The sequence below is a fragment of the Nannobrachium achirus genome (genome assembly GCF_963921795.1).
Source record: "Nannobrachium achirus genome assembly, chromosome: 20".
Lineage (NCBI taxonomy): Eukaryota > Metazoa > Chordata > Actinopteri > Myctophiformes > Myctophidae > Nannobrachium > Nannobrachium achirus.
Genome location: NC_137827.1, coordinates 27,286,225 through 27,415,376, shown reverse-complemented (window position 1 = coordinate 27,415,376; position 129,152 = coordinate 27,286,225). Strand labels below are relative to the sequence as shown.

At 42.7% G+C, this 129,152-nt stretch overlaps 3 protein-coding genes across 3 annotated transcripts; 2 read left to right on the top strand and 1 right to left on the bottom strand.

The window, feature by feature from the left end:
• Positions 1 to 26,102: 26,102 nt before the first annotated feature.
• Positions 26,103 to 35,588, top strand: nipal3 (NIPA like domain containing 3). The gene is made up of 11 exons (XM_080750564.1): positions 26,103 to 26,233; positions 26,789 to 26,857; positions 27,736 to 27,907; positions 28,118 to 28,177; positions 28,816 to 28,961; positions 30,178 to 30,274; positions 31,144 to 31,279; positions 32,525 to 32,613; positions 32,882 to 32,945; positions 33,349 to 33,443; positions 33,573 to 35,588. Exons 1-11 carry the CDS (start codon positions 26,189 to 26,191, stop codon positions 33,758 to 33,760), a joined length of 1,161 nt encoding a protein of 386 aa, XP_080606690.1. The 5' UTR covers positions 26,103 to 26,188; the 3' UTR covers positions 33,761 to 35,588.
• A 15,897-nt stretch (positions 35,589 to 51,485) lies between these two features.
• Positions 51,486 to 52,136, bottom strand: LOC308305658 (large ribosomal subunit protein uL1-like; the record flags this gene model as incomplete). The annotated part of the gene is made up of 1 exon (XM_080750490.1): positions 51,486 to 52,136. The coding sequence occupies one exon, from the start codon at positions 52,134 to 52,136 to the stop codon at positions 51,486 to 51,488; it is 651 nt and encodes a 216-aa protein (XP_080606616.1).
• Positions 52,137 to 56,831: 4,695 nt separating this feature from the next.
• rcan3 (regulator of calcineurin 3) lies at positions 56,832 to 113,688 on the top strand (the record flags this gene model as incomplete). The annotated part of the gene is made up of 4 exons (XM_080750386.1): positions 56,832 to 56,921; positions 104,835 to 105,008; positions 109,400 to 109,571; positions 113,537 to 113,688. The coding sequence occupies exons 1-4, from the start codon at positions 56,835 to 56,837 to the stop codon at positions 113,686 to 113,688; spliced, it is 585 nt and encodes a 194-aa protein (XP_080606512.1). The 5' UTR covers positions 56,832 to 56,834.
• Positions 113,689 to 129,152: the final 15,464 nt, after the last annotated feature.

The window sequence follows — 129,152 nt, the reverse complement described above, 5'->3', positions numbered from 1 at the left end:
AGGAAGGTCAGAACGATGGGGGAAAAGTGGATGAAAAGTGGATGAAGAGATGCTCAAAGGCCCAGTGTGTGATCTGGTGTGTGTGTGTGTGTGTGTGTGTGTGTGTGTGTGTGTGTGTGTGTGTGTGTGTGTGTGCGCGTGTGCGTGTGCGTGTGTGTGTGTGTGTGTGTGTGTGTGTGTGTGTATGTATGTGTGTGTGTGTGTGTGTGTGTGTGTGTGATGGGCGTGTTTATATTTGTGTATTTATAGTTCTTGTGTGTGTGTGTGTGTGTGTGTGTGTGTGTGTGTGTGTGTGTGTGTGTGTGTGTGTGTGTGTGTGTGTGTGTGTGTGTGTGTGTGTGTGTGTGTGTGTGTGTGTGTGCAGTCATGCACTAGTGGGCACTGGGCATACAAACAGATGTCAGAGGTAGCTCCACGCACCACTTCTGCTGAGAGGGGGTCTCTCATCACCTCTCTCCTCCCACCTTTCATTTCCAGAGTTACTCTTCCTTTCTCATCCTCCTGCCCTACAACTCCCTTTCTCTGCCCACCTAATGACTATTTGAACACTAAACGCGGTTGAGAATCCAGAGATAAACGCAGCCTGTAAGTGGATCCACATTGTCGCCGCACTGCACAGTGAAATCCTGTGGTAATTTAACTCTGAGAGAGCATACAAATGGACCCATTTGTATACACTTTCAGAGTTACGGAAACGCAACGGTCCATTTGGTTCTTAGCTATCAATCATTCTGTTAAATAAATGTTCCCATTACAGCAAAATTACCACTCAGGATCTTATATAGATAGCATGTGACCTTTTTCGAACCTCCCTCACAGTACAGTATGTACAAATCCTCTGGGGATGTCAAGTAGGCTAATAACAAATCAAATGTGAAGTCTTCGATAAATTCCAAGCTGATATTTGCATCTTAGGTGATGAGAGAGAAAAAGAAAACCCTCTTTCACCAGCCCCATGCATGGCATAATTGTCTATCTTTCAATCTCATTGTCTCTCAATCTCTATTCTAACGCATGCATGGTTTGTACTGTGAGGTATGTGCGCTAAAGGCTGACAGAGGCCATTAAAGAGCCCCGGAGCATGTTGTTTTCTGGCTGCTTTGCATGCTGGGAAGGCGGTGCGTGCACCTGTTATCATAAGCCACAGGGAATGACCTGAATACCTAACCTGAACACACTTCTTACCTTCCTTTATTCCACCTGATCCTTCTCTGGCATTCTTAACCACTCCTCTTAATTTACCCTGTCTCTTATGGCAATGCTAATATCCAAATCGGCCAAGTATTTTAAGTTTCTTTAAGTGAACATTTCTATGGTCATATCGTCAGAAACTTTGTATCTCCAAGTTTGAAAGGTGTATATTTTTTTCGTAAAGTAAAGCCCTGCTTCATCATTCAAGAACACAAATAAAATAGCAGATCTGCAAGCACACAATGCCCAGCGATGCAAGGCGTTGTGTGCTTGTAAATCAGCTATTTTCACTATTTTTTAATATGATGATATATTTGACTACGTCAGTGTTTCTTATCTTCTCTTTTCTTGGACGCTCTCACCAAATCCGCCAGGTCTCTCTCTCTCTCTCTCTCTCTCTCTCTCTCTCTCTCTCTCCCCCCTGTCTCTCCATGTCAACCTGCAGGGCCACCCATGAGGCAGGCTTTAGAAAATCCCTAATAAATACGTTCAATCTCTGCAGGTGATTAGATCTGCTGTTTTGTGTGTATGTGCGTGCGTCTGTGCATGCATGCGTGTTTGTGAACTGCATGCACAGACCTGCACGCATGCACGCTCGTGCCACAGGAAAAAGCGCCAACCTTGTCGAAACACTATGTAATCTTCCTGGCTCTGTGTGTGTGTGCAGGTGCGCCGCCGTACATTTGTGTGCTTGTTTGGGGTGACCTGTGACAGGTACCCTGACCTCCGCACGTTGGCTGAATGCAATGCGGTGAATGGGGACACTTCTCGAGGCTATCACTTTGTTTGGCTTAGACTAAAGAGGCTCCGAAAGTCTGAGAAAGGATCCTCTCCTTCTCTCTCCTGACACCCCCACACACTCTCCCCCCTCCTCTCCACCCGCTGCCACTCCCAGAAACTCCACATTGCCTCAAGTGAGGAGCCAGGGTGGGGGTGGAGGGAGGCGAGAGAAGTGGGGAAGGGAAACATAGGGGACAGGAAGGGTGCCATAGAGGGTCTTGGAGGGTGAGGAAGGGGAGACAAGATGAGGGCAAAGAAGTGGAGGATGAATGGGGGGACAACACAAGAAGAGGGTGGGGTGGGGGGGTGGCAGGTTTTGGGTACAGAACAACAGCGGAAATCCACTGCTACTTCAAATTCCCATGTTTTGACATTTGCATGTGAGGTATTACAGGCCAGAAGCCCATGCCCATGGATCTATATTATCTATATATAACAAATCTACAACATTGTGATGCTAAACTTTGTGATGCTACACATAGTTTGCAGACTACTTCTTTTTTGTAAAAAGAAAACCGTCGTACACAACTGGGAGGCAGCAGACCACTCATCCTGGTGTTGCACAATTGCCAATGGTGTTCAGAAACTTGAGAAAGATTGGGCACAAGTAACGGAAGCGTTTGCTCACATCTTGGCCTCCACAGTCAGCTCAGATGGAGAGTTCAGCTAGCTGAGCTAGCTCAAGGGGAGAACAAATGAATGGATGAGGAGATGATGATGACGACAATGGTCTATGAATTGGTCTTATGGGCAAAAGAGGAGGCAGAGTTTCTCAATAACAAACCTTTTACGTGTGTTAGCCTTGCAGAGTACACTGGTGATTTAGACTGCTAAAAGCAGTCTGAACTTTCCCTTGGAGTCATTTATTTCCTTGTTTCTTGCATAACATCTATTTTCTGTGAGAAAGCCAAACAAACGATCTTCGTTTCTTTTCATGTCATTTCTTTCACTGGTCATTTCAAAGGCTGCGTTCTGCCCTTTTGCTCTGGAATTTCCATTGAACCATGCCTACGCTTTGACAGACAATATGGGAGACACTTACTGAACAAGGACACTGTTCAAAAGGTTTAAAGAATGTCTTTATGTGGGATGTGAAGAAGATGTGTTTTCCACAATGTCGTCATCAATGCCGCTAATCTGTATCTTATTTGTCGTTCTTAAACTTCTTATAATTCATGTGGGCTCATTAATGGATTGATTGATTGACTGAATAGTACTGTATTAACAGTTTTGCTAAAGGTACCAGTTTTGCTAAAGGTACAGAGGTACAGTTATACAATAATGCTAAAAGGACATCACAAAAAGCCCTGAGGGCTGGAGAGAACCGCTTGTTTGAGATAGTGGAAACGCTGTTGGTATTTGCATTCTTTCAATTGTGCTCTTGTTTAGAGCCATTCCTCTGAGGTGCCATCATCCCATTTCTGTCTACGTCCCCTCAGACCAATGCCTTGTTTCAGGTCATTGGTATGACTATAAGAATGACAGCTATAGAGCCAGGCCAACAAAGAAAATGAGCGGAGATGTCAGTGTGCACTTTGTGCTTCCACACACACATCATGCACTCAACTCACACTGTGCGTAGTACCTGCATACCTGTTTACGTGTGTGCAGCACATACACAAACGCACACACACAGACTCAAGCATGTACCAAATAACAAGCACGCACAGACACACACACACACACACACACGCGCGCGCGCGCAAAGGTGAGAGATACAGACAAGTGATAATCCTCTATGTCTGTCACACCAGGCACACTGCTATCAAATGTCTGCAGGTTCACACTGTTCTGTCGTATCAACTGTCACAACTTAATGAAGTCATGGCTATCTACACAGACATAATTCTGCATGGAAACTCAAGGAGCATTGACGGTTGGAGAAACAATGTATTTGACAATACTGAATTATTGTTTGAAGTCCGTGGCTACATCTGTTTAAAATATATTAGAGTAAAGGATCAAACACTGGTAAATTGTATATTTTGTTAAATACAGTGACTTCACAATGGACCGGAGGGCAATTTTGTGGCCGTTGCAGTAAATTGAGTAATTTATGTTCACACACAGACACATTTAAATGTACATACGACACTAGCAGCACCAGAGCGGAACCACACTCGTAGCTAATCATAGCTAATCATCAGGATTTAATGCTAAACCCTTGAACGTCAATCAATAGATGGAGACATTGCCAAACTGGCTGCTCGGTGAAGGCACTCGAGCAGCTCACAAGCCTCAAGGCATTCATGTCAAGTGATGTAAAAATCACAGCAATGAGGGCATGGTTTTGACAGTGGGAATATAGGACCTTGGAATTAACATAGGACCCTTGACTTCACATTGGACTCTGATGGGAGCTTGGGAACATAGAGATGACCCTGACACGTCAGATAACATAAATTCAGCTGCTTGCCATGCTTTACAGTAGGTCTAATGTCAACATCTCAACAGAAATAAGGATTGGGGTCCTTTGTACTAATTTCATTGGAGCATAAACCAAGAACAGATAAAACATTCAGTTTCTCAGTTGAGTGTGTGTGTGTGTGTGTGTGTGTGTGTGTGTGTGTGTGTGTGTGTGTGTGTGTGTGTGTGTGTGTGTGTGTGTGTGTGTGTGTGTGTGCGCGTGTGCGTGTGTGTGTGTGTGTGTGGCATAATTTACTCATCTATAGGCATCTAACGATTATGACTTAACTTAGCCAATCAAAATCACAATTTCAAGCCAGTCTAGCAAAATTCTATCTTCTTCACACATTGCCATAGCTTTGTCGTGTCACGCAGCATTTCATCCTTTTCTAATTTCATGACTTGTGGAGTGGGTGATGGCTGATTAAAGCCGTCACACCTGGCCTAGACTATGAGCTGGGTGTGACCACACATCTGCTGTGCATAATTCTAATGGATGCATAGAGCATAAATCAGCCACACACACAGCCTAACACACACACACACACACACACACACACACACACACACACACACACACACACACACACACACACACACACACACACACACACACACACACACACACACACACACACACACACACACACACACACACACAGGCTATGGTTTTGGTAGGAATTGGGGTCCCACCCAAAGTCAGAGGTGACAGATTCCATAACAGGTTTCATAGACCCTGCAGCCTGGTTTATGCAACATGTTGCTGAAGCATAAATCAGGCTTCAGGGTGACCGGGCCCGAACAGGAGACACCTCACTACCTCTTCATTAGCATTCTGTTTGGCCACAGACTGTCACCTGCAGTAAGCAACACTGTGCTACTTTGTGCCATTTCCCATTGCATGTCGATCATTTGAGTTGATGGAATACGATAACGTTAAGCCCCTGATACACGTAGCAATGTTTTCATCAATATCAACCAGCAACGACCAGAGGCGTCAATTGGGTATGGCCATTGGCAGCGTCATTGGATTAATCTTTTTGTGCCTTCACGCGTGCAAGACACCTGTCATGTTGCCATACCTTATCAACTGGCATGAATTTATTTTAGGAAGTATATTTTATTTTTTCCCCCTTTAGCCAAGGTATGTCCATACCCAATTGACGCCTCTGGTCGTTGCTGGTTGATATTGATGAAAAAACTGCTATGTGTACCAGGGGCTTAAGAGATATCGTTGCTCTCGGGTGGAAACCTTGTAGGCCTATGTCCAAAACCGTTAAATTAAAATGTATACAATGTAGTAATTTTTATCCCAGACTATTATTAATACTTCTCATCGGTCAATTGATGAAAACCCACCTTCAACCTGGCATCCCTATTCTTTCAAGAATGGAGAAAATAGCAGATCTACAAGCTCAGAATGTGTCACATTGTGATGTGTGTGAGCTTGTAGATGGGTTAATTTAGCTACTCTTGCATGACATTGTCATACAACAAAGCCAAGGGCATTATTATCTTATTAAAAAACAAAAAGATGAAATATGGAAATATGAGGTTTCATTTTTCTGACTATTGATCAGAATAATGGACTAATGAACAGCCTCCCCGCACACTCAGGCCTAAGGTGTGAAAGATACACTTCAACTCAGGCTGTCTTCACGGAAACCTGATAGTCACCACTGTTGTTGCAACACTCAATTCAATAAAAAGACTGATGCAATTAAGAGGTGCAATACATAATTGTGGTTACCAGTATGAGACGCACGTAGTTTTAAGTGCAGTTGCATTGTGTATTATGTGTAAGCAGTGTGTGTGAGTGTGTGTGTGCGTGTGCGTGCGTGCATGTGGTAACCGGACGATGTGAAGGCTCTGCATACATACACTATGTGTACAGTGTATACTGTATGTTCACATGATATTGGGGGTACAGGTGACAGCCAAGAGGAAACCTAAGGAGATGTGGGCCTTAGTGAGAATATGTTTCTGGGAAACGGCACTCAATCATGCATGCGTGCGGGTTTGTTCAATTTCCTATCATCACTCTTTCTAACGAACCAGGAAATACATCTGCACACAACACACACACCTCACCAAGAAAGAACCATCCCTGACTTATCCCTCAAGATAGTCATCTCTCTACTCTTCCTTCTCACCCCCCCTCCCACACACTTCTCCACAACTTCCTCCTCATCCTCTTTTTCTCCCTCTCTCTCTCTCTCTCTCTCTCTCTCTCTCTCTCTCTCTCTGTATGGATGAGTGGTGATATTCCCGTGGGATAGTGGAGGAGGGGTGCTTTCCAGAGGCTATTGCCTCATCGTCCCAAAATTAAAGCCAGGAACAGGGGGGAACATGTTCAGACCACCTCACCCAGAGTTTAGTATCGAAACCCTCTCTGACAAGGACCGATTTGGGAGTCTGGGACACAGGGGCGTGTCATGCTCTCACACACACACACACACACACACACGCATGCACGCACTCATGCACGCACACACACACACACACACACACACACACACACACACACGCACGCACGCACGCACGTACGCACGCACGCACGCACGCACACACGCACGCACAAAGTCCCCCTAAAACCTCTTCTCTTACTGTAAAACTCTTTCTTGGAAAGCGGCCTCTTTCTCTCCTTTGCCGGTCTCTCTTGCATGAGGTAAAGAGAATGGAGAAGCAGTATTGCATCAATATGCCCCATGTTACTGTGCAAAAAATTATCTCTTATTTACAATTTTATGTTCATACAGTACATCTCTGTTGGCTGCTTTCTGGTCGATCTGCTACAGGTACAAGAACCAGGTAAGAACTGGCACAAATTTGTTTTAAAAGTCAGTTGTGGTTCAGTTTTTACATAGGACTATACTTTGCCTTGAGTCATACGTGTATCATTTAAAGAAAGAAAAGGGACAACAATATTTATAGATGATGACAAATATAGCAACGCTTTGTAAGTTTTGATTCTGATCACATGAAATGGAAAATTTTCCCCTCCATATCCAGCGGTGGTTCCTCCCCTCAATCTACTCTCTCTCTCTCCCTCCCTCCCTCCCCTTTCCCCTGGCTCTCTCGCCCAGTTTCAGTCTACGTGTCTCAGCTCGCCATGGACTTAATAGTGCCACACGCTCCTTTTCTCTTCAATCCCCGCCTAGACCAATCACAGTGTGCCCTGCTCAAGGGCCAAGCCACTGAGGCGCACGAACAAGTACGTAGATGGGCTCATTATCTTATTGCACGATCTTTGTGACCTTTGGGCTTCAAAAAAACTGCTGCGCTCTATTACCACTCAACATTATTTTTCCATTCACGGGTGACTATCCTTTTCTGTTTAAATTCCTTTTCACTTAGACCTCCAAACCCCTTCCAGCCTGTTAACCTCTATAAACCTGGAATGTCATCATAGACAAACATTTTCAAAAATATTCACAATGTTTCACAGATTTTAAAAATAGCTGAACTTCAAGTTCACAAAGTGTTGCTACAGTAATGTTTGTGCGACACTGTCGCAGGACGAACTATAGGGCACCAGCAATTGAAAAGTGAACAATATGGAAAATATTCATTTACATAAAAGAGTGCTAGCTAGTTCTGCCTCTCGTCCCTTGATATGACGCCGGTATTAACAGGTGGCCTTACTCAGCATGGCTGCTCAGATCTGGTAATAAAGCGCTCAAGGGGGGAGCAGCTAGGGGTTAAGTGTCTTTACTCAGGTACACTTTGACACATACTGGGCAGGCTGGGGGGCAAACCGCTGACCTTATGACTACCAGACAGCCTCTAACTAAGCTACGGCCGCCCTGTAAATGAAAAAGTGCTCTGGGGTATTTGTGTCAATATCAGTGCATTTTTTAGACATACCTGCATAAGTAGGATAAGTAAATCAGTCACATTAGCTGGTCCAAGAATACATCACTATAGACAGCGTTCAGGAGTGTTTTCAATGCTATAGACCAGTGGTTTTCAACCTTTTTCACATTAAGGTAAATGTCAGCATTTGATCCACGGACCACCATTTGATGAGCCTTAACTTTAACCCAAAACCTAGAATATTTTGCTATCTTGGATACAATCTTGTCCACAATTTCATGCTGTATTGATGTGGTAAAATAGGACTGATAACTGGTCAATCAAAATAACAATTCTTCTACATTATCTAATTGTGTAGGCAGGTGATAATAATTTGACTCTTGGTCCATTTGGTTTCATTTTATACTCTCAAGAGTTAAAGATCTATAAGGGTCGTATTGGTTACCAACTCTCTATCATTTAGCTGGGGACCACCTGGAACCCCCTCAAGGACCACTGGTGGTCCCCGGACCGGAGTCCAGACTCCCCGGACCGGAGTCCAGACTCTAGAAGAGACCGCAGAAATAAATGCACCTGTATTACAGCCAAATAGAGGGTAGATCACAAAAAGTGTTGTTGTCATTTTGGGGCTTAGTAGACCAGTGGTTCTCAACCTTTTCAGGCCGTGACCCCCCAAAATTATCGTATTTTAAGTGGGGACCCCCCCACCCTGACAAGCTCTTGGAATGTAGGAGTTGAGGCATTCAATTTAGTTTGACTCGGTTCCACAGATAAATGTTGTGAAAATAACAGATATACAAGCTCACACCGCCTCGCAAGATCTCAACATTTTTGCCTCTTTCTTATATTATTTGACAATTTGGCTAATGTTTGACCAGTTTAGTATCGTTTGATTGATTACTTTGATGCAGTTAAGGTATTTTTCTTTTCTTTTTATTTATTTTTTTATTTTGTTGAGTTAAAAAAAAGTCCCGCTGATCCTCCGATCAGCCTTGCTCAAATATGGAGTTCACTGATGACACTGAGGTCATCAACATGACATCAGAGATCTACAGGGAGTTTCTTTTTTGTTTTTGACCATTGTTTTTCCTTGCCTGTTTAAAGAGGTATCATTCGTTTCATTTGATGGCGATGGTCAGCATCAGATGCCAAAATACTAAGTATGGGTAATTCTAGAAATTTTTTACATTTTTACATTGTGAAACCTGTGGCAAGCAGTCTAGAACAGGGTCTGTGTGTGTCAGTATGGCTAATCTCTCAAGCCACAGGACCGATCACAAGTCTCAAGTCTTCATCACAAGTGAAGACATCAGACGGAAATGCACCTGCTGCTGTATGACTCAAGTCCTTCCTGTAAGAATTCATATTCTGGAGAGAAGTGAGGGCAGAGAAGGAAGAAAGGTGCCGGTGGGAGGAAGGAAGGGAGGGAGGGAGAGACGGACATGTCCTGAAGACAAATGCGGCTTGTCACTGAGTTTAAAAGAATCACAAATCAAGATTGGCACAGAGCGTGAATAGAGGACAAGGGGAGTTGGGAGGAGGAGACGGAGTGGAGAGAGGGTGGAGGTGACAGAAAGGAGGGAAGGGTAGGAGGAGAGGTGTCTCCCGCAACAAGTCTAACCTGAATCCAAAGCTAACAACGTGTCATGATTGCAGGGTGCTGAAAATATGAAGGAACAAGCAAAGACAAAAGAGCCCAGGAAAAAAAAAAGAAAAAGAAAATCAAACACAGCCTTTTGTTCGTGCAGCTCTGCTCTTTCTCCTCGGGTTTCAGACAACACAGACGTCTGATTTCTCTCTCTCCCGAACCAAAAGCAGGTTTTCAGGCCCAGAAACAGCGATGGCTGTCAGGATAAAGGAGACGGCAGTCTACTGCGAGTCAGGTCACACCACGCTGCCAGACAGTCAGGCCGCCAGTAATGAAAGCAGGATCCATAAGTTCACAACACACACGTAATGCATATGGACATATTACTGACACATATTTGCATTCAATTATTATCATGCACACGCACGCACGCACGCACGCACGCACGCACGCACGCACGCACGCACGCACGCACGCACGCACGCACGCACGCACGCACGCACGCACGCACGCACGCACACACACACACACACACACACACACACACACACACACACACACACACACACACACACACACACACACACACACACACACACACCACCTTGCTGAATCCTTACTTTATGTATCGCAATGGCTTGAGTTCCCAGAGTCTAAAACACGAGTTGCCAGTTCAAATCTGTTTCAGAGACAATCAAATGAAGATTGATCAGGAATGTGAACGCTACTTTGGCCATAAACTTGTGTTACTGCTACTGTGAAGATATCAAGTAAAATAAACATAACATAAAAATAACATAACACACATAACATAACACACAAACTCTCAACCACAGACAGTGCACCCACTTTAACCAAACACCACTCCAGACAACTACGCTGGAAAGGTGGTACACCCACTTGCTCAGGCATATAATTACAAGTCGGCACAGTGCCTTAATCACGTATATCAACTGACATGGAATGGAGAAAACACACGCAGAGCATTTGGCAACAGTATAAGTCTCCTCATAGTAATCCTGCAACATGTCAAATGGCAATGACAAAACAGAGGCACATGCATACATAATCATGCATGCACACAGGCACGCACACACACGCAAACACTGGCCGCATACCATGCACATAAATGCATGATCATGCATGTAAGCACGTATGCACATTCACACACACACACACACACACACACACACGCACGCACGCACGCACACACACACACACACACACACAAGCATGCACACACACGCACACACGCACACGCGCATTTGTATTACTATACTTGTGAAGACATTAACCTTGTTTGACAGTGATTTCATGAATGCCATTTTAACAATTTGTGTCATTTTAACCCTAACCCTGTAAAGCCAAAAATAGAAGATCATTGTCAGCCGGTATAGATCTGCTATTATTGGTTCAGGGCACGCATGCACGCACGCACGCACGTACGCACACACAAATGCACGCACAAACGCACGCAAGCACCAGTACATCACTATGACTCATGCAGGTGTTTAATGTACACAGTGTGTGCCGGGGTTAACAGTTGAGACAAAGTGTTACATTACTCCTCTCATGACTGAGGGTGAGGGAAGGCAGCAGCCACCATGATGCCGATGATCCATGTTCTGCTGTTGAATGAGGGCTCTCACAACATCGTCTTTATGTTGCAACAGTTTGAGACCAGGGCTGGACACAGTCTGCATGGTCAAATGCACACTTAACCAATTAAACCCCAGAATTTGTATTGTGGGGAAAGCTTCCGCAGAAAATAGCAGATCGACAAGCTTACAACGCGTCGCAGCCTCCCCCACAATAACAGACAACAGAAAATACACTAGCATAGAGCCCTGAGGGACTCTGCTCAACCATACAGTATGTAAGTGGTGGTTAACTACTTTCAAGCAGGCATCCCGATGTGGTTTTCAACTTTCAAAAGTGCTAAGAATAGCAGATAGATCTACAAGCTGACGATGCATGGTGGTGGTGTGACGCGTTGTGAGCTTTTTGATTGGCTATTTCCGTTGCGTGACTCGGTCGTACGATGATGAAATATAAAATAGTGATATTTACATAACCACTTGAATCCTAGCGTCCATATTCTGAGAACTTTAGCCAAAAATAGCCGATATACAAGCTCACAACGCCTCGCAGTAGATCGGATATTTTCAGCAAAGACGTTTGGTGTAGAGGGGAAAAAGAGCAGACTAAGTACAGAGTGAAATGTCGTATTGACGATTCAAGTGGTTAAATACGTATCTGAAAATACAAATTGACATGAATCCAAAATATATTACGGATCGTGCTGTCAAACAATTAAACTATATGGAATCTATGAAAAGGTAGTAAGGTATTGTCCTTGGCCTGAAAACGTTGAAGACCCCTGACTTACAGGTATAACAACCTATTTAATACTTCATCATTATGACAGTGTGGCTGCAGAAATAGACATCAATATCTACAAGTTCACAGCACTTCATAACATTTTACGAAGAAAATTAATTCTTGAACATTTTGTAAATATTTTCCTATAATTACAAGCCCAAAATGGGGACACCAGGTTGAAAGTGGTTAACTGGCAGCATTTCATTCCATTCAGCACAGTCCCTGACACTAACCCTTTGAGTAGAACAGAAAATGTAATTTAAAGGCCTAAACCTGCTCATGTTTGTTCACCCAGAATAAAACCCTTATTATAGAGATTAGCCTATACTGAAATGCATAGTTCCGTCTGCAGAACAAAACATTGTGGGGCTTAAGAGCCTGCTCTGATCACAGAGTGCTTGAGCTGGAATTCCATAAAGGTATTGTGGAGGTAGGATGGCTACAGTTTAGGTGCATAATGACTTGTATCATGACCTTCATGGTCATTTGCTGAGAATGTGATGCATTGTGTCTGGGCATGTGTAGAATGGTAATTCAATCAGGGGTATAAGTAGATGGTAGACGGAATAGAAATATTTTCTTTTCTTTTATCACGATGTCTGAAGGGCAATGGGGTCAGATTTGGACAGGGACTTATTCTGGCCTGGAATTTTATTTGAAATAAAAACAATTGTATGACAGTAATTTTAAGTAATTGCAATTAGGCTATAACATATTTTTTCACTCAGACCACCTAATTTGTCATCTTCATAATTATCATCCTCCTCTCCGGGAGGACAATTAATTTATTTGGATGAATGTTTCTTGATGAATTTTCAAATATATAAAAATGTTTTCTTTTTACATGAATACCACTGATCGGTCAAACGGCTCATTATTTCACTGAAATCAATGTTTGGGAAGCGTGATCAAAGATTGCAAGAGTATTCGAGCCAACACATTTCATGTCACACTCAATGTGCAGGTATGCATGATTGTAGGTGAATGGCGATGCAACATTCTTTCCGATTTTGTCATTGTCACTCATGAATCAATGCTACTGTGGATATTCTAGAGTGTCCATATAACAAGCCCGGACAAGACAAGGAAAAGCCTGCTCTTCCACTGACACCTAATAACGTATTAACATTCCGTCACAAAATTGAGTATCACCTCATTGGAGTGTACAGTAGAGAGGATTTGCTGGTGTATGGTGCCATGCAGCAATGAATACATCCCCTTCATACCCCAAACCCATTTAACGTACGTACATTCTTCAGGCATTACAGATGGATCAAAAGGCTGCAGGTTTGTTTGCTTTTTAAAACCGGCTTGTCAAATATTGAGTATACACCCTGAGTGGCCACCAACGTTTATACATTCCTCTGGAGATGGTGAACAGTGCCCACGCACAAGATGCTGCTGTCCACCTCCAAGAACTTCAAGAGAGCTGCCTGCTGTTTTCCCCCCCGCCAAAGGTCTCAAAAGTTTCAAGCTTATTCAAATGTTTTCACGCATTAAAATGAAAATGTTAAGGCATACTATTGTCTTCTCTCGTGATGCAAACCACAGGTGTTGTAATGTACAAAGTGCACAACACAGGAAAGGTGCTTATACAGACTTTCTGAAACATTCATCCTAAATTTAAACAGGCTAATGGGAGGGTGGGCCAACTGGCCGGCCATCGGCAGGGCAGCATACGGTAACCATAAACTAACCTAATATATAGGCATATGTGGATATCCAGTTGTCTAGAACCACAGATCCAACTGATATGCCCTATGAGCATGACATTATATGAGCATATAGTACTGATGACATCAGGGAGCTCCTTATATGGTCACATAAGGCAGGGGTTCTCAACCTTTTCAGGCCGCAACCCCCAAAATAATCATATTTTAACTGGGGACCCCCCACCCTGACAAGCACTAAGAGTTGAGGCATTACATTTTGTATAACACGGTTCTATTGTGAAAATAGCAGGTCTACATGCTCAGAACGTTGTGAGCATGTAGATCGTTTATTTTCACAATTTCTGCCTCTAATATTTGACAACATGGCAAATGTTTAAATTTTCATTTTAGAGGTATTAAAAAAGGTCTTAAAATCCTTACATTTTCACCTTAGAAATGTGCAAGATACCCTCTATACAGACACTTAAACTGCATGTTGGTTTGTTTACTGTTGAGAGAGAAAACAATGTTGCACATTAAGTTAATCATCTGGGGACCCCTCAAAATAATTTGGGGACCCACCTGGGGGTCCCGAGCCACAGGTTGAGAACCACTGACATAAGGGACTAAAACAGACAGGAACAACGGGTACTAGTCTCTGACAAAGCCCCCCGACACTATGACATACGTATCAGTCAGATTGGCGGTGCGATGTAGGGGTGAGGGCAGCGTAGGGGCCCGAACTCGAAAGTCTATACTGTAGTTACCTATAATGGCAAAGGCTCAAACTATAAACCTTCCACTTATTCTCTCTCTGTGCTTTTTTAGGATCTAGGGTTTTCGAGATGTAGATCCATCCATCCATCCATCCATCCATTCATCTATCCCTCCATCTGTCCATCCATTCATCGCTCATGGAAAGTTTTAACAGCAACATCTCTCAGTATTCTGAGAATTAGTGAAGCAGGCACACAGACACGACACTCACGCGCGCACGCACGCACGCACGCGCGCGCACGCACACACACACACACACACACACACACACACACACACACACACACACACACACACACACACACACACACACACACACACACACACACACACACACACACACACACACACACACAAACACACACACACAATTCACCGTTTGTCAGACTTCTGATTGGTCCCTGAGACTCCCTGAATGGCCAACCAGAAAAAAATCATTAACTTTTCGCTACCGGGGGTGGAGTTATGCAGTGGGAGAAAGTCCTTTCTTCTTTCACCGCGGTGCGGTGATGCGGAGCACGGCCGGGCTGCAGTACGGCGCTGCGCGGTCATAGCGATTTCGATAATTATAATGAACTAGAAGCCCAGCGTCTAGTCGGCGACCTGGCCAACTCGGAACAATGTAAATAGGGAATGAATGCCCCGCCCTTTAATGCAAACCCCATTATACCTGCTTTCATAGGACCCGTTTTGACCATCTGTTTGCCTGTGTCCATTTATGCCCATATATGGAGATATCTGTATCTGTCTGTCTGTCGGCGTCCATTTTATGTCCATATATGGAGATCACTGCAGTTATAGTTCTGGGTCCATTTTATGCCCATATATGCCCATATATGGAGATATCTGTCTATCTGCGTCCATTTTATGCCCATATATGGAGATCTCTGTATCTGTCTGTCTGTGTCCCTTTTATGCCCGTATATGGCGGCATAGCTCAGGGGTAGAGAAACTGGTATTAGAGCACGAAGGGTATAAATCCCGAAGGATTCCCAGTTCGAATCCGGGCTCCCCCTGAGTTAATGTCGAAGGGTCCTTGGGCAAGACTCTGAACCCCTAATTGCCTCCGGTGAGTAGGTTGGTGCCTTGCATGGCTTCCTCCGCCACCGGTGTATGAATGTGTGTGTGAATGGGTGAATGTAATGCACAATCTATGTAAAGCGCTTTGGATTAAAAGCGCTATATAAATGCACCATTTACCATTTATGCCATATATAGAGATATCTGTTTATCTGCGTCCATTTTATGCCCATATATGAGATCTCTGTCGCTTTTTCAAACAGATGGTCAAAACGGGTCCTATGACAACAGGTATAATGGGGTTTGCATTAAAGGGGGAACCGGCACTGTGTCTGCAACACAGTCGGAGGCACAGACAGATACAGAGATCTCCATAATGGGCATAAAGGGACACAGACAAACAGATGGAGGAGGAGACAAACTTAATGCAAACCCCATTATACCGGTTGTCATAGGACCCGTTTTGACCATCTGTTTGCCTGCATCCATTTTATGCCCATATATGGAGATCTATGCAGACACAGTGCCAGTTCCAGAAAATCCTGATGTCAGACATCAGAATCCGAACCTTTCGTGCTGGTTCCAGAAAATCGTGTATCGGGTCGGGTCGAGGCCGAGCACAGCACTACCTGCTGCGGTGGGGAACGCGCGTGCCGAATCTGAAGCCGGTGGGACGACAGTTCTCGAGATACGCGGATTACAGACAGACAGACAGACAGACAGACACACACACACGCAGACAGAGACTTCTCGCATTTATAGATAGATAAGCTTCAACAAACTAGTTCACATGAACGACAATGATGTAACTAAGATATTCGATTGGGTAAATATATTTTAAATGGGGAGAATTACAATTAAAATACATGTTATGTTGACAGTCCAGCCTATAATTCCACAACTTCCTACCCAAGATGCACTGCGCTTTCACTCTTTCTCTCTGTCCTCTGCCTGTTTCAGAGGATTAAACATTAAAACATGTATTTTCGGGGGAAAACCCCTGTTTTTCAATGTAACTACTGTACTTTTTTGTTCCCTTTTTATTAATATCATGTAGAAGTTTTTCTTTTGGTACTTTAAATAGCAATAATGAGGTTATGAAAAATAAAAGGTTATGCACATAAACGCCTTCCTAGCAGCAATGCAGGCCCAGGACACACATGCATATCTCATTGGATGGGCCGTTCTGTCCGTTACGTCAGTTACTTTATGTGTATGAGCACAGATCTCCATATCCGTACTAATACAGTACATTTTGGCTATCCATACATTTCATATAAGTGTCCCACTGGCCAATCACAGCGTGTCCTGCGAAGCTTGGCCAATGGGACCCTGGGAGTACAACAAACGTTTGTGCCAAGATGTAGGCCAGATGTGTGCCATGCTTCAGGGAAACAGACAACGCCAGATGTTGGAGCTTAGCTCCTTCCAGGAGCACCGCTGAAACATCGACTAATTCACATTTTTACAAACAGAATCCACCTCCAAAAATGCAGGAATCGGAGATGAACATCATAATTTCCATTACCATGGAAACCCCAGAAGAAAGCTTACCGTGAAAGGTCATACACCTGCTTATCGCCATTGTCGGGTGGAAACCTTGTATGTCCAAAACCGTTCGTTTTATATTTATAATTTTACTAGTGAAAATAGTTCACTTTAATTTACGAACAAAAACATACAAAATTGTGACTTGGAGATACAAGGTTTCTGCCCGACAGTGACGATATCTAAAGACACCTGTTACCTCCTGAGGCACCTGTTTATTACTGCCTTTGGTTCCCACTTCCGTCCCTGCAAAGCACTGAGCTATAATCAGCACGAATATCTGTGGCCTATAATGGCACGTCCCATTCCACCATCAACTCAACTCATCACAGCTACTGTGCTTTGACAGGTGTGGCTGTGCTAAAAAGACTTTGAAGTTCAGAGGGAGATTAAGTGTTATGATGCCCTATATGCTCCAAGTGAATACCAGCTCAAAGTATCTGCAGAATACTGAGACTTTGGTTTCATTAAGACTGTTTCAAGATGTTACAATGTTTAGAACAAACGAAAGGTGCAATTCTGGGAAAGTGTGGTTACACTGGCGCGAGTCGCAAGGAATCTGATGGGAAATGAATTCTGTCTTACTATTTATAATAGATATTGTGATGTCAAGTGAATCATGACCAATCCTGTCCGAATGGACATGATATTGTCCAATCAGAAAAGGGACATAAAAGGTCCATTGAACTCAATGGACTTTTTGGATCACAGAAAAGTTAAATGAAAACAGGTTTACTTTAGGTGACAGAAAAAGGTTAACAGAGAACAGGTTTACTTTACAGTAGGTGACATAAAAGTTTACGGACCTAGAACAATAGTCTAAGCCGGGTCAAACAGTGGTTGCCTATCGAGCATTGTAGACTTTTCCTGGTTACCTTCAAAACCAACCGATTTCTGTCCAGTCTGGCTCAATTTTGTCTATAACGTTAAAAGGAAGCTACTGTCAGGCTACTTCAGACTCAGAGCCCACAGTATGCGGTATGCGCCTTAACCACTACAAGGCCAACTAAGGTTACATCGCCAAGGGCGCCCCCCTACTTTATTGGTATAGATTTATCAACATTCATTTTAAATAACTGAAAAATAAAATAGATTTTAAACTGTTCTTAATTTTGCCCAAGCCCTATTCAGTAAAAAAAGAGGATCGTCCTTGTCTCAGTCTGGAGGAAGCAAGAAAGAGAAAATGTTTCAATACACATATTACTTCAGACATGTCTTCTGATCTAAACACAGTTAGAATATGTTGACATAACCAGCAACATAAAGCTCTGTAGATATCTGAACACAACAGTCATAAGACAAAAGATTTCCCACAACAAGCCTTAGCGCATTAATTAATTCATGGAATAGTTTTTTTAATCTATATTAATCAACTTTTCATGTCAGCTACAGTTCTTCTAGCAGGTGAGAATTTGTGACAGAGCGGCTCTGTACCTAAATTTGTGCAGATCTTTCAATAAATATATTTTCTAAATATTTAATTTTATTTGTAACTAAAATCTTTGCTTCCGCGCATCCCTTGACATGAAAAGGTTTAAGAACCACTTATATAGAAACATACGTTTTTCTGAAAACTATTTTTAGAAGAAATTTGTCAAATCTGCCTCAGGTATTAATAGGTTAACACTATTAGTCAGCCAACTATCACATCACCTTGAGAATAGCCTATCACAGGGTTTCTCAAAGTGGGTGCCTTAATTATCGCAAAACCAGGGGTGCCTCAAAATGCGTCCAAGTTGTGGTGCGTTGTGAGCTTGTAGATGCTATTTTTTGTGAATGTTAGGGATGCTGGGGTTTAAGTGGTTATACGCCAAGTATAACAGTTATTTTCGATCTGTTCTACAATGGAAACAGGTATGGGGAGAGATTTACATATTTGACATAAATGTAAGGTACTGTCAGGTAACAATGTAATTCAGTGCTGTAAAGTAGCAATGTAATTCAGTGGTGTGAACTAAAGTAACATAATTCAGGGGTGCTGTGGATGGTTATGGGTTGCCCTGAACTAAAAAAAATTGACAACCACTGGCCTATCAAGGATTAATGCACATATGTCTCAGCAGGATATGGAAAAACGTGTAAAAAAAGAAGAAAAAAGAAATAGAAATAATTCAATCTCGATAATTCTCAAAATAAGATTTAAAATAGCTGATGTACAAGCTCACAGCGCGGCATGAAATGACATGCTGTGAGCTTGCAGATCTGCTGTTTTTTGAATAGCCAACATATAAATGGATTAAAATTATTGTGATGCTATATTAGCTACTTTTGCTGGGGACCCGAAACCCCCCAAGGACCCCTGGACTCTGGAGGTCCCCGGACCCCAGTTTGAGAACCATTGCTTTACAAGACAACCTAAATAAGATTGATCACAGCAGTTGGTTCATAGTTCTTCTAATACCAACAAAGTTCCCTGTCTGTCAAATAATCAATTTTAAAATACTACAGTTGGTTTGTAAAGCACTTATGTTCTTGTGCTACTTAATAAAATATTCAGATTTCTTATGTCATCAAGACAGGTCATGTCTGCTTTCTGAACCCAGTTTTATTCACCATATCTGGAACAAACTCCAAGAAAACTGCAGGTCTGAGTTTTTTGTAATTTCTTTTGCATCGTAATAAAAAATAATAATAATAATAATTGCATTAAATTATTATTACCCTTATAATTATTGTCGACTTGTGTCTGAATGCTTAATATTTTGTGTGCATTTTGAATTGCCCATAGTTGTTGAAATGTGCTATACAAATAAACCTGCATTGTCTTGCCTTGCCTATAATGCTATTTGCATTGTCACAATTGTATTCTCAGTGGAGATGTTTTGGCAGTAGCAGAGATGGCAAGTCAAGCTGTTCAACAGTGGGGCATCACTCCCTCTGCTGGTCAACTTTATAGCCTTATTAGGCAATAGACAATTAATCCTCAGTAGCCTATGTATGTCATTGATAGATTCTAGAGACTAATAAGAGACAACAGACAAAAAGACAGATAGTAGACTATCATTGAAAGTAGATCAAAGCTGGCATGCTTCTGTATTTAATTTGTCTGATTATTTCGATTTGAAAAACATCTATTCAATATTAGCTATGACCTATGACCATCTGATGAAAGATGTTCATTATGTTCTTTCTTTTGTAAAGTGGACATTTCCAAATTACTAAAGACCTACAAAAGTAGATATTAGTGCTGTGGTTCTTAACTTTTTCAGGCCAAATAATCATATTTGAACGGGGACCCCCTGGAGGAGTTGAGGCATTACATTCAAGTTTGACTCGATTCCACAGATAAATATTGTGAAAATAGCCGATCTACAATATAACAACGCCTCTGTGTGCCTCTTTCTTATATTATTTGACAATTTATCCAATGTTTGACAAGTTTTTATAGTAGGCTAGGCTAGTTTGTTGATTACTTTTGATGTGTTATGGTTTCTTTCTTTCTTTCTTTCTTTCTTTCTTTCTTTCTTCAATTCTTTAAAAAGTCTTTAAATAAAAGTCCTTAAATGGTCTCTTCACTCACTGTTATCTGGACTGGGGACCTCCCAAAATCATGTGGGAACCCGACCCACTGGCCCGGTGGTTGAGAACCACCGGGCCAGTGCACGCCCTCTTTTGACCTGCCCTCTACATGTGCACATGGAAACAGTGTCTCTGACGCAGTGCAGTGTCTATTTCACGAAGGCTGTGATGACACAAAAGCAAAGCACGCATGCCGTTAAGTCTAGTCAAAACACATTAGAATTCTTTAGTTGGAATAGGAGGGATAGTCCATGGGAACGCCTAGGCAAGGTTTAATACTCATGTAACAGAGAACAATAAAATAAAGACTGGTGACTACCTGCCACTGCCTATTCACGTTATTCCTGGCCCCGCCCCCAGCTTCTTGTTCATATCCTGAAAGAGGCGGAGGCTGAAAAAGCTGGCCTGAAAAACATCATTTGGTTTCCTGTCCTTGCATTAAAGTGTCAGTAGTTGACATTCTGGGCTCTGGGCTCTGTATGTGGGTCAGTGACGTGACGCCCCAAAAAATGTGTTTTTAAAAAAACTTTAAATTGCAGGCATAAAAGTTATTTACTTTTGTTCTACTCACTCTCAACCTTATGGAAATACATTTTGTTTTTAGATATTTTATTGGAATCAGACTTTATTCAGCAGTTTGTTGTACTTGTGCCTAAAATCGTCATATGGTGTGACATGAAAATAATTGTTCATAAAATGAAAATGGAGTACATCTTTCTTAAGTTACTCACTTTATCAAAGTCCTTTATCATAACTAACCAGTGATCCACTATAGTTTTTTGAAAATTAATTATATCTGTATATTTTTTTCATAATCGACACTCTGTGTGAGGCCCATGTTCATGATCTTACAACATATTTTAAATGTATTCTGTCAAAACTTTCTCTAAAATTACACAAATATTTGTGACTCTTCCTGATAATATTCTCTATGTAATCCATAAACATTTTTTTGGTTTAATCATTAATAAAGGTATGATTTCTCACTATTTGGAATGTCACACCAAATGATTTAGTGTCACACCGTATGATCATATCTTCATGTGTCAAAGCAAACTGTGTTTTAACCTACCTATTAGTGAGTACTGAACTTTACTGATTGATTAAACAATTACCCAGGATAACATGGCCTTAATATTTCTAAACAGGATATTATTGTAGGGCTTTAACATGGGATAAGAAAGAATTGTAGTAGTAGATGGATGATGAGGATGTGCACAGGAATGCTACGCACACCTAAGTCTTCTGCCGGCCCACGGCAGAAGGATCCTAAAGGGACAATAAGGCGCATAGCCACACTTGGAGCCAAGGCATTGAAGGCAACATTTTATTAACACCAATTAGTGGAAACAGAACTCAGCATTCAGGTAAATTGCGTTTTTCCGAAGTCTCCTGAACTTGAACACAGCATTTTGTGTTGAACAAATGTAATTAGGAATCATGACATTACACCACATCTCCACTAGCTAAAGAGTGCTGGGTTGCGCAACTCTGAAAATAGCTGATCTACAAGCTCTCGCAGCACAACGTGTTGAGAGCTTGTAGATCAGCTATTTTCGCTAGTTTTGTCTCGGGTCCTACCTTAACACTGTCCACTGTCCAGTCCAGTGAGTGAAAGTACAAAAGTATTAGATCAGATTAGATTATACATTTAGACTGTATTTTACATCAGCCAGTCGTATTTGGTGAGGGTAGCAAACCGGCTGCCTTGTTGCGGTTCTGCTATGCCACAGACAACCTCCTGCTCTTCGTAGAAAATGCAGTCTCGCCCCTTTGGCTCCTCTCTCCTTGCTGGGTCATTGTTTAGTTTCTCCCTGTACTTTCTCGTTCTCTCAGCACTTGTCATTTTCCAGCTGACAAAAGAAAATGGAATGTATAGTTTAAGACAAAGATAAAATATTGTTTAGATTGAAACAATATGTTAAGGTTTCTGTGAATGGGTTTCTGCTCTGTCTGATGAATTTGAAGTATCACTGAATGAAGCCAAATTACATTTTATGTAAAAATGTTTAAAACAAATGTTTAAATGTACAAAAGAAACATGGAACTTTGTTATTTGTTGTTATATCTGTAGTTAAATACAGTATAAATCATATGGTGTGACAGTCAAGTCATATGGTGTGACAAGCAGACATGTCACACCATATGATTAAGTGTCACACCATATTACTGTTTTCTCCATTTAGGTTTACCTTGAGGCTACTATGTACACATTAGCATGCTAACAGTATGCTAGCTATAACAAAGCAGCCTAGATCTACATGGAAATATGACCAAAACTTCAAATAACTTAAGCTTTTTTTAAAGAAAAGGTGTCACACCAAAAGACATCCAGAATGGTGAGTTTGTCAATGTTTCAACAAGATGGCATTTCATGAAAATGTTAAAATCATAACTCACCTCAGACACCTGTCTTGCAGTTGTGCTGGGAGTGCTGAATAGCCTTACAGAAGAAGGACCTCTCTAGCCAATAGGTGTCCAAATAATTGCCTGTTTAATTTTTCCAAACTAGTGTCACACCAAATGATTTTGGGTTGGGGGACAAAATGTTTTTGATCAGAAATGACTGAAAACATTATGCTTTGACTTTGAAAAGATATAGGCTCAAAATAGCCTTTTTTTTTAGCCTAAATTCATTTTCAAATGATTTTTAGCAATTCTTTTTCTTAGTTTTATTCAAGTTCCCACTTTGAGAAACAAGGTCAGGACAGTCACACCATATGAGTTTTGCCATGTTTGGTTGAAGATTCTGAAGAAATGAGGAATGAAATGTTTTAATCTTGAGTAAGTTCACATAAAGCTTAATGTCCTGCACAATATTCAGAAGGTTTTTGACAAATATATTTTTTATTTATACATGTTTGACACCGAGGACAGCGAAAACGTTACGTCACGTCACCCACCCACGTACCTGGGTTGCCATGTTGCCATGCATATAATAAGCAATTAGTGTCTTTTAAAAAAATAGTGTAGTTGCTTATTGGGCTTACTTTCTAATCTTTTTTTAAACCAGCGGTTCCCAAATCTTTTCATATCAAGGACCCCAGATTAACATATTTGTCCACAGTCGCAGACCCCCATCTGAAAATATGTGGTGCTAGGGACCGCCACACAGATTTATGTGTAAAATATTTAAAAAATTTAAATATATTTCAAAAATATTCAAAATATATATTTTTTCCCTCAATAGTTTTTAAATAGCAAATATACAAGCTCACAATATGTCGCAATGTGACACATTGTGAGCTTGCTGATCTGCTATTTTCAAATGTAAATGTAAAGTAGTAGCCTAGTTGCTTATGGGTGCGTTCGGAAACCCGCACTGGGTGTATGCTCAGTGTAGTGAGTGCAGTGGGCGTGACGTTGTAAAGTGCGTTGTGTGTGGCAGCCAGTTGAGAGGCAGCTGTGAGCTTTTTCACTCTGAACTCTGAAGGTAAACTTTCTGAAAAGCAGCAGTTGCTAACGTAACGTTGCTATTGAAAGGAGATGTAATTCATAACATTGGCATACCTGCTGTTAGTTTACATGTTGATGTGTGTGAAACTATCAAGCCCAAACGACCAATAAAGCTGTAAATGCTGCATGTTGCGCAATTTGCGGTCATTTCCTCCATTGTTCACAGCTGAGAAGTGCTCGAGACAAGAAAACCAACCAATCAAAACACTGCGCTGACGGACCACACCGCCAAACCCCATCTTCTGAGTAGGGTCGGTGAGTGCGTGCACTCAGCACACCGGTGCGCTGCGCACTGGATTTCCGAACGACAACGACGCACCAAGTGCACCGAATAAACGAACAACAACATTGCACACCAGTGCGTTGAGTGCGCATTTCCGAACGCACCCTCTGTTGGGCTTATTTCTTTGGCAAAATCTGGCAACAGACAATTCCCTGTCACAGGAAGTGAAAAGATGTCCCTCTGTAAAAGGAAATGGCAGCCTCCATAGAGAGGGCCAGGAATAATGTGAATAAATGTGTGTTTTCTACAAGCTTACCAACATAACAAGGTCAAAGACACTTAGTTCATGATTGATATCAAGCTTATAGGATGCTATCAGGTTGTCTTAAAGCACAGGTTGAATTAACAAGATGATAATAGGATAGACACAGAATTAAGTTCAGTTTTATCAACAAAATCCTTAATAACCTCCATTTTCATCGACTTCTAGAAGGTCATTTTCACTCTATGAGCCAAATAGGCATTAGTACTTACTTACATAGGGGCGAATTCTGGGACCCCTCTCTCTCGTTCCCTCCATCAGTCATCAGTCATCCTCATCCTGGTTCTCCATGCTTTGCGCTCCTGGTCTTTCTTGAGTATCCACGAATGTTATTGGAATAACAAATGGAATTCCTTATTTGAACACTCTCAGAGTTGTGGTGTTTCGTGGTCTAAAGTAGGGGTTCTCAAAGTGGGGTCCGGTGACCCCCAGGGCCCTATCAGCAACAATATTACATATTAAGCCATTTTCAATCAATCTTGACGTTTTTAATTAACACAAAATCTTGTAGCCTATGGGGAGGGGGGGGGGTCCCTATCACAAAGTCCTTAAATGGAGCTGCGGCCTAATACCAATTCATTTAGGGGTCCCTGAAATTGACACAGTTTGAGAACCACTTTATATCTACGCCAAAATACGTGGCGTTCGTTCGGTTCGCGTGAGAGCTGTGCGTACAGCTGCGTAAAAGGCGTAGCCAGGCTGAAGAAGCAGGTGGAATCCAATCCGGAAGTACATTGCACATCAACAACCCCAAGAAAGATGGCGTTTATTGTGACAGAGACGCCGCTGTGAAAAACGCGTGATTCCTAAACCCACCAGGCTTGAGTTAAGACCCGCCTCGCGGAAACGCGAGGACGTTCAGGAGTGGCTGAAATCCTTGCCGGACACATGGAGGGTGGATAAAGTCAGACCCAGACCTAGGCATGAAGACAATCTTAAAACTTGTACTGAGAAAAGCCTGCATTTGCACAATGCACAGCTATTAATTTGTCACTACTGTGCTCAAAATAAAAACTGTTACTGATTATCAGTTAAATTGTTATAGTTTGGATATGGCATGGTTGGTATTAGCCTACCGATCCATTACAATAATACACCTATACACGCAGCATAATACCAACCATGCCATATCCAAACTATAACAATAATAATAACAATTTAACTGATAATCACTAACAGTTTTTATTTTGAGAACAGTAGTGACAAATTAATAGCTTTGTCAGTACGTTTTTGTTTTCTCTTTAGAGTTACAGTTTTCCCTTTTTAAAGCACAGTACAAAGTAAGTTTATTATTATTATTATTATTTTACAGTTTATTTTGAGCACTGTAGTGACAAATTAATAGCTGTGCATTGTGCAAATGCAGGCTTTTCTCAGGCGGGGCGGGTCTTAACTCAAGCCTGGTGGGTTTAGGAATCACGCGTGAAAAACAGGAACGGAACGAAACCATGGGGAATGTGTGGTTTAAAACGTGCGGCCGCTGTTGAGAAGTGAACGTGACCGTCAGAATGGAGATATTGACCCAAATAGCCGAGCACAACTCCTCCTACACGGTGAGAGACAATGATGATGCGAGCTGTCTGTCTCATAACGTCTGTACGCTTGAATACATGTCTATCAAAGCCAGTGGTGGAACAAGTACTCAGATATCTTATTTAAGTTAAAGTATCAATAATGCAATGTAGATACTCTATTACAACAAAGTAAAAGTCCAGAATTCAAAATGTACTTGAGTAAAAGTATGAAGGTGTTGGCATCAAAATGTACTAAAGATCCAAGGTTAAAAGTAATCATTGTGCTGAATTTATACAAGTTTTCAAATGTATAAATATCTTTTGAAAAATCTACAAAGTAACTAGTAACTAAAGATTGAAATAATTGAAGTAAAAGTACAATATTTGCCTGTAGTGAATTTAGAAGTAGAGTACAAATACCTCAATTGTACTTAAGTAAATGTATTTAGTTACACCACTGACTATATCAAATAAAAACTCTATTTCATGTGTTCAGAATGATACATGTAATATTATGTAATATCACAGACATTATAGGGCTATATGGAATGCTAATGTGTAGGAGAAAACTAATTAAACCCATTCTAATTTCAGGAAAATCTCATCGGCACCTTGCTGGCTATTTTTGGAAATGTGCTGGTCAGCATTTCTCTAAGTGTGCAGGTATGTGCTGTTGCTCCTTATTATTTATAACCTCCATGGTTTGCATTATGACTAGCCCTGATGTATAAAGATGTAAAATATATTTGGCATCCATTTTGAAAGGTTATCTGAGTGTAATGGGTATACTATATTTCATTTCTGTTCAGTGTGTGTAATGTCATGTTATAGGATTGATTTAGGAAAGAATAAGAACAAATATCCATAGGATCAATTTAGAGTTTTAGACCAGTTGTTCTTAAACATTTTAATGTCAAGAACCCCCAAATTGATATGTATTCAGCCTTGGACCTCCCCATCTGAAAATATATTGTGCCTGCTAGGGGCCCCCATAAGAAAGGATATTATGTAAAAATGAATTTACATTTTGCCCCAGAACCAATGACACATTGACACCCTCAAGGACCCCAGTAATGAGATGTCAGACTGACCCCCTGAACGCACTTTGAGAACTAGTGATTTAGACCATCTTTTACATTACACCAACACTTTAGGCTAATTATTTTAGGTCGACATGCATTCTATAATCATTGTCAACTGCAGTGGTTCCCATACTGGGGGTCAAATTGTGAGATGTCAAAATCAACTTTTTTGCTTTTATTATTAGCTTAATGCAACATCGTTTTCTCTCTCATTGTGAAAATAGCTGATCTACATGCTGCAAGATGTTTAGCTTGTACTGTAGTTCGGCTATTTTCTCAATATTTATCTGTGGAACCGAGTCAAACTAAATGTAATTTCTATAATTCGTGCTTGTCAGGGTGGGGGGATCCCCAGTTCAAAGATTATTATTTTGGGGAGTCACCTTGGTCTACTGTACGTTTACAGTAGACCATTAGACGTCCTTGTGTTTAATGGGTTTGTTTGTCTTTCCTCTTCAGAAACACAGTCATCTGACACTAGCTGGAACCAAGGATCCACGTAATTTCTATCGTACTAAAACCTGGTGGTTTGGTCTGCTGTTGACCTTTATAGGAGAAGGAGCCAACTTTGTCTCGTACGCCTTCGCTCCTCTCTCTCTCATAGCACCGCTTAATGCCGTGTCTGTCATTGGTGAGTATTTGTGTCATGCAAAAGTTCCCTGTCCCTAAATATGCTGCGATGTTTTGTGATAGATCATATTAACAATGGTCATTTAGCTACTCACAGTTGCTTTGTCATTTCTAAGCTAATCACAGTTGCTTTTATTGCACACTTCTTTGGCCTCTAAACATATCAGCTTTTTGAATAACATGTGAATGATTCTTGTTGTGCTCTTTTCAGCAAGCTCAATTTTGGGTCTTGTATTTCTCCGGGAGAAATCTAAACCAAAGGAGATTGCAAGTAAGTTCAACAAGTCTGGTGAAAATGATCTTGCAGGGGCGCTCCTCTGTCGCTCTTATGTAAATTCTGAAACTAATTCCATCACTTATGCAAATTATGCAAATACTTCCATCTGCCTCTCTCTCTGGAGTACATGTTGCACACTGCTTCACAAGGGGTCAACATTATTTTTAAGAGAGGAACCGTTTGGAACAATTTCTTGTTAAGGCATATTTTGTTGTAAGCAAAGACATTCTCACATTTTGTTATAAACCCAAATTACATTATTATATAAACACCCCATACATATAGTTGAACTGCATGTATGTAATATTGTTTTTAATATCATCTACTCTACATTTCCTTATAGCCTTACTGTGTGGACACTGTACGGTAGTAGTACTATGCAGTTGTTGTTGGGCAGAAAGTCAGAAACCTCTTATCTCTTTATCTTATATATTTATTTTTAATTTTTTAATGAATGCCCTACTTGATCATATTACAGTGTCACACAAAAGCATCAAAAGTAGCAGATCTGCAAGCTTGAGACGCGGTGCGATCTGCTACTTTTGCCGTTTTGGAATTTGAATCCTGAAAATTAACGGTTTTGGACAGAGACGATATGCACTATAATGTAATAAATCTATACTGATTTTCAGAGCGGTATGGGCTGTCGTTCCTGGGCTGTGTCTTGACTATAGGAGGAACCTACCTTTTAATTACCTTTGGACCAAATGCTCATGAAAAACTCAAAGCAGAGAACATTGTGAAACACCTCGTAGGATGGCCCGTCCTTCTGTATCTGGTAAGGAATTGATTTTCCATGCAAGAGGTCAAAACACACACTCATTACTTCCCTTCTCCATATGACCTCTGCTTCGCACAAATATATTATAAAGACTGTACTTGTTAGATTACTGTACTTGTACTATGTACTGTCGTACACAGGGCACCTAGCCTGGCTCAAGTCCCTGAATCGCTAGCCACGCCCATTTAAAAAATAAATGTAGGTCATTCAAGTAAATAAATGTAGGTGATTCAAGTCTTGTGACGCTGTCAATAGCGACATTAAGCAGACCGTTTCTACTACCGCAACGTGAGGCGGGACTACGGCTGCTATGACGTAATCGCCATAGCGGTCAAAATGGTTAAGCAAAGCCTCGGCGGCGACGTGTTCCCACCCCTTTCACTGAACGCTTTGGTTCCCATGGCGACGCGTACATGCAGCAGACGGAGTAGGCGCTACGTGGGAAGGGACCTTCTGCCGTAGTAGAGACGGCTGCAGCGACGGCAGGTTTATCTATCGAGCGCGGATCATTTTACGATTTCCGTTGTCATCTGCCGTTGCGTTGCTTAAGGTCGCTAATGGCGAGGCGAGACTCGGTAACTTGCGATCGTATCGATCTCGGTTTCTTTGGTTAGCAAGAAGCAACAGGTTAGCCAGCCACATAACAACATGAATAAGGGTCTCTTAACAACGTCATCTCCTTTAATACTATTATGATTGATTAGGGGGTGAACCAATCGCCAAAGTCTGCCTCATTGTCAGCGCCCAGAAACGGCTGCAGTAGGAAGGGCTTTCCGACTGAATAATGTAGCGAAACAAAATGAAAATTCAGGCTGATAGTCAGGCTACAGGGCACCTAGAAATGTATGTTTATTTACATTTTTTACACTTTATATATGAATTGCTATTAACCAGACAAATTAATGCGACAGAATCAATATAGAGGTAGGAAAAAGGCATCAGAGATTGACACCTCCTTTCTATTAAGCTATTTGGCTCTACTATCCTGTTCTATGATTTCCGCGCTGGTCATTGTCTCTGGCGAGGAGTTAACTGTGCTTTTATGAAGCTGCTGCATTAATAAGCATTTGGTTTTAACCACTTTCAACATGATCTACATACATGCCCACAATCTAGTAGGCTATTTTCTTCACCCAACACCATCGTATGACAAAATATTAAAAAAATAATAATCTGACTACTGTTGTTAATGGTTTTGTTGTTTCATTGACAGCTCCTGGAGATCATCACGTTCTGTGTACTGTTGTACTTCTATAAACAACGTGGCTCTAACTACCTCATTATCATTCTTCTGCTGGTGGCTCTGCTGGGTGAGTCTCCACTATTACACAGACCATTTTATACCCTCCATAAAGTCAAGCAATTACCATACTTTATTTTTTAGATTGAACCATAATGGTTATTACCACAGTATGAAGATTGAACGGGCACGAAGCCTAAACTGTAAAGAGATTATGCAGTATGTGGAGTAAACAAGATTAAAGCTCCAATCCATAATTTATTTGAATGAATGAAATGTTATAACATTTCAATCTAAATGGACCTGGTAGGTAGCAGATGTTTATACAATATAACTAGCACATCTGCACATCTTGGAGGTGGTCTCTCTACACCTATTGTTGACAAGTAGTATTTCTGACTGAAACTCATAAATGCGATGTCTCCCCCGGCCAAGAAGAGATTACTGTATGTTTTGCAAGAGCGGTAGAAGTATGGACTCCCAGGTGCTTGGAATCTGGTGCTGTAGTGTAAACTACCTGTCCATCACCGTGGAGTCTTGGGGTTTGAGTCCACTTCACTGAGCGCTATACAGTATGAACACGATTGTTCTGGGGAGGGAAACTGGGTGGGAAAGGCGGGGAGCGCTAGTGACTCCTACGGTTAATGACTTCTGCTGGGGTGGGGGATGTTGAACGGGAGTGGTAGCACGGAGGCCCTACATGCTGTCGGTGGGAGCTCCTTCAGAAGATGAATTTGCGGAACGACTAGAATTTGAAGAAAGAAGTGCTTAAATTAATTGGGAACGTGAAGAAACCAGGGTTCAATCTCGGGTAGAGCTTTAACATGTACTGTATGTTCAAGTGAGATTAATGAACAAACTTTAATTTTAAATTTGTACTCTTGGGTTTTCTTTGTATCCATGCATGACTGTACCTTCTTGTCTTCCTCTGGTGCACAGGCTCTGGGACGGTCATTACAGTGAAGGCAGTGTCAGGAATGGTGGTCCTGAGTGTCGAGGGCACGATGCAGCTCACGTACCCCATCTTTTATGTCATGTTTGTCTGCATGGTGGCATCTGTTATCTTCCAAGCCAGGTGAGTGGACACATTTAACACTATTTTGGATTAGGGGAAATACCCCTACCATTAAATACAATATGGTCAACTAGACCAGCGATTCTTCCCGGTTTTATATGCTTTAGGCTACACACCCCCATTTGATAACATTTTTATCTTTTGGACCTCAATCTACACTGTAAAATCCTCAGTGTTCATATAATTTTCAGAGTGTACAAATAAAACAAAATGAGCACTTAACATTAGAGATGTTACCGATCAATCGGCAATGGATCGGATCGGGCCGATCAAAGCGTGATCGGCCATAATCGGTGGTTTAGATCAAAAGGTAAATTCACCGATCCGATCGGATCGGTGCATCCGATCAACCAGCCGTTCAGTATGCCCACTTGAGGCCATTTTGGGGTATTGATTTCCACAGTGCTGAAGGAATAATTAGTTACTGGTATGATAATAAATACATAGTAATGCTGGTAAATAACTATAAGGCAAATATATAAATGAATTCATGAGTGAATGAATGAATTAAAGTTAAAACATTAACATTTAGAAAGTATAAATAATAACTTGATCGGATCGGTGATTGATCGGTATCGGGTGATCAAACTTTTGTGATCGGTGCTCGCTGATCGGTTCCAAAAAACCTGATCGGACCATCCCTACTTAACATACAGCTACTTCCGGAAATGCATGTTTGACTCCCAGAACAGCTCTATCTTTCAAACATGGCAGCCATGTTTGTTTACATTTGAAGAAAACACTATAGCCTCTATCTTTTGAATGCCTGAACGGATTTCCAAGCAGATTTTTTTCTTTGAAAGCTGTGAATGGCGTGCATCCGTACATTATCCCTGCATGACCATTAAAAAGGTAAGATTCTGGGAATTGAAGACATTAGTCGATTTAAATTCTTGGCAGCAAGCAGGTTAAGAACCAATTAACTATACTATCCACACAGAAGATCTGTCAATGAATGTCAGTTACTAGGTATGTGTGACGTGTGAGGTCCATTCTTTTGAAATTAACAAGGGCAGAAATACACAAAGAAAAGATTCTTGCATTTTAAGCACATTGGTGATCTTGAACATCAATGTTTAGTCTCTAGAGTGTAGACAATTAAATAACAGAAACAAAAGACAAATCATTGCGCACTGCGCTTCTAGTCTACATTATACTGTTTATATAAAAAAAACGATTTACATCAAGTGTACACATTGACTGAAAGAATACACACTTTAGTCTCCTTTTTCTTCTTTACCTTAGGTTTCTCTCCCAAGCCTGTAATCTTTACGACGGCTCTTTGATCACGAGTGTGAACTACATCCTCTCCACCTGCTTTGCCATCACAGCTGGTGAGTTTGACTCGTTAGTGTGGTTGCCCTCACAGCCTGGGCAACCAGACTATAGTACTTGTCCGACGTTATTCCTTCCATCTTCATCAGGACACGTCTGAGTGCATTTTTTGCTAAGATATACATTATATCGTTTATTTTTTAATTTATTAGTGAATAGATTTTCTCCATTGACTTGAATTAGATGTCTGACATCATAGACCACATGAGACTGACACAGTATGTCCATATATGCCTAAATGCATTTGGGATTTCTTTGCTCCTCCAGGAGCTGTATTTTATCTAGAGTTCAACCATGAAGATGTTCTTCACATCTGCATGTTTGTATTGGGGTGAGTGATCTTCCTTCATACACAGGTACATCATACTACTACAGGTAGCCATACATTCAAGATTCAAGAGTTTTATTGTTACTTTATCTCATATGCAAGTACAGAAGAGCAAAATGTGTTGCATTGGTAAGTAAAAGGGAAATCAAAACGTATGTACAATAATCATAGCACACTTTGAAGTGCTTGAAGGTGCTGTGTGCATGGTTCCAAAACTCTACCCATTAATGTATGTACTGTATGTGCACACTGGGCAGTGTACTGTGCAAATACTCAGTGTTTACTCTGGTGTGTGTGTGTGTGTGTGTGTGTGTGTGTGTGTGTGTGTGTGTGTGTGTGTGTGTGTGTGTGTGTGTGTGTGTGTGTGTGTGTGTGTGTGTGTGTGTGTGTGTGTGTGTGTGTGTAGATGTGCAACCTGTTTCCTGGGGGTTTTCCTCATCACTAAGAGCAAGAAAAAGGCCAAGAGCTTTGAGCCATATGTCACCATGGACATGGCACAAGGTTAGTACAAACTGTTCACATGTATCAAAGAATAGTATGTGTTTCATTTCAGTGATATACAGTCTGTGCGAACTCAACAGTGATGCAAGCCTCAGTCAGATTGAACACATACCGTCATTCCATTGCCAGGTATCCCGACCATCCACGACAAAGGTCTGGTGGCTCAGCCAGACTACAACGGTTCCTTCTCCTATGGTGCTCTGGTCAACAATGACAGTGTAGCTCCCACCACTCTACCAGTAGACCAGGACCAGATACCAGTTATGGCAAGCTCCACTGGTGCTTCCTACAGGTCGGTTGAACTGAAGAATGATTAGGCCCGGAACCATGGATAGTTTTTTCGCCTGTTTCACTTAACTCTATAAGGATAGCCGGGGGCATGGAAATTCTAAGATGAAGACTTTTTTTTTCCTTTTTTTTCTCACTAATATTAATATTATGCAAATGTAAATATCAGAGACGATGGACTATGACTTTTTGAAACATCAGTTGCAGAAATTCTGCTTTTCTTTGTCGACATGTTCACTGACTTCGAACGTAGCCGTTGTGTCCTTATCTTACATTACCCGTGTACTTGTCCTTATCCATAACTTTTTAAGACCAAAGCTTGCCTGTTGAATGCTTTTACATGATTGCAACAAAGCTGTTGGGAATCATAATGGCGTGATAGATGGCCACCTCTATCCACACAGCCTCAAAGATGCAATGATGCACTGTACATGATGTGCCTTGAATCATACTGCATTTTCCTTTGTATTAGCAGTTAACTGTGAAGACGGATTAATGTGAAATACCTGCTCATTTTGGTTTGAATGTAGAAGCTATTCACCAGTGCGTTGTCTTATTAATATGAGAGAATTTCAAGATGGGGCTTATAGTCTTTCGCTGCGTTCAAACTAGCAGCAACAAAGCTACAAAATGGGAAAGTGTGGGCAGCTACATTGCTGCCGACTCTCTGTTGAAGTGTACTTGAAACTGGATAACGGCAAGAATACGTTTTGATCTATCCATTAATACGGAACGGAGCAGGAACGATTGAAGAAGGAAGTGGAAACGGTGAAACAAAAGCAAATGATTGATGTTTCCCAACATCATCGGATCGTTGAAACAAGTTGATGCTGTCTCGACTTTGATTTTAGAGCATCACGTCCGTCTTGTCAGGGTCACTTTGTAGCTTCATGTTGCTGGATTCCATTGAAAATTACTTGTCGCCTGTCCCTTTGTCACCGCGTGTGTGAACACAGCATTAGGCCTTAATCAGTGACGTGATCTTGTAATGTAGCTGCAGTTGAAAGCAGTTTCAACTGATTTGCCAACGAATATTTTTAAATGCCTCCAATTCTGGAAGAACTCCCACAATGTTCTGCCTCTTTGTCCATAAGACTGTATTACTGCTTTGACTAATGTGACCAAAAATTGTCTGTTTTATTTAGTTTTATTTATTTTGAAGATTGATTTTAAGGTGCCTTGAAATGTAGCTTCACACTGAAGTAAAAAAAAAAGAAATGAAAATACAGTAATTTGAGTAATAAGGGAGAGTGATTGAATACATGGGATTATAATAATTTGAATACATAAAATGTTTTTTGTGATTTGTTACAGTTCCTAATGAAAGGTAATAAGATTAGTTTATTTAAAAACAATACGTAGACTGATCAGGCAGATTTGCACGTGATAAAGGCATATTGTTTTCTTTTTTATATTCGCGTAAGGGTTAAATATAGGTCTACTAAAGCTATTCGAGTTACCGCCTATACATTCAAGAACATTGTGAGTTAACTTAATAAACAGTTTGTTCCGATTTTACTCAACTGATAATCAAATGGTATTAATTACTCATCCTACATTAAAATATAATCTGTAATGTGATTTCACTCTCTACTAAGCTCAAATATATTAATTGTCTAATACTTGGACTCTTAAGTGGACCATGATGAAGGACATGGATTGGATATTTTCCAGTATTTCTGTTAATTTCCTACTGTATGTGGTCCTGCATTCCTAGTCTTTTAATGCCATAGAGCTGGAAGCTTTTGGGGGGCAAAATGCCTTTATACAGTATTCAGTATGGTCTCTGGCTGTTTGTAATTGTATTGTAAAACATTTATATTGCACGTACAGTTGTCATTACGTTCAACATGTACATAAACATTACAGTACAGGCCCCTGAATCCAGTCCTGTTAATAGTATTGGTGAGGTTTTTCTTTTTTGCAATATTTCTCCTCATTCTCTAAAATGTATAGCATTCTTAAGATATTGCCTGAAAGCAGTCCATAGTTTGTAACTGTGTAGTCTTAAGAGTTTATTAGGATTAGGATACTAGTCTCGTATCGGAGATCTCCACCTACCGATACATCTGGGGACTTCTAAATGTAAGGTAGTTGCTATAACAGCGGAGTACAGCTGCTGATAAACCATTCCTCTCACTGCCCTGATGTTAAGGACCACCCTGAAGACTTTGAATTAGTTCTGCTTTTCTTCTAACTCTTGTTTCCACCCAGTTTTAACAACAAAGGTTGGGAGATTTTGTCCTCAGTCTCTATTTAAGGGAAGGTGCAAAAGTGCACCTGTTTGTTTCTCCATTGCAATTGTACTGTAGTTTTGAAAACAAAATATGTCTTGGTAAATGACCATGTAACCTATCAATTTACTGTAAGTTATAATTTTACAGTGAAAGCTTATTTTCTCTGTAAAACCTCATTGCCACAATGTTTTCCTGGACATGACATACATGCAAAGAATAAACACTTTTCTTGTGTTTAACAATTTGAGCAAATTGTTAACATTTATTTGGGGATTTAATGTGGATAATTTGTTCTGACTTTGGTAAGTTAATTATTCATAATTGATGATGTGGAACATACTATAAATGGCTCATTTGCCAAAGTTTGAAATGAAAGTGTAACCCAGCAGTGATGTCATTACGTGCGCATCCCGCATCAAAAACTCATTCAAGTCGCCCAGGGACTCATTCATGTCATGGTCCTGGGGTCCCGGGGATGCGCCTCCATTGGAGTCCATGTTAAAATAATTTACCGGGTCGCGGTAAAAGAAAAACATTTTAAAATTCCACAGACACCACCATTGTTCATGGGTGAAAGTATCCTACTTTACCCTACGTTAACACAAATAAAATCTACGTAGAAAGTCTTAAACAGGCGATAGAAACGTCAATGTTTTGATTCCACCGACGTCCGACGCCATTTTGCGCGCCCGAATTCATTAGGGGCACATGTTTTAGTAGTTTTAGTAGTTCTAAGTTCAAACATTAGCCAAATTGTAAAATAAATATAAGAAATAGGCAAACATTTTGAAAATAGCCGATCTACAAGCTCACAGCGCTCGAAAACATTGTATTGAGGACTCATAAAACTTTTCTGGGACCCATTTGAATGACCACCTGTGGGTCCCGGGACCCATTACATTGAAAACCTAGTAACATCACTGACCCAGGTTTTTGTTAAGCTCTTCCAAGCATACCAAAGCCTGCTCTCCACAGTACATAAACTCATGCATCATAACATTACTGGATTAATGGAAATTAATTTATGCTGTATATATGTAAAAAAATAAGTCTTTCATCACTGTGAAAGAGGGAGTAGGGTATGCACATCGCCACTGTTTCTTTAAACATGGTGCTGGACTCAAAACAACTATCAAATGAAGAAAAAGGAAATGTTCGCACACGATAGGTTGCTCTCCCGTCTTTTCTTTATTATTTCAAACGCCCATGTAGGGTTTCATCAAGTTCTTCTTGATAATGTTTTTATTTATCCATTTTTATTTGTCGTTTCCGGTTGGCTGATTTGCAAATCGTTGTATACTGTTGATATTCTCAGTAACTTGGCACTTAGGAAACATAGCATGACCATATATTCAGCCCCTCAGACCAGGACCCTTAAATCGATGCACACGTTCGGTGTTGCATAGCGTCGCCCTAACTTAACCTCCAGTTGCTCCAGTGGATCTGCATTGATTGATTGATTGAAGACTTTATTAGAAGTTTGCATAGGAAAAGGTACAGTTTCATGACGGTACAGTTCACTGGTACAAAGGAGATCCATGAAAAGGCTAAGCTTATTTCCACTGGAAACCATTAAAGTATCTCATATAACATTGAATGACAGACAAATAGAACACTGTACTATGCAGTAGATATGTAAAGAAAAAGAAAAAAAGAAAACAGTGGCCAGTGTGTGGTTATTTTGGACAGCTCCCAGGAGTGAGGGTGAAGCAAGGTGTTGCTGAAAAAGAACGGCATGCCATGCACGCTCTGTCAACCTAAATGAAGGTTAAAAACAGGAATAGCATCTCTATATGGTTCATTTCTGTTGGCAAAAGGAGGAGACCTATCTCTCACCTAGGGAAACACTGCCATCTCAAGGTAGCAGGAAAACATGGTAGGCAGCAGTCAAAATTCATTAAAAGGATGATGATGAAGCTGAGGATCTTGAGTGTAAAACAAAACTTTCTTCAGGAAAAACACCTGGGAGGGTGGCTTAGACAAACTGAATATCCAACATAAAAATATATGACAGCTACAGCTACACTCTCCCCAGTCTCTGTCATCTGCTGAGAGAGCTTCTCAGGTGCCAGAGGAGATGGCTCTAGTATTGCTACTACACCAACATTCCTGAATATTTTAATTGTGAATTATTCAAACACCTGAATAATGAGCCAATGAATACTTGGCACTCGGAGGTGGTTTAATTGTCTGCAGGCATCTGCATCACGTGACCTTTACAGTTGGGAAATGAAGGATTGGTTGTAGTCCTACCTAGTATGAGGTAGAAAAAAAGAGGGGGAGGTAGAGAGAGTTAGGAGAGGTGGAAAGCCCTGTGGCTCCTGGCTGGGATACATTCAAGAATCAAGAGGGGTTTATTTGTCACTCACAAATGCATATCCGAGCTGCAAAATGTTGGTTTTGCATGTTTCACAAGACTGTAAGTAGACAGTAGCCTACTACTAGATGGCCTAATAAATGTTGGAGTAACTATAACTGTGTGTGTGTGTGTGTGTGTGTGTGTGTGTGTGTGTGTGTGTGTGTGTGTGTGTGAGAGTGTGAGACACTGAGCTGCTTGGTGTTGAGCACTCTCCACCAATAAGGGTGAGGGCTGAAAGTATGTGCTGTGCGTGCACGTGAGTCTAATATAATCTAATGTCAGAATCTGCTTTTTGTGGTGTAGGCCTGAATTGCCTGTCCTATTGCTTTATTAATGTACACAAATCAACATCCACTTTAAATAAACAATGTCCTTACTGAGGGTGAGGCATCTCTACTTTACATTTGGCTGAGTTGTCCACCAGGTGTCAGTATATAACCACTGCAATGCTGGAAATGTTGGCCCAGTGGTCAGAGGGTCAGAGGAGCCTACTGTACATAAAGTAAGATAATCAACTGACAAGGCCTACAGTTACCTACAGCCAGGCAACACAGATTAGGTTATAATAATGGATCTAAAGAAAAGCAACTGATTTACATATGTGTATTGTGTTAGATTAGTTTTTTAATATTCCCTCACTTTTTGAGTGTTGCTAACCGCTCCTAAATCTGGCTTTAATGTTTAATGTTTCATTGTTTAATAATGTTTCACTAAAGTTAACTGTGTGTGTGTGTGTGTGTGTGTGTGTGTGTGTGTGTGTGTGTGTGTGTGTGTGTGTGTGTGTGTGTGTGTGTGTGTGTGTGTGTGTGTGTGTGTGTGTGTGCGTGCGTGCGTGCGCGTGCGAGAGAGAGAGAGAAATTGGGTATGGCAACTTCCATACCTTGGCTAAAGGGAGAAAAATAAAATGTACTTGCTAAAATAAATTCATGCCTGTTGATAAGGTATGGCAACATGACTGGTGTCTTGCACGGGTGAAGGCACAAAAAGATGAATCCAATGATGCTGCTCTGGTCGTTGCTGGTTGATGAAAACATTGCTACGTGTATCAGGGGCTTGAGTCACTGTTGAATTTGTAGCTAGCCTTCTGCTAATAGTAACATGATGTCATCAACAGCCATGCACCTGTTTGTCCAGATCTAGTTATGGTCGCTTGCTGTGCCAGAGAAACGTGTTATTTTATTTACATATTTCTGTGTATTAATTGTCAGCAACAATTGTACAACATTGATTTATCGCCCCGAACAGAGCTCCTTCAATGCATAAGGAGTGACCAGGTCGCTGCTTATCACCTGACGGGGGAGTTTCCCCGGTAGGCGCATGGAAGGAACACGTTATTCCAACCAGTTCCTTTCCCCTCCATCAGGCCCCGGCTGGCTAGGGGGAGGCAGTATAGAGACCAGGATTACTGCATATTTTTGTGAGGGTATCTACCCTAGGGCACACACCCTAGGGCACACAGAAAGGCCTTTTTGCCAAACTCACCTAGGACAGGGGTTGGCAACTAGATATTTCAATAATTTTTGTCACAGAATCAAATGTTCACCTGGAGCCTGGATGGCTTGGTTCCAGGCTTAAAATAATAATGTATGAATATCTTTTCGGAAATGAATGGGCTCCACTGCTGTGCTCTACAGTAACTTTCTGTTCCACGTAATTGTTTTGTTTGCACTCTATTTACTTAACCATTTATCCTGTTGTTTGTTGACTAGGGTCCATGCCACTTACTCTGGTCTTGCCCTTTGTAAGTCACTCTGGATAAGAGCATCTGTATATTGTATTGCATCATGGTTATGGATGAGGGTCACAGTCCTCATGCATGCATACAGCTTGGCTAATATACTGTAAATGGCTCATCTCTACAGACATTGATGCAGACACATTTCAGATATGTAGTACACACATAAGGACATTAGAAACCTGGTCGGCACAGGTGGAAAGTAACATAAGTACATTGGCTCAAGTAAGTAGTATTTCCAATTCCAACTTCTACGCTACTACATCTCAGAGACAAATATTGTACTTACTCCACTGCAATTATTTGAAACTTTTAGTTAATATTTAATTTGTAGATTTAGATTTGCATTACTAAACATACATTAACCACTTATGCTCTCTATACATTTCAGCTATTTTCAAAAGATTTTTGGAAACTTGAAATGGGACATTCTGCATAATGAGTAGCCTACTTTTACTTTTGGTACTTTAAGTATATTTTGATTCGAATACTTTTGTACTTTTACTCAAGTAAATTTTGAATTCCAGACTTTTACTTGTAACAGATTGTATCTACATTGCGGTATTGATAAATACTTTTTCCATCACTGCATATCCACAGCTAAGGTGGTTGTGTGGTTGTGTGTCCTGACTGTTGGGATCTGTTGAGACCCCACTAATAAGAGGAGCGTTTCCTTTCACTGCTTTATCTCAGTGGTTCTCAACCTGTGGGTAACTTGGGACCCTCAGGGAGGTTGGGGGGTACCCCGATGATTAACTTAATGTGCAACATTGCTTTCTCACTCAACCTCTAAAAACCTTTAATACCTCTAGTCTAAAATGACAAATTACACAAAGGCCAGATATACCGTAAGCTCACAAGGCGTTGTGTTGTGAGCATGTAGATCTTCTATTTTCACACAAAATACTTTGGTATAACACGGTTGTGTTAAAATGTAATGCCTCAACTCGTCCGGGTGGGGTGGGGGGGGGGGGGGGGGTCCGCAGTTAAAATATGATTATTTTATCATTCAAATGGGGGTCGTGGCCTGGAAAGGTTGAGAGCCTCTGCTTTATCTGACTCCCTGGGGCAGAAACGCTTGGATTACTTGGACCCTGTTTGCTGGAGGAGGGAACAAAGAAAATAGTTTTAATTTTCTGCCCCTCTAATCCAATTATCCTGTCCTATCATCCTTCCATCCCTCCAGCTGGTGTGTTTCACATCTCTCTCTCTCCCTTGTCTCTCTCTCTCCATCTCTTTCTCACTGACTATCCAGGGGTGTCTCACCAAATTCTGGGCCCTGGGTACAAGGATTCACTGCGGGCCCCCCATGAATGTTCTTAATGGGAGGGGGTTTAACCCATTTAGACTGGGAATGCATTGTTACGCATTATTTTGTGCTTTAATGAAAAATAATATTCAAGCTCACAGCTAAAGTCTTTGAATATGTTTTACCCGATTCTATAAATGTCTTCTAAATCCTCCTAAGGTTTTTTGAAAAACCTATGTTTCTATGTCAGTGGTGCTCAAACCTTTTCATGTGAGGGACCCTCAAAATGATATGTATTTGGCCAAGGACCCCCATCTCAAAATATTTAGTTCCAGAAACCTTCCAGAGGCAAAAAAGAAAATACATATATTCAAAGATTGGCACACATTTTCACGACTTTTCACATTTTTCAATAGGCTTAGCTAGTATAAAATAATTAAGTCCCCTCCACCTTGGACCCTAGTAACTCAGTCCCACCTTTCCCCCCCTTGTGACGCCCCTGACTCTCCATCTCTTTCTCACTTACTCTATCCATCTCTCTCTCTCCCCCCTCTCCCCCTTTCTATTTCCACATGGTTCGTTTTTCTCTGTGATATCTCTTTGTCATAGTAAGTACTTGCTCTCCTTTTTCTGTGCTCTTCTATGATTCTTTTTGATACAACTGTCTTTCCCTAACCTTTCCTGTTTTCCCCAGCTTCTGTTTTGAATGTATACAAATGCTAAGCAGAGAGGCTAAAATTGGCACATGTAAAATCCTGTTAAATGAAACACTCCCCGCTTTGTAAGTCTGCTATTTGTACACTCAGCGCTCCCTAGTAGCGGAGTCCGCCCCCTTCCCTCCCTTTCGCTTTGCCTCACTTCATTACAATTCTGAATCCACACTCTGGCTTTTAAGTGGAAATGCCACCCACTCATCCTTCAGTCAGAACATGATGTCAATAGATTGTTCCCTGTATGGTTCTATTAAATGAGCTGCACTGAAAATAGACATTTTGCACGGTTATGTAAACTTCCAAAATAAGGACTTCATGTGTATGAAATGAAACTGGGTTCAGTTCATGTGTGATTCTTTCAAAGCTCCCACATTCTCTGACAGTAATTGGTTTTTAGGTTTATTAGGTGTGTGTGTGCGTGTGTGTGTGTGTGTGTGTGTGCGTGTGCGTGTGCGTGTGCGTGCGTGCGTGCGTGCTCGTGTTTTTTTGTGTCTGTACTGGTTTGGTTACATACAGTACACTGTAGCTAGTACACATCTACACACGTGATATGTATCCACAGACACACAATACACATGCAATTACTTTGGTCTTTTATGTAATATGGAAATCTCAAATCTCAGCATGCTTACAGATGTTTCCTGCCTGTTAAGAACTGACATCCACTGACTTCAGTGCCCCACTCCTTTATGAAGAACAAGAACATGGCAACCTACATTCGTGTGTATGTGGCTCTCGCCCAACATTGACATTACTTTTGGTTTCTGTTCTGAAAAAAAAAACTAAAAAAAAAAAACTTTTAATCACTCACAGTGTTCTCAGTGAAGAGAGAGAGAGAGAGAGAGAGAAAGAGAGAGAGAGAGAGATGTGCGAACCTATTCATCAGAAGCTCTTAAGCTAAACCTGTAAAATCCTGTTCATTTCTTCTGCATTATTGAAAAGAAAACCTGGTGAAACGTTTCACCTCTTATATCTGAGGCATATTGTCCCCTTTCACTGGATCTTAGCTAAAATAAAGAAACACCCGGAAAATGATTCAACATCTTTTGGGAAGTTCGGCTAAGGTCTTCTCAGCTCTCTTTTCGAGCCGAAATGATCTATTTTTTTGTGTTCATTTGAGCAATTAACAGTTCCACAATGAACTGCCCGAGACTTGCTGCCATTTGATTATCTTTGTCTGGTTCAGGGACAAGCCATCCTATGGGGAGTTAAGTGTCGTCGTGACTATTGAAAATAAGTGTATAAGAGACAGCAGAAGAGAGAGGGAAGAGTGAGCCATCGCTACAACTCCCCCTTATTTATGTATTATTTTGTGGATCTGCACTGATCTCATACCAAATAGCCCCTAGGGAATCCTCAAGACTGAAATCAGTCCCCAGGACTGAGAACTTTAACCCCTGTGTTGATGATGACGAGCAACACTGTTGTACAAAGTATTAAATGAAACTTTAAGAGAGAGCCAGAGGGATCCGGCCGAATGAAGAAAAGGTCATGAGAAAAGGTCAGGAACGTCATTAAGTTTAGCCATCACTGGAAGTACCCCGAGTATACCAGCAGGTCTAATCAGCACAGAGCAAGGCTATCATTGCCTCTCAGAGCTGCTGCTGTCACTGTAGCAAATCATCGTTTTTTGTAGCAAGGAGCAGATGACAACAGGCTTTTAGATCAACGTTATTTTACGTTGATTTCCAGTCTCTCAAGACGACTGGATTTCCCTGGCAGGATCAATAAGGTCTGATCCACTGTTTCCCAAACAGTTTATCACAGGGGTCTGCCGATTTTTATGGGAAACGCCTCGAGTAAAAATAAACATTTATTTTCCTACATTTCACCAACCCTTGATGTGTGCATCAGCATTGTTCTAAAACATTTCTTACATTTAATATAAATCCGCAATCACCCATACCACATAATCCAAGTAGCATATGTAAATGAATCTAAGGATGTGATATAGTGTGGCACACTTTGCTATGCTATAGGACAGTGGTCCCCAAACGTTCCTAAAAGAGATATTAGATATTTGTCCGGGACCCAAACTAGTGAAAACAGCAGATCTACAAGCCCAGATCTTTGTAGACTGTCTGTCTACATTTTAACTATTTCGTCATTCTTTTTTAGACAAATCTTAGATTTGTTTGTTTGTTTTAAAACGTATACAATTATATAAATATATATATATTCAAAAGAAATCTTGAAATATATAGTATATATTTAAATGTAGGAAAAGAAAATTAGATTTTTTCTTGAGTCCTGACCCATAAAGGTTGGTCTCCACCCACAAATGGGTCCCGACCCACTATTGATCACTACTTGCCTCCTGTGATTTGTTTTATTTTAATTTTTGTTTATTTTCTGTTTATTTTGTTGCTGAGAGAGGTCAGCAGACAAAGTGACTTGAGTGAGATGAAAAAACCTGGGTGAAATGTGCCAATCTCTACAACGGTACATTACCAGTTCAGTCTTGGGAGAACAGAGACCACTTGGAAAGCAGGTGCAGTGACTATACAGTCCACACCGCTTTGGAATGCAATTGACACATCTTTTGGGTGTTATGTTAACCCCCGGCCCCTACAGACAGAGGCTGACGATAGTGACATATGACAATGTGAAGGGAGTGAGTGAGAAGAGTAGGTCTATGTGTTGTGTATGACACTATGACTGTGTGTGTGTGTGTGTGTGTGTGTGTGTGTGTGTGTGTGTGTGTGTGTGTGTGTGTGTGTGTGTGTGTGTGTGTGTGTGTGTGTGTGTGTGTGTGTGTACTGTGTACACATCCATATGGATGCCGGTGTGCAGTGGTGGAAAAAGTACTCAAAGGTCTTACTTAAGTAAAAGTATCAATACTGCCATATAGAAATACTCCGTTACAAGTAAAAGTCTGGAATTCAAAATGTACTTGTGTAAAAGTACGAAAGTATTGGCATCAAAATATACATAAAGTACCAAAAGTAAAAGTACAAAATGTTTGAAAATAGCAGATCTAGTAGATCGGCTATTTTCAAATAGCCTAGGTATAAAATAGGGCTAAAGTGGATTAATGTATGTTTTATAATATAACCATTTAGTCTATATCTGCAAAGAAACTAGTAACTAAAGTTTTCAAATAATTGTAGTGGAGTAAAAGTACAACATTTGCCTCTGAGATGTAGTGGAGTAAAAGTATAAGGGTGCCCTCAGACCAAAATAACTATAAAGAGTGGAATCCGCGTTCCGCCAATGCATTAATGAGAGTGAAGCGGTTTCATGCCAGCAGAGGATTTCTGCAAAAAACGCTCCCTTATCATTGAAATGCATTGGCGGAACGCGGATTCCACTCTCATAGGTATTTTGGTGTGAGGGCACCCTAAGAACTGAAAACTGGAAACACTCAAGTAAAGTACAAATACCTCAAAACTGAACTTAAAGGAGTAGTTGACTTTTTTTCTATTGATTAGTCACGCCATGGAGACTAGAGTTCAATAATATTTTTAGTTTTTTGTCGCATTCCTAAGACAAAAATGTGATAACAATAAATTTACCCCCATTCGTTCCGGATGGGGACCCGTTTCGAAACGGGTCCCCATCCGGAATCAATGGGGGTAAATTTACTCGAATCAAATTTTTGTCTTAGGAATGTGACAAAAACCAAAAAATATTATTGAACTCTAGTCTCCATGGCGTGACTAATCAAAAAAGTCATTTTGGGGTGAACTACTCCTTTAAGTACAGTACTTAAGTAAATGTGCTTAGCTACTTTACACCACTGCCCATGTGTGCATCTGTGTATGTTTTCATGTGTCAGACTACGGTCTATTTTGGGGTGAAGGTCCTGAGGGCTGGGAGAGTGAGGAAGAGGATGCTTGATGGGCTGAAGGTCAGACATGATGCAGTGCAGTGTGTGCCTCTGGGCCCACTCACACTCCCGCCACTGCCTGGATGTTATTCTGGTACACTGACTGGAGTTTCTCGCCAACCTGTTTTGTAACACAATTTGGTTTATTTTTCCCCTGTATTTATCAAACACGAGGAAAGGGCAAGGACTTTTATGACAGGCAGCCAAATACTCGAGCGAGTAGATCGAGTGTTTGTGTACATGTGGAGTGGTTTTGTTTTGCCTCATTTGACATCATGGCACATTGGAATTGACAGTGTTTTCAGTTGTAAGTACTTTTATAACAACATTAGTTATTCTTTGGAAAATAGGACTTATGCTGGATGCTGCAGCAAGATTGAAACCTCAATGTAGCGTACACAAATTAATGCCAAGATATCTCATATAATATAGAGTAGAACACTATAGTAGTTGATAAATGTCAATCACAACAGTATAAAGTTGAAACAGTTTCATGGACAAGTTCAAACGCTCACCTTAGTATGAGAAGTGCATACTGTACATGTAACCTAATACAATCCAATACAAGAGTATCATCGCTGTCAAATTGTGAACCTTTTTTATTTTTATAGAGAGTCTATATACCATGGACAACTAAGATTGCATTTCCTGTTATCACTGAATAGACACAGTTCTAAACCAATTACTATTCCTCTTTTCCTTTTGTTTGTTTTTTTCGTTCTTTTCCTCTTTCTTTTTTCGCAAAACCTTGTTGATGTCCTCTGCCATTCTCTTCTCGTTCCGTCTGAAAGCCTGCTGCCTTCGACTGCATTGAGTGAGAGTTATTTATTTAGTTATTTATTAGAATAGATGTGGAAGACAGGCATTCAAACCAAATTGTGCCTGTTCTCCTTTGGAGAAAGGGACCATTGACAGCTAGTGTTTTTCTCCCTGGCTGATGATTCAGTGTTGGCCATCTTGCTAGAATAGACAATCAATTCAATAATGCTTGTGTCTGCCGTTGCAAATCATTGTCATTCCGAGCTGTCTGTTTTGTCTATTTCATTCATTATCTCTCTCCAGCATTGATTGATTGATTTAATACTTTATTAAAAGTTTGTAAAAGAAAAGTACAGCGGTACGATTATACAATGATGCTTAACGGCTTACACAAAAAGCCCTGAGAGCTGGTTTCCATTGTCATCCTATGTACTGTAATCAATTCATCAAGACATTTAAAGACATACAATAACATACAAGAAATTCTCATCATGACTTTTATTGAGCTTACAGTATGTGGATTATGTTTATCACAGTTAAGTATCCTGCTGGCACCACCTAGTGCCTTTGTAAGTTTGGGGTGTCATTATTTTGGTTGCTCAGCAGCCCTGGACAGACCAGGAGGAAAGTATTGTATGGTGCACACTGCACAGTACTGTAGTTATGTTTGTGATGTCTTTGCTTGACACCAGTCACAAGATAAACATTCTAAGTACCAACACTTAAAAGTAGAATCATGACAAACCTTGGATACAGATGTAGATTATGCACAAGCAGTCTAACAATCTCTGCCCTGACGAACAGCAAAGCCGAACTACTTGCTAAATATTGCTTTGTTTGCTGTTATAGGCAGTGTGTCTGTGTGGCGGAGGAGATGGTGCTATATGTATCCTTAGGTGACAATGAACTATCTAAGCCAGTTACATGTGATTCCTTGTAAATGAATATTGATTTGTGGATTCAAATAAAGAATTAAAGTGTGTGTGTGTGTGTGTGTGTGTGTGTGTGTGTGTGTGTGTGTGTGTGTGTGTGTGTGTGTGTGTGTGTGTGCGTGCGTGCGTGCGTGCGTGCGTGCGTGCGTGCGTGCGTGCGTGCGTGCGCACACGTGCATGCTTGTGTGTGTGTGTGTGTGTGTGTGTGTGTGTGTGTGTGTGTGTGTGTGTGTGTGTGTGTGTGTGTGTGTGTGTGTGTGTGTGTGTGTGTGTGTGTTGCCTGAGGCTACTCCCTTCCAGCCCATTTTCCCTCTTGTTTGTCTGGTATCCCAGCAGTTCTGGTGATGCGTGTGTGTGTGTGCTCAGCAGCGCCTATCTGACCTGGTTTTCCAGGCCAGGCAATCAGTGGACCTGTCGGCACGTGTTGCTCTCCTCTCTTCTCTGTGACCCCCCACCGCCTTCCTGCCAGACTGACCACTGTCCCCTCATGCACAACTGACAGCTCATCTCTCCTGCTCCTATAAGCCTCTGGACCGGGTTTAAAACACAGAACAGCTGCTGCCGGCAGACCAGGCCGAAAGGCCAGCAACCAAACGCATGCTGTCTTCTCTGTTGTCAAAGTTAGGTTACTCTATTTCAGTGGTCATTTCAGTGGTTTTCAGCTTGAGACCCAAAAGAGAAATGTTATGTCTCCCCAGGACCCACCTACAAGCTTAAAGGTGTTCTTAAATGTTTGAAATGCATTTATTTTGATTAGTTGAATACTTTTGAAATGTTTTTTTTATATTATTATTTTTATTTTTTTAATATCTGAAAAGCAGTTTCATTTTCCTCAAGAACGAACAGGATTTGAGCCGTTAATGTCGTGGGTGTGACGATTACTGTTTTGTGATTACGCATGGCTGTTGGAAGCATTACTGTATGTCTCAGGCCCTTCAAGTTAGTTCGAGAGGGAATAAGAGATAATTTATACTATATTGACCGTGTCACCGTGAAAATAAGAATATTGATTGATGCTCAATGCCATCTTCATTGAGCGACGCAGCAGTACAACAAGGTACAGCCTAAATTAGGCATAAGCGTATGGACATCTCTGTTTGTCATTAGCAGTGGATGGCTGGTGTCTGTTTGATCACAGATCTGTGCCTGTGCTTTTATCTTCCTGTATTCATGCTGAACCTGACAGGCCTCCCTCACTTTCTCTCCCTGTGTCTCTCCTCACTCACATCCCCAATGTACGACTGTTGCACATTTTCATGCTATCAATTTATACTCCTCCCTGTCTTTTCTCTTTCTTTGGCATCCTCTCTCTCTCTTTTTCTCTCTCTCTCGCTCTCACACACACGCACGCACGCACGCACGCACGCACGCACGCACACACACACACACACACACACGCACACGCACACGCGCACACGCACGCACAAACACTTTATTTCTCTCTCTATGACTCTCTTCGCTGCCAATGCCATTCCCTCACTCTCTTTTCTCACCTACACTGACTTTATATTTACCTTTCTCTCTATCTCTCTCTCTCTCTCTCTCTCTCTCTCATCCCTCTGTCTCCCCCTGGCTCTCCATGCCTGTACTTGGCTGCTAGCTTTATAAATAGCTTGGCCTAGATTAAGGCAGCTGCATTGGCGCTGGTAGCCTGGCACCAAGGGTTGGTTTGGCAGGGCAGTTTAGGTAGTGTGTGTGTGTGTGTGTGTGTGTGTGTGTGTGTGTGTGTGTGTGTGTGTGTGTGTGTGTGTGTGTGTGTGTGTGTGTGTGTGTGTGTGTGTGTGTGTGTGTGTGTGTGTGTGCATGTCACGGTCCAGTCAAGATGTGATGATGACAATGACACCACAGCATGACAACTTGTCTGCAGTTGGCATCCTCAGGGCTGTTTACACTGTGTTCTCATCGTTCTCATCTTTTACACACACACACACACACACACACACACACACACACACACACACACACACACACACACACACACACACACACACATAATTATATTATAGTGTTTATTATTTGGACTCATAGTATAGTGTGATGTTCACCAAAGTGCTTAAGTGGGTGTAGGGTATGCGAGTGTGCCTATGTGTCCAGGATGTGCACGTGTGTAGTCATAATAGTCATAAGTCATGTTTGTATGTGTGTGTGTGCGTGTGTGCGTGCGCGTGTGCGGGTGATTTGAGCATGCGCTCCTGAGTCAACTCGACTGTGATGATCCACTGCCCTGATTTCCTCTCGCCTGCTCCTCTGCAGAGCTCTGGCACAGAATACAAATGCCTTCCACAAGCGGGTCTGAGACGCAGTGTCTCTCCCCTTTAGCATCTCACTCCTTTTCTCTACCTTCGCCATGTCGCATCTCATGTACGAAGACATGTCTTAGAAGAGGCCGTTAAACGATCGATAGCTCTGTTTCCCCCTGCGATAGCTGTGTGTCTCCGTCTATCTATGTACGTAAATGCATATAGGGAGCAATGTTCACTCATGGATCATACATAGAAACATGCAGGATTAAGAGTAAGAAATGTAACACTTTTGAAGTTTATTGTTACATAAACTATGCATTTTTAGGACTGGCCATTGACCACAGTTTAAAAGAAAATTGTGTTTTGCTGCAATATACATTATACAGCTGATTAGATTAAAATGTAATGTGTAAAATATAATCGTAAGGTGAAAGTTAAGTATAAAAGTACAACAATAAATACGAAATTAAGAAATGATAACTATCGATAGACGTAGAGAAAGACTACTTGTCAAGGAATTAGCTTTAAAGTGACTTTGCAAGTAAAGTATATGGATGTCTATGTACAGTATCTATCCAACTTAGATTAGGCATTGAAGATCTGATACCTGCTCTTGCCATAAAGTTCTTGCTTCAAATTAAAAATCACACCCGTGTGAAGTGGAGCTGTGTGTGTGTGTGTGTGTGTGTGTGTGTGTGTGTGTGTGTGTGTGTGTGTGGATCATGTGTACCGATTTTTGTGACATTTGAAGAAAATATGTAGGAAAAGGAGCAAAAAGTGTGTTTTGGAGAAAATTCAAGATGGCGGAAAATCTATCATGGCGCAAATGGGCGTGGCCTATATGGGGAGATGCGTCATGACCCAAGGAATCCAGGGAAAAAATAAATTTAATTTTCCGACCTACGGTTCAAGAGTTACAGGCCAAAACGTAAAGTGGGGTGTTATGGCGCCACCATGCGGCCAAATGACACAATTATTTTTTATTTAATCCTTGAAATCATTATGAACCTCCTCTCCAAGTCTTGAAACTCTAGCCCCTATGGTTTGCGAGAGACAAATAATTGAATGTGAGTTTTTGCAATTCCCATTATAAGTCAATGGGGAAAATTAATTCACTAATAAATTAATATCAATTAAACTATAGAACCTTTCTCTTAGAAAAGTAATAGCCCACGATTCCCGAGTAAGCCGGTCGATTTGACATATGGCGCGAGTGTGTGGTGGCAAAACTGTGGGACTAGTGGCGTGCCGAAGTTTAGGAAGTTCAGGCTACATACACACACACACACAGACAGACAGACAGACCCACACGGCCACGTATAGGGAGCCTGTGCTTCACACAGCTCCAAAAACTCACTGGTGAACACTATTGAAGTCACTCACTCTAATCCTTAGAGCAGTGGTTCCCAAACCCTGGATCTGAGACACATTTGTGGGTCACAGACCCATTTTTATGGGTCACAATTATGCGTTTTGAACATTTAGATTCGCTATTTTCACTAGTTTGGTCGAGACATAAAATGTCTATTTTGGGTCTCAAGCTAAAAAGTTACATATATATTTTTTTTCTTTTTTTTTCTTCTTTTTTTCTTTTATGTAGCTTTAACCACACATGAACCCTATAGTGACGTCACTGTCATCTAGGGAGCCCCCCAAAATAAATCATTGTTCCCGACCCGCATTTTGAGGACCAGTGATCTAATAGAGGCGCTGGGGTCTGCCCATGGTGCTCTTAATGTACAGGCAATTGACGTTCTGCCAGTTCTTCTTCAACAGAGACACCAGGAACATGACGGCCAGGTGGACATTGTCCACCAGCTCGTCCTCTGTCATGTCCACATGGCCCACGGCGACACCCAGACACAGCACCTTCTTCAACTGGAACTTAAGGGTGGACTTGAGCTCGTCCACCCTGGCGTTGAGGTCATCGTTGTGGGTGAGCAGGGAGGGGAACTTGCCCTGCTTGTTGAGCCCGGGACCCAACAGACGAGGGATCTGCTTGATGAGGGACTCCGAAGCCAGGAAGCCGTCGTACTTCTTGGCGAGCTTCTTCACAAGCTTCCGGTCCTTGTTGTAGGTCTTGAGGGCTTCGGCGTCCATGTTGGGGAGTCCGGCGGCCCTGGCCTCGTCGCAGTGCTGCTGGTCACCCAGGGCGCACACGGAGAACCCGGGCCTGGGGGCGGACGGCAGTCGGACGGTGCCGGAGAAACGCTTGTCCTTCTGCGGATTGTAGTTCTTCAGAGCGACCTGCAGTTCCACGGTCTCCACAAAACCTCTCCGCTTGGCCGCCGATCCCTCCATGATCTCCTTCACGGCTTCCCTCACTGCTTCCTTCGTCACCTTGCTCATTGTGGTTGGATGTACCTGAAATAAAGGTCGAACTTGGGCTCTGGCGTAGGCTCGTTTCTAGCCTCTGACGAATGTCTTGTGCTTAGCTTAGTGAGTTCTATGCTTAGCTTACGCTTAGTACTTCAGAGGGCCAACTGGATTCTGCCACGGATCTGAACGGGAAGCCTGTTTATATAAGGTTGTCTGATGTCATATTAATGACATCAATCTGACAAGTATGCCGTCCATGCGGTTGCCATTGATACCGGCCTAACAATGGAAAATCTCCATATATAGTGTTCTCCAAATCTACATGTTTATACCAAACGGGTTCTCCAATTCTCCATGTATGGGCCAAAATGCCTAACGTTGAGCTTAACACTGAAACGTTCTTAACAGTGTTCCTATTCTGGGGTGAACATTTGGCAAAAATACAGTAGCAGATCAAAAGCTCACAATGTGTTGCATCGTATAGCAAAGTGTGATCTTGTAGAGCGGCTATTTTTAGTATAGATCCCAGGAGGACTCGGGTAAACAAGGTGTAGTATATAGGGTTTTAAGTGGTTAAAATGCATCAGGGGGTGGCTTGCTGACTGATAGAGCTGATTGAGAGAATTGTGAATGAGGAGAAAGGGAGTGATAAAGAAGAGGATGAGAGCTGAAGGATGGGGGCCAGGAGAAAGTGCTTCATCATCCATGGTGATTCTTCCTACTTATCAGCTTAGGTTAGAGCATCAGCATAGTGCTATGACCATCAGGAACACTTCTGTGTCCTATCTATGCTTTGTGTTAATGTTGTGGGACAGAGAGACTTGAATAGACCAGATTAGACTGATCTCTGTGTCTGTCAGTCCTTGTCCCGTTTGTGCTCATTTACTGTATGGAGCCGACTGATTTGTTTGCACCTGATGCCATGACGGCACATTTAGGTTAGACAACACACTCCATATTTGGGTGTATTGCATTGGGAAACTCCTTATAATGGTTATGGCTGGGTCATAGTGACATGAGCATGACAATGCGGCCCTTAGGTCAATTTTAATATATAGAATAGAATAGAATAGAATAGAATAGAATTGGGTTGGGATTTAGAATCAGGTTGTGCAGTTTTAGAACTCATTATGAGTAAATGAGATGGGACTTAATTAGAAAATAATATCCAAACCTGTCAAGTGTCACTGAGGACACAGATGCCCGCAACCGTAGGAAAAAGTCGGACTTACACCCACAAACTGCCTGTCAGGCTTTATACATACCACAGTGTCTCATCTTTATATTACAAAAGAGTAAGTTATCTACTTCCGGGTCATGTATCGCTAACTTAAATACCAAACCACTTGGCCAAGATGTACTACATATGTACTAAATATAGCTTAAAAATTCAAACACCCATGTCACCTTTGCAAGATGTCGTTTCCAAACCTCTGTATACAGTTGTATTCGTTATTACCCTCATATTTTGCCTCTTTATAAAATAGTCCGCCGGTCAAATATGTCCGACCGGAAACGTGCGCTGCGGCACAATAGTTCCGCCACAATAGTTCCCCCCCCATTTTTTTTTTTTTTTTTTTACTTTTTTTTTTTTTTTTTTTTACTTTTTTTTTTTTTTTTTTTAACTAGATGTGAGCGGCCCGAAGGGCCGCGACCCTCTAGTATGTAACAATCTGGCTAACCGTCGTCAAAGAAAAGGGAACGCCCTCTCTGTCTGTTCCTCTTCCTAAGCTATCAGAGACTGTCTCGAGAGATTACATAATGTAACTAGAAGCAGTGCTCTTCCGAGCACAGGTCTCCACCAGGCCACACAAATCGGCCTGTTATAGCGCCACCATTAGGGCCATTTGAAAACTTTGGGGCAGAGGTTCTGAATTGGCATCCAGGGAGTGTGTGTGCTCATTTTGGCAGCGACCGGGCCAACGGCGCCGGAGATTAGCTGTACACAAACTGGGAGGACGAATCGGCCTGTTATAGCGCCACCATGAGGGCCATTTGAAAAATTTGGGGCAGAGGTTCTGAATTGGCATCCAGGGAGTGTGTGTGCTCATTTTGGCAGCGAACGGGCCAACGGCGCCGGAGATTAGCTGTACACAAACTCAGGACGAATGGGCCTGTTATAGCGCCACCATGAGGGCCATTTGAAAAATTTAGGGCAGAGGTTCTAGATTGGCATCCAGGGAATGTGTGTGCTCACTTTGGCAGCGACCGGGCCAACGGCGACTGAGATTAGCTGCACACAAACTGCGAGGACACACACACACGGACGGACACACGGACACACGGACGGACGGACGCACGGACGGACGGACGGAGGGGAAAACATACTCTCCCCTCAGCCTTCGGCTGGTGGAGACAATAACTTGCATACAGCTAAATTCAGACTGGGAATTTAACACTGAGTTTATGTGGGGCGTTTTTACACAGTTAAATTGACACATTTTCCCAGACAGAATGTCTGTCTGTCTGTCTGTCTGTCTGTCTGTCTGTCTGTCTGTCTGTCTGTCTGACTGACTGACTGTCTGCTCAGCTATGGAACATCAACCTCATCTTCCCCCTACATCTCACTTATGTTATCCCCTCTGCCTGCTCAAAGTGTCCCGTGGACCATGACCCACACAGTAGACACAAATAGATCCTATACTCCCTCCAGCCTTCATATAAATGACTTACATGTGCAACTTCCTGGCTTAGCAGTCTGGGAATTATTATTATGAGAGAGAGAGGGAGAGGGAGAGAAAGAGACAGAGGGAGAGAGATCGAGAGAGAGACAGAGAGACAAAGGGAGAGAGAGAGAGACAGACAGACAGACAGACAGACAGACAGACAGACAGACAGACAGACAGACAGACAGACAGACAGACAGAGGTGGCTGACCTGGGACTGAACCCAGCAGGCTGTGACTTGGTCCTGTGCTTCTTATTTGCCAGACCCCAGGTGGCCAACCACATTCACCTAGTGGTGAAGGTTGATGGAGGACTCCCTGTATAACCCTGGACCAGGGCTACTCCCTGCACACCCAAGGCTGTGCAGCCAGAATCAGCTTGAACATCATCAAGTTTGCTGACAAGGCAATGGTGTGTTGGGACCTTATGGGTCTGTAACTCTGAACAGGCACGTGCACACATACACATCAAAGGGGGCTTGAGCCCCTTCCCTTTTATCTGTCTGAAAAAAGTGCCCTTTCCATGCCATACCTGAAGGCAGCATTCAAGATAATTGCCTTGTCCAAACTATCCTGAACTTGAATGCAGCATCTTATGTTGAAATAATTTGCCCTCTATGTGTAGAAATCCATGCCGTACGCCACATCTCCAGTATTGACTTGATTATGCTTAGTTCAGTGTGGTATCAAGCACAGAAAATAGCTGACCTCCAAGCTCACAACGCGTTGTAGCGTGACGCGTTGTGAGCTTGGAGGTCTGCTATTTTCGATATTTTCACCAAAAGGCCCCTTTTGAAAGGTCAGCCCCTGCCTCTCGCGTCCCTGGTGTAGGCTACAAATGGACCCAAGATCCAGTTGCTTCCAGTGTGTACACTCTCAGAGTTAAATGAACATGCAGGAGTTTACTGTGGAGTATAGCGTCAGAGAGGAGGTGTGGCAGCTGTGGGCACTGGGTCATTGCAGTCAGTTTAATGGGCCGCTTTAAAGCAATTTAATTCCACACCAACAAGCGAGGACGTCACTCTCCATTCACAAATAGCTCATACAAGCTATTTGTACTTTACTTTTCAGGTATAAATTATAATATTTTGCCTGTAGATCTCCTATTTTCAATTGTAGGCCTACTTGTACTACTGCTTTAATTTTTATGCCAATACTAATTGTATATTTTGAATTCTGAGCTTTTACTTGTAACGTATTTCTATATTGCAGATTGATATACTTTACATAAGCAAAAGAGTACTTTTTCCACCACTGATTCCAGGTAATAATACCTAATTGTAGGCTTAATGGCAGGCCACTTGAGGGTGACATTCATCCTGATTTCACATAGCTATAGGCCTACAGTTATATAGTTGCAATAAACTGATGGGCTACACAAGTTGATAGGGAAATTTACGTTTTAGAACCGTTCTTCTTCAGGCTATACGAGAGAGAAGAAACAGAGAAGCAGAATAAACCGGACGGTAAAAAATCTGCAGTGCCCCGTGCATGGTTCACCAAGCACAAAGAGTGGCGTAAAAGAACGACGAATGACGTCAATGTGTGCGCTCGAGTATCAGAGAGAGAGAGAGAGAGAGAGAGAGAGAGAGAGAGAGAGAGAGAGAGAGAGAGGCAGAGAGAGAGAGAGAGAGAGAGAGAGAGAGAGAGAGAGAGAGAGAGAGAGAGAGAGAGGCAGAGAGAGAGGCAGAGAGAGAGAGAGAGGCAGAGAGAGAGAGAGAGAGAGAGAGAGAGAGAGAGAGAGAGAGAGAGAGAGAGAGAGAGAGAGAGGGGGGCAGAGAGAGAGAGAGAGAGAGAGAGAGAGGCAGAGAGAGAGAGAGAGAGAGAGAGAGACGTCGCTGCAGCAGCAGCATCACTGTTCACAGTGTTCAGCACACACTCAGTGCGGTGAGGACACATCAACTCACTACACTCAGCAGCACACAGTCATCTGGACTTATCCCGCGACAAAACGACTACAGACTCTTTCTCTGCAACCTACCAGAGAGAAGAGAAAAATACATTTTTTTTATATTTTTTTTGTATATTTTCCTTTTATATTTTCCCCCCAGTAACGTAAGGGTATGCCATCGATAAATATGAAATTGGAGATGGTGACCATCATCGCCTGCGACGTGGACTTGGAGGTGTTTACATCCGACAAAATGCAGGTAGGCTACGTTTTCCACTCAAACACACGCGCACTCGCACGCACGCATGCACACACGCGCTACTGTTATTTTGTGACGTCTTCCCTGACTGTTCTCGTGCGGTTCTTGTGCACGGTGCCAGCCAGGGGCGTCATTTTGGGGCAACGCTATAGGGGATGGCAACCGCTACCCCCTAGTGTTCACATGATTCAACCTCAAATCCACTTATTTTATGCATATTCCCTAGCTCTGGTCCATCGCGTCACCTCCCGGTGATGGACCAGAGCTACATATTCCCCAACTCTGAATGGTTAACAGATTGATCTGATTTCATCGCAGTCGATCTACATGTAGTGTATATAATTGACATAATTGTTTTGTTGTGTGCAACCACTAATTTATATTTTATAACCACTTTCAACGTGGCATCCCAATTTTGGGAAAGTCATATTATTGGCCAACATTTTCAAAAATGTTCTCCTTTCGCCCCCCAAACAAATATTTGAAAATAGTTCATCTACAAGCTCTCTCAACGCGGCTGGTAGATCAACTATTTTCACTATTAGAAACAGGGCTAAAGTGGTAACCTATTATTTTTTGCCATCCCCTATTTTTTTAAATTACGCCTCTGCGTGCATCTCTTGGTGACGTTGAATGCAGCCCTCTTCAGAGACCCGTGTTTTATCAATGGGAGCCGCAGCTCTTCAGCTTGCTCGTACAGAATGCTATGCACGATGCTGTCCATTGAATTGACTTTAGAAATGAGAACTTATCTAATACAAGAAGCTATATGTTGTCAGAATATACAGCATATAGGCCTATCTCTATTGTGATCTCTATTATAGTGTCCACCCACCTTTATCTACTGTCTGTATCTATAAAGATATTACACACACACACACACACACACACACACACACACACACACACACACACACACACACACACACACACACACACACACACACACACACACACAGAGGATATATCTATCTAGTATAGCCTACTAAATAGCTACAAAGAAATACAAATAAATACAATGCGGTTGTAGATATTACTATGCGACCGGTTAGGCTATTATTTCTTTGTTCTAGTTTTTATTTAGTTTCAGGTTTTATTGCTCAAGTTACAGAGGGTGCATGGTGGATGTAAAGTGCCATTGATGAATGGGAGGATACATTGAACTACATTTCTCATGCCAAGCACACAATGGCACCAAACATTAGAGACGATGTTAGACGCAGTGGTAGACCCATCATCTTCTTTCTGTCCTCGCCCCACCACCGCCAGCATTGCAGGAGAGCTAAGATAGGTAATTGGTAACTGTCAGTCACTCACCAGTAGGTGTACTGTCTGTAAGCATTGAGCAGTTGCTCTTAAATTGAGCCACAAACCCTGCCTTTGGCATTGTCACCCCACATGTCAGAGGGGTGACAACAAAAAGCCATCAGATGGTCTGGTGAAGATGGTTCCCCCTCTGCTTTATAAAGTGTGTGTGTGTGTGTGTGTGTGTGTGTGTGTGTGTGTGTGTGTGTGTGTGTGTGTGTGTGTGTGTGTGCGTGCGTGCGTGCGTGCGTGCGTGCGTGCGTGCGTGCGTGCGTGCGTGCGTGCGTGCGTGCGTGCGCTTCCCAGAATATTTTCTTTCACCTAGTGTTTTTTTTTGGTCCATTTGTCTGTTTTGACTCATCATCAGAGATGAAGGGAGGGAGATACTAGTCCTGCAGCTCTAGCAGCTCAGTGGTCAGACCACTGTTAAAGCATTCAAACTCATGCGCTCGCGCGCACAAATGCTGCTTTTCTGTGTGTAATTTTTTTCAAATGGAATTAAGCTGTTTCTTAGAACTAACGGCACGCCCCAGCTCCACCTAGGGCTGGGCAATTACAAAAATATCACCTCGATATTGTGACTTTAGACTACCTGTAGATATCTTGGATTTTGGATAGCGTAATATCATCTTTTCCTGGTTTTAAAGGCTGTGTTACATTAAAGTGATGTAATTTTCAGAACTTGCCAAAGCTGTTTTACCTTTACCTACTTAGTTATTGGCATCACTGATGATTATTTATTTATGAAAAATATAATTGTGTCAATATTCTGTGTAAGCACCAATAGTCATCCCGCAATATTGAGGAATATGTTCTAAAATATTTGTCCACTAGACCTTACCCGTTCGAATATATGTGCTGCAAACTCTCCTTTCTTTTCTTTTTGTTGTGGAATGATTCCGCCCTCTACTGGGCTGTATTGGTCACTGCAGTATAATGCATTTTGTGACTGAGTGACTGAGTGACTGACCTCATCTCTAAAATTATATGTAGGATATTGTCCAGGACTACCTTACCCCTTCTGAGCCCTGCAATATCTATTTTTATTACCCAGGATTCCCTCCTTAGCTTGGGGACTATCATCTTGTTTATTGTCAAAATAACGTTAGCAATAGCATGTTCTGCTTGCATGTGAGCGAGAACTAAACTGCTTGTAATGTGATTGAATTGTCAATATGTTCTGCAATCATTACCCCTATATCCATCACACACTACACGTATGCGCGCAGCCACGCACGCACGCACGCACGCACCCACGCACGCACGCACGCACGCACGCACGCACACACACACACACACACACACACACACACACACACACACACATACCTTATAGTCTGCATGTCAGTTCCTATACTGTGTTTAAGGTCTGACTCAGTGGAAAAGCCACACACAGTGTTACACACAGCGTTGTTACGATCTCCAACCACTGCAGACCAGTCAAGGTGAGAGACACCAATCTGTCACCCTGCAGCAGTTGCTGTAATTATGTGATGGCTTTCATCATCTGTAAGACTGCCTTGGGACTGTGGGTGTGAAAATTAGCTGTCAAGCTACCGTAAATCCGACACAACAAACTCTTGCGAGATGGGTGCACGGTCCCCAAAGAACAGATTGTCACGCAATAACTAGTGCTCAGAGTCATAAACATGAAATATTTTGAAGGTATACACATTTATTTACAATTCAGGGCCGATATCCGGGAAGCCTGTTCTGCAGGCAATGCAAGCACTGGATTACAGGTCATCGTGAATGATTCCAGCCAAACCATCACTCCTCTTAATGGCTTGACATATCCGTCAACAGTTGGTTCTGGTCATGGATCAGTCTCAACCGAAAACCTCTGTCAAGCTGTGCTTATCAGGCACCTTTTTCTCAATTCACACAGGGGAAGAGGCCTTTTGTGCACAATTAAAGAGAGCAGGCCAAGGACTGTCTTTGGGATGGCACAACGGAAAGCACTAATCCTGGTTTCTGGCTCACAGAAAGCGATGGGGGAGGACAGATTAAGGCAGGGCACATGGGGAGCGGCCTCTGTTTCAGCTCCTCTCTACGCTGCTTTGCTAGTGATTTTTTTAATCTTTCAACAAGACCTGAAACCATCTGGGACTCAAGATTTTTGTCTTGGAATCTGGGGTTCTGGGGATGGCAGAGTACAATTGTATTCTACTTTGATGTGGAGTACTTTCTGTGAACTAACATTGTATGAAGGCCGCCACTATTTATAGATGTGACTTGGGAAATATTAGGGTATGGCAAGGATGCTTACATGGGAAACATGAATAAATGATGGAATGGATGAATCCCTAGATGAGTGGGTGACTGACTAACAGACCTAAATTTATGATAATTAAGTGTACCAGACCGTTGCCACCGTCCTATTCGGGGACTACGCAAGTCAGTAATGATGTAAGTCGGGAACGATGCAAGTTGAGAATGCATGCCACACCCGGTTATGCAATACCTGTTGTCAAGAGTACAGGCTATACACGTTGTTAGAGTACCCAGTGCAGTACCTGTTACCACATTACTAATAATACATTAAATATTACAATCCAGTAGTTATTTATAGTGGCACCGGACTATTTGGGAAAGAAGTAATACCTGTTGTCAGTGTACCCAATGTGGTACCCACCACAACCAGACGACGATCAACCAAATATGGAGATATGGGATCACTGATGTTGTCAGAAATGGCTGATGTTGATGGTTGATGACGTGCACGGGCAGAAATGGGAAACAGACTGATCCGCAGACAGGCAAACAGATACAGATATTTTGTGGGGGGCATAGCTCAGGGGTAGAGAAACTGGTATTAGAGCACGAAGGGTATAAATCCCGAAGGGTTCCCAGTTCGAATCCGGGCTCCCCCTGAGTTAATGTCGAAGGGTCCTTGGGCAAGACTCTGAACCCCTAATTGCCTCCGGTGAGTAGGTTGGTGCCTTGCATGGCTTCCTCCGCCACCGGTGTATGAATGTGTGTGTGAATGGGTGAATGTAATGCACAATCTATGTAAAGCGCTTTGGATTAAAAGCGCTATATAAATGCACCATTTACCATTTACCATTTTGTGCATACTTGTTGTATTGCGCACACCACCACTTACAGTATATTAGTGCAGCGGCACAAATGTGTGGCAAAGTTCGGCCAATCTGTGGAACCGTAGGCCGGGTTACCCACCATCCATAGACCCCAGACAGACAGATACAGACACAGACATTTGGGGTTTTTCGGATCACAACAACCACTGGTCCATCCAAATTCCCACTTGGTACTGCACACCCGCTACACAAGGCCAACATCCCTGACACACTGACAGATATGGCAGATTTTTATTGAAAGTAGATGAATGTCTTGAGAAAAAGATCAGAGTTTTTTAACCAATCTAATTAACCGAAAGCCCTGATTTGATCTTTATTAAACCATATGAATACCGCCTCTATATCGGATACTAAATGTTTGGGCTCAGTCCATGCTGGTTACATCATTGTGAGCTAAGCAGTCATTATAAGTAGATTAGACAGGTTGTTGTTGCAAAAGTGCAAGACTTGAAGAGTTCATGTAATTTCCAAATGATATAGTATATATTTTCTTTGCCTTGGATGCATTGTTCAACATAGATGACCATTTACATTTCAATCAGACCACTAATCATATTTAAAATGTGGAACTGCTGTTGCTGGCAACATCAGTGATATTTAAAATGTGGAATGTGGAACTGTTGTTGCTGTTCACAATCACTGTTTGGAGTGATAGCAGCACCTATTGTTTCTGTCCCAACATCATTGATCTAAAGCGCCGCTCACTCGGTTCACCAGAAACAATATGTGCTATTGCGTGAACAAAATGGCTTAGTGAATTACCATTTTGTTTTGTGATGTCTTCTGTCTGTGCATTATTTAAACATATTTTCTGTTATAGGATAGTTCTGTATGATGCATTCTATTTGTGTCAGAGTGTTAGAAGGAATATACAATAATCTATATATGTGCATTGTTTTTTTCCTTCCCATGAGTGATTGGAAGTAGTTTGCTTTACTATGGAGAACACAGAATGAGGGAAATGGTACAGCACATGCTATCTGTTGCTTGTTGAGACCAGGGCTGTGGATTGAATGAGTGAGGGTTGATGCAGAGGTTGTATGTGGTAACATTGTCATTATTTACCAGCATCAGCATTCAACGGCACCCACAGGACACACAGTGAAGGTCATACTGTAGCGCAGAACAAGAAGCATGACTCATGCATGTTCAAGCATGCTGCTGCATGTATGAACAGTGCGCACGCACGCACGCACGCACGCACGCACACACACACACACACACACACACACACACACACACACACACACACCAGCAGCAGCAGCAGTAGCAGCGACATTGACATTAAATAGTAGGGTAAACACAGGTATTACCAATGATAGTAATTAGGGCTACAGTAGCCTTACATTAAGACGATCCTGAAGCGACTTCCGCATTGTGACGTGGGTCGACTGCAGGGGCGTCTTACCGTCTTTGTCATACACTCCTGCTGCATGCTCGGCAAAATAGTATCTAGTGGCTCGACACATGCACAAATTGAAAATATAAGACGCCGCCAGAGTTCTCCAAACACTTAGTGACTCTGGCGGTACCTTTGCACAATGTATTAGTTCGTTGTTTTCAATTAAAATAGTTTTTACCAAGTGTGTGTCAGAGTCTCACTCGTTTGGTTAAACATGGCCACACTTATCACGTGACGTTCATACATTCCCCCATTCGCTCATACAAGGACATGACGTCTGTGTATAAAGAATGCACAATAATGCTTCCCAGCCACCGAGAGGCACTGTTGCTACCAACATTGTGGCAAATGGGGAAAAGCAGTGACACTTGGTAAAAACTATTTTTATTGAAAACAACGGACTAATACATTGTGCAAAGTTACCGCCAGAGTCATTAAAGCTATACTATGTAACCTTTTTAATAAAACAAATCTTAAATTGTCCTAATTATTAAATTGCTAAAGTTTTAGAACACCCACTCTGTTCATTTCAGCTCCCAAAGCCTTTTCTTTGTATGTGTTCTACTGAGCCCTGGTGGCCGTGACCGGGGTTGTTTTTCCCGGCAAAATTACGTCATATGCATCATTCTGTACACGTGTCTCCCTACCGGCCAATCAAAGCCCAGATCATACACTGCCGAGCTCTTCAGGAAATACACTGCAGTGTTTACACTGGGCTAGGAGTTTAGCATGTAGCTCCCCAACCGAGGCTCGTAGAGGGACACGAAAGACCTCTATGGATAGGTCTCGGCGAGGCGAGGCGGACGCGGTGGTCTGACGGCCCGATCCGCGCCGTCAGACCACCGAAAAACGGCCGAAAAAAGCAGACGCGACCGCGGTTTGCTATAACGCTACTGACCACTAGTTGAGCAACTTACACAGTATAGCTTTAAGTGTTTGGAGAACTCTGGCGGCGTCTTATATTTTTCATTTGAGAATGTGTCGAGCCACTAGATACGATTTTGCCGAGCATGCAGCAGGAGTGTATGACAAAGACGGTAAGACGCTCCTGGCGTCGTCCCACGTCACAATGCAGAAGTCACGGCAGGACGTGTCTTAATGTAAGGCTAGGGCTACACAGTATGTTCCATGTAGTGTACTGGAGCCTTTCATGCACCACAGCAGCACCCAGACTGGAACCTTAATTAGCATCATTGGTAACACCTGTGTTTACCCTGCTATTTAATGCCAATATTGCCATAAAAAAGGTCTGTTCTGAAATGTGTTTAGTGCCTGATTATGACCTATTAACACTTGATCCTTAGAGACTTGAGAACTGATATAAAATGTTACTCTAAAAGCCATATTTCTGCTTAGGTCTGCCCTCCCCCACACAAAGAAAGCAGTAGTAACACTGACACAGTCATATACACCACAACCACAACAGTGAGTCAGCAGGCCAAGAGACAGAGACAAAACGGTCACCGCTGTCAGCAAACACACACCTCTTTGCTGAGGCAGGATTGAGAAGTTTCCATCAACATGTCATCTCTCTCCATCTGTCCATATCATGTCTGTCTGTCTGTCTGTCTGTCTGTCTGTCTGTCTGTCTGTCTGTCTGTCTGTCTGCCTGCCCTGCCTGCCTGCCTGCCTGTCTGTCAGTGTCTGTCTGTCACTGGTTTCACAGAGTTTGTTTCCAGGCTTGTCATGGAGCCATGCTGGATTTGGAGAAGGAAGCTGGATTTCATGAGCAATCAGTTATTTACAGCGCAGTGCAGTGCAGCAGGAACACCAGTGCAGCTTTGCTGAGATCTGTTGTGGCTTTTATAACCAAGCTTCTTTACCCACACAGTAAAAGCCTTAATTTAACTCTTTAATTTGACTCTTGAGTTAATTTAATTCTAAATTGATCAAATTGGCAGATCAATGTGGGTATATATTTACACCCAGAGACTTCTATTAACACTCAATACTTGTCTTTGTTGGAGAGTTATTGTAGATGTGTACACAACATGCTACTTTTTGGTTTTCTTCCTTCCCCATCACCTCTGTTACACCTTTTCAGTTTTTGTTTGTCAATCAAAATGGTCAAGGGTGATGCAATTTATTTTGCAGTTTGTCTTAAGCCTAGACACTTTATCAACCCCAGACGTTAGAGACCAGAGCTTTGAGCTGGCTGCCAATGCTACTGTAGGTTGGCATCATCATCTTAAATCCTATTAGCTTTGTTCTGAGTCACATTAAATATAGTGAAATATGATCGATTATACAGTTGGCACATTTTTAACAACCCACCCCTGTGTTGTTCTCAGCCTACTTGTGAACAGTGCAAGTTGGAAAAATGCATGCCCCGCCACCCATGCCACGCCATGCATTGTTTTATTCATGCACATATTTGGAGATTTCTGCATCTGTCTGTGATCAACCTGTTCCCATATATGGTGTATATGGCAGGAGTACGTCGTCAACCTTTCTGACATTAATAATATATAAGTAGGTCGGGAGAGGCTTATTGTCGGTTTCAGCTGATAATGCGGAAGTCTGTACCTGTTAATGCGCTAGACCCCTGGGAGATGGATTGCTGAGGTACCATCAGCTCCAAGTACTTCCCGCACACTCCCAGTACTTAGCCTCAGCCCTCTGATCAAATAAACACATTTTGATTATCCACATATACATAACAACCTTTCTTTTTGGAGCTGTGTGCAGCTCCCTATACGTGGCTGTGTGGGTCTGTCTGTGTGTCTGTCTGTGTGTCTGTCTGTGTGTGTGTATGTAGCCTGACTTCGGCGCGTAACTAGTGCCGCACCATTTACGCCACTCGCGCAATATATACATCAAAATGTGCGGCTCGGCCGGGAATGGTGTTCTATTACCTTTCGTTCCGATCCGCCTTACCATGCCGACGTAATCGGCAAAAAACTACGCTTAATTGTCCCCATTGACTTGCAAGACAATGCAAGAAATCACTTTCAAGTATTTTTCTCTCGTAAACCATAGGAGCTACAGTTTCAAACCTCGGAGAGGAGATTCATAATGATTTTAAGAATGAATCGAAAAATAATTACATCACTCGGCCTCATGGTGGCGCTATAACGGCCCACTTTACGTTTTGCCCCGTAACTCTTGAACCGTAGATCGGAAAATTAAAATTCCTTTTTCCCTGGATTCCTTGGGTCAAGACGCATCTCCCCATATAGGCCACGCCCATTTGCGCCAGGATAGATTTTCCGCCATCTTGAATTTTCTCCAAAACACACTTTTTGCTCCTTTTCCTACATATTTTCTTCAAATGTCACAAAAATCGGTACACATGAGCTACACACACACACACACACACACACACACACACACACACACACACACACACACACACAGCTCCACTTCACACGGGTGTGATTTTTTTATATTCTTCTGAAATGTTGTCTTTCACATTGATCATTAGACAAATAACGGGGCCGGCTGGGCCATATACTGTATGGAGGTCCTCTGTCACCTTTCCTCTTTTATACCCACATATCTGGAGAGTCCCTTTTATGCCCAATGACCGTACAGTATATTGAGATATCTGTCAGTCCATGTCATCAGTATATGCCCATATATGGGCAGGCCCTTTTTGTGCCTACATATTGCGCTGACTGATTTGTTTGCTGATGCCATGACATTGAGGTTAGACAACACAGGCCGGCCTTAAACTGGGGTTGCAATGACAATCAATTGGCTCATTTTATTTTGGGCCACGGCCAGAGCCTGACCAGAGCCTTTTCTGGAGGTTCTGGACAACCGCCTATCCGACCGACTCAACAACGAGCACAGCACTCTCTCGGGTCATCTGCAACATGCGTGGCGAATTTGAAGTCGATCGGTGGAATGGTTATCGAGATACAGTATGTGTATTACAGACGTACATACAGAGATTCCTTGCATTTATTGTAAGATTAATATTAGATTATTCACCATGCAATTGATGACAATCAAGGCTTTTCAATTAATCAACCTTATCTAAAAGCACAGTGGCCCCTGGACAAACACTGAATTCTGTTCTTAAACAGCAGCCACTTGTATCAAGCAACAACAACTACTAAACCATGTGGCCATTTATCTTTCTGTGTAACTATGATAATACAGGCAGCAATATTCTACTGGGACTCTATCTGCACATGTAATATGATGACCGACAGGTTAATTCTTATTGGATATTTGACCCTGCTCATTAATAATAATAATGGTATATGTTTTGATTGAGGCTATTAACTCATTTGCTGCCATTTTAACATTGTACTGTATGGCTTTTCTGCCATTTTGTACAATGATATATTTTTTTTATATTTACATTTTTCCTAAATTCTGTATTTGCACGACAATGTCATACAGTGATGAAAATGAAAGAGGACAAGCTCTAGTTTCACCAAAAAAATATAATTTTGTATTTACAATGTACCATTCTATAGTTAGAGCCATTTCAAAACCCTTGTTTTTTGATTTTCCGAGCTTAAAAATCTAATGAAAGGGAGTTATTTAGGTTTTTGTGAATGGTCTTTTTTCAAGCACATAATGCACTTGATATATGTATTTATGGCTTCAGGCACTTAGCAGATGAGTGTACTAGTGTAATAAGTGTAATTGTGTATAACTGGAATTGTGTAATAGTGCTGTAATAGGCCACCTCTTGCCCTTAGGGCGTCTTACTTCAAACAAAGAGAAATACGCTTTTTATATTGGACTCCGACTGGCCCACGATGGTCTGCAATACCTCCTCGCACGCGCGCACACACACACACACACACACACACACACACACACACACACACACACACACACACACACACACACACACACACACACACACACTATACTGTAGGCTATACACACACGTACATAAACGCTATATAGGCATTATATATAATATATATATATATATATATATATATACACACACACACACACACACACACAGTATTTATATATATATATATACCCCCTCTAACTGTATATTATGTTACCCATTTTCAACTGTTTTTATTTTATTGTGACACTTGCTTGGCGAGAACTACGTAAACGTTTCCTATGTGTTTCGTTCTCTCATGCCAATAAACCTCCATCGCCATAGGCCAATCAATCAATCAATCAAAGCCGTTGCTGATCCGGTCTGGGTCTATATCGGATACGGAAACGTTTCTTACATGTATGTGAGTTTGTACAAAACCGGATACAGTAGGCGGGCTTCAGAACGGATCACTGATTAGCCAGGATTCCACCACAGCATACAGCTCCAAGTTTTCCACGGGTACTGGCTGCCCTGGCTGCTACCGAAACAGCACTCAGCACAAAGTTAGGAGGATGAAAGTAAAAAAAGAAATCTACAGCAAATGGAACGATCGTTGCGCTTCTTCCTCATATTCGGCCTCACTGTTACTGGCCTGGGATCCATGTATGCAGGGTTGTCAACATTGGACTGTCAGAATCCAGGAGATTTATTTTTGGGGGGCGCGCGGAACTCCCCAACCGGGGTCTGGGGGGTCCTCTCCCCAAAACGTATTAATAGATATTTTTTCCTGTGTTCTGTTGAATTTTGTGCATGTTTGATACATTTATCAGGCTTACTTTACTAGCATGGGTACAATTTCAGCCTTAAAATGCCAAATGTTGTTGTACAGATTTGATGACTGAAGCAAAAGGACATCTTTAATAATGATTTCTCATCTTTAAGTCATTACTTAAGTGAATATCTGTATGATCTTTCTTGCATGCATTGCCCCCACCCCTAAAGCGGGCGGTCTGGGGGTCCTCCCCCAGAAAATTTTTAACATAGTAGATGTAATTTCCTGTGTTCTGGTGAATTTTGGGAGTTTGATACAAAATCCAGGAGAAATCCAGGAGATTTGCCAATCCAGGAGACTCCCAGGAGAGGGGTTCAAAATCCAGGAGACTCCTGGGAAATCCAGGAGAGTTGACAGTATGTTACAGACAGCTCGTTATACAAAGGACGCGACATATCCTTGGGATTATATGGACACACGACGACACGAGGATCTATTTTTACCGACGCGATTGCTGCAAGATGGGGGGACAAGATGGACATCTCGCTCGTCCATCATCATCTCGACCGGAGGGATAAGGACTCACTCCACAGAGGTTGGCCTCGGGAGTCGGTAAACAAGTCCATTGGCCTCTTTTGCCACCCCGGGACCCCGAAATCGGTGGATATTCCAAGTCTGAAGGAAGCCGCGGTACGTAGATTTATAGTTGTGACTGTGTTGGTTTTGATTTAAAGCAAGGGTGTCGGTTCTGGGCCCTGGGTACAAGGATTCACTGTGGGCCCCCCATGAATGTTCTTCATATGGGGATTTAAAAAATAGCAGATCTACAAGCTTGCAGCTTGTACAACGCTGCAACGCGTTGTGAGCTTGTAGATCTGCTATTTTCAGCATGCAAAACCTGAGAGCAACCAAAAATAAAAGTACTCTTTTCTCCACTAGTCCCTCCTTAAGGTTTTAGTCTAGTTTTTATTTTGATGACGAAATTGTCAATATATTTAGTCTTAGTTTTAGTCATCACAGCTTAGTTTTTATTTCGTTTTTATTTAGTTTTCGTCAGTGAAAAAAACGCAGTCGACAAACATTTTTAGTCATAGTTTTAGTCGACGAAATCAACACTGAACAGCAAAGAACGCCTGCGTTCTCAGACCTTGTTCAGCACACATAACTCATATCTCGCCTTTAATACGATCCGCTGCTATAGCCTACAAAGTTAATGACATAACAAACTCTCACCAGTCGCTAGAGTGAAGGAGAGGGGAGAGGGACGGGGACGGGCCAGGGAGGACTGAGATGGTGACAGTATCAGGTTCTGTGCAGGGTGGAAACCAGAGCTGCGTTCTGCCAGGGTTGAGCGGGCGAGGGGGCCGGAGCATCGGGCTCAGGTGTGCTTCCTCCCCCCAAGTCTGGGCATAAGGCAGGTGGGGACGGGCAACTCACATTGGCCTGAAACCTTAGAGAAGTGCCGGGGCTCGGGTGTCACCTAAAGGTTAGAGCCATGTCCGTTAGGGTGACGTAGAACAAAAGGACAGTCTCCTGGGCCGGGGTGTCTGGTTACGACATGTGCCCATGGCAACTCGGACTATTATGTGATAAGATTAGAGTCAAAGGAAAAAGGCCATGCAATGGAATGTTGACGGAGTCATGCAATGGAGGGCTTACTGTTTGTTGCTAAAAATGACTATAGAGACTTACACAGTCCCCAAACAGAAGGTTCAATAAGATACTGTTACCTAGCAACATAAAATATATTTGTTCCATGAAGTCCGCAGGCATACTGTATTGACCCCTAAATGTCAAAACTCATTAGGGACATGGTTTTGGAACATTATTGGGAAGACAGGCAGTGTTACACTGTAGTACACGTTTTATGGATCACTCTGCAACGAAGTACGAAGTGTTTCTATAGCTTATGATGTATGATGTTGTTGTAGTCGTTCTACTGTGTAGCCAAACATTCCTGCATCTATAGTGCAGGTCCCTACTTCTCCACCGAATAAATCCTATAATGCTTGATCATCAGTGGAGCTGGCTGCTGCATAACAGTGGTGGGGAAAAAGGTACTACACTTAAGTAAAAGTATCAACACTGCAATGTAGATCTTTGCTAGTTACAAGCAAAGATCATGTATTCAAAATGTACTTGGGTAAAAGTACAAAAGTATTTGCATCAAAATGTACTTAATGTACCAAAAGTAAAAGTACTCATTATGCAGAATGTCCCATTTCACGTTTTCAAATGTATACAAATATTTTGAAAATGGCAGATCCACAAGCTCACAATGTGACGCATTGTGATGGACGAAAATGTATAGGGCTGAAGTGGTTAATATGTTTTGCGATAATCTAAATCCAAGTGACTGTGAAACTGTCAAATAATTGTAGTGGAGTAAAAGTACAATATCTGCCTGCTCCGAGATGTAGTGGAGTAGAAGTAAAAGTATTTAAAATTGGAAATGCTCCCGTAAAGTAAAAGAAAAATCCTCAAAAGTCTACTTAAGTACAGTACTTGAGTAAATGTACTTAGTTACATTACACCACTGCTGCATAACCACCAAGGTGACACAGAATGCTACAAGAGGGAGAGAGAGAGAGAGAGAGAGAGAGAGAGAGAGAGAGGGGAGCGACAAACACAGAGAGAGAGGGTGAGAAAGATGAAGAGTGAGAGGGAGACGGGGAGAGAGAGAAGTAGGGAGAGAGTGGTTCAGAGAGAGAACGAGAACGAGAGACCATCCATATGCTGTGATAGTGTAAGGTGAGAGTCGCTGGTGAAGCATCTCTCAACTACCTTATGTAACACTGTGACTGCCATTAGTGTGTGTGGATACACAGGTCTTCTAGTGTGTGTGTGTGTGTGTGTGTGTGTGTGTGTGTGTGTGTGTGTGTGTGTGTGTGTGTGTGTGTGTGTGTGTGTGTGTGTCACGATTATGACATTTTACATGACGATTAATTGTCACTCAAATAATTGCGATTAATGATTTAATTGTGATTTTGTCGTTGACATTTACATTTCTGTTTGGCTTGTAGGCTTTGAAGTTGCACATGGCAGATATATGACACATAAACTAAGTATACAAAGAAATGTCTGACATATTTGACAACTTTATACTTAAAAAAGGACATTGATAGTGGAATTAGCCGATCTACAAGCTCACAACGCGTCATCGCGACGCATAGTGAGCTTGTAGATCTGCTATTTCCACTATTTTTGAAAATGTTTGAAAATATATGAACATTTTTCAACATGTGACGATTATGACAAAATAATTGTGATTATGTCAAATAATTGTGATTATGTCAAATACTTGTGATTAGACGATTATGTAATAATTGCGATTAGACGATTATGTAATAATTGTGTGTGTGTGTGTGTGTGTGTGTGTGTGTGCGCGCGTGTGCGTGTGTGTGTGCGCGTGTGTGTGTGTGTGTGTGTGCGTGTGTGTGTGTGTGTGTGTGTGTGTGTGTGTGTGTGTGTGTGTGTGTGTGTGCGTGTGTGTGTGTGTGTGTGTGTGTGTGTGTGTGTGTGTGTGTGTGTGTGTGTGTGTGTGACCCAAGGTATTTGTAGGCCTAAACAAAAAGTAGATTATAAATATTAAACAGTTTGAATGTATCAGACAGTAATACAATTACGGCTGTGCACTGTTTATTATATTAATTGAGTGGCAAAAAGAAATATCCTGGAGGGGTCAGAACAAAATGTATACTTTATCTTTTGGATCGGGTTGGCCCTGTGTGTGCGTGCGACTGTGCATGCATGCGAGCGGTCATATGTGCTCACAAGCCCGTAATGACGCCTACGAGGAAATGCTTCTGCCTCCATAAAAAATACAAACAAAAAACCCCATAACAGCTAGATTGGTGGTAATAGGATTAATGTGTCCTTGTGTGCTGTAAACTGTTTTCAATCTCAGAGTCATGGACAGACTGTCCCCTGAGGGAGGTCTAGTGTGGAAGAAGTACGTTACTTTGCTTTTCGTAAAATTTGCAATACCACAATGTAAAATACTCTTATTACAAGTAAAAGGCCTGTATTCAAAATATTTGGCTACCTGAATTAAAGTACAAAAGTATAGTACAAAATATACTTAAAGTATCAAACGTAAAAGTAGTAAAATGTTTGAAAATTAAATAGCAGATCTACAAGCTCACAGTGTGAGCAAATAGCCCATGTATAAAATAGGACTAAAGTGGTTAAGAGTTAAGATCTGTTTATTTGACAGGGACCGTGCTCATTAATGGACATGTCAGTTTTCACTTCAATGTAAATGAGCCAGAGTTAGCCCGCCGCGTGCTAATTTTCATCTGCAGTCCCTGGACCCCCATTGGTGGTGATCAACCCCCCCAATCCAACCCTTGATGCTGAGTGCCAAGCAGGGAGGCATTGGGTCCCATTTTTATAGTCTTTGGTATGACCCGGCCGGGGAATTGAACCCCCGACCTCCCAGTCTCAGGGCGGACACTCTAACCACAAGGCCACTGAGCTGGTTAATGTATGTTTTTTAATATAATCATTTATGCAAAGCAACTAGTAACTAAATTTTTCAAATAATTGTAATGGTGTAAAAGTACAACATTTCCCTCCGAGATGTAGCGGAGTAGAAGTATAAAATATTGAAAATTGGAAATACTCCAGTAATTTCTAAGAGTACTTAAAAATTGTACTGTACTTGAATACATGTACTTTACACCACTGACTGAGCCAGTCTAGCGTGCCGCCGCCGTGCCAGCCCTCGTCGATACTGCTCCCGTCCCGTATGGATTGCGTGCGGTAATAACACTTGGCCCAGTCACACCCCGTCCTCGGCGCTCTTGCACAGGCACGTGCACACATAGACATCAAAGGGGGCTTGAGCCCCTGCCCTTTTATCCGTCTGTAAAAAGTGCCCTCTCCAGACCATGAGTGCAGTTTTTACTATGGTGAAAGAAACGCAAATGCCCTCTTTCCAAGTCATTCCTGAAGGCGGCATTCAAGAGAATTGCCTTGCCTAAACTCTCCTGAACTTGAATGCTCATGTTGTTGAAAGAATTGCCCTCTCTGTGTAGCAATCCATGCCGTTACGCCACATCTCCAGTATTGACTTGATTATTCTTAGTTCAATGTGGTATCAAGCACCGAAAATAGCCAACGCGTTGTGAGCTTGGAGGTCTGCTATTTTCGATGTTTTCACCAAAAGGCCCCTTTAGAAATGTCAGCCCCTGCCTCTGTAACATTCTCTGCACGTCCCTGTGCTCATGCAGCCTTGGTGAGACACACACAGATATTCATCATGGCTTGTTTTTGTTTTCTGTTTCATGCTGAGGGGGCCAGCATGACGCCTGATGTCGCTGACAAAGTGTGGTGGTCGACAAAAATAATGTTTGTTGTTGGTTCTTTCTTTTTTAACACTTTGCCGTCCGAAATAGAATGGTGGTTGGTAGATTAGCCGTGAAATTTCTATTATTGTATTGTGATCTGAGACATAATATTATGTTTATAAACATGAGCCCGCCGCCCCTCCTTCTTGGACAGCGCCGTTGTTTTTTCTTTTTTTTTTTTCCCAGGTCATTAGCTCACCGTGATTTTCTCGATCTCCGTTGGGATAGAATGGGGGTTTTGGCCGATCATCGATCTCCCCGTGCGTTTCGCGTGCGCGATCCGTTCACGTAAATGTCCCCGCAAATAGTCCATGTGTGACTCAAGAACAGAACTGAAAATTTTCGCTAGCATAGCCCCAAGCATGGCTGCAGTAGGAGCACTAGTGTACAGACAGCAAACGGATGGCTGGGAGTAGCCTTGGAGAAGGAAAGGAGCTGACGTCACCTCTGCTTCATGTCAGACCGTGCATGAGCTATCAATGCACGAGTGGTGACTAGGGAAGGTTAGACGATCGCCGATTTTCGGATCAAAATCATTTATTCCGGTTTTAATGACAAAGTCCGGGAAAGTACGGCGTGGCTGAGACTCCTTGCTGGGATGTGCGATATACTACGGTTTTAACATTAAGGGGCTCCCCGTGGCTTACAAAGGGTTAAAGTTGAAAATATGTTATTATTATTTATAATGTATACACTTTTATTATAAATCATGCTTAAATGTTTGCTGCTTTAGTTATGGCTGCTGGTGGAGAAAGCATCTCTAATGAACACTAGGCAGGAATTTTGGATCACTGCAGTGCACGTGCATGTGCGCGCACAATCACACACGCACGCACGCACGCACACACACACACACACACACACACACACACACACACACACACACACACACACAGTACAGTATGACCCACATCTGCATACACTGTAAATCCTCAACTCTGAGTGTGTACAAATGTTGGTTACATCTGCACGCCCGCACACACACACACACACACACACACACACACACACACACACACACACACACACACACACACACACACACACACACACACACACACGCACACACACACACACACAGTACAGTATGACCCACATCTGCATACACTGTAAATCCTCAACTCTGAGTGTGTACAAATGTTGGTTACATCTGCACGCTCGCACACACACACACACACACACACACACACACACACACACACACACACACACACACACACACACACACACACACACACACACACACAGACACACACACACACACACACACACACACACACACACACACAGACACACACACACACACACACACACATAGGGCTGGGCACGGTAACCGCCCGGTAAAAATAAAATAAAAATACAAAATAAAAGGTTTTTAGTAATAAAAAAAAATCCCCCCCAAAAAGAGCATGCGAGTGGGGCTATTTTCTATTGAGAACGAGGTCTCAGAGGCACTTGACCGTCGGGCAAGTACAGGTCATGTTCTACTTGCATGCCCAAAGGTCTTACCCACTTGCCCGAAAAGTAAATCATCCATTATAATGATAGGTAAGATTTTAATTACCGCTAAATTTATTTCATTACTCTGTGAGGCTGTGTGCTGGCCGTGCGCTGGCCACGTTCAGGTGTTTAGACAGATACTATATCTCGTGTTGTGTTCATAGACAGTTGCGTGACTTTTATTTACTTGCCGGGGGCAGGTGGTCAAGCCTTATTGTCAATGCCTGCTGCCGCTCCATGCTGCTCTGCTCTGGGCAGCGTACCACATGTTATGTTTGTGGGAAGCTCGGGCCGTCACACGGACAGACTGTCAAGTCTGGTAACTAAAACTTGTCTACTATATGTTTATATATCACCACTCAATCAATGTGATTTGAGACGTGAGTTTACAGAATCACAGTACCCGAGCGTGCAGTGTCTGAGAAGCCCCAGTAGCCTACATTACTATAGCAACCCGACACTGCAAGCTCAGAATGCGTTGTGGACGTGTTGTGAGCTTGTAGATCTGCTATTTTCGAAGCCAGACCCGCTGTGCTTTACGGGGAAGTATAACTCGGGCTTATAGGACTGTGGAGTGGCGAATTTTGGGCAGATGATAGGAATATTTTGGCTTATCGCCGAACCCTAATTAATAGATATACTGGGGTGCGGTAATTACTGCAATACCGTTGGTAATAAGAAGACAAAAAAACGCGATAACAAAATGTCGATACCAACCCAGCCCTACACACACACACCAACTTGGGGTCTACTGCAGTGGTTCTCGCAACAGCTTTTTTTATTTTTTTGCCCCCCTGGGGTCCGACTCCGACACACAGGTTGAGAACCACTGCCCTAAATAACCAACTGGTTTCTCGCGGCATGGAAAACTGTGTTTTTATTTTTGCACTGGCTTCTTACAGCACCAACTAAAGCCTTGATAGGGATGACACAATTGATCTATATTTAAAGTCTGGATAAAAACATGTTTGTGTCTTTCATTATCGCTTACGAAGTGTTTCTTCTATCAAAGTTTCGATCACTGTCAGTGTTTTGTACACAAAATAGACTCAGCTAATCCAAAACCCATGGGAAAGGAGGTGATGTGAACAGTACAGTAAAATCATCAAAAAGCATCATCAGGTTGTTCCAAAAAGCACACAATATAAAGCACACAATTCTTAAAATATTAATATACTTTGATTATTGTATCTTTGTGGTTGTAATGAAAAGGTAGAAGACATGGGAAATTCTATGAATGTTTATATTATCATCAATTATATATTATTACCAAAAAGAATCTCCTGGATATTTAAGCCCCATATGACATGACCTGACACCTTCAAATCACTCATTAAAACTTGCCAAACCTAGAATAGCAATTAAAATAATTATGGAATTTGATTAGTAAAAATGTAAGTATGCAAAGTATGATGCTTTGCCTATTTTCATCATCGTCGTCGTCTTCATCATCAACAACATATTGCTTTGGCCTCTCTACAATCAGCTGGCTACTAGCTGGTCCTTCAGGGATGATGGTAATTAAAAACAATGGTCTACACACTTAAAGAGATGGATTTTCATAATTATTTCTACATTCTATTTTTGGTGTAGAACTGTTCCTAACCTGGCCTGAGGCTCTGTGGCCTAGTTTGTTGATTTTTCACCCAGATCCCATTCAACCACCAGGGCCTGGATTAGACTCAACTGAAGCCACAACATTAGAAATTAACCTATGTGTATTACACAATGGTTAATAAAGAAATCTGAATCTGAATCTGAATCTAAATCTGTCCTCCTCAGTTAAGTGGTTAATCTTTTAAATGTGATCTAAAATTCAGTAATTCAGCATCTAGCTTGTTGCTTATGGGGCTGTTAAGTCTGACATCATTTTGTAGGCAGAGGAGAACTTTTGGGGCCAAAAGACCCCAGCGCCCGTGAATCTTTTTACTATTTTTACTATTTACTAATTTTTCTTCTCTTTGTTGTTGAAAGGAAAGTTGTAGAATTATACTTTAGTCGTTATTTTTGTCTCGGATCTGTTGAAATAGCGAGGGACAGATATTGATAATAAATCTGCTTGGAGGATTGACTACAAAATGATGTCACGGCTTAAAAGCCCCATAGGCTTGGGGTTTTCATAAAGAGGAGTAATTGCAATGAAAATTCAAAAAAAAAACTCTTTTCACTTTCTGCAGGTATCTGTTGAAGCCTGACCGATTCCAGAATTCATAGTCCGATTCTTAGTCAGATTTTGGTCCACCCACCGACTCAAATTGAAAAACGTTTTATTTAATTTATATCATTTATATTATTCAAGCACTAAAAACAATTCTTGAAGACCTGCTATTTTGGAATTAGTTTGAAAACTATAGAATTACATGCCCAAAGTATAGGGACAGAAATGTTGAATGTGGTTAAAAATCCAGACACCGATGTCGACAAAAAAGTCACAAATAATGACCGATATATTGGCCAGACTGATATATCGGTCGGGCTCCAGTAGAAGAGACTAGTTCCAGTCAGTGACTGCGTATGTTTAATACCACTGGAAATGTATAGATAGTGAAGGCATCCATGCTTCCCTGACTAGTGCCTATTATGCAACCGTCTGTATCAGCCAATGGGAGAGAGCTGCAGAAGCATTTCAGTGCCTCTGCCTCACTTGCTACTGTCCCAGTTTACCCCCCTTGTGGTGCGAGATCACATTCCCAGCACTAATCTACAGGCTTTTATTTAGATGAGTATGTGTCTGTCTGTCTGTCTGTCTGTCTGTCAGTGTGTGTGTGTGTGTGTGTGCGTGTGTGCGTGTGCGTGTGCGCGTGCGCGTGCGTGTGCCTGTGCGTGTGCGTGTGCGTGCGTGCGTGCATCTTTGTACCGTGTTTGCCTCATTTAACTTCGATCTGCATGATCAAGATGCTGTTATGAGGTGTCAGTGTGTTTCCGCTGATGTGGCATGTTCACTTTCAACGTTGACAGAAAACAAACGTGTGTGTGTGTGTGTGTGTGTGTGTGCGCGCGCACACACACACGCGTGAGTGTGTTTGTGTATACTTTGTTTCAGCTTCCAAACCCCACACAGAGATGAAGGAGAGTAGACATGTTTGAGGTGTTTGTGTTGCAATGGAGCATCACAGTGAAACCGGAATACCTATTTTGCCGAGAATACCTTTTCGTTTTCTTGCATCACGCAAGTCAACGCACAAACGGAGCATCGTGGTGGTTCAGGCAGGCACGGAAATCAAGCTGGACCCACACTCACACACCCTCCAATAACAAACCGCCATGATCTAATAGTTCAATCCATATATATTTAAGCAGACCGACATTCGATCTTACGTGTTCAACATCTCTCGCCGCTACCACAAATCTACCACAGCCTGTCAGTGAACAGACTCTCAGAGCCTGCTCCAGTAGTAGCATTTTTTTTTTTTTTTTAACAATATATTTATTAAGATTTTCTTTTTTTCACAGGAAATTCAATTGTTACAATTGTTACACTTTTTTTTTAAACATACAAAATGCAAAAGCAAAAGCGAGAGAAAAAAAAAAAAAAAAAAAAAAACATAGAAAAGAAAAACAACAACAGCACTACTCCCCCCCCTGTTCTGACATTAAGTGTCCCAAGTTACAGTCTTTCATATATTGAATGAAACAACCCCATATCTTCTGAAATACCTCTTGTTTGTCCTTCAAAATATATGTAATCTTTTCCAGAGGTAGACATGAACACAGTTCTCTGAACCATTGAGAAATACTCGGTTTGCCCAGACTCTTCCAAGATAATGCAATTATTCTTTTAGCTTGTAAGATACAGATGTCAATAAACTTGATTTCACAGGTTTTCAATTTGTGTCCCTCTGGATATAGACCAAGCAGAAAGAATGTCGGTTCTGGTACTATTTTAACAGATAGAATTTTTTGAATTTCCTGCCCGACCTCCTTCCAAAACTCCATCAATTTTGGACACGACCAAAGACAGTGGAACAGTGTGCCCTTGTCTTCACCACATCTGGTGCACACATCGGGAATATTACTATCAAATTTATTCAATTTCTCTGGTGTGATATACACTCTCATAAGCCAATTATATTGTAGAAGTTTTAATCGTGTGTTCCCTGTTTGAGACTGAGCTTCTATACAAGCTGTACTCCACTGTTCCTCTGTCAGATCTACCTGTAAATCTGTCTTCCAGGCTTCAAGCTTAGATTCAGAGGTCTCCAGCGAGAAAGACACCATGAGATTATAAAATTCTGATATAATTCCCTTTTTAAAGGGGTCTTTAACCAGAGCCCTCTCCAACTCCGACACAGAGGGAGCACTTAAAGATTGGTTTTGGTTGGCTCGAATATAGCTCCTTACTTGAAAGTATTTGAAACGGTGTTTACGAGGGATGTTATACTTAGTAACAAGCTCTTCAAACGATAACATGGTACCCTTTAAGCTTCCAAATACATCCTTCAATTGGCGTATACCTTTATCGGCCCACATTTTGAATCCCCCATCTGCTCTACCCGGTACAAACTGATTGTTACCCCAAATCGGAGTGAACCAGGAAATGGGAGAGGTTACATTCAAGTGCTTGTTAATATCCCTCCAAATTTTAATATATTTAACTATAGGGTTAGATGTTTTCTTTATGAGATTTTTTTGAGAATCAGAGTATATATAAGAGGGGAATGGGAGTCGTAAGGAGCTAGATTCTAAGTCCCTCCATGCCGGTGCATTCTCTGTTGTGAAGTAGAACATTAATGCTCTCAATTGAGCTGCCCAAAGATACCACATTAAGTTAGGGCACTGTAACCCTCCCCTATCATAAGGTAGATACAGTAATGTCAGTCGGTGTCTGGGACGTCTATTATTCCATATAAAATTGGTAAACATTTTCTTGGTTCTAGAGAAGAAGTTTGATGGAGGTGGTAAGGGTATGTTTTGGAATAAGTACAGCAACTTGGGAAGCACGTTCATTTTTAGTATATTAATCCTGCCAGCTAAAGAAATTGAAAGACTCGACCATCTGTTGATAGAGTTCTCAATTGTTGATAATATTGGATTATAATTGCAGTTCGAGACCTCTTCTAATTTTGGAACAATTTGGATACCTAGGTAGGTGAATGAGTCTACTGGTTTGAAATGACAGACATAATCTGGTGGGTTAGATCTTTCGTCCGAGTTTAAGAGCATAATGGATGATTTTGAGTTGTTTACTTTGTAACCTGATATATGACCATAGGTTTTAATGAGATCCAAAAGGGCCGGGATAGACGTTTGCAGATTTTTTAAGAAGAGGATTACATCATCCGCATACAAGGCTATACGATGATCTAGTCTCTCCACATTTATGCCCGAAATCTGCGTATGCTCTCTCACAGCAATAGCAAACGGTTCAAATGCAATCAGAAACAATAATGGTGAAAGTGGGCAACCTTGTCTACAGCCTCTGTTGATCCTTATCGGTTTAGATATGATATTGTTAGTAAGTATTTCTGCATATGGATCGTTATATAACAGTTTTACCCATTTACAAAAATTCTCCCCCAGACCGAACCGTATGAGCATTTCAAACAGAAACGGCCATTCTACTCTGTCAAAGGCTTTTTCGCCATCAAGCGACAAAAGGGCTGTATCTGGCGCCCCCCTCTGGATGTGTAATATATTTAGTACCCTCCTTACATTGTGAAAACCCTGACGATCTACCATGAAACCATTCTGGTCATCTTCTATAATTACAGACAAAACACCTTCCAGTCTTTTAGCTAATATTTTACATAGTATTTTCAGATCCGAATTTAACAGGCTAATTGGTCGTAAATTTTCACATCTATTGTTTGGTTTACCCGGTTTTGGAAGAAGCGTAATGAGAGCTCCTCTCAAGGAGGGAGGTAGTACTCCATCCTCAAATGATTCCGAGAACATGTCAAGTAAGGGTTTTGTTAGTTTACTTGCAAATTTTTTATAAATGTCTATGGGCAGACCGTCAGGTCCAGCGGCTTTACCAGATGTCATGCTACTTATTGCCTCGGAGATCTCACCCTCATCCAAGGATGCCCCTAACTTTTCACCATCCTGTTCCCGAAGTTGGGGAATATTAATGTTATCCAAAAAGGTGCTTTGGTCCACCTGTTCTTGAGTTGTCTCAGAACTGTATAATCTGCTATAATATTCTCTGAATGCCTCGTTTATTTCAATTGGATCCGATATATCTTCCCCCCTGTCATTTTTTAAGACAGAAATCGATCTCTCGGTTTGGAGCTGTTTGATGCGCCAAGCCAAAACCCTGCTGGGCTTCTCGCCCTGATCGAAGATGGTTTGTTTTAGTTTTAGTAGATTAGCCGCTGCTTTGGAGGCCGAAATTTCGTTGTATTGTGCGCGTAAGAGTAGTATTTCCTGATGAACTTTAGGGCTGGGCTTCATGAAGTAAGAGGCCTCCATGTTCTTAATTTTGGATTCTAACAATAAAACTTTTTGTTTAATTTTTTTGGATTTTGAACTTGTGAAATTTATGATCTGTCCTCTAATAAAAGCCTTAAAAGCTTCCCATCTCACGGTTGCAGTTGTTTCATCAGTATTAGTAGCAAAATATAAGTCAATTTGTCCTCCAATATAAGTCATTAGGTCAGGGTCCTGGAGCCATCTCTGTTCAAACCTCCATTTGGGGGGATCCTTTAAACGACCCGGATCTACATAAGTTAAACTGTTAGGTGCGTGATCTGAGATCAGAATACTATCATACACACACTTTTTGACCCTATCCAGGATGCCTACAGAGATCATAAATAGATCTATCCGACTGTACGTCTTGTACGTGCTGGAATAACATGAGTACATAGCGACATCGGGATTTCTATCTCTCCAAACGTCTCTAAGGTTTAGATCTTTAGCAAACTGTTGTATAACCTCCCTACTTTTCGAGTGGGTTTTATCAGAATGGGTGGATCTATCCATGATAGGGTCCAGAGTCACATTCCAACCTCCAGCTATCAGGTACTGACCTTTTAGCGATGCCAATAATAGAAATAAATTGTTAAAGAAATTTGGGTCGTCCTTATTAGGAGCATAAATATTCACCAGAATAAGACTTTCTGCAAAAAGATTGCCTTGTATTATCAAGTAGCGTCCCAGTTTATCAGCTGTCACTTTAGTAATGTTAAATGGAATGGATTTATGAATTAGAGTCATCACACCCCTGGCCTGGGAAGTGAATGGAGCTGAAAACACCTCCCCCCTCCATCTCTTCCTAACCCTGATGTCTTCATTTGGTGCCAAATGGGTTTCTTGCAGAAAGATTATCTTGGATTGAAGTCCTCTTAACCTCCCCATTACCTGTTTGACCTTTTTTAATTTCTGTAAACCTCTACAGTTCCATGAAGTAAATTTAACTTCCACCTCCCTAGCCATAATCACAGGTCTTAGTTAACCTTTCCATGTCAGGGTTCAGAGCAGTGCTATCAAATGACAAATACAAAAACGTACGAAAAAAGACTATGTCAAAACCAGTAGTAGCATTTAGGTTATCACTATGTCAGCAATGCAGGATCATGTGCAGGGGCGTCACAAGTGGGACTGAGTTACTGGGGCCCAAGGTGGAGGGGGCCCTAATAACTTTATCTATTGAAAAATAGCAGATATACAAGCTCACAGCGCGGCACCGAGTGCCGCGCTGCGAGCTTGTAGATCTGCTATTTTTGAAAAGTTGTGAAAATGTGTGAAAATCTTTGAATATATGTATTTTTTAAGCGAACATTTCTAACTCAAATGTTGCTTCTGGGTGGTCCCTGGAACTAAATATTTTGAGATCGGGGTCCGAGGCCAAATACATATCATCTTGGGGGTCCTTGACATAGGTTTCTTGCACACGTTTTCACGATTTTTCAAAAATAGCAGATCTACAAGCTCGCAGCGCGGCACTCGGTGCCGCGCTGTGAGCTTGTATATCTGCTATTTTTCAATAGTTAACATTCATGGGGGGGCCCGCAGTGAATCCTTGTACCCAGGGCCCAGAATTTGCTGTGACGCCCCTGATCATGTGTACCATCTTGTATCATGTTCTTTTCATTTCTGTGTGTCTCCAGGTACTTCCCTGTGAGTGGTCCATATGGTTAATAACTGATCCTAATATCCTTAGGATCTGCTTCAGGCCAGGGGGGTTTGTGAGCTCCGAGTCTGTCATGCTTGCACGTTGTTCTCGAGTAGTGGTTCTCAACCTTTTTAGGCCACGACCCCCAAAATAATCATATTTTAACTGGGGACCCTCCACCCTGACGAGCACCAAGAGTTGAGGCATTACATTTTGTATAACACGGTTATATTGTGAAAATAGCAGTAGATCTGCTATTTTCTCAATTGCTGCCTCTAATATTTGACAATTTGGCCAATGTCCTTAAATCGTCACTTTAGAAATGTGCATATATACCCTCTATGCACTTAAACTTTATGTTAGTTTGTTTACTGTTGAGTGAGAAAACAACATTACATCACATTACGTTAATCATATGGTGACACCCCCAAATAATTGTGTGTGTGTGAGAGAGAGAGAGAGAGAGAGAGAGAGAGAGAGAGAGAGAGAGTACGTTACTTATATACATCAGCATGTGTGTGTTGCTTGCACATACAGTACACATACACTACATCAGGGGTCTTCAACAGGGGGTCCGCGACCCCTAGGGGGTCCGCGGAGGTACTGCAGGGGGTCCGCGAAATTATTGCTTAAAAAAAAAAAGATTTCAAAAAATGTTTTTTTTTTCTTTTTACATTTATGTTAAAAAATAAATCATGATTCTATCCATTTTGAATAGCTTGAATACATGATTACTATGCATTTGACAGATTGTTGATATTATTGACATTGGTTCTCAGTTAATAAGTAGTATGTTTAGAAATGGTAGTGGTACGGCCCACCCTGCTCGCTGTAACTTGTACATGTTTAAAATAAAAAATATGTCGTAGCCCCGACGCCCCCACCCTACGAGGTGGTAGGGGGTCCCTGCTCCATCTCCCCATCAGTTTGGGGGTCCCCGGCCTGAAAACGTTGAAGACCCCTGCACTACATGATGTGCATCTGTCAGTCTTTAAGCAGCTTTGTTAATCATCACTGAGCCCTTTGTGTTAAACTAAACAAACTTTAATCTCTTTATATGACAGATGATGATACTTATGCAGAACGTCATACCGTGCCACACTGTGCGCTGTGTGGAAGGCAGTGGCGCAGTAATGCCTCTGTCACAGAACTAACAGTAAAAGTGATCACAGGACTTTGCTCTGCTTGATGCTGGTTTCCTTTAACTGCACACTTCTGAATCTTGATGCATTTGTTATTGTTACTCATGGTTGAGCCCATTCATCCCAAACACGTGCACAGATACACACCGGCATATGCTTGAGCATAATGTCACTTGCCTTAAGGCATGAGTCCAAACTACTGTTTGGTGGTAGGAAAGTATGTTGTGCTTATCCACAACAGCATGGAATTATGTCGTTACACATGCACCCTTCAAAACAAAAACAACAAAGTGTGCGCTGAAAAGTGCAAGTGTCTGTTATGGTCACTGCAAAGTATGTATAGACTGTATATTAGGTCAAAACTTCATGTTTACTCCATTTACCAAAGGTCACACACGTCCACTGCTGTAATGTCTTAGACCCCACCACTCTATAGCCTTTGACCTTACACAACAAGTCTGCACACTAGAGGCCCTAAACAGATTGATCTTTTGTTCAGATGATTGTACACCCGATAACTGGCTGACACTTTGGCTGTCATTCTCCCTGCCTGATTGTGAGTCACAGTGGCGGCGATGTCCCGTCACCACAGTGATGACAGCTTTTCCATTACCGTCAGGAAAATAACTGCCTCATTACCCAAGAGGCAATCTGCTGAAAGATGACCGCAACAGCCCCTGTGAGCAGGGTGGCTCCAGCTCACTAGCTAGCTTGGCATCCTTCCACATTGCAATGTATTGCGCTGTGTCACTTTCTGCCTCTCTTAAGCCCTTTGCACACAGGACAGTTGCATTTTTTTTGTTTGCTGCATGAATAAAACGCATTGGATTTGGTGTGCAAGACGCACAAATCGAACTGGGTTCGATCGAGAAAAAAACGCACGGCCGCAGCCACTCATCACACGGCTAATTCGGATCTGGTGTGCATTCTCTTAGAGAATCATTGTTTTCTTTAAAAAAAATGAAATTGTCCGTTTTATCCGTGCGGATAAACGCGCCTGTGTGCAAAGGGCTTTAAGCCTGCTTTATACTTGGTTGTGCCCTAACCCTAACCCTAACCCTAACCCTAACCCTCAAACCCATTGTTAGCTACCTGATTCTCTCTGTCCATGTCATCTCAGTCTCTCACTCATAAGTCAACTCCCTCTCATTTTTGGAGCTGTGTGGAGCTCCCTATACGTGGCCGTGTGTGTGGGTCTGTCTGTCTGTTTGTCTGTTTGTCTGTCTGTCTCCGGGTATGTAGCCTGCAGTAACCTTTTCTGGCCACACATGTTAAGGGAGGGGCGCTGTTGCACACACACACACACACACACACACACACACACACACACACACACACACACACACACACACACACACACACACAGCTCCACTTCGAACAGAGGTTCGATTTTTTACCTCCTTCTGGGATTGTGTATTCCCACAGTATTTCCTTCCCTTTTCTGTTTATGCTCTCTGTGTCACTCTCTCTCAACCTCAGTTGTGCTGTGAATGATCTGATAGGGGATAGGTTGATGCAACATAGTTTTTCTGTTGTAATTTGATCTCGTCTTCCAGGTTAGCTCAGCTGTACCACTGTAGGACAGAGGAACGTATAGTAGATGGGAGGATGGGTCTACGTTCTGCTCATTGAGATCCACTCCATGGTGTTACATAAAGGTGACACAAGAGACACTCACAGTCCTTGTGCTAATAACAGGGCTGCCATATCAATCATGCACATCTCTACCTGCTTTCCAGCCAAACCTGTCTTGTCCGCTTATGTCCAGTATTCTTTTAGATTTGATATTTCTGCGTTATTCTTCTGAGGCTGTAAGTCAGAGACAGTGAAGGCAGGAGAGAGAGAGGGGATGATGATGGAAATGTAAAATCATATTCCATATTGATGAACAGTTTTTCCCAACCATAATAAAGTACTCCACACAAGAAATGAGTCCACACCAGTGCAAGTGGGTTTTGAGTTAGTTGTATTGAAATTATAGTCAGAGTTTAAAGTGTACTGTACCAGTACAGTATAGACCCATAGTTTCTCTCTGAGTCACAAGCATAATGATTTCACAGATATATGGATTTACAGAATATATTAGTCACATTCTGATTGGACAAAGTTAAACATGACAAGTACAGTAGAGCAATGGATATCAGATGTTTTCGTGTTACAGGCACCAGTCGTAAGGGCAGATAGTATGTTTGGCGTTTTGTTATCCTGTGTCCTGTACATAATGACCTGATTGGCATCTCTCAGTGGTCATTCTCCTGCGTTAGTTAGTTGTTCAAAACATCATGACATTGACACTGAAAATGGTATCTATACCATGTTAAACAACAATAACATATTTTACTATCAGATGATATCAAGGAAAGATTCGAACAGTGATGACTAGGATGGGACGATAATCGTTATCTTTTATCGTGATAAAAAACACTTGTATTGTGGAGATTTAAATTTATCGTGAAATTATCCTCATGTCATACTGTACACTGCGATCAATTCACCTTTTATTTGCCAAACTGCTTATCCGGTACCACTTAAACCCTCTATAATTGGTCAAACGGACACTTCATACAGTCTCTTCAAGGTCACAACGCGTCATATCGTCCCATCCCTATAGGATGACATGAAGGTCAGATTCGAACCAGGGACAGCTGCAGGAAGGATTATAGTAGGGGTCTTCAACGTTTTCAAGCCAAGGACCCCTGAGAGAGTGATGAAGCAGCGACCCCACCACCTTTTCATAGATTCCAACTATTTTCAATGTTTGACAGCGCGATTATAAGTGTATTTTGGATTCATGTAATTTTGTGTTTTCAGATATTCAACCACTTGAACCTTCAATACTTAATAAACTTGACCTTTCACTCAGTACTTAGTCTGCTCTTTTTCCCCTCCACACCAAACCTCTTTGCCGAGAATAGCCGTACTACAAGCTCACAAAACACCTCGCAGCGTGAGGCGTCGTGGGCTTGTAGATCTGCTATTTTCGGCTTAAGTTCTCTGAATATGGACGCTAGGGTTCAAATCGTTAATATAAAAAAGGAGAAAAAAGGTTTTTATCACACAAAGATTTGAAGGTCCCCTGTAGTAACTCTGAGGACCCCCTAGGGGTCCCGGACCCCCTGTTGAAGACCCTTGGATTATAGCCTTATTTATATGGTATGCACTCTTACGAGGTGATCCATCCCCCTGATTGATCACCTCTTCTGACGATCAAACAGAATGAAATATCAAGGCTCAGAGTTTGACCACACATGATTTATTTATTTTTGGTTTTAACAACAGCCTGTTTCTTCATTGAAGGCTCAGTGTTAATTAAACTCTGAGGGCCTCATTTAGACGATCTATATGAGGGCACAGGGTGCAAATGCATAGGGCTGTCACCATTATGAAATTTTACATGACAAATAATTGTCACTCAAATAATTACAATTAACGATTTAATTGTGTTTTTGTCGTTGACAATTACATTTCTGTTTGGCTTTTAGGCTTTGAAGTTGCACATGGCAGATATGACATAACCTAAACATACAAAGAAACGACTGACATGTACTTTACTTATAAAAAGAACAGTAGTAGTGGAAATAGCCGATCTACAAGCTCACAACGCGTTGCGATGCGACGCATTGTGAACTTGTACATCTGCCATTTCCACTATTTTTGAAAATGTTGAAAATATTTTATGACGATTATGACAATATAATTGCGATTATATCAAATAATTGCAATTATGTCAAAAAATTATGATTAGACGATTATGTAATAATTGTGACAAGCCTACCATTACGTTGGGGTCTTGGGGATGTGTCCAGCTCCTATTTTGATAGTTAAACAGCGTGTTTTCTTGGCGTAAAGCAAGGTGCACCGTTCCATGGACTGGAGCACAAAGGGGTTACATTTATTCTCTGAATTAGTTATGGCTGTTGTTTTGGGTATAACATAAATTAGACTAATCAGAGTGTCGTCTCCCATTACCTTTAAGAGCTAGTTGCGCCTGCACCATGGTGCATTGTTAACAAAATGACAGATTTGGCAAGTTGGAGGAGACAAGCAATTTTCTGTGCACGAAGTGAAAGCACCAAATTACAGTATTACATTAATAATGTAATACGGTGATGTCAGGAGACGCGGGGGAAACAAAAGCTCCTCTCTGTTCACTGAAACAACAAGCACACAAGCACACAACGCCTCGCATCGCGAGGCGTTGTGTGCTTGTAGATCGGCTGTTTTCACTAGTTTTGTGCGACAGAGGTTTCTGCCGGACAGTAATGATATTTGAGTGATTATGTTGCGAGGAAAACGTTGAGATAATAGCCATTTTGGTTAGAACTGACTGAAAATAACTTTGTACTTCAAGTTTAAAATTATACTAAATATTTTTTCAAGTGTCCAAATAAATTCCAAATATTATCAAATGATCTCGCGGCACCCCTGGACTGCCGTCGCGGCACCCCGTCACCCACTTTGAAAACCCCTGTAAGAACTACTGAAAAAGACCTACTCAACCCTTTGCTGTGTATACAAAGTCTAGCCAAAGTTTTCTCAAACCCCACTAGTGTAATGCACGTCAATTTCAAACAGGTTCCACTTTTAGTTAGCTTCCTTGTCAAAGTTCTATAGCAAGAAAGTTCTCCCCTGTTAAGACACCTACTGTCAAACAACCCTTTTTCACATACTGCACAGGATAACAGGTGTTCCATGTGTGTGTCTATGTGCGTGCGTGCGTGTGTGCGTGCGTGCGTGCGTGTGTGGTTAAAACGTGTCCATTTCACCTGACAGGTGGAACAGGCGTCCGTCAGTTCAGCTGTAATTGTCGTGGTGTTACCTGTCAAATTACTTCAGCGGTTTCCACATGCACGATGCATGTCATTCTGTGCGCGCCTGCGTGCGTCTGCGTGCGTGCCTAGCAAAGTATTTATCAACCCATTGTGAAAACACGCAAGGGAAACCTGCATACACATACGGTACACACACATCGTCACTGTCAGGCAGAAACTTTGTATCTCCAAGTTTCAAATTTGTGTGTTTTTTCGTAAATCAAACCCCTATACTTCATCACACAAAAGTGTTGCGCAAAGTTAGTGAAAATAGACTATCTACAAGCACACTTGTGTGCTTGTAGATCGGCTATTTTCACTATTTTAAATAATTTATAAAATAATAATCCAAAAAAAGGAAGGTTTTGGACAAAAGAGTTTTCCACCCGACAACGACGATACACATATGCACACGCGCACGCACACACACACACACACACACACACACACACACACACACACACACACACACACACACACACACACACACACACACACACACACACACACAGGTCCCTGACAAACACATACAAAGAGAACAAAGGGCCTGGGTCACAGAGGGGTCCGTGGGGCCACTTCTCTTCTAAAACGGCTGCAACTCAACACCCCTCTCATCTTCCTCACGTCCCATCCTCTTCCTCCTCGTCTTCCCCTCAGGATGTCCGCTCATAGAGGGCCACATCAATTAGTGATCAGCACGCCTGATTATGTTACACCCAGCATGGGCGTGTCTGTGTGTGTGTGTGTGTGTGTGTGTGTGTGTGTGTGTGTGTGTGTGTGTGTGTGTGTGTGTGTGTGTGTGTGTGTGTGTGTGTGTGTGTGTGTGTGTGTGTGTGTGTGTGTGTGTGTGTGCGCATGTGTGCATGTTGTGTGTGTGTACAGGATAAAAAAAGAAGTTCCCTGGCTCCACCCCAAGCCAAAACATAAGTTGTGAATTGTGAGTGAATAGCGCGCGCGCATGTGTGTGTGAGTGAGTGAAGATATTGATGTGTGTTTGTTTATAAACAATTATGTATGAATGTGTATATTCATACTCAATGAACAATTGACAACATGTACAGTGTATTGTTTGTGCAGGTCATTTTGTTTGCTTGTGTGTGTGTACATGTGCGCACACACACACACGCACGCACGCACGCACGCACGCACGCACGCACGCACACACACACACACACACACACACACACACACACACACACACACACACACACACACACTCTAGCACACGTATACATACTTGTGTGTCTCAAAGTCTGCCTTATCAGTTATCAGCCAGGGAGTTTGATGACATGTGGGTGGACTCTTGATAAGGCCAGGGCTTGTTACTGTCAGAAGGCTGGGCCTCATGGAAAATTCACTCAGTGAATGAGGGCTAAGTGGTCTCTCCACAAAACAAAAACAACAACTAACAAGTGCTTTGTTGATGTTCACACACTAATTGCCATAAAAGCCCAAAGCAGGACATTTCATAAAAGCAAATGAAGGCTGGTTGTTAAAAAAGAAAAAGTAATGAAAGAAATCTCTACACTGTTAATTTAACTCTGAGAATGTGCAAATGAAAGGTTGGTTAACAAATTAACACTGATGTGAGGTGATGGTGAGTTTTTACTGTGTATTAATGACCAAATTATGATCTGCTATATCTTCGGCCAAATAATTATTATCACTGTCGGGCAGAAACCTCGTATCTCCAAGTTTCAAATCTGTATGTTTTTGTAAATTAAAGCCCCACTTCATCCTGCAAAAGTAGTGAAAATAGCCAATCTACAAGCACAGATGCGAGGCGTTGTGTGCTTGTAGATCGACCTTTTTCACTACTTTAAATCGTTTTTAAAATGATGACAAAAAAAAGATGTACAGTTTCGGACATATACTGTACAAGGTTTCCACCCGACAACGGCGATATGCTATTTCTGCTAAGGTTTCCCCCACAATGCGGATGCTGCAGGGGTTTAAGTGGTTGACGCTGCAATCCCTAAATTTCATGTCCCACCAGGGCCGGTTTTAGAATAAATTCAACCCCTCTTCCGAGACATAATCCCTCCTTGGCCATGGGAGATAATGCACTTATTATAAGCTTCAGGCAGTACCACGAAGTACGTGTTTTACCCGACACCAGTACAGGGTCTAACCTTCTGTTAGTGTAAGTGTAGGGCAGGGGTTTTCAAAGTGGGTGACGGGGCACCCTGGGGTCCCGTGATGGCAGTCCAGGGGTGCCGCGAGATAATTTGATAATATTTGGAATTTATTTGGACACAAAAAATATTTAGTATCATTTTAAACTTAAAGTACAAAGTTATTTTCAGTCAGTTCTAACCAAAATGGCTATTATCTCAACGTTTTCCTTGCAACATAATCACTAAAATATTATCACTGACGGGCAGAAACCTCGTATCTCCAAGTTTCAAATGTGTACATCTTTTGGTAAAGCAAAGCCCTGCTTCATCATACAAGACTGTCGCATCGCGAGGCGTTGTGTGCTTGTAGATCGGCTGTTTTCACTAGTTTAGTACATTTTATAGATGATAAATACAAAACCAACGGTTTTGGACAGACAATGACGATATGCTATAAATACAAGGTGCTGGGAGTGAAAATTATAATGTAGGGGTGCCTCGGATTAAAAAAATATTTATGGGGTGCCCTGAGACAAAAAGGTTTGGGAACCCCTGGTGTAGGGTGCACTTCCATTCCACCTCCACCCACTGCAGTACTAGTACTAGTTATAACTAGTTATATCACTGGTTCCAAAACACTGGGTCGGGAACTTTTTTTTTTTTTAATAATAATTTTTGTCCCGCGATTTTGTAACCCATTTTCACCCAGTGCCAATTGCCTATGTAATCCTGGGCTCTGCTCTCCCTCTGCCGCGCCTGGGGAGACAACGGACAGGGTCCGCTCAGTATGCCGACGGGCCGCTGTTCCGACTAGCGTTGGCAGGTTAGTTACTCGTCACGGTTACTGAGGTTAGGTTTAGGGTAAGGGTTAGATTTAGGGTTAGTTTTAGTGTCGGAATACCGGCCCGTCGGCACACTGATGCGGACCCACAACGGACTGACCTCATGCTTCCTTCTATGCATGAGTAGTCCAAGTTGCTTCTTTTCACCTGACAGTGGGAATTTCCCCGGTTTGGACGTAGCGTGTGGAAGGAACACGTTATTCCAACCAGTTCCTTTCCCCTCCATCAGGCGCCCCGGCTGGCCAGGGGGAGGCATTATAGAGACCAGGATTACTGCATTTTTGTGAGGGTATCTACCCTAGGAGACACGGGGTGAACATGCAAACTCCACACAGAAAGGCCCTTTCGCCAACAAAAAGTGCCACCTAGGGTGTCGCGCTTTTTGTTTGTCATTATTTCAAAACATAAAAAAAAAAAACATTCCCCCAAAAAAGCATTTTTCTTCTCTCCATGAATTCAAAACAAATTCAATGATTTCTTTTCAATGATTTCATGAAGAAATAAAAGAAAAATCTAAGAAATTCCATAAATTAGATTACAAATGTTTAAGAAGTAGTGAAAATAGCCGTGTGTGCTGCTTTCACTATAGTTTGGGTCCAGGGCAAACGGCTTCTTTCTCATTTGGGTCTCGACCAAAAAAGTGTGGGGATCACTGGGTTACAGAGTGTAGACTGTAGAGGGTATGCGCATGCAAAGTGAATGGCAAATCGAGTGGCAGAGTGAGTTTAACGTCGTTAATGCACACTTTTCTGTTTGGATGTATGGGCTGTCAAGGCCAGAAAGTCGTTCCTTGCCACTGTAGCTCTAAGGATAGATTAGATACAGTATGCATCAGCGAGGACATTGGCTTTTACAGTAATGTCACGGATGCTACTGTTGCTTTTTTCGACATTACACATTACACTGGAAATTAATCCACTATCAACACACCCATCCCATACCATGGTTTGTGTTGGATTTTGTGTTAAAGGATGGACAACTTACACCATACCGTACATGCATCTACCAACAGACCAACGCTTTCCATCAAGTGGTTGTCTAATATTGAATCAACCCACCCTAAATATGTCGATACTCATTAGAATCAACCCCACCCTATCAATAAACAGTGACACATACTGTGTACATGCCAGACAGAAAGTGCATTTACACACACATGTCATATGCACACGCACGCACGCACGCACGCACGCACGCACGCACGCACGCACGCACGTACACACACTGGATGTGCCTTTGCTCCTTATTATTCAGCCTTAAAAAGTAAAATAATTCAGGATGACAAATTTGAGTAAAACACATTTCTTTCTTTTTCCCTTTTATCTTGCAGCATATATTATGTTTTATTTTGTATATACAAAATATATATTTATTTTAAGGATTGCAAAGGTTATGCAAAGAATAAGCATTGTGCTTCAGCCTATTCCTTTTTTTGGTGTGTTTTGATTAGTTGTAAACAAAGACAGAAAATAAACCATTCGTTCGTTCGTTCGTTCGTTCGTTCGTTCATTCATTCATTCATTCATACTATGTAGTACCCTTCAGCATCAATCATCCATAATGTGTCATACCTTCATCTTAGAGCATCATTAACATCATCAACTCCATGCATTTAAGAGTGTGTGCACTGTGCATGTTGGTGTGATTAAAGTTACAAAGTGCTGTAAAACACCCTCATAAGGGTACTAATAGCCTACATGATATTCAGCCACTAGATGTCCCACTACACTCCAATATCACCCTCTGTGTTGCATATGGCAGGGGTTCTTTGAAACTTGAAGGTCTCCCCTTAACTTTGACAGCATACTAATGGAACCAAATCCATTTGGTTCCTTTTGTACACTGTCAAAGTTACAGACTTGTAAGGGTAAATTTAGACCCCCATAAAGGAACCCAGAGAGTCCAGAACCACTGGCATAAGGTTCTCATTTTGTCTGAGCTTGCCTATAAGGCAGCAGCACTGTTCATTTTGTAGTATGTATTTTGCCTGCCTCTCTAAGGGGTAGGCTGCTGTCACCAGCAGAGGTAAACGTATAGGTTCCGAACGGAACCATGTTTATTTAATACCGGAGGACAAGGTCCCCCATTGGGATAACAGCGCCATCTGGCGCTGCAACAGAGTAAAACTCATAAGCTCCCGTACGAGAAATATCATTTGTCGGGAGGGCTGTCAATCACAAACGAGGGCACCGCCCCCGAGTGTATATAAGCCCTGCGGGCTATCATAACTTCCTCTAAAGCCGCACCTCTGCGCCCGCAACTAGCGAACCGAGGGGCTTTATTCGGGGGACCTTGTCCTCCGGTATTAAATAAACATGGTTCCGTTCGGAACCTATACGTTTATTGTCATACCTCCAGACAAGGTCCCCCATTGGGACTCATATACTCCCCGAGAAGCCATGAACCGACAAGACTGTCGTTCACACCGACCACACCCGGAAGGAGGTCCCGTCAACCGACGTGACCCCTTTCAGGACTGATCCGACCCAGGCCCACAGGGCCTGGGCGTGTTTAGACAGAAAAGAGACCCTGACAGACCGAGGCCTGCCCTATGCACTAAGGGCAGACACAGGTCCGCCTTATAATACTACAGTAATATAAGGGAAAGACTCAGGGTCCCCCCCCAGGTATCCTAGAGACAGTAGCAAGCTGTCCCAGGAAGGGGAGAGAGCCGCCCCACTACATAGTAGGCGGGGCAGCAGCACCTAGAACCGTATGCGCCATAGCAGAAGGTGATAGTAGGTCGCAAAGGTGGACGGCGAAGACCAAATCGCCGCCGCCCAAATCTCCTCAATGGAGACACCTTTGGACAAAACCCTAGAGGTAGACACACCCCTAGTACTGTGGGCCTTAAGTGCTTCCGGCACTTCAGACCCAGCCCGGGTGTAAGCCAACCTAACAGCATCCACAATCCATCTCGACAGAGTGGGTTTGGACACCGCTTTTCACTGACGGGCATTCATGACCACGAAAAGCTGAGAAGTAGACCTGCTGACCACCGTCTTGTCACAGTAGGCCTTCAGGCCCTAACTGGACAAAGACAATGAAGACGCCTATCCTCCTCCGATGCAAACGGAGGAGGATGGAAAGCCGTCAAAACAACAGGTTCCTTCGGGACCACTCGGTTCTTAGGAATAAAACTCAATTGAGGTTTAAGAAGAACCTTGGAGTCATTATTGAGAAACCTCATACAATCAGGGCTCACAGAGAGCGCATGAAGGTCGCTCACACGCTTAGCCGTAGACAAGGCAAGCAAAAGAGCTGTCTTGAAACTAAAATGTTTCAAAGAGGTCCTCCCAATCGGTTCAAAGGGTGCCTTGCAAAGGCCCTCAAGAACCACTTGTAGATCCCAAGCAGGGAACAAAAATCTAGTCACAGGTCTTAAACGGTCGACACCGTGTATGAACTTGACCACCTCAGGGAATTTAGAAAGGCCCATGCCTGACACCCCCAGGTGACAGGCATCAAAAGCCGCTAAATAACCCCTAAGCGTAGAGAACGCCAGACCAAGGTCCAGGCGGTCCCGCAAGAAAACTAACGCCTTCTGGGCTGGAGCCAAGTGAGCCACCACAGGTGGCTCCTGTAGCTCACACCAGTCCAAGAAAACATTCCACCTTCCATCATATACCACCCTAGTGGAGGGGGCTTTAGCACTCTGAAAAGTAGCTACAACCGCCATTGAGAAGCCTGCGGCTAGCAGGTTCTCCCTCTCACAGGCCAAAACCACAGGTCTAGGGCCTGGGGGTCGGGATGGAAGATATCGTCCCCCGCCTGGCGCAGCAGGTCCCTATGCAAGGGGAGCTGCCAGGGGGACCGGTAGAGCAGTGGGGTGATCAGAGACCTCCACACTCCCCTGGACGGTGCCACGAGAAGAACCTCCAGGTTGGAACTCCTGATCCTCTCCAGTGTGGGAAGGATCAGTTCCAGCGGTTGGAACGCATAGAGACGGCCTTCCGGCCACTCGTGTGCGAACGCATCCACCCCCAGAGGCGAAGGTCCCCTCACTGAGAAGTAGAGGGGGCACTTCGCGTTCTCCTGGGAAGCAAAAAGATCGAACCGAGGTTGACCGAACCTGGAGAAGATCTGTCTCACCACCGCATGGTGGAGAGACCAATCCTCGTAGCGAGGCTCCCCCCTGGACAACAGATCGGCGCCGCCGTTCTGAAGGCCTGGAACATGGGAGGCTCTAAAGGACCTCAGGCGCGGTACGCACCAGAGAGTCATCTCGCGCGCCAGCTGATCCAGCGTGCGCGAGGAGAGGCCGCCTTGCTTGTTGAGAAAGTACAAGGCTGCCATGTCGTCCGTCCTGACCAGGACATGACAACCCCGGAGAAACGGTTCGAAATACTTGAGAGCCAAGTAGATCGCCATTAACTCCAGATAACTGAAGTGGTACTCCAACGTGGCCGGGGTCCACCGACCCCTGGCTGAGCGCCCCTCGTGGGTGGCGTCCCAGCCCGAGCGGCTGGCGTCTGTGGTGATCACCTTGCGTGACACCACCACGCCTATGGAGACTCCACTCATTAACAACGCCTGGTCCCGCCATGGGACCAGCGCGTCCCTGCAGGCCTGGCTGACCACCACTTCCCTGCACCCTTGCAGGGGAGGAATCCTGAGCGTCAGTGTCCACCGCCAGAACGGTCTCATATGAAACCTGCCCAGGCGAAGAAGTTGCACCGCTGAAGCCATCAGCCCTGCCAACTTCATACACTCCTTGTAACTGACCACTTGGTCCAATTTGAAAGGAGCGAAGACACGTCAGGAACCTGTCCACCCCCTCCAGAGAGAGGCGGGTAGACATCGTGGTCGAATCCAGAGGTATCCCCAAGAAGGAGATCTGCTGGGAGGGCGTCAACATACTTTTGCCAAAAAGACGTTGAAAACCCAAGGCCTTCAGGTGGGCCAACACCAAGTTGGTGTGATATCCCTAATCCAGAAGGGATGCAGCCCCCCCCCCCCCTTTTTCCACGAACCAGGAAAAATTCGAGTCCAGAAACCAAGCTGGTTCAGGTCTCGTAAGAGCTCTACTACAGCACCATTGCATAGTACCGAGCTTATTTCCTCACTCAGAGCCCCTGCTTAGAAGCGTGAGCTCGAGTGTAATTACCCCAGCTGGAAGCGGGGGTGGTTCAAGAAATGCAATCTAAGGCCACGTGTTACTGACGTAACACCCATTGCTCGGATTGCACAGTCTCCAATGTTTATCAGAATACCCTCAAGGGTATTAAATAAACAAGGGTTCCGTTCGGAACCTAACCGTTTCACACAACGTGCTAACGTGCTGTGAAACGAGGGAGAAACCGTTAGGTTGCACGGGGGAGAAGGAACGTTGGGGATTAGCACTTCCGTATCCGGGAAGCTCCCCTCCTTATCCGGTGACGGCCGCGCCAACGGACGTGACGTCAACCTGTTGAACGGTGGTGGAAAGAGAAACAGAAAGAGCATTCTGCGAAATACGGTTCGTTACGTAAAAACATTTACCCCAGCACGGGGAAGAACGTGTAAACGTTTAAACCAGATCTGAGGCCTTTAATAGTTCCTTGCAGGGAAAATTAGGCCAACTCATAATCCCACACACCGATAGTGAAACACTTCCTGTCCTGCACTAGAATCGACACTACAGTGCCGTTTAGTGTAGGCAGAGGAAAATTGCACATAGGAGAAACCGCACCACTGTGAACCGCAGTTAACATGGGTGGGAACCTCAGCATGTCTGCAACCCATTCTGATTGTAACCTGTCTGCATGACTGCAAGACTGGGAAATCTGTTATCGTGAGTGAGTAGAAAGCCCTGCATGGGCTTCATTACACTGAGCGGTTGCAAGCGATAAGAGGTTGTCCGTGCAAGTGTAGGAGTGAGCAGGCCACGCTCGCTCAAAACACTTTTCTTTTTTCTTTTCTTTTTTTTTTCTTTTTTTTTTTTTTTTAACTAGGGGACAAGGGAGGCAGTAACCATTTTCATTATCCCTGCATGGAATAAGGAAAATAAATATTAGCGCCTGGGGGAAGGAGGTCCCTGTGTAGTCAGGGACCCCTGTACCCACAGTCCAAGGTCATTTACGCCACCTCATCCCACAGGTTCTGTGGGAGGAGTCCGGCTCGGCGTCCCTGAAGAGTGTTAAGATGCTATACATAACACTCCGTACTCCTGTTCTGAACTGAACTCGGCACGACAGTGCCGCTCAGTGGAGACAGAGGAGAATAGCACAGAAGAGAAGCTTTGTTATTGTGACTAATAGCAAAACAGTGGAGCCCATTGCAAACCAGGGAAAAACCTTTTAATTGTCACCAGTCTGCAGGACTGGGACAATAAGTAATCCATTGAGTGAATAAAGAACCCTGCATGGGTCTCTATACACTGACTGGCTGTAAGCAGAGAGGAGGGTCCTTTGTGCTAGGGACTGAGAGGTAGGTAAACAAAAGTTTTGTTTCGACTACCATACTCTTACTGATGACATGGGAAAAGCTACTGGGCAACAGAGATTTTCATTCTCCCCTGCGTGGGACAGAACTCAAACGTCTGCATTCGGGGGGAGGAGGACCCTGTGCCGTCACGGAACCCAGACCCCGTGGAGGGCTAGGCCCTCAACCCTATGTCATCTAACACACCCACTTCCCACAAGCCTTGTGGGGAGAGCTGTGTTCAGTGCGCTTGGGCGCAAGTAAGTGGTCTCCTTGAGCCCCACCATGTGGAAAAAACCACAGTCCGGGTGCCGCAGACCCAGGCCCCCTTCCACTGGCACAGTGGAGGGGAGAGCGGGATGTACTGGGGCGCCGCCGACCCATTCCACTCCTTCTGCATGGAGGAGGGGAGAGAGGGGGTAAAGGCGGAGGTGGGCGGAAGGATGCAGGGTCCTCGTGGAACCGAGGACTTGCAAGACTCACTTGTAGGAGGAATACTGGGAGAAGAGCCTTCAACCCAATTCCATCCCTCCTCATCCTCACTCTCAAATTCATCCCCGCTTTTAACAGCGTTGTTCGGAGGCGTGCCACCAGAACATAAGCGTGCCAGGAAGATCCGGGCTCAGCCAGCATGGCCGAGAACGAAAAATCCAAGGGGAAGGAGGAGGAAGTCGCCGTTAGTCACCCCCAGCATGGGGGCAGCCAGGCGGACCAGTAGGTTCTCTCCCCTGAATAAAACGGCGCCAGCCGTACCAGGGAGAGAGGGCGGGAACCGGCGTCGCCGCTCACCGCCCCCGGCGTGGGAGCGGCCAGGCGGGGTCCCCTCAAAGTTGCAGACGCCAGCCGTAGGGCACCAGCGGCGCGCTGGAGCCCCCAATAGGCGTTGTGGCTGCAGGCGGGAACCGGAGCCGCCGCTAGCCGCCCCCGGCGTGGAAGCGGCCGGGCGGGGTCCCTCGAAGTTGCAGAACGCCAGCCGTAGGGCCCCAGCGGCGCGCTGGAGCCCCCGATAGGCGTAGTGGCTGCAGGTTGCAGCCCGGGGCGGGAAGCAGCGCTGTGGCGTACAGCGCCGCGAGCCCCGGAGGCAACAGAGTCCGGTGGAGGGAAAACCAGGCAGGCCACAAGGCTAGTGGAGGCTAAGTGAAGGAAGCACAAACAGCGGGCACCGCTGCGTGCCCACAAAACCTGCCAGGAGAGGCCCGTAGCCCTGGTCGGCGAGACCAGGGCGGCGGGGACAACACGAGAAACCACCGGACAAACATTGGAAAGTCCTAGCCAGCTAGAAGTAAAGAAAATAGCGACACCCAGCTAGGGCGCGCTAGCAATCAGTGCCCTGGTGAGGGCCTTCTAGCATGAGGCTATCAAACAAAGGAACGAGCAAGCAAGGCACTTGCTAACACTCGAAAGACTCACCACATGAAGCAGCCTGCGGGATCATCGAAGGAAATTCCGCGGGTGGGTGTCCTCACCAGCGATAAGTCTCCAGCATCGAGCACACTTCCAGGGGAACAACTATAGCAGCATGCTAGCCGAGGGCCGTGGAACAACGATAGCTTGAAGCTAGGCTAAGCTACAAGAGGCTATCGGACAATAACAAGCTCAGAGAAGAAGCTGGAAACTTACAGCGAGGAAACAGGTGAGAACGCCGAAACTGTTGGAACTGAAGAATAAAGACGTACAGGAGATATTCTATAAAGGCCAGTGGCCGACTTCCTAGCCGACGCTTAGGCTAAACTTTAAAGAAAATTATACTTATATGGCTGAGTTCGCGATACTCTAGTTGCAGGTAGCAGAGGTGCGGAAGAGGAAGTTATGATAGCCCGCAGGGCTTATATACACTCGGGGGCGGTGCCCTCGTTTGTGATTGACAGCCCTCCCGACAAATGATATTTCTCGTACGGGAGCTTATGAGTTTTACTCTGTTGCAGCGCCAGATGGCGCTGTTATCCCAATGGGGGACCTTGTCTGGAGGTATGACAATAAACAATTATTTTGGACCTGATTGCGACCGAAGGTCGCATTTACCCTGAAATACCCTGTCGCTTGAGTGACCTTCCTTCCTTCCTTCCTTCCTTCCTTCCTTCCTTCCTTCCGTAACCTCTGTGATGTCAGTGTGATGTCAGCGAGTTGTGACATCACTTCCTGTACGGGGTGGCTACACAAGACTAAGAAAGACAAAAAAAGAGAAGGATACACAAGACTAAGAAAGACAAAAAAAGAGAAGAATAAAAAAGAAAAAAAGGAGGAGGAGGATAAAGATACCAAAAGGGGAGAGAAAGGGTGGATGAGGTACAATGTGCAGTCGGCAGTCTCAGAAAAGAAAATGTAAATAGGAGGTGGCAACGGGCGTCAGATAAAGTTATTAGGCCTGCATCCGACTTTATGTCGACGCACAGGATTCCAGAAGTGTAGCGCTTATTCGCTCTTGTATCAAACCGGTACTCGAAACGTTCTTAGAATTTAACATATTTTCTAAAGTAAATATGGGGGCGGCTGTGTTAAGAACGTTTCGTTGTCAAGCTCAACGTTGGGCTTTTGGACCTATAAATGGAGAAATGGAGCAAACCTGTTTGGCCTAAACATGGAGATGTGGAGAACACTATATATGGAGATAGTCCAGTCCATCATTTCATATGGGACTACCGTCATTGACAGTAGCAATTGTTAGGCCGGAGTCAATGGCTGTCTGTCTGACTGTCTGTAAAAGAAGTGATGTCACATGACATACTTTTTATGCCCATATATGAGCCATTCTGTACCACATCTCCATATTTAGGCAAACTCCACACAGAAAGGCCCTAGGCATGTTCTCCCTGTGTCTCCTAGGGTTGATACCCTCACAAAAACGTAAACAAACTCCCCCCAGAATGACAACAACTAGAATCGTCAGAGAAACGCTGTGGTTGGTCAGATGGTCAAGAATTAGTCACCCTGAGGTCGCATATCACCCTCAGGTGTCTTACTAGTTATTTCACCACACACACACACACACACACACACACACACACACACACACACACACACACACACACACACACACACAAATTAATTTGAAAAAGTTTATTAATGTATTGTTTTCATAAAGATTTTATCAATATCATTTTACCAATTCAATCATCTATATAATAACAGGAACATAAGCACTGATGGACCTGAGTAGCCGAACGGAAAAAAACAAAATAATAAAGTCTTAAGAAACTAAATGCAAACTTTCGTACATAATTACGTACAAATAATAATGATATAGTCATGTAAATAATAATGCTATAAGCCAATGACAGCGGAGCCAATGAAAGCAAGGTTAAGGACTCTGTTATGACTGGGTTCAGATTCAGTGTTCAGGGGTTAGGGTTAGGAATTCACTATAGTGTTTATTCGTGTTTTTTCCAGAAAGTGTGTTCCAATTCTAACTATACCATAAAGCTAAATGCCAGTGGTGTTGACGTTCTATCTCAATTTGATAGTTTATTGACATTCAGGGGCGCTCTCATGGATCATTGACCTTGCAGTTTGTCAGCCATGTTGCCTCTTTGGAAGCAGACCCAGATTCATAGCCACTTATCGTCACTGTCCAGCAGAAACCTCGTATCTCAGAGTCCCAGGTTTGCAGGTTTTCGTAAATTAAAGCCCTGCCTCATCATATACGAACGACTGTTGCACAAAACTAGTGAAAATAGCAGTGGTGTAAAGTAACTAAGTACTTTTACTTAAGTACTGTACTTAAGTACAATTTTGAGGTATCTGTACTTGAGTATTTCCAATTTCTAATACTTTTACTTCTACTCCACTACATCTCGGATCCAAATATTGTACTTTTACTTCGCTACATTTTTTTGAAAACCTTAGCTACTAGTTACTTTGCAGTTATACATTATAATATAAAAAAAAACATATATTAACCACTTTAGCCTTATTTTATCCCTTGACTATTTGAAAATAGCCGATCTACAAGCTCACAACGCGTCGCATCAAACATTTTGTACTTTTACTTTTGGCACTTTAAGTACATTTTGATGCCAATACTTTCATACTTTTACTGAAGTACATTTTGAATTCAGGACTTTTACTTGTAATGGAGTAGTTCTATATTGCTGTATTGATACTTTTACTTAAGTATAAAATGTGAGTACTTTTTACAACACTGGAAAATAGCAGATCTACAAGCACACAACGCCTCGCAACGTGCTTGTAGATCGACTATTTTCACTAGTTTAAATCATTTTTTAAATGATAAATTCAAAGCGAACGATTTTGAACATACAAGGTTTCCAACCGACAGCGTTGATATCGTCGTTGTCGGGTGGAAACCTTGTATCTCCAAGTTTCAAATTTGTACGTTCTTTCGCAAATTAAAGCCCTGCTTCATCATACAAGGCCGTAACACAGAAGTAGTGAAAACAGCAGATCTACAAGCACACAACGCCTCGCGGTGCGAGGCGTTGTGTGCTTGTAGATCAGCTGTTTTCACTAGTTTAAATCATTCTTAAAATGATAAATACAAAACGAACGGTTTTGGACATACAAGGTTTTTATCGGACAGCGACGATATCTTTCTGTCTACTGGGGAGCAGGACGGCAAGGACAAAAAGAATAGTCCTCCTGATTGCTCCGTCTGTCTTTTCGCTGTGTGTTGCCGGCACGTAGCAGCCAGCTCTCCCCCTGGCACCCTCTCCTTTTCTGTGCTATAGCCCTCCGACTGCGCCGCATGATTGACTTCACAGCTGGGAATGCCAATTTGGTGCCCGCGGGCACTAAAGGCTGAGGGGAGGCACAGTGCAAAAAAAAATCCTGGGTAAAAATTGACATATGAGTGGGGTTTTACTGCATGGAGGAATGAAAGGGAGATGTTGGATTACACGTGGGGCACAGACAGTGGGAAACAGTGAAGGATAGGGGTATAAGAGGTAGGAGAAAGGAATGGTAGAGGTGAGAATCAGATAAAGAGAGAGAGAGAAAACTTATGATAAGGAATGAGAAGACAGAGTGAGAGAGACGGGCGATAGCATCAAAGGAGCTTGTAGGAAGGGGACAGGGAGCTTGGAATCTAATTTCCCACTTAAAGCATGTTCTATTCCCTCCTGATAATGATCCTTATAGGCGTTACTTTTTTTATCCTCGCAAGGATAACAAGTAATGCCGGAGCAGCGAAAGGCGAGGGATTATGTTTTCGCTCCTGTGAGCCTGTCTGTCTGTTCACACCTGTTACACATTGTCTTGAATACTTTCACATTTCCTGGTTGTTGAGGTTCATTCACATGCCAATACGCCATTTGGCAGAATTGGCACAATTACCGTACATCTTTGGGTGGGACATGAGGTTTTTGAGCGAAGCAATTTGATATTATGTCAATGTGAGTTGAGGTAGAAATCCAGTCTGTTCAGCATGCAGCGTACAATGGGAAAGCAACAGTACATACACAGGCAAGGCATCCTCTCACATTTTATCGGGATGGTCGAGAAGTAACTAGAGATGAATGAAAAACAGAAAGATTGCCAAAATCATGGCATTGCATCTGCTGAATAGACAGATAAATACCTTTATTATCCCAAGGATAACGTTACAGAGAAGTAAGAAGAAAAAAAAATTGTACGGTCACAAAAAAGAAGAATACCTATACATCCATCGCAGTAAAGCTTGAGTTTCAACACAGACTGTATCGTTATAAATTTTGAGATTCACTATAGAATTCACTATAAATGTTATAAACTTAATTGTAATATGAAGTTGAAATGAATAACTGTAAGCAAACAGTCATTTCATTTGAATTGTAAATGACCAGACTCTCCACCTCAACAATGAAAAGCGTCCCATTCTTCTCCATAACCTAGAAATTACTGTCCGCCTGCTCAACAGATGTCCCTGTGCCGTAGTGCCACCACAGAGGAAGCCAGGTGGCCAGAGAGATACAGTGTATGACATGTGATATACTGCCATCCCTTCCGAGAAGCTGATGGGATTGGGTTCCAGATGATTGACTGATTGATTTATACGTAGTCAAGTTCTCACTAATATTCATGGCTTTGTCAAGAGTGCTTCAATAGGAATACTCTTCGTGTGTCTGATTACAGTAGACACCTGTCTAATCATCAGTGCATAATTCACTGCGCGGCAGCGGCTGGGTGGCTTAGTGCTTAGAAGTAAATAATCCAGTTATTGTGTGTGTGTGTGTGTGTGTGTGTGTGTGTGTGTGTGTGCGTGCGTGTGTGGGTGTGTGTGTGTGTGTGTGTGTGTGCGTTCGTGCGTGCACGTGTGTGCACGTGCGGTTGCCGGGGAGGGTATTGCACATCCCATGGTTCTTATCAAATGGTTGCATTTTTTCATGTAAATGTCATCAGAGTGTTTATACGCCTTTATCTATCTATTACAGGAGAGGTTTGAAGCGTTATTCAGGGGCTATGATGAACAGACGTCTTTCCAGATGTTCAAGAGCTTCAGGAGAGTTCGGATCAGCTTCACCACCCCAGAGGCTGCTGCACGTGCTCGCCAGGAGCTGCACGACTCAGAGTTCAATGGCAGCAAGCTCAGCCTGTACTTTGCCCAGGTAAGAACACAGCGAAAAGACAGACGGAGCAATCAGGAGGAATATTCTTTTTGTCCCTGCCGTCCCCAATAGACAGAAAGATATCGTCGTTGTCGGGTGGAAACCTTGTATGTCCAAAACCGTTCGCTTTGTATTTATCATTTCAAAAATGATTCAAACTAGTGAAAATAGACGATCTACAAGCACACAACGCCTCGCGTTGCGAGGCGTTGTGTGCTTATAGATCGGCTATTTTCACTAGTTTTGTGCAACAGTCGTGTATGATGAGGCAGGGCTTTAATTTACGAAAACCTACAAATTTGAAACTTTGAGATACGAGTTTAGTGGCAGCAAGCTCAGCCTGTACTTTGCCCAGGTAAGAATGAGGGAAGTAAGTAAGGGAAGTAACTAAGGGGGCAGAGCTAAAATGGAATTATGTTAAAGCTATAATCTGTAAATTGTAGTCTGTCTGTAAGTGTGTCCAATCCGTCTGCTTCAAATGGCTTTACTGACATTGTCAACCAGTAGATGTCTTCAATGAAAGAGATGGATGGGAGACACCTTAGGCTCCAACAGCTGCAGAAATAGATTAATATGACATTTTATTCATTAAAATAAGTCTGTTGGTTGTTTGGTTGTTTTGTATATTGAATTACGTGCGATAAACACGCAATCTAGGGTCAGAGAATTGAAAGATGAAGACCGATTAGTCACAAAAAAACTAAATTTAATATTTCAACAAAGTTGTTATGCCCCATATAGACTACACAGTGTATCCCCAATACATCCCTAAATGCCCAAGATGTAACAATTACACTGGACACAGTGGTAGGGCAGTCGCCTCACAGTTAGAAGGTCCTGGGTTCGATTCCTGCTGGGGGCGTGTTCTCTCCTCCGCTTCATCAGTGCTCATACCTTAAGTGAGGTTGGCGAAAGGGCCTTTTTGTGTGGAGTTTGCATGTTCTCCCCGTGTCCCCTAGGGTAGGTAGGTACCCTCTCAAAAAACATGCAGTAATCCTGGTCTCTATAGTGCCTCCCCCTGGCCAGCCGGGGCGCCTGATGGAGGGTAAAGGAACTGGTTGGAATAACGTGTGTCCTACAGTATGTCCAAACGGGGAAACTCCCCCTTTCAGATGAAAAGAAGTGGCTTGGATTCCTCATGCATAGAAGGAATCATGAGGTCAGTCCGTTGCTCTCCCCAGGTTGGCAGAGGGAGTATAACACCCAGGATTACATTAGACAATAATTTATTGACACACAGGTTACAAAAATCGTGGGATAAAAGTTTAAAGAAAAAAAGGGTATTACACTGGACCGCTCAAAATATCTATATTGGTAAAATACAAATCCTGCCAACAGTGTTTAACCAAATGGGTTCCCAGATTGACAAACATGTAGCTGCTGACATTGATGCATGCATTTATTAACATGAACAACATTAAGTTAACATTAACAAGCTGCATTAAGTACACTATCTCTTGAAATACATGATACAGGAACAGTAGCATGTTGCATTCAGTGCAGGAAACCATATGCTAGCCAATACCATACATGTACCGTATAGTGGTCTACTGTATGCAGTATATTACAACGCATTCCATCACAACGTGCTGCATACAGGCATACATGATGGTTGCAGCTGTGGAGAGCAACCAGGCATCAGAACAGTGCACCATACAAGTTATAAGTTATCTACAGTAGCATCGTAAGGATGCTAGATTGGTCAGACTCGTTCACGTGAATTTCATTTTTGCTTTCACTCTTTTTTCTTTGATTACTATCTACTTTGTCTGTTCATGTTTTAATTGGTTTGTTTTACATCTTGTATCTTTTATTATGTCTGTATTCTATATACACTTTATATACTTTTTAATTGATTGTTTTATTTGATCTTATTATATCTCTTACATTTACTTGAGTACTGTACTTGTAGGTATTTGTACTTGAGTAGGCCTATGTCCAATTTCCAGTACTTTTCCTTCTACTCCACTACATTTCGGATCCTATTGTATTTTATACCCAACAATTTATTTTAAAACATTAGACTTTTTGCAGATATAAATAGCCTATAATAAAACATATATAGCCTAAATCATACTTTTACCAGTAAGAAATTTGAGTACTTTTTCCACCAGACGAGACGACACGGAGAAGGAGAAACGTTCCCTCAGCCTCAATGCAAAGGGATGGTCCCTTGACGCTGTCTCCTCTCTCTCTTTAAATAGGATAAAGTGAGGTTGCTTTGATACAAAGAGAGAGGAGTTCGCCTGCGAACATTTGCTAAATTCGAAACAAGAGCGAATAAATAACAGACGCTTTTTCGAAATTCGTGGTCGGTGTGGAAGCTTGCATTGACTTTATGAGGTTTAAAAAATTATTCGCAAATTCGCTATTCGCTAATTCGCCCCCGGTGTGTAAAGACCTTAACCCTTTTCATATAGACGTGTCCAGTAGCACTTTCAAGGCCGTGTGGTCAATATATTTCCCACATGCACGGTCGGCACAGGACGGCACCGAACGGTGCCCGAGCGTGTAAACGCGTGCAGGCTAGTACCTCCCCATCCCGCGAGAGCCGCGACAACCCCTCACCCCGCGGATCCGCGAGAACTACAGGCTAAGTACTTTAATCAGTGGCTACTACTTTGCATAACAGGTTTCTAGTGGTGAATGTGTGAGCGACTGAGCGTCCTCATCCACTGTAGCCTACTATAAAGCAGGACACAGCACGAGTGGTGAGCAGCGCATCCCCCCTAGCCCCTTGATTCACAAGCCCAAGTCCCCCTATCAAACATATAATTATCCAAATGTCTGTGTGTGTGTGTGTGTGTGTGTGTGTGTGTGTGTGTGTGTGTGTGTGTGTGTGTGTGTGTGTGTGTGTGTGTGTGTGCAGGCGGGTGGGCGGGCGGGCTGGGGGGTTGTTTGGCCCTGTTACAGATGTTGTCCAAAAATCATGCGGATCGGTACACAGTATCTCTGTAGCCATTAAACGAAACGAGTATTTCTTACATTGATGCTCCTACATATTATCTTGCAAGCGCCAGTTAAAGTTACTTTCCATCCCTCATATACTGTGTGCACAGTGCACATCCCATAACCCACACACTGCACATCATTTCGGAGCTCATATCTTTGAACGGGTAAGGGCTAGTTCATATGGATATACGGTAGCCTACTGTACACCTAGGTTTCCAGCGGTGACTGCATGTGCATGTGTCGATGTACCGGTATGTGTGTCCTCATACATGGCTCCATTAATGTGGTATTAGGCTACTGTTTGAGATTCGTTCAAAGCAAACTTTGTTTCTCTACTGCAGCGCAGCATTTTCTAAATGAATTAAATGAAACTAGAAAATACAATCTTAAGTAACAATGCAAATATAATTAAGACTAGAAAACATCGTTTTTGTTTTCTCACCATTATATCTGCTGACATCCTTTCTTTCTAAATAGTCTGTAGAGGCGCGTGCGTGCGCGTGCACGTGACGTCAATTTTTGACTGTCCGCCCTGAAAAGAAAATCCCAAAGCACCACTGGACGTGTCAAAGAGATGATAGTCTAGTATTGTCAATGCTTTTTAACTGAACCTAAATGAATACTCACTATTCATACCCACTATAATTTCTTTAATTAGCTGTGTTTGTCTTGCTATGACACGTGTTTCCATTCGGCTGAGTGATGTAACAGTCTTTCTCTCTCTCTCCCTCATCTCCATTCCTTAGCGTGACTTAAAGGGATATTCCACTTTCAAAAAAACTGTTTGTCATTGTATGGTCTAATCAGGCTTGTGTGAACACCCTGAACAGTTTTTAATTTTCTTCATTCAGTATTTAGATATTTGATGTAAATGTTATCTGGCCCTCCGGCACGCTCAGGCCCCAGGGCCTCTCCCCACACACACTCATTGTAACTTCAAACTCCATTTTAACCATGACAGATTCATTAAAAACACCCATTATTTTTTCTGGTGACTCATACTACCCTCCTAATACGTGAGCAGGCCGTGTTTTTTCCATAACGTTTTTCATGTATTTTTAATAATTCTTTGGGAAAATGGAAACAATTAAATGCAATAAAAATATATAAAAAATACATGAAAAACGTTATGGAAAAAACATGGCCTGCTCACGTATTAGGAGGGTAGTATGAGTCAGCAGAAAAAATAATGGGTGTTTTTAATGAATCTATCATGGTTAAAATGGAGTTTGAAGTTACAATGAGTGTGTGTGGGGAGAGGCCCTTGGCCTGGAGGGCCTAGTAACATTTACATCAAATATCTAAATACTGAATGAAGAAAATTAAAAACTGTTCAGGGTGTTCATACAAGCCTGATTAGACCATACAATGACAAAAAGTTTTTTGAAAGTGGAATATCCCTTTAACTCTCATGGTCTGCCCTCTCTCACCTCTGATAGGTCCAGAACACTGGCGAGGTTGTCGACAAGTCGTACCTCGCCCCTCCTGAGCCTGTCAAGCAGTTCTTGATCTCACCGCCTGCTTCTCCACCTGTGGGCTGGAGCCAGAGTGAAGACGCGACCCCCGTCATCAACTACGACCTGCTTTGTGCAGTTGCTAAGCTGGGACCAGGTTGGTACGCACTGGGACAGAGATTGAAACCAGCTACTTTACCTCAGTGAACAAAGTAATCAAAACATCTGATCGCATTTGTCTCTGGTCAGCATCCGTAACCTGTAACAAATAGGCCTAAGCAGGAAGTCAGTTCATGCTTCTCAGTCAACACGTGCCACAGCTTTGAATGAATCAATACAAAGGCTTATATGAGTAGCCTTTTTTGAAGGGTGGTGCTTCCTATGGGGCTTCCCTGTCACAGACAGAGAAGATGCACCATAGGAAGCACCACTGAAGACAGGAACGCACCATAGGAAGTACCATAGAAGACGGTCCACCCTAGGAAGTACCATAGAAGACAGTCCACCCTAGGAAGTACCATAGAAGACAGTCTACCATAGGAAGTACCATAGAAGACAGTCCACCCTAGGAAGTACCATAGAAGATAGGAAAGCACCATAGGAAGCACCATAGAAGACAGGGACACACCCTAGGAAGTACCATAGAAGACAGGAAAACACCATAGGAAGCACCGATACCATATAGAAGACAGGGAATCACCATAGGAAACACCATGGAAGGTGAGGTGGATAGCTAATATGTTAGGGATAACGACTGGCTCCGCGGTGGTTCTCCATAAATAACATCCCGACAGCCTGATAACTCCCCGAGGCGCAAGGAGCCTGTCGTTTACCCGGCTACTAAATAAAATTTATAATTTGACTCAAAACTAAAAACAAAACAAAGTATTTCCTTGTTTACAGACGGCTGAAAGTATTCCACAAGTGTTGCGCATGGCGTCCCCCCCAGCGCAACACGGTCGCCTTGGAAAACAAGGAAGTGCTGATTAGATAGAATCCATCCATTTTCTGATACTACGTTGTCTATTTCTCGCTTAAAATATTTTTAAAAACATTCTTGAGAGCAACGTTTAATTCTAAATGTCGCTGTGTGTTTGTTTACATGGCTGACATGTTGGTACAGCATAAGATTCACGCAGTGCAGCCTGACTGCAGCAGGTGTTCTGAGCCTTTGATTAGGCAGCGATCTGGTATCCACGAGTTTCCAACGCCCCATAGTGCATTGCGCAGACGTCTGTACCGAACTTCCGGCGCCGATTTACAAGCTCACAACGGGTTGCATCTGCGACGCGACGTGAGCTTGTATGTCTGCTGTTAAACCCGGAAGTTTGGTCCTGATGGTCTCCAGTAAACTCCCGCGGAAACTTGTGGATAGAGCGGAGCGGTCTGTTATCAAGGAATATCAGACCTCTGATTTCAGCGATTGACCAGTCAGAATCAAGCATTCAAACAAGCCTGGTAATAAATTCTGTTGCTATCATGAGCAAACAAATGTCAGCTGAATATTATGTTCACAAAAGGAAGCTTTCTGGTGTTAAGTGGTGTCTAACATTAACAGCAGCAAACAGGGGTGTCTGGGCCCTGCGTACAAGGATTCACTCACATTTTATGCTTTAACTGTTGAACAATAGCAGATATACAAGCTTGCAGCGCGGCACCGAGTGCCACGCTGCGAGCTTGCAGATCTGCTATTTTTTTTAAATTGCTTGTGCAAGTCTTTGAATAGTTCAAATCCTTCTAAGGTTTTTTGAAAAACCTATGTTTCTATGTCATTGGTGCTCAAACCTTTCATGTGAAGGACCCCCAAAATGATATGTATTTGGCCACGGACCCCCATCTCAAAATATTTAGTTCCAGGGACCCCCAGAAGCAAAATTTGAGTTACAAATGTTCGCTAAAAAATACATATATTCAAAGATTTCCACCAATTTTCACGACTTTTCAAAAATAGCAGATCTACAAGCTCGCAGCGCGGCACTCGGTGCCGCGCTGTGAGCTTGTATATCTCCTATTTTTCAATAGCTAAATAATTAGGGCCCCCTCCAACTTGGGCCCTAGTAACTCAGTCCCACTTTCCCAACAACATGCATGACAATAATGTTGTGATGCTCACTAACTAAATGTGCAGCAGAATACTCATGCAATCATAGTTTCAGGGGTAGCCATCATCACAGCTTACTTCAACTACACCAGGGAGGACTTTCAATCCTAGCACTCTCAAGGTGGTTAAAAAAACGAATCTGAAGCAGATGTTTTTTATTTTCACTCTGACAAGCATCTTTATTATGCCCAGGCAGTATTTCTAGCCAGTGTAAGGTTATCTCTATCTGTCTTGTTGATGAGACAATATTGAAGACTGCGGGAACCTTTACAAATGTCACCGACCACACATCAGATACTGTGTAAGTCTGTGTGTGTGTTTGGCCGAGTAGGCGAAAGATAATATCACTTCATTCTTGGGCATGACTGTGTTTTAGAATTAGCATTTTTATCAAATACAAACATTTCAACATATCTTGTAAACACACTTGTAAGCTCATGTGCACGCACACAGCACACAGCACGCACGCACTCACGCGCACACACACACCTGTACACGTATACACGTTGTTCAGCCTAGAGCAGTGTTTCTCAACCACTGTGCCTGGGGACCTTTGGTGTGCCCCTGAGAAGGGTGAAGTACGTGTGTCCCTTGAAACTGCTTGAAAGCAAGTATTGTATTTATCATAAAAAAATGATTTAAACGAGTGAAAACAGCCGATCTACAAGCACACAACGCCTCACGGTCGAGTTGTGCGACAGCCTTGTATGATGAAGCAGGGCTTTACTTTGCGAAGAAACGTACAAATTTGAAACTTGGAGATACAAGGTTTCTTCCCAACAGTGACGATATTTACACCCCGGTATTATGTTGGTGTGCCCATGGATTCTTGGGACATGAAAAGTGTGCCCATGCAGAAAAAAGGTTGAGAAACACTGGCCTAGAAGGCCACCATTGCCACATTCTCCTGTTACCATGGGGACACCAGGCATCAGGAAACAGGCTCTTCCTTGGGCTTATACTCCTGGCATTCTGAACCAGATTACATCTCGGCTGCAGCGCAGCGCGCTGACTCCCTCTGCCAACTGCCTTTGGTAACGGCAGTACAAAAGAGGCCTTGCTTTTCACTTCCTGTCTCTTCTCTGTTTGGCAGCAGAGTGGGAAGCCATTAGATCTGTTTCACACTGCCTGCCTGCCAGCTGTCCTATCGCCATGGAAACTGTGATACAATCTGGTGTGTGTGTGGCGTTTGTGTGACTGGCGTTGCCAAGGACAGGGTTCCTGCTTTTGGGGATAATAGGTAAAGTGTACCAGATTAGCTCTGCTTGATGACCAGAAGCCTAATGTACCTCAGCCAAGGGTTTCCCTTAGGACAGGGGTCTTCAACGTTTTCAGGCCAAGGACCCCTTAGCCCTTGGATGAAGCAGGGACCCCCACAACCCATAGATACATATAGTTTCATAGTTTGACGGCAAAATCATCAGTGTATTTTGGATTCATGTCAATTTGTGTTTTCAGATATTTAACCACTTTCACTACTTAATAAACTTGACCTTTTACTCTGCTCCTTTTCCCCTCTACACCAAACCTCTTTGCCGAAAATAGCCGATCTACAAGCTCATAACGCCTCGCGCTGCAAGGCGTTGTGAGCTTGTAGATCTGCTATTTTTGGCTAAAGTTCTCAGAATAAGGACACTAGGGTTTAAGTGGTTAATATATAAAAGGAGAAACTAAAAATTCTATCACACACACATTTGGAGGACCCCCTGTAGTGACTGTGAGGACCCCGTAGGGGTCCCGGACCCCCTGTTGAAGACCCTTGCCTTAGGACGAGAGAATTGAAATACCCAGGTTGCATTATTTTTTAAGGATTTACAAGGACCACTCAGCTGACAGTCTTGTCTCTACCTGAGGTGAGCAGGGACCCGGGCCTGCTGCACCGTTCTTAACGTGCACTTTAACCTTTTTGTGCGTAGGCTGTTACATAAAAGCGATTTGTCTTAACACTGCATCCCTGTACCCGATCCCTGCTCCATCCCCCACCCCCCACCACCCACTCCCCGATGCCTTGGTCTGTCCAGGTGAGCAGTATGAGCTCCATGCGGGGACAGAGTCCACCCCCAGCGTGGTGGTCCACGTCTGCGAGACCGAGGAGGACGGCGGCGGCGAGCAGCCCAAGCAGAAGATCGTCCAGACCAGACGTCCCGACGGCCCCCCCAAAGTCTTCAACTAAGTGGCCCCTCACCCAGCGCGGCCCACCCGACCGCCCCTTGACCCACAACACACCTGCCCCCTCTCTCTCTCTCTTGTCTCTGTGCACCCACAGAGAGCGTCGAAGCCCCTCATTTCAGTTCAACCACAAGCAAACAAACAAACAACGACAACAACAACCACGACGACAAGAAATGGTGTTTGTGGAGGGCGAGGCGACGGAATGAGGTGGCTTTTACGAAGACAAAAAAAGGGGGATGGATGAGAAACTCGCGCACACACACTCTCATCACATTCTGTGGTCGGCTCTGGGGCGTGGTGGGGTGTACTGTACTGTCTCCACCCCACACCCCTCGTTTCCAGCCCGGAGGGAGACAAACAACTGTCCCGTCACCAGGCACCTGTCATCTACACACGCGCACACACACTCAGCTGTCATCGCTACTCTGCTAGTTAGTTAGTTGGTCAGTTAGGTAGTTACTTAGTTAATAGTTATTTGGTTAGCTGGTTGGTCTTGCCTCTCCTTCTGTCTTATTCTCTTCAGTGGTTGTGCGTGCAATAAAACCTTTGTTTGAGGACATGCGATACCTCAAAAGCAAGACATGCTTCCCCTCCTATTTTAGGTTAATGAATTATATATTCTTTCAGCTGGGTTTATTGCTTCAGCCTGCTCAACATCAGGATTGATTGTGTGATGTTCCCTCTCTTGTCTGCATGCATTGTATTGAAAAAAAAAGAAATGTAAAAATTACTCACAGAAACACAACTACTAACCACATATATAAGGAAAACAGAATCTATTTCATGTCACACACAGGGCAGAGTGCCGTGTGTAACCGACAAACGTTGTGGTGGCTGTTTGACTTGTTCTTTTATGGCAATTTTATTTGTTTTCCTTTGAATTCTGTCTTCTGTCTTTTCTTTCATCTGGAGAGGTGTTGTTTTCCCCCGAACTACTAGGTGTGTATTCTTAATATGTATTTTATACCAGGAACAGTTTTTTGCATGCTTTAATTACTACCGTAATTGGCGAGCTGAGGTGTTCTGTACTGTTGTTTGTGATGACAGGGAAACTGAATGACGCTTTACGCATGACGCATATCCACACGCAGAGCTTAACGACGTGACAGCCCAGGCGGTGGAGGGAAGCTGAACACATCATTCGATGACCGACAGTTCAGTCTTACCCACAATGTTTTGTTGGAATTGAAAAAGGTCAGAGACAGCTCATCCCCCCTTGTCTTCTTCAAGGAGTATGGGGTGTTTTATTTTGTGAGGACAGTTATTTTCATTCACGTTAATGCTACTGTGTTGTTTTATCAACCTACTTTCTACATGTCATGGTTTCATCGGAAGCCTATACTACTATTACTACTATTACTGCTTGTTTTGCACTGAGTATCTCTTGATATCTCGAAGCAACGGTGCGGCTCTCTGCCGCTTCCCGTTGCAGGTTGGTATAATACGCTGCTTCTTCTTGCTGTAAATAGCTGACTAGCACCTAGTTGGAAATAGTCCATTTAGATTCAATAACATACCTGAAAGCATTTTGCTGACAAAAGGGAAAATAAGGTAGCCTAGTGGGACATCAACCAAAGCACTCATTCACCCCACACCACCTTATGTCAACACTGGTAAACTGAGATTAGATAGAGTTTTCTTACCTGGAGTCTGGAGACAATGTTATTTTGCTCAATTTGGCTGAAAGAAATTGGTTAACATGTTTCGTAAACTAAAAGTAGATATTTTCAATTGTGCTTTTCCTCCTCCATATCATTTAGAAAGATTAAAAATCCAATTGAACTCTATAGAAAAATGAACACAGATTGTATCCTCTTGTAATATTTCAGTGAAACAATGGAGTGTTTGAGAAGTAGCATGACCAGTGTCCTGAACAGGCTCTTGGGATCTAAGTGATGAGTCTAAACCATGTTCATATTAGGCAGCATGAAATAAAAAAAACATACTTTTTTGCTATAACAATATTAGTAAGCAAAATACAAATCTGTCTGCATGCAAGCACTTTACTGTCAGTGTTTTGTTACTTTTTCTCCAGTGTAAATAATCTCGCTAGAAAAGAAGTAGGAAGCACATTTTATTTATTTTCTATTTTTGTTCTTTTGTTCATTGTCTTTTTTTTTTTTTCAAGCTAAACACCTGGGTAGCCTTCTCACCAGCATACTGCAGTGGGTGAAACACTCCAATGTCCATGTCCTCTTGCTAGTGTACCATACAGGCTTTGAGGCCTTTGTGGCCCCATCATATTCTATGATGAGGTGGGATGGGATGTGGCAGTTGACAACTGCTAAACAAAGTCAATGTCTTTTGGTACCGTGTTTGTCCTTGAGCTGCGTTCATTTAATCTTTTTAGAACAGTAAAACAAACATTCGTGGAGATGCACCACGTTGACATGTTTTTGCAGTTTTTGCTGCACTGACCGATGAAAATGTTGAGATGGATTATGATATGGATGGAAAAGCAGCATGGGTAGACGGAGAAATGGATACAGATGTATTTTTTACTGCAGTCTCTAGTCATGGTATTTGAAACCGGGTGCATTTTCTGGTCACAGTTGAAAAGAAAAGTGTATATTTATGTACATATGCCAAGTGTTTTTTTGTTGCTGAGGCCAGTCCCAGTGTGCAGTTTGTTACGGCTTCTGTTCATGTACAAAAAAGGGAAAAATTGTACTTCTGTTCATGTACAAAAAAGGGAAAATTGTACAAAAATATAAGTCCTGGCGATGCTCGATCAAAAAACAACTCTCATTGTGTCGTGTTGAAATGGACTGTTTGAATGTTTTCTTCTTTTGGGTGTTGGGGGGAGTCTACTAAAAGGTCAATAATACCGTTTGTCACTGTTGTACTGTTTCTGTTGAAATATGAATATTGTGTCTTGTACCGTAGAAATTCAGAAAACAAAGTAGCTAAACAAGCAATAATTTACAGTTCTATGATACCAGTATCTGTATTTTCGTGTTCTGTACTTATTTCTCAGAGATGGTCTCTCTGACTCTTACAGTACCGCTATTTGTGTAGTATGATTGTCATTTGTTTCACATAGAGAAATATATAAAGACTTATTCTTAAAAATTATGTTTATTTGGGGCTTTAATTTTATTTTGTGAATTAACAGGTTACAGAAAGTGGAATTAATTTGAGCCAAATTCACGAGCACATCTCATTCTTTGAAATTATGTAAAAATTGATTCATAAGCCCAAATTAACGGTATGAATGTACATTCAGAATCATGTAGCCCTCATTAACTGCCATAAAAATAATATTGGGAGTACTTTACCCCCAAAATGACTTTTTCCCCCCTATCAATTACTCACCCCATTAAAACCTTTAATCCATGGATAATTGTTTAATTTTTCTTACGAATGTCATGTTCCTGAATGAAGAATCCAAAAATGAAGAGAATATTTGATGAATTGAAGAAAATAGGCTTTGGCGTCTACAGATTCGTTTTGATATGGTTTTGCTGTTTTTAAGCTGGGACCCTATTTTCCTTCCATTCATCAAATATTCTCTTCAGTCTTGGATTGTTCATTTAGGAACGTGGCAAATAAGAAATCTCCATGAATTCAAGAAGAGTAATTTATAGAAAAAACATCATTGTAGGGGTGGAAGTAGGATATTCCTTTAAACAAAGTCATATAGCTATAAGCCCACTAACTTTACCCTTTATCCTTTCATATATCCCAACCATTTTATTTTTAGAAGAGATACTTTCCGTGTAACAACTAAATCCCCTGAAATGTTCCTCGGTGGATTCCCAGTGGATCAATAGCAGCTTGGGTGTGTCATACTTTGCTGTAGAGTACATGGAAAAACCTTTAGCACTGCAGTGAAAAACAAGATGAGTCGGTGTATTTACATCTTGCTTGGTATGCTAGAAATGTGAAGTGGAATAAGTGGTAATGTCACTTGCACTTTGCACCTCACATGTCCCCTGAAGACTAAACTGCAGACTTTATGGCTCGTTCATTTCAACACAACAGTAACATTCTTTCCATCAGTCATCGAGAACAACTGATGACTGAATGACCTGAAAGGTGGGAAGAACAAAATAATTATAATAATATTAAAAAAAAATCTGAAGAACAAAAAAACACAAAAAAGACAATGGCGACGACACTTCGAAAAACATTTTTCATTACTCATTTGTCAAAAAGATGTTAGTCAAAGGAGGAAATTCATATTAAAATGCAGCAAGAGGAGAGCAGAAGAGGAGAACAGATAAGAAGAGAGGAGAGGAGGCATGCATTCGAAGCTGCTGGTCAGGCAGTATTGTTTGTCTACTGTATATGTCAGTGTTTCTCAGCCTTTTTTGGGCCAGTGCCCTCTACCCAATATCCAGGTCCCTTATCCCCCCACCCCCACTAACCAAATTAAAATGTAAGCTTTATTGTGTATTAATGCTCTGTCACATCATGCCTGATGTGACAGGAACTGATATGTCTGTGGCAGGGATGTCAGACCCTGTCACATCAAGGCCCTCTCCCAGCACTGCGTAACAGGGCCTGACATCCCTGTCACACAGTGCTGTGAGAGGGGTCTGATGTCGCAGGCCCTGTCACAGGCACGTCAGGCCCCGTCACAACAATTCACTACTCACTCACAATTTCTTACGTTTCTATCTTGATTCATTGTTATCAGGTGCAATTAAATAAAACACCAAGTTAATTTGACCTCATGCTTGATTTTCAGTCTCACTTTATTCAGGAAAGAATACTGGTTGCACCAATTGACACAACATTTATCAATTGGTGTAACCAGTATCTTGTCAGTAGCATGGTCAATATGATGTAAGTATCATGGTCTGTATCATGGTCAGTATCATGTCAGTATCATTTCACTATTCATGTCAATATCACGTCAGTACTGTATCATGGTCAGTATCATGCCAGTCGGTCAGTATCATGTATCATGGTCAGTACCATTTTACATTATACTGATGTGATATACTGACCATGATACTGACCAGTACCACAGAGACACAATGACCAGATGGAGACAAAGTGACCAGTACTGTAACATCCCTGTGACAGTGCTGTGAGAGGGCCCTGATGTGGGTTAGGGCCAGATAGCCCCCTGTCACAGCAATGTATTTAACTGGCAGTAATATCTGTCCTCTGGTTCTGCTTCTAATCATAAACCATAGCTACATTACTTACAGGAAACAAATGGAACTAGAAGCAGTGCTCTTCCGAGCACAGGTCTCCACCAGGCTGTGCGTCCTGGTGGTGCAATCCTGCAAACTTTGGAAGCTAATATTAGCCAATCAGGATGGCATATGAAATATCAGACGGATCGGACTTGATCACATGACTATAGAGATACTGTGTACCGATTTGCGTGATTTTTGGATAAAATCTCAAGGAGTAATATCCAAAAATGTGTTTTACATAAGTCGGCCCAAAGGTGGCGCTATAAAAGGCTTATGTGAAAAATGCATGGCAAAGGTTTATCGTTAGCTTCTAGGGAGTGCGCTTGCAAAGTTTGAAATTGATCGGTGGAGTTATAGGTAAAACCACAAATCGGCCTGTTATAGCGCCACCATGAGGCTGATTTCAAAAATTTTAAGTGGCATTTCTTCTTCGACCTAGTGGGAACGTGTGTGCGCGATTTCATGATGATTGCACTTTGCGTTTGGGATTTGAGGCAATTTGTTCCAAACGGCTCAATCCTACAAACTTTGGAAGCCAATCTTAGCCAATCAGGATGGAATATGCAAAATCGGACAGATCCGTGTCGATCACATGACTGTGGAGATACTGCCTACCGATTTGTAGGATTTTTGGCCAAAATCTGTAAGACTAGTGCACCAAAATGTGTTTTGCGAACATCGGCCACTAGGTGGCGCTAGAAAAGGCCCATTTGAAAAATTTAGGGCAGAGGCGACTGAGATTAGGTGCTCACAAACTGCGAGGACGCACGGACGCACGGACGGACGGACGCACGCACGGACGGACGGACGGACACACGGACGGAGGGGAAAACATACTCTCCCTCAGCCTTCGGCTGGTGGAGACAACAATATAACAAAAGGAATGTGGTACAGTAGCTGACAGTTTTTACGCAAAGAACAACAAACACACCATGCTCAACATCCACTTCCTTGTATGTGAAGGTGGGGAACAATAGCTTCTTAAATGTATGTACAGTATACTGTGTGGGGCACATGAATAAATCTTAACTCCTTTCTCTCTTGAAAACCTACAAACCTTTCCAATTCAATGCGAGTGATGGTTAAGTGACTTGTCTGTGTTCTATAATGAGTCCTTTGATATTTCATATTTAAAAGGCCAATTAGAGATTCATGATCTTAAAAGACGTCTGCATGGCAGATGTGATGCCTTCTGTCCATCATCATTTAGAGGTGCCGCAGTGAGAGGCTCATAGACTTTTCCAGGTTGGGAGGACTAACGAGTCAGTGATGATGAGGCACATTCTGTACCGCTGTGTCTCTTTTTGTCCGCAACACAAAAACCCCTCTCTTCTTGCTGAGGGAGAGTGGGGAATTCCTCTTCACAATGACCCTTACTGTTTTAGTGACCAGGAAGTACGTCTGAACGTGACTACGTGTGCACACCTAAGGGGAACAGATCAGGTTAACATGGACCTGATGGGTGCTAATGGGCCCAGTATCTGCATTCCTTAAAGGCATGATCTACAGTTACAAAGGTGAAAAACTTCAGATTTGCCTCAGGAACTTTAAGTAATGCATTAGCTCTTAAAGAATATTTTGTAGGTTTTGTTAAAAGATTATATACATTATTGTGCAGCATACACAGTGTTACATTTGGGTAATTTATGGATGTATGGATGATTATACCTATTCCTATACGGAGAGCTTACAGTATATAGATTACCTTTCTCAACATTGAAGGCAATAACTAATTCATAAATGACACTTAAGTCTGTAAAATCTAACTATAAGCAACTGCTCTTGTTTGCAGTATAGTGAGAAAAACACAGTGGTACTCTAGATTCCATTGTGAAAAATAGATTCTTATCTCGTGACAGTGAAATCTGATCTAGAGCTGTGGAAGTATATATTCATCTAATGTGCAGTGCTTGCGATAAAAAGAGCTTCCACCATGTCAATGTGGGATATCAAGGAAGGCTGCAGGCACGTAAGCCTGCTTTCAGCCTACACAGAACCATGTCTGTCCACCTAAATGAAGTTTAGTTACACTTTCTCACAAAGGAGCAACAGAGACTTGATTTCTAGTCACGGGCACCACCTAGCCCTTGGAGGTAACATGAGGCTCACTCCTGACGACTCACTGGCAATGGTTGGAGACAGACTGGAAGGTGTGTTATAGCACTGTTTCTCATCGTCTGGTCCAGGGCCCAGCAGGGGTCCAAATGGACCCTAAGGGTCTAGCTCTGAGAGGGCACAAATGGAACATTTTTTTGGGAATATCTTTAGATCCTGTAACCTGTATCTACACTGTGAAATAGGATCTGGTGAAGTGGAAAGAGACAAAGACATTGTTGCAATACTCAGTTAGTCACAGGCAAACAGGTAGAGAGACAAAAAATGAGTCCTCACGAAAACATGCTGCTTTCCTATTCAGAGGGGCAACTCGCCAAGTCTGTTTAGCTTGAAACAGAATATTCCCTCCAAGCGACGGAAAGAGAGAGGTGGAAATATGATATTACCTGGCTGTATGTATTTTCTGTGCTCCCAATCGGTGGCCTTTTGCACACCTGCAATAATTCACATGGTTCATTTACGACTGGACACACAAGAGGGGGATTAAGAGAAGATTAAGGATATTGTGTTGATAACATCTCTGAACCCCACATACCTATCTGTGTGCAAACACATACACACACACGCACGCACACACACGCACGCACGCACACACATACACATACACACACACATGTGTTTCCTCTCATGCATGACCTTAAATGAATACCATGTTTTTTCTTTTCTTGCTTCAGGAGAAAAAAGGGGAAAAACGAGCACAGGTCTCCACCAGGCCACACAAATCGGCCTGTTATAGCGCCACCATGAGGCTGATTTGAAAAATGTGGGGCAGAGGTTCTGATTTGGCATCCAGGGAGTGTGTGTGCTCAGTTTGGCAGCGATCGGGCCAACGGCGCCGGAGATTAGCTGGTAACAACCAGGCCACACAAATCGGCCTGTTATAGCGCCACCATGAGGCTGATTTGAAAAATGTGGGGCAGAGGTTCTGAATTGGCATCCAGGGAGTGTGTGTGCTAATTTGGCAGCGACCGGGCCAACGGCGCCAGAGATTAGCTGCTCACAAACTGCGAGGACGCACGGACGGACGCACGGACGGACGCACGGACGGACGCACGCACGGACGCACGGACGGACGGACGGACGGACGGACAGACGGAGGGGAAAACATACTCTCCCTCAGCCTTTGGCTGGTGGAGACAATTACACACAGTCAAAGACTGTCACAGACAGAGAGACTGGTCCACGCAGCCGGCCACACCCTCTCCACTGCATGTACAGTAGTAAGTGGAATCCTGGGGGCATGAAACAGTCTGGCTGTGGCTCAGGCTCACGTCGTCATCACGCGAGAAAAAAAGAAAAAGCATGGAGGAGGGAGCTCTGCTTTTTGATCAACAGCTGTCGGCACACCTAGGGGCCCGGCAGCAGGACCTGAAAAACCAGCTGCTTGGAATTATTACACTCATATAGGGGAGGTGCCATGGAGAGCGTGGAGCCCATCCTACTTTCCTCCTCCTCCTGCTCCCCCCTCCTCTGCTCTTCCTCACACACATGCTCTGATTCCCACAGAAACCAGACACACACATCTCTCTCTCTCTCTGCTTTTGTTGTGATTTGTTTTTCCTTTTTGCGTTCCGTGTCTATCTGTTTATTTCCTCACTGCACTCACTGTGGAAGTGTCACTGTCACTGGAGCGACAACAGGATTTCTTCTTTGCACTCATTTGGGAACGCATACAAAAAAACTAAAAAACTAAACCAAAACATATCATAGCCTCCTCCTTTCTTGTCCCCCACACCCGGCCCTGGAGCTGGTTGTCTGTCCGCTCCGTCTGGCCCTGGTACGGTGGACTACAGTATGCGCCCCTCGGTCGGCTGAGGCAGAGGGGGCCCAGGTGCTGCTCAGGGTCCCACCTGGAGAAGGCTGCGGCTACGTCCACAACGACACGCTCAAGGTGAGTACTGTATATAGAACTGTTTCTCAGACTCTCAAATGTCAAGGTCTCCCCTTAACTCTGACTGACAGTATGCAAATGGAACCAAATTAACCAATTTGGTTCCATTTGTACACTGTCAGAGTTACAGACTTGTATGGGTCAATTTAGACCCCCATAAAGGAACCCACAGAATCCATGGAATCCACGTTGAGAACCATTGCTTTACAGTGACACTGATCACAAAGAAGACTATACTCATTCATTTTGTTATTTTACAATAGGTAGTGAGGGTGTTATTCATGTCCAGCAGTGGTTTTCAACCAGTGGTCCAAGGACCACCAGTGGGTCCTTGAGGGGTTCCAGGTGGTCCCCATCTAAAGGATGGCGAGTTGGTGACCAACCCTATAGATCTTTAACTCTTGAGAGTGTAAAATAGACCCTTACGGGTCATTTTACTCTGACCAATGGTGGTCTGTGGTCTGTGGATCAAATGCTGAATAAATAATGGAATAATGGACAGTGTGTGTGTGTGTGTGTGTGTGTGTGTGTGTGTGTGTGTGTGTGTGTGTGTGTGTGTGTGTGTGTGTGTGTGTGTGTGTGTTGGGGCCGGGGGGTGGGTGTCTCCCAGACAACATAGCTGGATGGCTGGATGACAGTTGAATCTCAGATGATCAGAAATAGCTCACATTCCAAACAGTACTCTAAATGTGCCCAAAGGTCAGGATTGAATCTGAAGGTTTCATGTAATCAGGCATCTCTAATGCTTTGTTACACTCCTGTTAATGGTCCAATGCTAGATTGCAATGTATCTGGTATTGGTGTATTATGATATCTGTAGACCGGAAGCACTTATATCATCAGTTGCTGATGTGCGACAGGAAAATATGACGACATGTGTAAAATGCATGGGTTGTTACTGTACCGTATGTAGGCTACAGTAGTGTTAAAAATGCTTCTCCTGTATCCTGTATGAGTTTATTTTGATACTCTATTTTCAGCGAGACATTACAAGAATCTTTTTTAACCTGATATAAAAGGTATAGGCATGTGCTTTTGATTATTCGAGTTTCATATTTTATATTATATCATTAAAAATAATAACCTGGTGATATACAATATATGACACAATATGTAGTAACCCTTCATTGAATATTATATTAAACAAAGCTGCCAAGTTGCTGCCATTAGAGTTTGGAGAGGGGAAGGGACAGATTGTTTTGTTTGTTTGGAGCTAAAGGCAGATACTGTATATTGTTGTGCTGACCTGTAATAATTGTACAGGTGAAATATTTGACCAATAAGCATAATAGGCCACATATTGACAGTGCAGCTCTAGATAATATACATGTGTCACCTGTTCTCTTAGTGTGTAAAGTGATTTACCATGTAAATACATACTTATACAATGTTTAACTAGACGTGAGCGACGACTGGTAGATTTACGCAGCTTGAAATGACAGAGGGTGGTTTATTGGGTCACTTTGAAGTTTTAACGAGACTGGGACTGAAGTCTTATTGAGTCAGTCAGTTAGGCAACTCGGAGGGTTTGTAAAGGTCATGTTATTAGGGTTATATTAGGGGTTAGTAAACCTGTTCCATTGATGGGCTGATAGAGTGATGAGCTTGCGACCTTGTTGGAAAGCTACCTTCAGGAGGAATGTAGTATGTACTGTATGTATGTACACAGTATAATCTGCTAGCACACAAAAGAAGTGAAATCAATCAGTCCACCTAATATCAGACCAACGTCCTGCTATTTTCTCAGATGAACCTATAATAGTAAACTCGGACAGCCAATATTCCATTTATAGGATTTATAGATTTTTACTCCAACAAGATTTCCCTCTCACTAATATCTTAAGTGTAAAAATGAAATAATAGACATGGACATATCTAATCATACAGTGATCATATTAGTTACATTTGCATAATTTGAACAAATCAAAATAAGCAATATTTTCAATTTTTTTCAATATAGACAATTAATTGACATAGAATGCAGTTAAAGACCTTAAAGTAAAAATGTATACTAGCTACACACAAAAAATAAAAATACAAATAAATGTTGGCAATAACTTGTTTTTCTTCTACATGAACACGTCACTCTAGAATTTCACTGTTGAACAAACTCAGTTGCATGTTGGTTGCTATGAGCTTTTCATACATACTGTACATACTATAGTACAGTATAACACTATTCCCAACTACTTCTGCATCACTAAAGAAGTTGAGAAGATTCATGCAAATGTACTGACATTGATTAATTTGTTGAATGACTGCAGAGAACTTATTGTCCAAAGTTGCATGCTTACAACTTGAAATCAGATTTCTTTTGATTGCAGTCATTTTGATTGTCAGAATGTAACACTTCTTTTCTCACTATATATTTTGTCAAATTCAAACTCGACAATTTAATACAGCTATGAATGCCTCCACGACAAGTACTGTATAAATCAGCTTCATTGTTTGCAACTCCACTACACAGGGCTGCTGTGTCTGTATATTTGTAACTTTACCTCTCTGCAACTCTCTATAAATACCCTTTTGTTATGTCTTTTGAAACTGAGTGAACAATGCATTGTGAGTTGAGAAGCTATTGTGCAAGGACACCCTTTTCAAAAGTTCCTTTTACATCTTACAACTTACCCTAACATACTTATTTGTCCAGAACAGCATACTGTTTGCAAGATACTGTCCTAAATGTATAAATATAAATATATATTTTTAAATGTCGGATTTTAATAGTTTTTTTTCTAATATTTTACTGTTAAACTAGAAAGGGGCACTCGGTGGAGAGCAAATCTCTGACAGGAGACATGACCCTAATTATCTCCATCATTGTTTCTGTGTGGTGTGATGACATTGTTTTGGCATTGTGTTCACGTATGAAAAGGCACAGGGCAAAGGGGGGGAAGGCTATGGTAAAGGATGTTAATCATATAATGCCTTGTGTCAGTGATGTTTGTACAGGGCCAGACTGAGAACACAAAATAGGCCGGGAATGAAAATGAGGATGGACCCCAATTTGATATAAAACTAATTAAGTAGTTAGGGGAGGCAGCTAATCCAGCTGAGATCACAGTAGGAGTGAGATCATTTAGCGACCTACAACCGGGTCACGACGTGGTCGGTAGTTTTCAGCGACCGGGTCGCTAAATCGAGCGACCGGGTCGCTAAATCGAGCGACCGCGCCGCTAAATCGACCGACCCGGTCGCTAAATCTACCGACCTGCCTGCAGTTTTAGGTCGGTAGATTTAGCGACCCGGTTGGTACATCTAGTGACCCGGTCGGAAGATTTTGCGCCCCAGTCGGTCGATTTAGCGACCCGGTCGCTCGCTTTAGCGGCGCGGTCGGTGATTTAGCGACGTGGTCGGTGATTTAGCGACCCGGTCGGGAGGTTGCGTGGCAGGTTAGCCTAACTGAGGTAAGGTTACTGAGGTTAGGTTTAGGGTTAGGGTTAGGGTTAGGGTTAGGGTTAGGGTTAGTAGCCCGGTGGTCGGTGGAGATTTACCTACCCGGTCGCTGGATTAGCGTCCCAGTCGGTGGAATTAGCGTCCCGGTCGATGGAATTAGCGTCCCGGTCGGAGGAATTAGCGACCCGGTCGCTGGATTAGCGTCCCAGTCGGTGGAATTAGCGCCCCGGTCGATGGAATTAGCGTCCCGGTCGGAGGAATTAGCGACCCGGTCGGAAGATTTTGCACCCCAGTCGGTCGATTTAGCGACCCGGTCGCTCGCTTTAGCGCCGCGGTCGGTGATTTAGCGACCCGGTCGCTCGATTTTGCGACCCGGTCGCTGAAAACTACCGACCACGTCGCGACCCGGTTGTAGGTCGCTAAATGATCTCGCCCTCTCTCTGAGATCAGTCAGTCTCATGGTAATACAAATTAGACAATTTCTAGAAATTGCTGAGTGGTTTCCAGATGCAAGTTGTGCATTGCAGCTGTCCAGACTTGAGGAATCTGCAAGGAAAATTTCTATTTCTATTTCTATAACATACAGTAAAATGTTTCCCATTTGTTGCACGCCCTATTGTCAGAAGTGAAAATGCATTTGTTTTTTTGGGCTTTTATGCCTTTATTGATAGGACAGTAGACTGACAGGAAATTGGGGGAGAGATGGGGAGAGACATGCGGCAAAGGTCGTCCGGATCGGGAATCGAACCGGCGACGCCGCCAGGCATCAATGCCTATGGTATGCACTTAGACCAGTAGGCCACCGGGCGCCCCAGAAGTGAAAATGCTTTTGAAGGTGTGGTCTATCCACCTCTTTCCTCAGGAATTTACTGGAGATTTTTTTGCACCAGACTTCCGGTTAACAGCAGACATACAAGCTCACGTCGCGTCGCAGATGCAACCGTTGTGAGCTTGTAGATCACACTCGGCTGCGGCGCCGGAAGCTCCGTGCAACTTCTGCGCAATGCACGATGTGATGTTGGAAAGTTGTGGATAGCTTCCCAGTTCCCACTAATTTTGTAAGCCAATTAGAGCCATCATATATCAAAAAACCTGTTTGATGGTCATTATCAGATGACTCATGCGTTCATGGGTAGCTACTTAATGTGGTGAGGACAGTGAAAGTTTTCACACATGTGATGTAACGCCTCTATCGGGTTTTAGTGTAATTGTTGCATTGGCACTGAACCATGGGGCCAATTTGAAAAATATTCCGGGATTGATTTCTTTGGCCTTACCAGTAGTGTGCACAAGACATTGACACTGATCGATGTAGTGGTTTCCAAGATTAGTCATGGACACGCACGCACGCACGCACGCACGCACGCACGCACGCACGCACGCACGCACGCACGCACGCACGCACACACACACACACACACACACACACACACACACACACACACACACACACACACACACACACACACACACACACACACACCCTTCCTTGTGACATGTGAGGAGGTTTCAGGTTCATATCTGAATGTACTCCTTAGAAGTGAATCACACGTACAGGCAGGTTAACCATCATGGAAAGAGTTAATGTGAGAGGGATGGAAATAGTGTCAACAGTAAAGGTCGTCTATGACCTGCTGATGACGACCTCTCTCTCTCTCTCTCTCTCTCTCTCTCTCTCTCTCTCTCCTGTGCCACGACGGCTTCAGGCATTTTCTTTATTAACATCTGAACTGGCTGATTGACTGCTTAAATATTTACTCAGAACCTCATTTGACGAAGGTCATGCTTTGCATGCGTGCAAGAGACAACACTATGTACGACCTGTTCATGTTATACTGTCTGACTGTACGTACGTGCATGCATGTGCGTGCGTTCGTGTGTGTGTTTCTGCATGTAATACATGTATAGAGGAAGAAAGTCTAGCCATATAACAATTTTGTCTGGCATTTTTTTCCTCATATAAAAAAGAGGAAACCAAATTGTTCCTGTTCTATGCACAGACTCTGTTCTCTAGGCCAATAAAATGATGTGTTTGCTGAGGAAGGAAGAGAGGATATTGAATCTGCACTGGAGCTGAATAGCTGTGCTTGGTGGAAGAGCACACAAACCATTATCATAGCAAAGGGAGAGCTTGCAGATAGGGAAAGAGGAAATAATAAGCAAAAGACAAATAAAGGGAATCTCATTACTTTCTGATTTCCTTGCCTGCAAAATCTGAAGGCAATTCATTTCAGGTTGTATTTTGAATAGCGCAATAAACACTCAAAGATTACTCTAATTGAAATTCAGCCACTTATAGATGAGGCCATATGATCACATTATCTGTAATCTGATTTACGGTATGTGAGTTTTCAGGAACCAGCTAGTTGTTTTCATTCTTCTTCTTCTTCTTCTTATATAGGCTACATTTAGTCTCGTATCACTTCCTAGCTTGGAGATTACATACAGTATTGTATGTGATATGAATAAAAGGTGAATGAAACATGAAGAAATTAGACATAATTTCAATGTCATGTGGCTGGTTACATTGCCTCTTCAACATCAATAGTACATACCCTGGTGTGTGTCTTTCTGGCCCTGTACAGCTTGTGATGAATTATCCACTTATCAAGAAGCTGTCACCTCTGCAAATAGCAAAGATGATATATATGTCATTACTAATCTCTATGGCCTAATAGTCAGTCAACACAGGCTTGACTTGGTTGTGTAATATTTGCTGTCCAAAAAGGAATCACAGTAAAATCTATGGGAGTCCCTAAGTGTATATGTATTTTCTGATACAGTATATGTGCTATTTATTACTTTACATAAAAATGTGAAAGTGTCTTTGTTGCATAATTATGGTAAAATGATAAATTATGTTTTTGACGTGTATAAACAGATTAAGCCATTTGAAGAGGTATTGTTCAA

Excerpts from the sequence above, each read along its gene's own strand:
- nipal3 (XM_080750564.1), top strand. The coding sequence starts at position 26,189 with ATGGAGATATTGACCCAAATAGCCGAGCACAACTCCTCCTACACG. Across the intron at positions 26,234-26,788 it reads AGCACAACTCCTCCTACACG|GAAAATCTCATCGGCACCTT; the intron begins GTGAGAGACAAT and ends TTCTAATTTCAG. Across the intron at positions 32,946-33,348 it reads ATCTGCATGTTTGTATTGGG|ATGTGCAACCTGTTTCCTGG; the intron begins GTGAGTGATCTT and ends GTGTGTGTGTAG.